Raw genomic sequence first — 143,592 nt, 5'->3', positions numbered from 1 at the left:
ATTTTTTTTAAATTTACATCCAAATCAGTTAACATATAGTGCAACAGTGATTTCAGGAGTAGATTCCTTAGTGCCCCTTACCCATTTAGCCCATCCCCCCTCCCACAACCCCTCCAGCAACCCTCTGTTGTCTATATTTAAGAGTCTCTTATGTTTTGTCCCCCTCCCTGTTTTTATATTATTTTTGCTTCCCTTCCCTTATGTTCATCTGTTTTGTCTCTTAAAGTCCTCATATGAGTGAAGTCATATGATTTCTGTCTTTCTGACTGACTAATTTCACTTAGCATAATACCCTCCAGTTCTATCCACGTAGTTGCAAATGGCAAGATTTCATTCTTTTTGATTGCCGAGTAATACTCCATTGTATACATATACCACTTCTTCTTTATCCATTCATCCATCGATGGACATTTGGGCTCTTTCCATACCTTGCCTATTGTTGATAGTACTGCTATAAACATGGGGGTGCATGTGTCCCTTCGAAACAGCACACCTGTATCCTTTGGATAAATACCTAGTAGTGCAATTGCTGGGTCCTAGGGTAGTTCTATTTTTAGTTTTTTGAGGAACCTCCATACTGTTCTCCAGAGTGGCTGCACCAGCTTGCATTCCCACCAACGATGCAAAAGAGATCCTCTTTCTCCACATCCTCACCAATATCTATTGTTGCCGGAGTTGTGAATGTTAGCCATTCTGACAGGTGTAAGTGGTTTTGATTTGTATTTCCCTGATGATGAGTGTTGTTGAGCATTTTTTCATGTGTCAGTTGGCCATCTGGATGTCTTTCTTGGAGAAGTGTCTACTCATGTCTTTTGCCCGTTTCTTCACTGGATTATTTGTTTTTTGGGTGTTGAGTTTGGTAAGTTCTTTATAGATTTTGGATACTAACCCTTTATCTGATGTGTCATTTGCAAATATCTTCTCCCATTCTGTTGGTTGCCTTTTGGTTTTGCTGATTGTTTCCTTCGCTGTGCAGAAGCTTTTTTTTTTTTTTTTTTAATTTTTTTTTTTTATTTTCAACGATTATTTATTTTTGGGACAGAGAGAGACTGAGCATGAACGGGGGTGGGGCAGAGAGAGAGAGGGAGACACAGAATCGGAAACAGGCTCCAGGCTCTGAGCCATCAGCCCAGAGCCCGACGCGGGGCTCGAACTCCCGGACCGCGAGATCGTGACCTGGCTGAAGTCGGACGCTTAACCGACTGCGCCACCCAGGCGCCCCCAGAAGCTTTTTATTCTGATGAGGTCCCAGTAGTTCATTTTTGCTTCTGTTTCCCTTGCCTCTGGAGACATGTTGAGTAAGAAGTTGCTGCGGCCAAGATCAAAGGGGTTTTTGCCTGCCTTCTCCTCAAGGATTTTGATGGCTTCCTGTCTTACATTGAGATCTTTCATCCATTTCGAGTTTATGTTTGTCTATGGTGTAAGAAAGTGGTCCAGGTTCATTCTTCTGCAGGCCGCTGTCCAGTTTTCCCAGCACCACTTGCTGAAGAGACTGTCTTTATTCCATTGGATATTCTTTCCTGCTTTGTCAAAGATTAGTTGGCCATACATTTGTGGGTCCATTTCTGGGTTCTCTGTTCCATTGATCGGAGTGTCTGTTCTTGTGCCAGTACCATACTGTCTTGATGATTATAGCTTTGTAGTATAGCTTGAAGTCTGGGATTGTGATGCCTCCTGCTTTGGTTTTCTTTTTCAAGATCGCTTTGGCTATTCAGGGTCTTTTCTGGTTCCATACAAATTTAGGATTATTTGTTCTAGCTCTGTGAAGAGTACTGGTGTTACTTTGATAGGGATTGCATTGAATATGTAGATTGGTTTGGGTAGTATTGACATTTTAACAATATTTGGAGAACCACTGACTTTTAACACGCGAACCCTTTTGTGGCATTAAAGGCCCACGCCATCCAGCCCATGTGGCCAATCTCGTCTCCCCACCCTCCCTGCACCCCCTCCTCTGCAATAACTACATCAGCATCCGTATCGTGCTGGTCCGAAGCGCCTATGCTTATGGGAATCCAGGCATGACTGAAACAAAAAGCGCCAAGTGTAAGAAAAATGGAAAATACTGAGCACTATGGCAAGCTGAAGAGCTCTTGTTCTGGGTTCATCCTTCCCATCGTTAGGCATCAGATGTTAGAGTTCTGAAAGTATTTTCATTCATTTGCTCATCAAGCACACTCCATACCTATTTGAAAATGCTTGTACTCCTCTTGCAGTATTTGCTACCATCCCGTACTTTGCAAGGTTGCTATTTGTGCTCATTGTCTATCTATTTTCTGCACCTGTGCCTCTGAGGGGGCCTGTAACCAGAAGGTCACGTCCTTCTTTTCAGAAGCTCTGAAGGCATTGTCACTTCTTTTTTTTTTTTTTTAATTATTAATGCATTTTTTTTTAACATTTATTTATTTTTGAGACAGAGAGAGAGAGCGAGCGAGCATGAACAGGGGAGGGTCAGAGAAAGAGGGAGACACAGAATCTGAAACAGGCTCCAGGCTCCGCGAGCTGTCAGCACAGAGCCCGACGCGGGGCTCGAACCCACAGACCGCAAGATCATGACCTGAGCCGAAGTCAGACGCCCAACCGACTGAGCCACCCAGGCGCCCCTATTAATGCATTTTTTTAAAGTTTACTTATTTATTTTGAGAGAGAGAGAGAGCAAATCCCAATGCACTGTCAGCACAGAGCCTGACACAGGGCCCGAACCCACGAGCCAAAATCAAGAGTCGGCTGCTTAACGGACTGAGCCACCCAGGCGTCCCCTTCCCCTCTCACTGTTTAGCAGGCCCGACGAACAAAGCTATGCCTGGGGCACAAGCATCTCTTTTGCTCATTGCCGCTTTGGAAAAGTCACACGCTGTTCTTCCATTTCTTCTTCAGCCATTGTAAGCCCCATCTAGCCAGCCTCCTTGTGATCCCAATGATCCCAGCTGCGGGACGGGGGAGGGGCTGGCAGGTGGCAGTGGTGAGCGTGGGTGAGATTCTGCAGACCCGTCATATGTTTGCTCCACACCGAACTTTTTCAAAGCCTACCTTCCTACTGTCCTCCTCTTTGGAGTTCCTTTTATTACTGGTAGGTGATCAGGGACATAGAGATCTGCTGTCAGAACAGCCTTGAGAATAAAGATCAGCTGGTCCCTCGCGGCTGCTGTGATGTGTGTCAAAGGAACAGTTGAAAGAGACCCGATGTCCGATGTCTGCTCATTGCTTCTGTCCCTCAGGCTGAGAAAGGCCTCGAGTGCGAGAGGCGAGCCAGGTGAGCCCAGGTCCCGACAGTGACGCATTCTTCTAATTATTCCTAGGATTGCGGCCGTTTCTCAACATGAGACCGTAGGTCCACCTGCTTCAGAACCACCTGGGCTGAGTGTTAAAGCCCGGCATCCCCACACCCCTCTGATCTGACACCCAGGATTTATGGAGGAAGGGCTGAGAATCTGCGGTTTTAACAAGCTCCTCAGACGATGCTCTCGCTGGCCTCAGTGGGGACCCCCTGAGCCATTGAACCCCATCTTTGTGTCTTGGTGAGGCCTTCGCACTCGTCCAAGGTTGTCAGCAGACCACGCGGACGAGGAACGTGGCTCTGCCTCATACTGGCAGGTGACGGTAAGAAAGCAACTTAATTTCTCTGTGCCCCAGGGTCCTCTTCTATTGAACAGAGATGATGGCTCCTGGGTGGCTCAGTAGGTTAAGCAACCGACTCTTGATATTGGCTCAGGTCATGATCTTGAAGTTCATGAGATCAAGGCCCGCGTCAGGCTCTGTCCTGACAGTAGGCAGTCTTCTTGGAATTCTCTCTCTCTCTCTCTCTCTCTCCCTCTCTCTGCCCTCCCTTGCTCATGCCCTCTCTCTCTGTCTCTCTCAAAATAAATAAATAAACACTTAAAATAATTAAAATATAATGACAGCAATTAGCACATAGGATTGTTTAAAAAATTTCTTTAATTACTTGAGGGCGCCTGGTTGGCTCAGTCTGTAGGGCATGCAACTCTTAATCTCAGGGTCAAGAATTCAAGCCCCACGTTGGTCATGGAGCCTACTTTAAAAAAAAAAAAATGCATATTAAGTGCAAGGTTCTTGGCACATAGTAAATGTTCAGCAAATGGCAGCCCTCATTTCCCAGCCCAGCGTTTCCCAAACATCAGTCATTCACAGGCGACAGTCACATTTTTTGCCATGCCTGCATAACCCTCCACTAGAATGTACTTAATATTTGTTACAAAATAACTTGTCCTTTTTATTTAGCATCATCCTAAGAAGTGAGACCTGGGAAACGATTGATTTGATGTACTGTATTTTTTACACATTAAAATTAATACATAACTACTGAAAATCTGAAATATTTGTTTTAGGTACCGCAATGGCATGCCCACCACCAGCAGGAAACACTGTTTTAATCCAACTTCAGCTCAGGAAACTGAGACTCAGAGACGTTAAGTGGATTTTTCAAGGTCACACAGGGAATTGTTGGAAAAGCCAGAAATGGAGGACGCATAACTAGGGAAGTACTCTACTCCACATCAGCCTGCTGGTTTTACAGTGTTCTTAAATTTTTTTACATGTTTACTTATTTTTGAGAGAGAGAGAGACAGAGCGTGAGTGGGGGAAGGGCAGAGAGAGAGGGGAGCACAGAATCTGAAGCAGGCTCCAGGCTCCAAGCTGTCAGCACAGAGCCTGACATGGGGCTCAAACCCACGAACCACAAGATCGTGATGTGGGCTGAAGCAGGATGCTCAGCTGACTGAGCCACCCAGGTGCCCCTACAATGTTTTTAAATGACACATCGAGGAGTGCCTGCCTGGCTCAGTCATTAGAGCATACAACTCTTGATCCCAGGGTTGTGAGTTCAAGACCCATGCTGGGCATAGAGCTTACTTAAATTTAAAAACGGGGGCACCTGGGTGACTCAGTTGGTTAAGTGTCAGGTCATGGGGCGCCTGGGTGGCGCAGTCGGTTAAGCGTCCGACTTCAGCCAGGTCACGATCTCGCGGTCCGTGAGTTCGAGCCCCGCGTCGGGCTCTGGGCTGATGGCTCAGAGCCTGGAGCCTGTTTCCGATTCTGTGTCTCCCTCTCTCTCTGCCCCTCCCCCGTTCATGCTCTGTCTCTCTCTGTCCCAAAAATAAATAAACGTTGAAAAAAAAAAAAAAAAAGTGTCAGGTCATGATCTCATGATCCATGAGTTCGAGCCCTGCCGTCAGGCTCCGTGCTGACAGCTCAGAGCCTGTTTGATATTTTCTCTCTCTCTCTCCTAAAAAAAATAAGCATAAAAAAGAAAAAAAAAGACAGTCCTGAAAAGATCCCTGGGCCTCAAGTGTGGTGGTGACTCTCATTCCATGCCCCCCTCTCCCCCAAGCCTATCACCCTGCTCTCAAGGCTCTCACCTCCACCTAACTTGGGGGAACCTCTAGACCTTCTGAAAAGGATGTCAGCCTGACCTAGGACTAGCCTCTGACTCCCAGAGCAGTGGTCCCCTCCCCCAGGTGCAATAAGAAGCCTCAGAGCTTGTGTCTGGGGGGAGGGGGGTGAGGCTAAGGGTCAAGACCTGGCCTCTGACCCCGCCTGCAGCAGCCCCTGAAGCCCAGTCCATCCGGCCAAGAGAAGGACAAGCAGGGCCCAGAGTGCCTTCTCAGGGACATCTCTCTTGTGGACTCTCGCTAACATTTACATTCCAGCCCAGAATATGAACTGGCCACAGGCTATGTCCACGTGTCTGGAAGGAAATACACCCTTTCGTAGAGATCCAAACACACACACAAAGAACTCATACTGAAATGTACTGAAAGGGAACATTCTTTTGCGAGTCCAATGTTAGCAAATGGAAGCAACATCTATATATTAAATTGGCTACAAACAGACTTCGGCTCAGGTCATGATCTCACGGTCCGTGAGTTCGAGCCTCGCATCAGGCTCTGTGCTGACAGCTCAGAGTCTGGAGCCTGTTTCAGATTCTGTGTCTCCCTATCTCTCTGACCCTCCCCTGTTCATGCTCTGTCTCTCTCTGTCTCAAAAATGAAAAAAACGTTAAAAAGTTAAAAAAAGGGGCGCCTGGGTGGCGCAGTCGGTTAAGCGTCCGACTTCAGCCAGGTCTCGCGATCTCGCGGTCCGTGAGTTCGAGCCCCGCGTCGGGCTCTGGGCTGATGGCTCAGAGCCTGGAGCCTGTTTCCGATTCTGTGTCTCCCTCTCTCTCTGCCCCTCCCCCGTTCATGCTCTGTCTCTCTCTGTCCCAAAAATAAATAAAAAACGTTGAAAAAAAAATTTAAAAAAAAAAAAATAAATAAAATAAAATAAAATAAAAAGTTAAAAAAAAAAAAATTGGCTACAAACATTCCCGCCCTTCAGCATTAGGCAGAAGAGGAAGTTGAAGGCATTGGTTCACCTCGTTTCGTCCCTGTCTGCTCTTGCACTGGGCGCTTTGCACGGGTGGCTCAGCACCTGGGACAGGTGAGGCCAAGCAGCGGAGCCCTGGAGGCACCGCCTCGTGACACCCTGCATGACTGTGACTCCCGAGGACTAGTAATGCCTCAGAGGGCGACCCCTGCTGCGAGACCAGCTACAGGCACAGGCGTCAGTGTCAGATGGGCCTGGATTCTAAGGCCCCTCACCGCTCACAGGTTTCACCTCCAACAAATCACTTAGCCTTTCAGAACCGCAGTCCCCTCGTCTATAACACTCTCATAGGGTGGCCAGAAAAATTAAGTATTTTCTAGAGAAAGTGCTTAGTGCAGCAGGGATGCTTTTTTTTTTTTTTAATTTTTTTTAAAGTTTATTTATTTTGAGAGAGACAGAGCGAGTGAGCAGGAGAGGTGCAAAGAGTAAGAGAGAGAATCCCAAGCAGGCTCCACACTGTCAGCACAGAGCCCGACATGGGGCTTGAACCCACGAACCGTGAAATTACGATCTGAGCTGAAATCAAGAGTCAGATGCTGAACCGACTGAGCCACTCAGGCGCCCTCCCCACCTTTTTTTAAAGTTTATTTATTTATTCAGGGGTGGGGGTGACTTTTATTTTTTTTTTCATTGTGCATTTTCCTAGACTGAATAATCATATGCAGTGAAATACAATTAGTTTTTTTTTAATATTTTATTTATTTTTGAGAGAGACAGAGACAGAGAGCGAGCAGGGGAGGGGAAAGAGAGAGGGAGACACAGAATCCGAAGCAGGCTCCAGGCTCCGAACTGTCAGCACACAGCCCAATACGGGTCTCGAACCCACGAACCATGAGATCATGACCTGAGCTGAAGTAAGATGCTCAACCAACTGAGCCATCCAGGTGCCCCTGCAATTAGCTTTTAATCCATAGCTTAAAAAGAATAGGGGATAGAAAACCTGCTACACTGATTCGATCTTAAATGCCCCTTCTAATCATATGAGTCCATAATTCTATGCATATTTAATATAAAAAGCAATTAATTCCCAAAGAGCCAAATTTCCAGGAAATAAAATTAGACACCCCATCAAACTAATTATTAGTTCCTTGCAGGGGTTAATTCTACAGGTGTAGTACATACCTGATTTTCTTTGAGGAAACACTCCCTGTATGCAATTGATCCATGGATAGACTCATGAATCAACCCTGGTCAGTCAGCATTTTCTAACCTCTAGCCATAGACATATAAGCCCATCCATCCTGGAACTCTTAGGAAAAGGAAGCACTCTGCTAGACGTAGGCCATGACTTACTGATAGTCATCTTGCCACCATGAGAGAAGACCTTCCTAAAGAAGGAGCCATCACAGAGGGAGAAAAGAGAAGAAAGATGGAAATAGATCAAGAGCCAATGAGCTTGTTTGGGCTCCTGGATCCAGCCATACCTGAATGGAGCTTTTCCCTGAACTTATCTGTCTGTGATCAATAAATTCCTTTATTGGCTTAAGTCAGTTTGAGACAGGTTTCTTATTACTTGTAATCAAAATATCCTCACCAATAAAATAGGCAATATCATTTTCTTGCAAAAATACAAGGAAACCTAACCCAACGTATTCGCCCAACTTATTCCCATGGCAAGCAGAGAAGAGATAGATTTCAAGAGACTTAATCTCAGATCTTGTGGCGATCCACCTTGATGAGACATTTCCCCTCAAGTACTGTGCATCTACCCTGCTACCTTGGACCCTATATTCTTTTCTACCAATCTACTCTCATCTCAGAAAACCTTGACCCCATAACCTTGGGAGTCCCCATAGTCAAGATATTGAACATATCCATCACTTCCCAAAACTTCCACAAGCCCCTTTATAATCCTTGCCTTTCACCCTTCCTGCCTCCTCCCCCCACATAACCCCTGATCTGCTTTCTGTTGCTATAGATTATTTTGCATTTCTGGACAATTATATAAATGGAATCACGGAATACATACTCTTTTTCGTCTGGCTTCTTTTATTCAATATAATTATCTTAAGGGGCGCCTGGGTGGCTCAGTCGGTTAAGCGTCCAATTTTGGCTCAGGTCGCGATCTCACAGTTTGTGAATTCGAGCCCCGCACCCTCTGCACTGACAATGCAGAGCCCGCTTCAGATTCTCAGTCTCGCTCTCTCTCTGCCCCTACCCCGCTCATGCTCACCCTCGAGGGTGTGCCCTCTCTCTCAAAAAGAAATAAATAAGCAAACACTTAAAAAATTAATCCACATTGTTGTGTATATCAAAATAGTTCAGGAGCGCCTGGGTGGCTCAGTCGGTTAACCGTCCGACTTTGGCTCAGGTCGTGATCTCACCGTTCGTGGGTTTGAGCCCCACATCAGGTTCTGTGCTGACAGGTTGGAGCCTCGATCCTGCTTTGGATTCTGTCTCCCTCTCTCTCTGCCCCTCTCCCGCTTGTGCTCTGTCTCTCACTGTCTCTCAAAAATGAGTACACATTTAAAAAAACTGTTTTTTTAAATTGCTGAATAGTGTTTCATTATGTTGCAGATGGAATTGTCCATTCCCCTGTTGATAGACATTTGAATTGTTTCTAGTTTGGGGTTATTAAAAATAGAGCTGCTTGGGGCACCCAGCTGGCTCAGTTGGTAGGAACACCTGACTCTTGATCTTGGGGTCACGAGTCCAAGCCCCACACTGAGGGTAGAGATCACTTTAAAAAAAAAATGAACTGCTATAAATATTTGTGTACGAGTCTTTGCATAAACCTATGTTTTCCCTTCTCTTGGATAAAGACACAGGAGTGGAATGGCTGGGTCATATGGCAGATGCGTACTAACCTGTCACAAGAAACTGCAGGGTACCCAGCCACACTGCACAGAGGAGTTCTGTTTGCTCTCCTCCAACACATGCTGCGGTCACTTCCATCTCAGCCATTTTAAGGGCATAGCAGTATCACATTGTGGTTTTAATTTACATTTCTCTAATGACTAATAATGTTGGGCATCTTTTCATGTCCCTATTTGCCATCTGTGTCTCTTTTTTTTTTAATTTTTTTTTTAATGTTTACTTATTGAGAGACAGAGAGACAGAGCATGAGCATGGGAGGGGCAGAGAGAAGGGGAGACATAGAATCCGAAGCAGGCTCCGGGCTCCGAGCTGTCAGCACAGAGCCCGACGCGGGGCTCGAACTCACGAACCACAAGATCGTGACCTGAGCCGAAGTCGGATGCTTAACCGACTGAGCCACCCAGGCGCCCCGTGTGTCTCTTTTTTTTGATGAAGTCTGTTCATATCGTTTACCTATTGTTTTAAGTTTATTTACTTATTTTCGAGAAAGAGAGAGAGAACAAGACACAGGCAAACAGAGGATCTAAAGCAGGCTCTGTGCTGAGAGCACAGAGCCTGATGTGGGGCTTGAACTCACAAACCTTGAGATATGACCTGAGCCAAAGTTGGATGCTTAACCGACTGAGCCACCCAAGAAACCCTCTTTTGCCTATTTTTTAATTGATTGTTTACTTTCTGGTTATAAGTTCTGAGATTCGTTATGTTTTTGTAGCAGTTATGTTATTTGCAAATATTTCAGCCTGTGATTTGTCTTTTCATTCTCTAAGCAGTGTCATTGGAAGGGAAATTCTTAATTTTGACAAAAGCCATCTTACCAACTTTTTCTTTTATCAGTTATACTTTTGGCATCTTTTCTAAGAAATCTTTGCCTAACCCAATGTCACACAGATTTCCTCCTGTTTCTTTCAAGAACTTTCATGGCTTTAGGTTTTGCATTTAGATCTATGATCCATTTTGAATTAATTCTTGTATATGGTGAAGGGTATGAATTGAAATTTATTTTATTTTATTTTATTTTTTTAATTTTTTTTAACGTTTATTTATTTTTGAGACAGAGAGAGACAGAGCATGAACGGGGGAGGGGCAGAGAGAGAGGGAGACACAGAATCGGAAACAGGCTCCAGGCTCTGAGCCATCAGCCCAGAGCCCGATGCGGGGCTCGAACTCACGGACCGCAAGATCGTGACCTGAGCTGAAGTCAGATGCTTAACCGACTGCGCCACCCAGGCGCCCCTGAAATATATTTTAAACAAAACATTAAAAAAAAAAAAACCTTTAGGAGCACCTGGGTGGCTCAGTCAATTAAGCATCTGACTCCTGATAGCAGCTCGGGTCATGATCTCACAGTTCATGGGTTCAAGCCCTGCGTTGGGCTCTGTGCTGGCAGCTCGAAGCCTGCTTGGGATTCTCTCTCTCCCTCTCTCTCTGCCCCTCCCCCACTCTCTCTCTTTCTCAAAAATAAATAAAACATACATACATACATACATACATAGAATATTCAAAAAAGGGGTGCCTGGGTGGCTCTGTTGGTTGAGCATATGATTCTTGATTTCAGCTCAGGTCATGATCCCAGGGGTGTAGGATCAAACCCTGCATTGGGCTCTGCACTAAACATGGAACCTGCTTGGGATTCTCTCTCTCTCTCTCTCTCTCTCTCTCTCCACCCTCCCCCCCGCCCCTCTCTCTTGCTCATGCTGTCTTTCTCTGTCTCTAAAAGTAAAAATACATATATGCAAAAAAGCAGATAAATATCCAATTGTCCCAGTGCCATTTGTTAAAAAGAGCATCCTTCCTCCCTGATTGCCTTTGTATCTTTGTCAAAAATTACTTGATAAGGAAAGTGTGGGTTTATTTCTAGACTCTCTAGTCTACCTGAATATTGTTTTTTTTAATTTGCTTTATTGTGAGGGGCACCCAGGTGGTTCAGTCGGTTAAACGTCTGACTCTTGATTTCACCTCAGGTCATGATCTCACGGTTGGTGAGATCGAGCCCCACATCGGGCTCTGTGCTGGCAGCACGGAGCCTGCTTGGGATTCTCTCTCTCCCTCTCTTTGAGCACGTATGTGCTCTCTCTCAAAATAAATAAATAAACCTAAAATTTGTTTATTTTGTTTTGTTGTGGTAAAAACATATATGTAACTGAAAATTTGCTGCTTTAACCAGATTAAAATACACAATTAAAAAAAATACAATTCAGTGACATTGATTATATTCACAATGTTCTTCAATCATCATGATTTTTTCCAAAATGAATTCTTTTAATCTTTTTTCTTTAAAAAATGCAAAAAAAGGGGCACCTGGGTGGCTCAGTCGGTTAAGCGTCCGACTTCAGCTCAGGTCATGATCTCACGGTTCGTGAGTTCAAGCCCCGCATCGGGCTCTGTGCTGACAGCTCGGAGCTTGGAGCCTGCTTCACATTCTGTGTCTCCCTCTCTCTCTGCCCCTTCCCTGCTCATGCTCTGTCTCTCTCTGTCTCAAAAATAAATAAACATTAAAAAAAATTTTTTTTAAATACAAAAAAAAAAAACCCTGAGAATTTGGAATAGCCTTCCATCACACCCCTAGTGTTGTTTTCATATGAAAACATAATGCCAACGCTCCAGAAAGATGAACATATTTAGCCTGTAGCCTCGTGTGGATTCCACACGGCATCCCTCCATCCCTAGGTTGTTCAAACTCCCACTTGAGAACCTTGGAGGAAAGTAGAAGTTACAGAGATCTTACAGGTGACCTTGAAGCCCCTTCATTTTACAGGCGTGAAAGCTGAGAGCTCTGATCCCGGGCTGGTGAGTGACAAGGCCAGCTGAGAAATAAGAAATGCTATTTTTGTGCCGTGAAGGGTTTGCACCAAATCCTGGTGCCTCCCTCCATGAGACCTGGCTTTGGTGAGGCCATTGCTCTCCCTCTCAGGACACCACAGTAGAGAAGCCATGCGACCCTCCTTAGAGGGTTGACTTGACAGTTCAACCAAGGCACAGGAGTGCCCCAAAGTCAACAGAAGAGGGGATGGTCAGGAATATAAAAGAGCTCCCCGTGGGACTTCTGACCACCAGGATGTGGCCACTGAGGCAGAATGCTTGGAAAGAGTTCTCACAAGAGGCAAGGATGATACCGATCAGCAATTCCTGCCCTCAGGATGGACTGCGGATTGTCACTACAAATAGAAAACAGTCCCGTTTACAGACTTGATTGAAGAATGCTAATGAGCAGCCTTACTTCTCATTTCTGGCTATTATTTTAGTGCTCCCTGCCCCCAAACACCGGGAATTGTGCTCTGATTTATCATATGAAGTGGGGTTTCTTGGCAGTAGCTATAACCAATACTCCAATCAGTCACTAACCCTGCTCGCAAATGCAAATTTTCCTCTTTTTTTTTAACGTGTATTTAATTTTTTAGTAATCTCTCTTTTTTTTTAATTTTTTTTTTAACATTTATTTATTTTTGAGACAGAGAGAGACAGAGCATGAACAGGGGAGGGGCAGAGAGAGAGGGAGACACAGAATCCGAAACAGGCTCCAGGCTCTGAGCGGTCAGCACAGAGCCCGACGCGCGGGGCTCGAATTCACGGACCGTGAGATCGTGACCTGAGCCGAAGTCGGCCGCTTAACCGACTAAGCCACCCAGGTGCCCTCAATTTTTTAGTAATCTCTACACCCAATGTGGGGTTCAAACTCATGACCCCGAGATCAAGAGTCACATGCTCTTCTGACTGAGCCAGCCAGGTGCCCCCAAATGCAAATTTTCTTAACAACAAAAGCACAGGGTTTCAGAACAATCGCAATGTCTATGGCTAACCCTTACAGAGCACCTACTACGATGTCGGCCATTATTCCAAGCACTCTTCATATTTATTAGAACTCTGTGAGATGGGAACCATTATTTTCCTCATTTTCTAGAAGAAATGGGAGGCACAGAGAGATCAAACAACTGGCCAAAGATCACCCAGCTCGCCTCAGCTGTGTCCAGAGGCCTTAACAGCTACATTACAGGCATCTCCAATCAACACTGTGGTCTGGAGATGCTCCCTTGACCTCTCTAATGTGATTTACAGATACGCTTGTGAACATTTGACAGCGTTGATGAGCAGAACGGCTGAGCGTGCTGGTGGCCAGTTGGAAAGCACACGAAGCCAGGGACTGGAGGGACGCCCAGCCTCCTGGTGGGCTCTGAGTCACATAGGTCAGCCAGGGCTGGCCGGCTCAGCCTGTCACCCTCAGCTGTCTCTCTTGTGTTGCACGGAGGAGCCGGGGGCTCAGAGATGGGAACTGCCATTTATAAGCTCTCTGGCAAAATCAGCTTCCAGGTGAAGAAAACCCACATACCCGGTAGGTCGTGTTTGCTTCTGAGTCTGATAGCACCTGGGCTGCTGGGAGGGGTAGGAACCTCCACGTTGGTTTGATTGTCTGTGCCTTTGATGTGATCGAAAGACCCAGCCGGCCTTCAGGGCTGGAGTAAATGCTTCAACAGGGTCTGCTGTTTTGCTTTCTCATTCATCTGAGTTCGTTTATAAGCCGGTTCAGTTCTCAAGGAAGCTTTACTTCTTGTAAGCAAATGCGCTTTCAGAGTTAAACGAAGGATGGAGACCACAGAGCCATGCGGCTTCTTGCTATTACAGGACAGCTCAGTAGGTTTAATTTTCCATAACAGATGGGACATTAACTCCAGCATTATTTTGACCAGTTATAAATATCAAAGACATGTGTTTTGCAGTTCAGATTCTTCCTAAAAGGACTCGAGGCCTTCTAAGCTTTAATCCACAGCTCCGAAAGCCTTCTTGAGAAGCAATGGAAAACGCATTCAGGCTTGTGGCGCTGGAAGGAGCATTGGGGGGTGGGGGTGGGGGGTTCAGGTACAGTGGCACACCTGTGAATGCATGGGAGCTTTTGGGGTTCTGTCAGGCTCAAAGAGCAGGCAGATCCTGTTCTGCGTCCCCACCATGGTGTTACAGCATTCGCCACACTGTATTGTGAGCATCGCTTCTCTTACCCATTCCTCCCACTGAGGGCAGAGACTGAGTCTTCTCTTAACTAACAAGCCCTGGGATGAAGTAGGCACTTGCATTTTTTGCACGGACTTATGAACGTACACACACGCGTGGGGTGCCTGGGTGGCTCAGTCGGTTGAGCGTCTGACTTCGGCTCAGGTCATGATCTCGTGGTTTGTGGGTCCGAGCCCTATATCGGGCTCCGTGCTGACCGTGTGGAGTCTGCCTGGGATTCTATCTCTTTTCCTCTTTCTCTCTGCCCTTCCCCCCACTTGCGCTTTCTTTCTCTCTCTCTCACTCAAAATAAATAAAATTAAAAAAAAATGTATACATGCATGAGGGATAAGCTCTGCAAATTAGTTGAGTCTGACTCTAGAGGCTGTGGCTTCTGGTGTCCTTTGGATGCTGTGCTGTGAGCCAGGTCCCTGTTACCCTCCTGTAGGTTTAATCAGGGCATCGGCACACAAAACATTTTGATGATGCTGATGACGATGTAGACGGCTTCATCCTTGGCTAGAATAAACACTGTGACTAGAGCTCTGCCCTAAATTTTCCTGCAGGGTTCTGCTTACCCGGCTACTACTTTAATGGGTAAAGTTACTTCATAACGAGGTCCCTTAAGGACTTAGTAATGGGGACGCCTGGGTGGCTCAGTCGGTTAAGCGTCCAACTTCAGCTCAGGTCATGATCTCGCGGTCTGTGAGTTCGAGCCCCGTGTCGGGCTCTGTGCTGACAGCTCAGAGCCTGGAGCCTGTTTCAGATTCTGTGTCTCCCTCTCTCTGACCCTCCCCCGTTCATGCTCTGTCTCTCTCTGTCCCAAAAATAAATAAACGTTAAAAAAAAAATTAAAAAAAAAAAAAAGGACTTAGTAACGTAATGGATTCCATTACCAGACAAGTGTTGTGAGAATTCTACTTGCAGGTGAACAGAGTTGTACAACTGCTCTTTTCAAAACATTTACATCAGAAACCAGTTCGGTAGTTTCCTCAAAACAATCAAACAGAGTTACCATGTGACCCAGCAATTCTATTCCTAGGAATGGAAAAACCCAATGTCTAGCAACCAGTGAGTGGATAGACAGCATGTGGCCCTTCCAGGCCATGGAATATTACTCAACGATAAAAAAAAGAATGAAATTCTGATACATGCCACACATGCTGAGGGGGAGAAGCCAGCACACAAAAGGCCACAGGTTGTAAGATTCCGTTTATAAGAAATGTCCAGAAAAGGCACAGCCCCAGAAAGCAGATGAGTGGTCACCAGGAGACAGAGGAAGAAGAAAAGGGAGTGACTGCTACCCGGTAGGGGATTTGTTCCGGGGGCGAATGAAATGTTCTGGAATTAGACAATGGGGATGGTTGCACAGCATTATGAATATACTAAAAAAGACCGAATTTTATTCTCTAACACGTAACTGTACATTATGTAAATTTTACCCCGATTGAAAATTGCAAAAAAAAAAAAAAAAAGTACAGCGGCTTATTCTGTCTTTGCAAAATATATTCACTGACATGTTATGTTTAGATTTCGGCGAAGGCCGAGACAGCCCAGGGTGAAGTGGGAACAAATGGGCCTTAGGCAACACGGGTTCATGACTCCGGGTCAGACGCTGGCTTTTGGTTTTGGGGGCTTCGCTTTCCCTCCGCCACGTGCATGTAACCAGGAGCCGTCTGTGCTCTCTCTTTCAGAAGGGAAATACATATGCCACTCTTACTGCCGAGACCTGGTGCATCTGGATTATCCACAGAATGGGAAATTAGCGAGCCGCACAAATGCTCGCGAAGTAAGACATTCGGGCAAAAAGAACGCTCAGGTAGGCCCTGTTGGGGGACACTCTGCGTGGGTGGCGCCATCTCTTCCACGCGAGAGGAATGGCCTTGTCACCCCTGGGGCTCTGCAGGCCCCAGCCCCTGCTCCTCATCTGCCATTTCCACCCCCCTCGGGGCCTGTCCGTCCAATCAGAAGCTGGAAATTAGGGCATGCAATGCGAATGTGTGTCTTGTGTGTGTGTGTGTGTGTGTGTGTGTGTGTGTGTGTGTGTGTTGTCTCCATCTGATAAAGAACCTCAGCTCCCGCACTCCTGCTGGGGAATCCATCAAAGCAAGGATCTCCGGCTGGCAGGTGGGGATCTACTTCCCAGTAGATCCTTAGCTTGGCCTCGCCCAGGACCTCCTCCTCCTGGTCTCCCTGCCTTTGCTGAGATTCTCCAAAGGAAGGGGGTGTGAGGGCTGGGAGGCCTGTTCCTCTGCAAACCCGACTATTTCTAGCATCCTCTCTCCTGGCACCTCAAGATTTTTCTTACAAAGTCAGCTTTTTCTCCCCCCCCCCCCCCATAAGGTTGAGGACACTTGGATTGAATGCTCTTTGTCTTGGCAGTTTCTGGGAGCGCACGGGTGTATCTGAACAGGGATACTGAAATTAGGCATCAGTATTCATCTTTCTGTCATACATGAACAACGCTATGATTCAATTGGGGACCACGAGACTGGCGATTCCTCACTGTCCCCCGACCAGTACAAAAGACCAGATCCATGGTTTTGTGGCCACTTTTTTCCGCTAACAAAGTCAACTCTTGATCAGAACAGTGATGGTTGTTGTTCAGCGTTTGTTCAGCGTGTGTGGTTCACATCTGCTGAATTCCCGTTCGACTTAATTACACTTGGCGGGGGCTCGGGATGTGAGTGGAGAATCTGTAAAGGGCACGAATAACAACTTTTCTGGCGAACTGATGTCTTCCTTTTAAGTAAAGACTGATGTGAATTTTACAACTGGGGCCTATCGGACTTGCGGCAAAGCCGTGTCAGCCTTAAAACTAACCTCGGAATATGCCTTCATCTCAGGAAAAAAGCTTGGATTAGGGATGCAGTTTGTAACTTAATAGGATGACTGTGGAGCGAACAGAGAGGATCATAGAAGTATTATGAGAAGCCCCAGGGAGAACAAATATATGTTTGTTCGGCTTGAAAAAAAAATCCAGAGTTCAAGTGCAAGGTTTAAACAAAGGCTTTAGGAAGTTTCTCAGAAGGTACCTGAACTGCCAGTGCTTAAATAATTTACATTCTTTGCTTATATAGATTTTTTAAAAAAGTAATACTGAGTTCTCCTGTGTGGCTCTGAGAGTTTTAGAAAATGGTAATTTGGTACTTAATTTATTTTGGTTCAATTATTTTGAAATTGTAGAATATAAAATCTAGAAGTTGACATTTTGGGGAGTCCCAGATTTGGTGTGCAGGACAGAGCCACAAAGAACATGTGAAAACAGTCTTCCGAATAGGCTGAGTAAAAATTCCTCCCTATTAGAGTAAGAATGCCCCTCTAGCAGATCCTTTCCCGGACATACATCTGGAGGATAAAGATACATACCTGTCCTGGGGTGATGAGAATCCTATTAGAGCTTGAATATTTTTTTTTCATGAGGCAAACCCAAACTGTGGTGCTATAATACATGGTTTCAACATTCTACCTAATTGATCTACTCTTGTGAATTGAGATTTGTTACTTAGATTTTCTCTTGTTGGCTTTAAGTGTGCAAAATGATACATGCTGTGGTTCCAAAGTCATTAACAGCTTTCCGAGTGTTGGCAATATCTCTAGCCTCAGGATATTAAGCCTCAGGTTACACACTTTTGGAAGTATCAGCTGATTGTGTTACAAGATCACTCAGTCTCATTTTAATCCCAAATGCCGTTGGCTTTGGCCACCGATGGTTGCATAACTTCAGAATGGTTTCAATTCAGCGAAGACCCTTGAACAATTCAAGTAGAATCTCCTAGAAAGCATAGAATTTGGCCAAAGAACCAAAAAACCAATTCTCTCACTCTTATTTTCCTGCTGCTTTCTGATTTGGTGAAGACTTTGAAAGATTGTTGAAAAGCATTTTTCAACTATAAACCACATCTTAAAATGTATTTCGTTATTTATCAACTTCAGATTTTGATGAAACCTGGTATTCAGTTTCTACATTTGACACCATGAAGATTATGGAACTAAAATTTGACTGACTTTGCAAATCCTTTTTTTTTAAGTTTATTTATGTTGAGAGAGAGAGAGAGAGGATGAGCAAGCATGAGTCGGGGAGGGGCAGAGAGGGAGAGAGAGAATCTCAAGCGGGCCCTGCACTGTCAGACACAGGGCTCAATCCACGAACTATGAATCAGACCTGAGCCAAAACCGAGAGTCAGACACTTAACCAGCTGAGCCCCCCAGATGCCCCCAAATTGCTTTATAGTCCATATATTTTTGTGATTATGAAAGTAATACATGGTAATTACAGAAACTTTGGAGAATGTAAAAATGTTTAAGAAAGTATTAACATTAAAAAAAAAAGTATTAGGGGCACCTGGGTGGCTCAGTGAGTTGAATGTCCGATTTTGGCTCAGGTCATGATCTCATTGTTCGTGAGTTTGAGCCCCACGTCGGACTCTATGCTGTCAATGCAGGGCCCACTTTGGATCCCTCTGTCTCTGCACCTCCCCCCCTTGTGCTCTCTGTCTCAAAAATATATGAACATTTAAAAACTGATAATTTTTTCGGGGTGCCTGGGTGGCGCAGTCGGTTAAGCGTCCGACTTCAGCCAGGTCACGATCTCGCGGTCCGTGAGTTCGAGCCCCGCATCAGGCTCTGGGCTGATGGCTCGGAGCCTGGAGCCTGTTTCCGATTCTGTGTCTCCCTCTCTCTCTGCCCCTCCCCCGTTCATGCTGTGTCTCTCTCTGTCCCAAAAATAAATAAACATTGAAAAAAAAATTTTTTTTTAATAAAAACTGATAATTTTTAAAAAGTATTAAGATTGCCTATAATCCCACTACCCAGAAGTAATTAGTATTTCGATATGTTTATTTCCTCTTTTAAAAGTGTCTATTGTAGGGCGCCTGGATGGTTCAGTCAGTTCAACATCTGACCCTTGATTTTGGCCCTGGTCATGATCCCAGGATTGTGGGATTGAGCCCCACGCTGGGCTCCGCACTGAACTTGGAGCCTGCTTAAGATTCTCTCTTGGGGCGCCTGGGTGGCGCAGTCGGTTAAGCGTCCGACTTCAGCCAGGTCACGATCTCACGGTCTGGGAGTTCGAGCCCCGCGTCAGGCTCTGGGCTGATGGCTCAGAGCCTGGAGCCTGTTTCCGATTCTGTGTCTTCCTCTCTCTCTGCCCCTCCCCCGTTCATGCTCTGTCTCTCTCTGTCCCAAAAATAAATAAACGTTGAAAAAAAAATTTAAAAAAAGATTCTCTCTCTTTCCCTGCACCCCTCTCCCCAGCTTGTGTGTTCTCTCTCTCTTTCTCTCTCTCTTTCTCTCTCTCTCAAATAAAAAAATAAGGTATGTATTTTCTATATGTATTTCTTATAAAACTGTAATCATTAGAGGGCTAGATAATAGATATATCTTCACTCTTCATTACAATGTGACCATTTTGCCTGTCACTCTATATTCTTTGAAAACATGATCTTGAAGATAGAATATTCATCTTGTTAATGTTTTATATTTGATTTAATAATTGTTTGTTTTAGTGTTGTTTCTTACTATTATAAAAAAAACCTGCAATAACATATTTCCTTAAAAATATTTTTTATATATTTTTAACATATTTCATGCAATATTTCCTGCATATTTCCATTTTATATACTTTTAACATAATTTTTAACATATTTCCTACAATAACATATTTCCTTAAAAAAATTTTTTTTAATGTTTATCTTTGAGAGAGAGACAGAGTGTGAGCTGGGGAGGGACAAAGAGAGAGGGAGATACAGACACAGAATCCAAAGCAGGCTCCAGGCTCTGAGCCGTCAGCACAGAGCCCAATGCCGGGCTCGAACTCACGAACCATGAGATCATGACTTGAGCCGAAGTAGGATGCTTAACCAACTGAGCCACCCAGGCACCCCTGCCATGACATAGTTCTATGAAAATCTTTTCTGCATGTTTCCATTTATTTTCTTAATACAGACTCCTGAAGGAGAATTATTTGGTCAAGGGCTTTTATGACTCTTGATACAAAGTTCCAAATTCTTTAACAGAAAGTTTGTACCAGTTTGTACCCTCACCAACAATTCCTAAGCAGGCTTATCTCACTGTAAATTTACCTGTAGTCTCCTTCATGATGTGTTCCATTAAAAAAAATTTTTTTTAAGTCTTAGTCCCTTAAGATTTGGTGGGTGAGGTGGGGAAATGACTGTTTGGGGCTATTCTAATTTTTCAAAACTGTGATTGATGGGGCTCAGTTGGTTTAGTGACCAACTCTTGATTTCGGCTCAGGTCATATCATAATTTGTGAGATCGAGTCCCACTGGCTCTGCCTGTTTGGGATTCTCTCTCTCTCCCTCTCTTTCTCTGCCCCTCCCCGTTCTTGCTCTCTCTCTCTCTCAAAATAAATAAATAAACTTTAAAAAATTGCGACTGGTGATTTTGTGACTCCCCAATCTGTCTTTCTCAGAGGGGGAAAAGACCCTTTATGCAGAGGGTATGGGGTTCACGAACAGTCGTCCTCTTGATCTTCTGAGAGGGGATCTTCTTCCAGAGTAGGGAATGAAATGGCAGGCCTGAGTGCCTTCCAGAAAAGGAGGGTACAAACGCCCACCACCACCTGTGTTTCTGATTGAGGCAAGGGCGGCGATTTAAGGATGAAGGATGTTAGAAGAGATACAGGTGATTAGGCAACCCGCCCCCTTTATTAAAATCCCTGAGGGGTTTGACTAAATGTGAGAAGTTATCTGTTCCTCTTTTACCTCCAGGTCCCTCAGGCCACAAAGTCACTCTTAAGTCACTGTGTGTTTTGTTTCCTTGGTTTTAGCACGTTAAACTATACACTCAGATTTTTAATTACTCCCCAAATAGAAGCAATTATTAGGTTCAATCCTATGACACTGCCATTTTGGTCGGTCAGAAATGGCTGATTACTGACTCATTTCATAAGATGCCAACTCAAATGTAGGGAATTCTTCATCATTATGAGTTAATGGTAACGTTTTGTGGTGGGAGCACCTGATGTATGGCCTCTACCGCACTCTTCTTGGGGTGGGTGTAGATTCGTGGTTAACCGCAGGACAGAGAGCCTTCTTTTCCTGGCCCCATGGAGAGGGAGGTGGGGACCGTGGGATTTGTTTGTGGCAGCAAAGCCACCAGAGGGCGCTCTAGCATTGGTTACTGTAAGTTTGCGTGTTTGCCACAGATTCCAATGAAAAACAGTAAATCTATAATAATTGCTAGTATTTATTGCATGCTTACGGACAGAACTAAAGTGTAACAAAACTTGCCATTATTACTTTTGTTAACATCAGTTCAACTTCTGTGTGCTTGCCGTATATTATTTCATTCCACGCTTACCACAATTCTGTCAGCAAGACACTATTTTTATTTTTACAGATGAGGAGAGTGAAGCGTACAGAGGTTAGATGGTTTTACAAATGAGAAAAATAAAACTGATTTTATCTACAGGCTCAGCCCTCTATTAAAGCTTTCTTTCCTTCCCTCCCTCTTTTTTTGCTTTTCCCACGGGCAATGCAAAGGAGATATATCCTTGCTTGAAAAGAAAAAGAAAAAGAGCGGAAGCTCATTCCGAAGGGCCACGAACTTTCCAGCCCTGCCTGCCCGCTGCTAAAGCAATACCACAGCCAGCCACCCCCATGCCTGGTCCCACACATTTCTCAGGCCTCTGCCTCTATGACTCCTTCACCCCCTCAAGCTTGCCTGAGATGACTGTTTGATATTGCTTTCAGCCTTATTCAAATTCAGAGGGGTGATGGGCAGACAGGAAGAGAATGTTAGGACTCTCCATAACCCCTCAAAGATGGCGGCCATACAGTACGTGCTCAAACTACCTACGCACCATGACTAACAGCAAGAAGATACAAGGCATACTGACTGCCACTGCTAGCTGGGCGGCCTTGGCTTAGTCATTTGACCTCATCCTTAGCGTGTAGGCAACAAACATAGTACTAGCTCGTTCTTAAGATTGTTGTGGAGGTTTGATCAGTGCGTAGAACAGTACTTAGTACCAGTGGCTCGCAGGTAACTATTCAATTGAAGTTCACGGAGACTACTGTTTTCTTTACTTCTCCTTACAGCCTGTAAGGTAGGCATTTAGCAGAGAACCTGGCTTAGAGCGCAGTGTGTTGAGCACTGGTGGTTAATGGAAGAGAAAATCTGAGTTCCCAAGAGGCCAAGCCACCTACCAGAGGTCAACAGCTAGCATTTCGACTGTAACATATTTTCAAAATTGTTTTCAGTGTTTTGGTAGGTGAGGCTGAGAGATGTGATTTTCAAAGAGATTACAGAAGACACACAGCACTGTAAGCCCACATTACACAAGTGCTAGAGACCTTCCAACAGCCTTCAGACAAGGCCTGGTGTTTGTTAGCTGGGGTTCTAACAGCACAGTGCCACCCCCAGATTTAGGGGAGCCATAAAGATGATTTAATTTAAATATTGTAATGTAACTCTCCAAACAATTAGCATTTCCTTTATGCTTTGACTTTTTTTTTTTTTTAATGTTTATTTATTTTACTGGGACCTAGAGAGAGGGGAAGAGAGAATCCCAAGCGGGCTCCACACTGTCAGCACAGAACCTGATGTGGGGCTCCGTCCAACCAACCGTGAGATCATGACCTGAGCTGAAATCAAGAATTGGACACTTCCAACTGAGCCACCCAGGTGCCCCTATACTTTGTTTTTAAAAGGTTATGGGAGGACGGGGTGCCTGGATGGCTCAGTCATTTGAGTGTCCAACTTTGGCTCAGGTCATGGTCTCACGGTTCAAGAGTTTGAGCCCCGTGTCGGGCTCTGGGCTGACAGCTCAGATCCTGGAGCCTGCCTCGGATTCTGTGTCTTCCTTTCTCTCTGCTCCTCCCCCACTCACATTCTGTTTCTCTCTCTCAAAAATAAATAAAACATTAAAAAATTTTAAAAAGGAAAAAAGAATATGGGAGGATATAATTGGGGGGGGGGGTGGGCTGGGGGTCATGGCGGAAGGGGATGGGAGAAAGAGAAATCAAGTGTGGTGTGAAGGCCCAGCAGTGAGGCAGGAGATTGGAACCCTGGACCTCCTTGTCCTTCCAAAATGAGCAACTTGGATTCTACTTCTAAAGTCTTGTGATTTGAATATTTTCTTTCTACCATTTTCCTGCAGATCTTTCCACCTTCTCTTTTAGATATCACACAAGGCTTTACATGCTCAGTACCAGCTTTAGACGTCTGCACGTTTTAGCTTTTTCTGTCCAGCAACTACTAATACATTCTTTTTAAAAAATATATTCTTAAAAGGTTCAATAAATACACAAGGTTCATTCACTAACTGAAGGGAAGAGGTAACGTCATTTTGTAGAGTAAAACTGAGCAATCAATAGGAAGCAAACAGCTAAGTGCTTCTGGGGTGCAGAACTACTATGTGGTGAGGTGGGCCGGGGTGCTTAAATGTCCCTGGCACTGGACAGTATTTATGAAAATTGAGCTGTTGTTAAATTACTGCTAAGAAATTTGACATTTTTACTAAGAATTATAGTAAAGTAAATGTTCAAGGTAATATGTCCTTCACAAGTGGAAATATACCATGTGGAGTCAAGAAACATTTGACTCTTGGGGCACCTTGCTGGCTCAGTCAGTAGAGCACGTGACTCTTGACCTGGGGGTTGTAAGTTCGAGCCCCACGTTGGGTATAGAGATTACTTAAAAAATCCAGTCTTTAGGGGTTCCTGGGTGGCTCAGTCAGCTGAGCATCCAACTCTTGATTTCGGCTCAGGTCATGATTTCACGGTTCATGGGTTCAAGCCCCACGTTGGGCCCTGCATTGGCAATGCAGAGCCTGCTTGGGATTCTCTCGCTGCCTCTCCCCATCTCTCTTTCACTCTCTCGCTTTCTCAAAATAAATAAATAAACATTAAAAAAATAAAATCTGTAAAGTATGTATATATGGGAAACATATTCAGATACAATGCTGCCAGGATGCAGAGGAATCTGGTGGAAAGCCTTTCTTAAATGTAGAATTCCAGGGAATATAAAAACAGAAATGAGCACATTCCAGGAGGTATCATGACCAAGTGAGTGGTAAGAGTAGTCCATAAACTGGCAGTTCCTTTAGGACCATCCTAAGAAGATGCCTGGTCTGCCCTCTGGCTCAGTTCAACTCAATGAGATTCAACAAGTGTTTATTGCATTCTCCACTATGCATAGGACCCTGGTGATTTCAACACAGACCGGTCCTCAAGGAGTTCATGACCTAGAGAGCAATCTGATCTAAACCAGCCGGCTCAGTCACTCTCTCTCACAGCCTCTGCTTTATTGTCTTCAGGTGCTTCATTCTAGAAATATTTACTGAATGGCAACCATGTGATCAGAGTAGACAAACATCCCTGCCTTTGCGGAGCTCACATTCTGGTGGGAGAAAACAGAGCACAAACAATAAACAAAATATGCCATTAAATTATACAGTATAATAGGTCCTAGATAAGTGCTTTGGAAAAAGAAAAGAAGTAGAAAGAGGGCAAGGGAATGTGGAGTGCCAAGGGGTGGTGGTTTTCAAATCCATATGTGGTCAAGATAAAAGGTGACATCCTGAGGGGCACCTGGACCGCTCAGTTGGTTGAGTGTCTGATTTCCGTTTAGGTCATGATCTTGCGTTTCTTGAGTTGGAGCCCCGTGTCGGGCTCGCCACTGTCATCCTGTCAGCACAGAGCCTGCTTCAGATCCTCTGTCCCCACCTCTCTCTGTCCCTTTGCTGCTTGTGCTCTCCCCAAAATAAATATTAAAAAAAAGAGGTGACATATGGGTGGGGGAGAGGGGAAAGTGGGTGATGGGCATTGAGGGGGGCACCTGTTGGGATGAGCACTGGGCGTTGTATGGAAACCAATTTGACAATAAGTTATATTAAAAGAAAAAGTGACATCTGAGAAAGACTTGAAGATGAGGAGTGAACCATGCTGGGAAAGAGCATTCCAGACAGATGATGGAACAGCTGATGCAAAGGCCCCGGGCAGAAGTGTGCCTGGCCTGTTGGAAGCCACTATGGCTGGAGTAGAGTGAGTGGGGAGGAGAAAAATAAGGGAAGAGGAATGGGGGTGGATGGTGGGGTGATCTGTAACCCACTATACAGACTTTGGCTTTTATTCTGAATGAAATGGAGAACCATCCCATGGTTCCACATTTTCTTTTAAAAGGATCACTGGTGGGGCACCTGGTTGGCTCAGTCATTAGAGCACGCAACTCTTGATCTCAGGGTCATGAGTTCAAGCCCCACATTGGACTCCATGCTGTGTGTGAAGTCTGCTTTATAAAAAAAAAATAAAATAAAAGGATGGAGGGGCAACTGATTGGTTCAGTTGATAGAGCATTTGACTCTTGATCGTGAGGTCATGAGTTCAAGCCCCACACTAGGAGTAGAAATTACTTAAAAATAAAATATTTTTGGAGGGCGCCTGGGTGGCTCAGTCAGTTAAGCATCCGACTTTGGCTCAGGTCATGATCTCACCACTTGTGAGTTCAAGCCCCTCGTCAGGCTCTGTGCTGACAGCTCAGAGCCTGGAGCCTGCTTCAGATTCTGTGTCTCCCTCTCTCTCTGCCCCTCCCCTGCTGGTGTTCCATCTCTCTCTCTCTCTCTTTCAAAAATAATAAACATTTAAAAATTAAAAAAATTAAACTATTTTAAAAAATTAAAATAAAAATAAAAGGAAACAAAAAAGTTTTTCATTAAGAAGTCAAGGTCTAGCAAGAATGGGCCTGTAATAGTCCCCTCCTTGCTCAGTGGTTGGCTGGGAGCAGCCTATCGTAAGTGTGGCTCCCAAGCCAAAGTGGGCTGGATGCAGATGGTCAGAGCTCTGGCCCTCAGTCACACATGCCTCCTACAGCAGGAGACCCAACTAGCCGGTGAAACAAAAAATATGGGAACCTTCCTCCACTCTTCTTTCCCTTTCTCCCCGCATCCAATGAGTAAATTCACTTGGCTCTGTCTCCAAAATATAAGCAACATCTGTCCACTTTTCTGCACGTCCACTCTTGCCACTCTTGTCTGAGCCACCAACATCTCTCTCTGGTACCACTAGGACAACCTCCTACCATGTTTCCTGCTTCTCTTACACGCAGCAGCAGTCAGAGAATATTTGTAAGATGTAAATCACATTACATCACGCACTCGGTTAAACCCCTCCTGCCCTTACTGTCAAACTTGCTATCTTTACCTCGCCTTCTGAGGTCCTGTATGACCTAGCCCCTGGCTACCTTGCTGATCTTGGCTCCTACCACTGCACTTTCCAGTCACTATGTAATGGCTCTGTTGACCCTTATTCTGTCCCTTAAGTACGCCAAGCTCAGTCCTGAGCTCCTTTGTTGTTCACCCTGCCTGGAATAGTCTCCCCAGGTCCTCTCTCTACTGGCTCCTTGATTCAAGTTTCAGTTCAAATATCACCTTCTCAATTAAGCCTTCCCTGATCATCCAGACTAAAGTAGCCCCCACCGCACATATTACCCTGTTTTCTCATCTTCATGTCACTTACCATCCTCTGACTTTATTTTATTTGTTTCCCCCATCTAGAATGTTAGTTTCCTTTTTTGTTGGTTTGTTTTTAAGTTTATTTATTTATTTTGAGAGAGACAGAGAGAGCACAAGCAGGGAGAGGGGCAGAAGAGAGAGAGAGAGAGAGAGAGAGAGAGAGAGAGAGAATCCCAAGCAGGGTCCACACTCAGCACAGAGCCCCATGTGGGCCTTGATCCCACAACTCTGGGATTGCGACCTGAGCCAAAATCAAGAGTCAGATGCTCAACCGGCTGAGCCACCCAGGCACCCCTTTAAGATTTCATTTTTAAGCAATCTCTACACCCAATCTGGGGCTTGAACTTACAACCCCAAGATCAAGAGTCATTGCTCTACCAACAGAGCCAGCCAGGCACCCCTAGAATGTCGGTTTCATCAGACAACGGGCTGTGTCTGATTTGTTCATGGCTGCAACCCTAATGCCTATCTTTCCCAGCCTGCCACAGGCTGGGTTCTCAAAAATATGTGAATGAATGAATGGTACCTTTGATGTGCATAGTCCGTGTGTATCTAATGTTGCAGATTTTGATCATTGACTTAGATGATCTTGGCTCTCGATATACAGCATCCCAAATGTTGGGGTTGTTGTCTCGAATACTTTCATTGTCACTATTGACTTCAACTCTCATCTGATAGACAGTATTTGCTATTTGACAACGGAACATGTGTAATTTCAAAAGAGAATCTTCTATAAACAAACAAATGAGGGGCCCCTAGATAATTACTATCCGAATTTTATTGGATTGGGGAAGATAATTCTTTGTTGGCCTTGAAATTCAGTAATTGCCTCCTCACATTTCTACAAGCTGCCATCTCTGACAGAGAAGCGACCATGTTCTTTGAGAAAGCAATTAGTTAAGTCTCAACACTTTAACATAAATCCTCAGTAACCTCAAAACTAAATTTGACATGAGGAATAGAATAAGGTGAACTACAACTATCATGTGAGCAAGAAACAGAAGACTGGTCCATGAGCAGACAAAAATTTCTTGCTTCAGTTTGGGGTGTGGGTTAGGAGGGTGCTGGGGGGACATCTTTCTGTCCTGATCACCAATCCCCGAAGGACTGAAGGGTCTTGCTGATGGAACTCTATCCAGAATAAGAGAGAAGAGAAACTTCTCTAAGAATGCTCACCATCCTAGACATTTCTGCTTTTTTCCTCCAAGGAATGTGAGCTATCTTGTTTTACATTTTTTATTTTATCATTTAATCCATTTGCATGGCACTGTTGCAAAGCATTTGAAAAACACATTCCAAAGCAGACCTCATTGGAAGTAAAGCCATTGGCTTCAAAATCCAGCGTCCAGCAGGGCCCTGTACCTTGTGCGCACTCAGTAAGGATACTAACCAGACCCAGAAGTCCTGAAAGGGTCCCCAAAGGAGACAGAGCCCCAGTTCCCAATGGCTCAGTCATGAGGTTCACTGTCAGTATTACTGACAGAGTAGGTGAAATTTTGGGAGGCCGGGGTGATAGAAAAATAAATGTTAAAATGGCAACGCTGAGAACTCTAAAACAGACACGAATCGAGGGTTCCCAGACAGAGACCAATAGACCACATGCTATTACTGTCAGAAGGCCATAGTGAGGCTTTGGGGCACCTGGGTGGCTCAATCAGTTAAGTGTCTCACTTCAGCTCAGGTCATAAGCTCACACACAGCTTGTGAGTTCGAGCCCCGCATCGGACTCAGTGCTGACAGCTCGGAGCCTGGAGCCTGCTTCGGATTCTGTGTCTCCCTCTCTCTCTCTCTCTGCTCCTCCCCACCCCCCCCCTCAAAAAATAAACAAACATTTAAAAATATTAAAAAAAAAAAAAAAAGAAGCCCATAGTGAGGCTTAGATGTAAAGATGGTGGACAGGGGCACCTGAGTAGCTCAGTTGGTTAAGTGTCTCTTTTTTTTTTTTAATCTTTTTTTCAACGTTTATTTATTTTTGGGACAGAGAGAGACAGAGCACGAACGGGGGAGGGGCAGAGAGAGAGGGAGACACAGAATCAGAAACAGGCTCCAGGTTCTGAGCCATCAGCCCAGAGCCCGATGCGGGGCTCGAAGTCACGGACCGCGAGATCGTGACCTGGCTGAAGTCGGACGCTTAACCGACTGCACCACCCAGGCGCCCCAAGTGTCTAACTCTTGATTTCAGCTCAGGTCATGATCTCACAGTTCGTGAGTTCAAGCCCCGAGTCAGGCTTGTGCTGAATGTGAAGCCTGCTTGGGATTCTCTCTCTCTCTCTCTCTCTCTCTCTCTCTCTCTCTCTCTCTCTCTCCCCCCCCCTCCGTTTTTCTGCCCCCACCTCCACTCATTCCCTCTCTCTCAAAATATATAAACGTAAAAAAAAATCTTTAGGGGCGCCTGGATGGTTTCATGGGTTGAGCATCCAACTCTTGATTTCAGCTCAGGTTTGGTCCCAGGGTCGTGGGATCGAGCCCTGCGTCAGGCTCTGTGCTGAGTGTGGGGCCTGCTTCAGACTCTCTCTCCCTCCGCCCCTCTCCCCGGCTCATGCGCTCTTGTCTCTCTCCAAAAATCTTTAAAAAATAAAAAAATAAAGATGGTGGGCAGGTCTGTTGCAGATAAACAGAACATTTACTTTTCTGACCATTCCGTACGCATCGCGTCTGTAAAACGGAGGCTGTTGTGCATGTCTGTCCCTACCTCCCCTGAGCGGCAGGGCCTCCAGACTCTTGAGAGTCTGAGGTGGTGTTTTTGTTTCTGCCAGGTGGGGACCAAAGGCAAAGAGCAGTTGTTCCAGCGATTAGGTCCAGATTAAGTACAGCTTTATGGGCCAGGGCTGACATCTTGGATCCTCTCCTTTGGCAGATCAACAGATGCTGCAATTCATTGAGGGCAGGGATAATTGATTCCCTTCTACTGGCCAAGGAGCGAAGGAGCAGCTGGGGTTTGCACCTGTTGTGGCAGATCGATTTCAAAGGAGGCCTGGCTAGAAGAAGCCGGTTGTGGGAGCTGGGCCAGGAGACAGAGGTGTGGGTGACCACAGTGATTCCCACGGGAGGAACCTGGGTGACACTTTACCTGAACCCAAGGAGTGATAGTCACACCCTCGTTCTTGATCCTGCCTTTATCAGTCCCGGCTACAGCAGCAACTCTCTTGCTTGAGCAAGGCCAAGTACAAAGAAATGCAAGGAATCCCCTCCCTGCTGGCCCCGAACTGCAATTTCCTCTCTGCGGAGAGACCTTGACTTGCAACATTCATGTACCTGTATTCTCTTCTTTTTTATTTTATTTTTAATTTAAAAAAAATTTTTTTTAATGTTTATTTATTTTTGAGAGAGAGGGGGTAGGGAGGGGCAGAGAGAGAGGGAGACACAGAACTCGAAGCAGGTTCCAGGCTCTGAACTGTCAGCACAAAGCCCGACGCGGGGCTCGAACTCATGAACTGCAAGATCATGACCTGAGCCAAAGTCAGATACCCAACCCACTGAGCCACCCAGGCGCCACTGTATTCTCCTCTCTCCTCCTGGGCATACAGCGGTGTTTCATTTCCCAGCCTCCCTTGTGTTAAAGGTGGCTTTGTGACCGAGCTCCTGCCAAAGAAACGTGAGTGGAAGTAGGCCCCTCTTAGCCTGGCCCCCAAACCTGTCACCCAGCCATTGATTGCGCTCTCTCCTCAGCCACCGGCTGAGTGGAGACAACTTTGGGAGGCTGAGGGATGAATGGAGCCACGCGCAGGAGACAGACCCTGAATGACTGCTTACCCACGTGGACTACAGTCCCTGGAGTAGGATTTGGGGATGCTCTGCAACAGTTAACATACCCTGAATAACACACTTCTGGAACTGCGACTCTAGAAACGCTGTTCCCTGAACGAGCCTCACAAAGTCTCACTGATGGAGCTGCGGGCCTGAAAGACGGGGCTCCGGACACCAGAGCTGCCTCTCAGGACGCTTGCACCGCAGGGCTCCCTGGCCTCCACTTCCACACCTGCTTCCCAAGCTCGCAGCTGTGCAGGAAGCCGCCTCTCCACCGGGCAGGGCGAAGGTGGATGCTGGAAGAGGCCTTGGCTAGACTCCCATGCCTTTCCCTTTATACTTTAGGGTGTGTGTCTCTTTGTGTGCGTTTGCTTGTTTGTTGTCTTTTATTATTTTTTTTAATTAAAAAAATTTTTTTTCCATTTATTTTTGAGAGAGAGAGGCAGAGTATGAGCAGGGTAAGGGCAGAGAGAAGGAGACACAGAATCTGAGGCGGGCTCCAGGCTCTGAGCTGTCAGCAACAGAGCCAGACGAGCATTTGGCCTTTTAACCTTTGCTTGTTTTTCTTCCCTGTATTACAATGGAGGACCCTAAGCCTCGGTAAGGGTCACTCATCCCCGTTCAAGTTGGGTTGGAGGCGATTTCTTTTCTTTTCTTTTTTAATGTAAGCTCTGTGCCCAACCTAGGGCTTGAACCCAAGACTGTGAGACCAAGAGTTGCATGCTCTACCAACTGAGCCAGCCAGGCACCCCCGGAGACATTTTCCACAGCTGCTTTTCCTCACACCCCCCAGCACAGCACATGGTAGCCATCTTTCTTCCCCCTTCTCTGTTGCCAAAACAGCCTCTGGGCTCCACCAGTGCAGGCGCCGTAGATGGGCACTTCCTCCTCTGTTTGGGGATCCCACTCGACAGAAAATTCCAAAACGTAGTTCGTTTTCATTCAGCCCCTGGCACGAGCCTTAAGGCGTAATGCGCCTTTTCTGAGTTGGCAGCCAGGAAGTAGCAGGTCAATTAGGGAGCCTCAAAGAGGAACATGAGGACAGTTGGTGAGGATTAAGTTTTGCTGCCAGAGGAGGTTCTGATCTAAGACATGTTTATGCCCACTCCAAAGTTCAGCGACCCAGAAATAGCAATGTGTATGTGGATGACAGCTTCTCTCTTGCTTCTCCCCCACTGATGACCTCTTCTAGCAAAACTGCTCCCCACTCCTTTTTTTTTAAAGATTTTTATTTTTATTTATTTTTAATTTTTTTTAATGTTTATGTTTGAGAGAGAGGGAGACACAGTGTGAGTGCGGGAGGGGCAGAGAGAGAGGGAGACACAGAATCTGAAGCAGGCTCCAGGCTCCGAGCTGTCAGCACAGAGCCCGACATGGTGCTCGAACTCACGAACCGTGAGCTCATGACCTGAGCTGAAGTTGGACACTTAGCTGACTGAGCCGGGCACCCCAAGATTTTAATTTTTTTATGTAATCTCTACACCCAATGTGGGGCTCGAACTCACAATCCAGAGATCAAGAGTCGCATGTTCTACCGACTAAGCCCACCAGGCACCCCCACTGCCCACTCTTAATACCCCTTTGTGGAAAAGCCATCTTTCACTGTTGCTTTTGAAGCCTCCAGAGTTCCACTGGGGCATAGCTTTTTAGCACAAATTAGGAAAATGCTCCTTCTCTGACAGCCTCAGCCTTGCCCCAGAGCCCAGCTTCCCTGGTGGAGGGCAGGCTGGATTTCAGCCTCCACCTGGACCCCAGTCAGGTGCTTTGTGCAGTGCACGACCTGTACATCTGCAGTGCTTGCCCCTTCCATCTGACTGCTGAAGTCCCCCCCTCCACCCCCACGTTGCTGTGAGTTATAACCAGTACCTCCCTCCTCTAGGTCATCAGTGCCACCCTAGGGGCTCAGAGGCATAGGTGACTGGAAGTGGAGGTGACTTGAGTTACACTATGCCAAGTAGAATTCTGTGCCCTGACCTGAGAACACAACTATCACAACATCATCGTTCCTATGGGGAAATATGTTCTTAGGTCTTTTCAAACAATCAACTCAAAAAAGTCTGTCCACTAAAAACACAGGACCTGAGGGTGCCTGGGTGGCTGAGTCATTAAGCATCTGACTTTGGCTCAGGTCATGGTCTCACAGTTGGTGAGTTTGAGTCCCACATCTGATGAGCTTGAGCCCCGCTTTGGGTGAACTCGTACCCTGCTTTGGGTAAAAACATGAGCCCCAGGTGAGCCCCGCTTCTCCCTCTCTCTGACCTTCATAGAATTCTCTCTCTCTCTCTGCCCCTTGGTCACTTGCACCCTCTTTCCCTCTCTGTAAAAAAACCCCAAAAAAGAAAAAAAACACGGGGCCGGACTATAATGTATTTGACTTGCTTCTCCTCAGGCTTGTGAATGTGTGTGGCTCACTGTAACTTGGGCCATGGCTGGCTCGGATTTGATCTTGGCTCTCTCAGACTTTGCCCTACAAGTTCTACAAACTTTGGAGACTAGATTTCTGGATATAATGTTTTCTTTGAAACTTGAACTCCACACAGAGGATGTGTCTTTGTAAATGACTGATTTAATTAAAAAGTGGACAGGCACTGATTATATGCCTTTCTCCTCTTGGAATGCTTATTTTGGTGTCTTCCTAAAACTGATGTTTTGTGGAATGATGGGTAAGGAGAACAGATGTTTCAGCTTGGACTCTTCTCTTTGGTATTTCTCATCTGGGCATCATCACAATATCAAGGGACAAACAAAACTGAACTCAACACCATCACTTGACCTCATTTCTGATTTATGAATTCCCCTGTGACCGTGCAATTTGAGAAGAGGCCGGCTCTGAAGTGTGTTTTGAATTTTAATATCTTTTCATAGTGGCCTCTTTCTTTGTCAACCACCATGTGTGTGTCTGGCCTAACTTGCTGACTAGAAAACTGAAACATACTTCTAGCTGGCAGCTGGGAACAAAGGGAAAAATTGTTTGTCTAGAGAGCCATTTAGCTGCCTGCATTGCCCGCCCCCCAACACCCCCTCGCCTATATGAACAACCCCCACAAGGATCTAAGCTGCTTTTGTATTGCTGTTAGTCATGGCATTTCTCACAGGGTTCTGTCAGCCCTGAAATGGTAAGGGTTCTGCCATTTCAGCGAGGTGCACGGGTGCCCTGCGAAGTGTACCATTTCTGCCAGAGGAGAAGCTTGAGGGGTGGGGGTGGGGGGCGGGGGGGTTCCTCACATCATCTGGCAAGCCACATTCTGGGTTAAGAAGTGTCTAGAAACCTTGCTCAAGGTTATGTCCTTTTAGCACTGTCTGCTTCCTGGCTCCTTGGGAGCCAGTCAGGATGGACTCAAGGAACTGGCAGTGACTTCCTCGGAAAGCATTTTCCTGAAACATGTAAATATCTGTGCCTCGGGGAACGCTCGGACTCCAGAAAGGCTTGTAGCGGCATGTGCTGTGTAGAGGCAAAGCCGAACGCTCTCAGAGGAGACCCAGTCTTACCTACCTGTCAAGAGCATTTTGAATTCCAGTGACAGGAATGACCCATGATAGGAAAGTTCTATCGGAACAGAGAGACAGGGTGGGCGGGAAACAGGCAGTGCCTGAAAGTCGGGCTTCCAGATGTTAACTTGCTGGTGGAGAAGGCGCCCTGGAAATGTCCTTGCAAATGGCAGTTCAGTTCGTCTCTGAGTTTGTCCTGCCCTGTGCTCTATAATGACATGTTGCAGATGCTGGGCCCTGAAATCCCTGGACAGAGAAGGGAGGTGGTCAGGTTTTCGACACAAGGGGTTCGGAGGACTTCGGGGCCACCGGGCAACAGGAGATGAGAACACCCCTCTCAAACCTGGACGCAAGCGGGAAGCCTCACGGTCACTAGGTGTCGGAGCCGAAGCACGGGCAAGGGGTTCTGTCTGCAGATCCGCTGGCCGGGCCGAGGCTTCCGCATTAATAAGCTTCCTGATCGTTCGGCACTTTCTTAAGACACCTGTGCTTTTTGGCTGCCACAAGGGGGAAAAATGCCAAGCTGTTGGCAGCCTCGTCTGATCTGGTGTTAACAGCATCACACCAGTGACTTCCAGAGATTCCTCGCCCTTTGTGTGGTTCCCATGCAGACATTAACCCTGGGAGATGGATTTTGTTCAGAAGCTTCTCTTCTCCCCAGGTTCCCAAGTGCTTGGCCCTGCCTAGCCATAAATGGCTGCAAACACAAACCAAGGAGTGCTGGTGAGAACAGAGGGGCCACGCAGGGTAGTTTTTGAGATTCTGTTGGTGCTAGAATCACTCACTTATTCTTTCTGAGACCTAGAGGGCAAAAGTCCTTTGACCACGCTCAGAATTCATAGATTATGATGTTGCTTTTTTGTGTGTCATTTTTTTAAATTAATTAATTAATTAATTTATTTATTTATATCAAGTTAGTTAGCATATAGTGCAATAATGATTTCAGTAGAATCTAGTGATTTTTCCCCTACATATAACACCCAGTGCTTATCCCAACAAGTGTCCTCCTTAATGCCCCTTGCCTGTTTAGCCCATCCTCCCCACCCCCAACCCCTCCAGCAACCCTCAGTTTGCTCTCTATATTTAAGATTCTCTTATGTTTTGCCCCCTCTCCCTGTTTTCATATTATTTTTGCTTCCCTTCCCTTATGTTCATCTGTTTTGTCTCCTAGAGTCCTCATATGAGTGAAGTCATATGATATTTGTCTTTCTCTGACTAATTTTGCTTAGCACAACACACTCTAGTTCCATCCATGTAGTTGCAAATGGCAAGACTTCATTCTTTTTGATTGCTGAGTAATACTCCACACACACACACACACACACACACACACACACACACACATATTTACACCACATTTTCTTTATCCATTCATCTGTTGATGGACATTTGGGCTATTTCCATACTTTGGCTATTGTTGATAGTGCTGCTATAAACATTGGGGTGCATGTGCCCCTTGGAATCAACACACCTGCATCCTTTGGATAATTACGTAGTATGCAATTGCTGGGTTATAGGGTAGTTCTATTTTTAATTTTTTGAGGAACCTCCATACTGTTTTCCAGAGGGGCCACAGTAGTTTGCATTCCCACCAGCAGTGCAAAAGAGATCCTCTTTCTCTGCATCCCTGCCAACATCTGTTGTTGCCTGAGTTGTTAATGTTAGCCATTCTGACAGGCGTGAGGTGGTATCTCATTGTGGTTTTGATTTGTATTTCCCTGATGATGAGTGATGTGGAGCATTTTTTCATGTGTCAGTTGGCCATCTGGATGTCTTCTTTGGAGAAGTGTCTATTCATGTCTTTTGCCCATCTCTTCACTGGATTCTTTGTTTTTTGGGTGTTGTGTCTGATAAGTTCTTTATAAAGTTTGGATACTAACCCTTCATCCGATTTGTCATTTGCAAATATCTTCTCCCATTCCGTCGGTTGCCTTTTAGTTTTGCTGATTGTTTCCTTCGCTGTGCAGAAGCCTTTTATTTTGATGAGATCCCAGTAGTTCATTTTTGCTTTTGTTTCCCTTGCCTTCAGAGACGTGTTGAGTAAGAAGTTGCTGCAGCTGAGGTCAAAGAGGTTGTTGCCTGTTTTCTCCTGGAGGATTTTGATGAAGGTTTTTTTTTTTTTTTTGGCTTTATGTATATGAAGACGGATTGAACTTGTCAATTACTTCCAAAGTATTAATTAAACATCTATTCTGTTATATTAGGGAATTCAAGATGAATAAAATTCAATTTCTATTTTTAAAAGCAGTAGTTATGGGTGCTTGACTGGCTTAGTCAGTGGAGCATGCGACTCTTGATCTCAGGGTTGTGGGTTCAAGCCCTATGTTGGTTGTGGAGGTGACTTAAAATCTTAAAAAACAAACAAACAGCAGTTAAACTGTTAAAATAACAATAATGACTATCCCCTAAGTGCTTACTAATGCATAATTTTATTTATTGCTTACAACAGTCCTCTGAAATAGATCTTATTGTCCTCATTTAACAGATTTATAAAGGTGAGCTCAGAAATAATATTGGTAAATTGTATTAAGCTTTTACTAGGTGCCAAGACTATTCGACCTGTTTTACCTCCATTTATGAACACACTTAATTCTCAAGGCTTGACTAGGGAAAGATCCACTTCCAAGCTCACTCATATGACTGTTGTCAGGACTCAGGTCCTCACTCACAGTTCACCAGAGACAGTTCCTTACTAAATGGGCTTCTCTATAGTTGTAATCACAACATGGCAGCTTGCTTTCCCCAGAGCAAGGGCTCAGAGAGATAAAGACTGAAGTGAAAATCTTCGTAACTTAATCTCAAAAATGACTTTCCATCCCTTAATTATTGCCAATTTCTATTCATTTTCTATTCTAGTCATTAGGTCCAGCCATATCCAATGGGAGGGTATCAGACAAGGGCATGAATACCAGGAGGCAGAGATGACAGACCATCTTACAGACTGCCTACCAGGCAGGGTTAATTTAATAGCCTAAGTCAGTCAGTGTATTTTGTCACATAAATAGTACAAAGAAGAAAAATATGATCACTTCAATAGATGAATAAAGTCTTTGATAAAATGTGATATTCATTGATGATAAAAATCCTTAAAAAGCTAGAAATGGAATTGCTCTTATTCTGAGAAAGACATGTGATAGATTGCAGTGATAGCCTCATTTTCTCACTCTTCCTATGTACCACACCCTTTGCCACATAACTTTACAGTGTCCTCCCATTATGGGCAAAGCTACTGTTGACTCTGGACTCAGTCATATTTGGCCATAATATTTAGCATATTGGCAGGTGTGCTGCCAGCAAAGTTCTGAAGTGGGATTGCCTACTAGTGGGATTTGCTTTTTTGTTTTCTACCATTTACCATGAGAAGGATCAACTCAAGCTAGCCCACTGGTTCCAAAAGGAGGATTAGAAATAGGGAGGACACACACATGCACACAAACTGGGAGGGAGGGAGGGAGGGAGGGGGAGAGAGAGAGAGAGAGAGAGAGAGAGAGAGAGAGAAAGAAAGAAAGGGGAAGAGAAGAGAAGGAAAAGAAAAGAAAAGAAAAGAAAAAAGAAAAAAAGAAAAAAGAAAAGAAAAAAGAAAGGGAAAAGAAAAGGCAAGAAAAAAGAAACGCAAGGCAAAGAAAGGAAAGGAAAAGAAAGAAAGGAAAGGAAAATAGGTAGGACATAACTGTCCAAGTTAAGGTACCCAGTCAAGACCAGGTGAGAACATTTTAACCCCTGACCTATAGATACATGCATGAGCCCAGCCAAGACCAGCAGAATAATCCAGCTAAGCCCAGCCCAGATCAGCTGATTGCCACAGATGTGTAAGAAGTAAATATCTATTGTTATGTGTCACTGGGGGTTTGTGGTACTTTTGTTATACAACAAAGGCTAGCATACAGGTTGTCTACAAAAAGACCTTTGGCAGATAGCAACTTAATGGTGAGATGCTGAAAGTTTTACTCTGAGACTGGAAATTTGCTAAATTGACTGCAGTCACTACTTCTCTTTAACTCTTTTCTCGGTACCTTAGCCAGTGCAATAAGACAAGAAAAAGAAATAAAAGACATAAAGATGGAAAGAAAGAAATAAAATTGTTATACTTTGGGGGCACTGGCTGGTTCAGTCTGTAGGGCATGCGACTCTTGATCTCAGGGTTGTGAGTTCAAGCCCTACAGTAGGGGTAGAGTTTACTTTAAAAAATAAAAACAGCCTTATCACAAAAAAAAATTATCATAATTTGCAGATGGTATGTATATGGAAATCCTAAAGAATCTTTGGATCAGTTATTGGAATTCACAAGTGAATTTATTTAGGTCACTAGATTCAAAGTCAATATACAAAACTAACTATATTTCTATACACCAGCAGCAAAATAATTTTAAAATAAAGTTGTAGGGGCACCTGCCTGGTTCGTTTGGTGGAGCATGCAATGCTAGATCTCAGGGTGGTGAGTTCAAACCTCAGGTTGGGTATAGAGCTTATTAAAAAATAAGAAGAAGAACATCTGTAATGGTATGAAAAAGAACCAAATACCTAGGAATAAAACAAACAAAATATTTTTAATATCTTTGTACAGAAGATTATTGAAAGAAACTAAAGAAGGTATATTTAAAAACAGAAAACAACAACAAGAACAAAAAGGAGGGTTATAACATGTTAGTGGATTGGAAGTTATATGTCAGTTATCCCCAAACTGATCTCCCCAGTGCAATCCCAATAAAATCCCCAAAAGGTCTTTTGTGAAAATTTACATATTGATCCCAAAATATATTTGGAAGTGCAAAGAGTCAAGAATAGCTAAAATCAATCTTGAAAATATGGAAAGATTTAATTTTCTCCAAAAAGTTAAACCAATATAATTATTATATAATAATATTAAACCAAAATAAATATTTATAAACTGGGGTGCCTGCCTGGCTCAGTCAGTGGAACATGCAACTCTTAATCTTGGGGTTGTAAGTTCAAGCCCCATGTTGGGTGTAGAGATTATTTAAAAATAAAACACTTTGTGGTGCCTGGGTGGCTCAGCTGGTTAAGCATCCAACTCTTGGTTTCTACTCAGGTCATGATCTCACAGTTTGTGAGTTCAAGCCTCATGGTGAACTCCATGCTCACAGTGCAGAACCTGCTTGGGATTCTTTCTCTTCCTCTCTCTTTGTCCCTCCTTTGCTCTCTCTCTCTCTCTGTCTCTCTCTCAAAAATAAATAAATAAACTTTAAAAATTTTGTAATAAATAAATAAAATATTTTTTAAAAAGAAAATAAAGGTCCACCTGGATGGCTCAGTCAGTTATGTGGCCAACTCTTTGTTTTGGCTTAGGTCATGATCTCACGGTTTGTGAGTTTAAGCCCTGCGTTGGGCTCTGCAATGACAGTGCAGAGCCTGTTTGGCACTCCCTCTCCCTCTCTCTCTCTCTCTCTCCTGCGTGCACTCTCTCTCTCTCTCTCTCAAAATAAATAAATAAACTTAAAAAAAAAAGTGAAAATGTAGGGTGCCCGGCTGGCTCAGCCAGCAGGCTGAGTTTATTTTTATTAAAAATAACATCTTAAAAAAGAAAAGAAAAGGCAAGTCGATGAGTGGGGAAAAAGATACGTAACTAATAAAGATCTCCTATCCAGAATATATAATGAAGCCATATATATTAATAAGAAAAAAACTGTAGGGGCGCCTGGGTGGCTCAGTTGGTTGGGCGCCGACTTCGGCCCAGGTCATGATCTCACGGTTCGTGGGTTCGAGCCCCGCATCGGGCTCTGTGCTGACAGCTCAGAGCCTGGAGCCTGCTTTGAATTCTGTGTCTCCCTTTCTCTCTGCCCCTTCCCTACTCACGCTCTGTCTCTCTCTGTCTCTGAAAAATAAATAAACATTGAAAAAAATTTTTTAAAAACTGTAGAAATATGGGGGAAAGAGATCAATAGGTACTTACCTCACAAAAGAGGAGTGGGCGATAAATACATTAAAATGTGCTTAACAGCATAAGTCAGGAAATGCAGATCAAGAAATTGCTAATTAAAACCATATGGAGGGGCACACCTGGCTGGCTCAGTTGATATAGCACCTGACTATATCACATGACTCTCAGGGTCATGAGTTTGAGCTCCATGTTGGGCAAAAAGTTTTCCTTAAAAAAATAAAGTAGGGGTGCCTGGGTGGCTCAGGGGGTTGAGAATCTGACTTTGGCTCAGGTCGTGATCTCACGGCTCATGGGTTCGAGCCCTGCCTCAGGCTCTATGCTGACTGCTCAGAGCCTGAAGCCTCCTTCCGATTCTGTGTCTCCCTCTCTCTCTGCCCTCCCCCTCTCACATTCTGTCGCTCTCAAAAATAAATGTTAAAAATAAATAAATAAATAAATAAATAAATAAATAAATAAATAAATAAAATAAAATAAAATAAAATAAAATAAAATAAAGATAGCACTACACACTCCCAAGAATGACTAAAATTGCAAAGCCTGAAAATATCAAGTGATGACAAGAATATAGAGCAACTGGAATTTCCATAAGCTGCTGGTGGAAGTGTAAATGACTACAACCACTTTGAAAAATGATTTGATAGTGTCTACTAAAGGTGAACATATGTATGTTCTATAACCCATTATCTCCATTCCTATGTAGATCCTGGATGAGTAAGCGTTTGTCCACCGTAAATCATATACAAGATGTTGATAACATTATTTATAATAGCCAAACTTTGTAACAATCCAAAGGTCCATCAGTAGTCAAATACATTGCGGTAGTCATACAGTAAAATACTACACAACTATCTGTATTGTATGATTCCATTTAAACTAGATTGAAATTTAGGTAAAAATGAATCTGTGATGTCAAAAGTCCATCAAGTCATTCCCTTTAGGGAAGGAGAGAGGAATCGCAATTGGGAGGGAACTTGAGAAGCTTGAGGCTGCCAGTGTTGTATTGTATTTTTTAATCTAAGTGGTGGTTGCATGGGTGTATTTATTTTGTGATGATTCATTGAGCTGTATTCCTAAGAGTTACGCACTTGGACGCATGTAAATTATACGTCAATCATCAGCCTTCAATTGTGAGTTGCTGGGTTGAGCGCAGGGAGCGCCAAGGTCTGATTGGCTGAAGACTGCACACCTCGGGGGGGGGGGGGGGGGGGGGGGGGCGCCTGGGTGGCTCGGTGGGTTAAGCGTCCGACTCCAGCTCAGATCATGATCTGGTGGTTTGTGAGATCCAGCCCGCGTCGGGCCCTGTGCTGCCAGCTCGGAGCCTGGAGCCTGCTTCAGATTCTGCGTCTCCCTCTCTCTCTGCCCCTCCCATGCTCATGCTCTCTCTCTGTCTCTCAATAATAAATAAAAGTTAAAAAAAAAAAAAAAAAAAAGACTGGACACCTCAACCAGTCACTGTGGCAAAGGTGATGGGACATCCTTACAGATCGTACACAAGTATTTTTCAACAGGAGTCTTGTTGGCATTTTGAGAAGATAGTCCTTCGTGGTGCAGGACGGTCCCACAGCAACCCTGGCTCCCCAAACATTAAATGCCACCAGACACCCCACTGCACCCGCCCCTCACCGCTTCCCACTTTGGGGTGGCGGGGGGCACATTCTGCTTTGTTTCAAAACAATCCCTTTACACTAATCAGGACCAACTTTTGGAACTGGAGTAAATCCCACCAAAGCCCCAAGGCTAATACATAATAAAGGAGGGTGCAGTGGTTTGGGGGAGAAAAGTACAAAGGGCACTTACATACTGATGAAAAATAGGGACTGAAAAAACATTAATCATCCCCCTTCTGTTTGCTCCATTGTGTTTCATTTCTTTAAGGGCGAAATTCAATCTTCCAGGGGAAGTAGTGTGTTCACTTAGTGAAAATACTGATTTAATTGCTTTGATTGTGGGAAATGGGTAAAGAAAAATAATTGGTGAGTTGGAAGGCATTTCTTTACTTGCAAATTAGTTTAGTATCTTAAATGTTCATAATTGTGTTTCTGCTCACACACAAAAAAGGAGTTAATTTGACACATATGTTTTTGTGAAAGTACACTCAGCCTCTGAAAATTAATTTGAATGGCAAAAATAGGGGCACCTGGCTGGCTGTCAGTAGAGCATGTGACTCTTGATCTTGGTGGTCGTGGGTTCGTGCCCCCAAATTGGGTCTAGAGCTAACTTAAAAAATAAATTTAAGGGGTGCCTCAGTGGCTCAGTCGGTTAATCATCCAACTCTTGGTTTCTGCTCAGGTCGTGATCTCTCAGCTGGTGGATTCAAGCCCTATATTGAGCTCTGCACTGACAGTGTGGAGTCTGCTTGGGATTCTGTCTCCCTCTCTCTGCCCCTCAACGGCTTGTGCTCTCTCTCTCTCAAAACAAATAAATAAACTTAAAAAAAATAAATTAAAAACTAAATAAATAAAGCCTAAATAAGTAAATAAATAAGTATATAGGTAAATAAATGACAAAAAATAGGGGAACGGGGGCACCTGGCTGGCTCAGTCGGTGTTGCATGCTACTCTTGATCTGGGAGTTGTGAGCTTGAACCCCACATTGGATGTAGAGACTACTTAAAAATAAAATCTTTTTTTATAAAAAGTAGGGGAGGGGCGCCTGGGTGGCTCAGTCGGTTGAGCGTCTGACTTCAGCTCAGGTCATGATCTCACAGTCTGTGAGTTCAAGCCCCGCATCGGGCTCTGTGCCGAGGCTCAGAGCCTGTGCTCAGAGCCTGGAGCCTGCTTCAGATTCTGTGTCTCCCACTATCTCTGACCCTCCCCCGTTCATGCTCTGTCTCTCTCTGTCTCAAAAATAAATAAACATTAAAAAAAAATTTTTTTTTAAATGAAAAAGTAGGGGAATGGTTAAGTAGATGGTAGCATATTCACACAGTGGTCTAATATGTGGCCATTAATGGTGTTTTTCGGGGCACCTGGGTGGCTCATTTGGCTGAGCATCTGACTTCGGCTCAGGTCATGATCTCGCAGTTCGTGAGTTTGAGCTCCACAACGGGTTGGGTTCGTTGCTGTCAGGGGTCAGCGCAAAGCACACTTGGGATCCTCGGCACCCCTCTCCCTCCCCCTCCCCCGCTTGCACTCTCTCCAAAATAAATAAAAATGTTTTAAAAATTATCTTTTTTGGTGGTGCTTGACTGGCTCCGTCAGTAGAGCATGTGACTCTTGATCTCAGAGTCATGAGTTCAAGCCCCACATTGGACTTGGAGCCTACTTAAAATTTTTTAAAATTTTTTTCAAAAATGACCTTTCTGACGACATGTAGGAACGTGGAAGAAGATGTGTGCTATTATGCAAAGGAGAGGACACAAGAGGCCCACAGACATGCACCCTATGATGGCGCATATGTAAAACATGAGTGCCTCTGACCAAGGACGGAAAGATGTTTTGCAAAAACAAAAAGAGTTGGTAGTGATCATTTTTTCTTTTCTCAAAATTGTTCCATGGCCTTCTATGAATGACAAACTAAAAGAGAAAGGAAAGCCTTTCTCCCCTTGGAAAAATCCCATTTTCCCCATAGTTCAAGCTCTACTTTGATGAGGTTCTTTAAAAAGGACTAGCCCACCTCCCAGGGGCTGTGCTGTTGGGAATTTTGGCTTCTGGTTCCAGCCCTGCTGGACTGAGGATAGACCTCACGCATGCCCCTTAAGTTTTCCCCATGTCTGAGGCTGAGACGGTTCCACCTGCTGTCGCCATTTAACCCAGTGAGGTCCATTTAATGCCCGTGAAGCTCATTGTGGTATTTCAGATTATAGTCATCGAGAAATTGGTGCTTCTGGAGAAAGAAATAGTAGGAGTGCTGGTGTGTTTTAGAAGTGAATTCCTTTAACTAACTTTATTATACAGCTTCATATGGAAGGCACCCGATTTGGACATAAGAAGTATACAAAAAGATGTCTAAATTGTGTTTTCTGCCTTTCAGGGAGCTTACAATCTTGTAATGATGAGAATATGTAATATTTACCAGGGGTTTACAATGTGACGGGCACTGTGCTTTATGTACATTCATTCTGTACAAATTAACTATGTATTTTTATCATTAATATATATTAATTAATATGTAATGAATTTATTTAATCCCAACAACATCCTAAAATTATTAGCATCATTTTATTTTATTTTTAAGTAAACTCCATACTCAACATGGGCTGAATTTATAACCCTGAGGTCAGGGGTCTCATGCTTTACCCACCGAGTCTGCCAGGTGCCCCTATTAGCATCTTTTTTTTTAATGTTTATGTTTATTTATTTATTTTTGAGAAGGAGAGGGAAAGGGAGAGAGAGAGAGAGAGAGAGAGAGAGAGAGATTGAGATCATGGGCAAGGCAGGGGCAGGGGCAGAATGAAAGGGAGACAGAGAATCCCAAGCAGGCTCCACACTGTCAGCTCAGAGCCCGACTTAGGGCTTGATCTCACAAACTGTGAGATCATGACCTGAGCTGAAATCAGAAGTCAGTCACTTAACTGACTGAACCCTTAGGTACACCCCCATTAGCATCATTTTAAGAAATAAGTAAATTATGGGGCACCTGGCTGGCTCAGTCAGCAGAGCGTGTGACTCATAATCTTGGGGTTGTAAGTTTGAGGCCTATGTTGGGTGTAGAGATTCTTAAAAAAAAAATCTTAAGGGGCGCCTGGGTGGCTCAGTCGGTAAACGTCCAACTTCAGCTCAGATCATGATCTCACAGTTTGTGAGTTTGAGCCCTGCATCGGGTTCTGTGCTGACAGCTCAGAGCCTGGAGCCTGCTTCGGATTCTGTGTCTCCCTCTCTCTCTGCTCCTCCCCCACTCACCTCTGTCACTCTCTCTCAAAAATAAATAAACATTAAAAAAAATTTTTTTTTTTAAATCTTAAAAGAGGAAAAGAAGGAGGGAAGGCAGGAAGGGAAGGAGAGAGAAAAAGGAGACAGAGAGAAAGAAAGAAGGAAAGAAAGAAAAAGAAAGAAAGAAAGAAAGAAAGAAAGAAAGAAAGAAAGACCTTAAAACTGAGAGAAGCTAAGTCAAGTGCCTAAGGTCATGAACTAAATCTGCATGACACTGACAGGGCTACTTGACAACAAAGTGCATGCTCTTGACTCTTGACCTCAGGGTCATGAGTTCAAGCCTCATGTTGGCTGTAGAGATTACTTAAATACATAATACATACACACACACACACATATATACATAAACTTTAAAGAAAGAAAAGTTCATGTTCTTCATCAGTCTCCTATACTGCCTCTCACACATTAGCATTACTGCCTCCCTCAGCTAGCTTGCAACCAGTTAATCCTGACGTAGGTTCTGATCTACAAAATGATGCCTGTTTTTAGTTTATTATTTTTTTAGTAACCTCTACACCCAACATGGGGCTCAAACTTATGACTTGGAGATCAAGAGCCATATGCTCGGGCACCTGGGTGGCTCCGTCAGCTAAGCGTCTGACTCTTGGTCTCAGCTCAGGTCATGATCTCAAGGTCGTAAGATCAAGCCCTGCATCAGGCTCTGTGCTGACAGCTCAGAGCCTGGAGCCTGCTTTGGATTCTGTGTCTCCCTCTCTCTCTGTCCCTCCCCCACTCAGGCTCTGTCTCTCTCAAAAATAAGTAAACATCAAAAAAAAAAAAAAAAGAAAGAAAGAAAGAGACCGCACGCATGAACTGGGGAGAGGCAGGGAGGGGGAGAGAGAGAATCCCAAACAGGCCTGGCACTATCAGCGCTGAGCCCAACTCATGGGCTCAAACCCATGAACCGTGAAATCATGACCTGGGCTGAAATCCATAGTTGGGCACTCAACTGACTGAGCCACCCAGTCGCCCCAATAATAAGTAGTTTTAAAGGCACATTTTATTTTATTTTTAAACGTTTATTTATTTTTGAGACAGAGAGAGACACAGCATAAATGCGGGAGGGTCAGAGAGAGAGGGAGACACAGAATCTGAGGCAGGCTCCAGGCTCTGAACTGTCAGCACAGAGCCCGACGTGGGGCTCGAACTCACAGACCGTGAGATCATGACCTGAGCCGAAGTCGGAAGCTCAACCGACTGAGCCACCCAGGTGCCCCTTAAAGGCACATTTTAAACATTACATACAAGATAGAAGGAAGATCTATTGCCAAAGCCTGAAGAAGAATGCATCGTCTTTTTTTTTTTTTTAATCTGAAAAGCCTTTCAAACGAGTTCAAGAAGACATTTGTTCTAATTATAAAAGATCCCAACTAACAGGGCAGGGTCCAAGGAAAACCGTGAAGCCTCCCTTTCCAGGTCTCTCGGGATGCTGCTACCCCTCTGCCCGATCTCTGAAATTCGTCTCGTTTCCCTCCTCTGCCCAGCCCCAGCCTGCTCACGGGAGTGAAAAAAAAGGTTACCTAGCCTGATCTTTCCTTAGGCAATACCTAAACAAATCCTTAGGCCTGTTTTCACTTTGAAAGGCTTTCCTATTTTATGGGTAATTTTTAGAACTTAAAGGATACTCTAACTGAATCTTTTTGTGTCTCCGAGACATTCAAGTTGGAAACAGTCCATATCCCTTACCCTGCCTGCCGAGATTCTCAGAGGGGCTACTTTGGGAGGGGCCCGAGGGGTACATCCTAGGGTGAGAAGAAAGAAGGTATGAGGTTTGAAAAGATCTCTCTGAAACAACCTCCCTTCTACTTCCCACCTTCGCTCTTGTGAAGGAATCCCTACCGCCTAACCTGTTTCTCCGAGAGCGGGGTCAGTCTCCCATGACAAAACACTGCCTGTGTTCTGGGCTGTGCAGTCCATGAAAGGTACTAAGGGTTGAGGCGGAGTTCCGATTTCACTCTGCTGGTCGTTTTCCTAAGATCGTGACCAGCTTGTATGTCCAGGTATTTTTTTTTATCCCTCACAGCAGTAGGGTGAAGAGTGTAGGAGGAGCTTTGCAGACACACCAGTCATTCTCCAGGGGCAGAAACTCTGGGCCTCTACGCGCACGTTTCGAAATGAGCCTTGTACCTTTTGCTTGCTTGCGCAACCCGCAGTTCTGCCCCTGTGGAACTCTAAGTCCTGTCCCCCACCTCCACCCTCCTCTCTACCCCAGGCAACGGGAGGCACTTGGGGCACCACTCAAGGCAATGGGTATTGAGTCTTTGTCCTGGGGTGGGAACAAACGATCTCCGCCCTCTGGCACAGTTAATGCAGCTGATTTGTCTGGGCTTTTTGTGAAATTGAAAATAATCCCTTTGTTTACTCCCTGTGAATGGGGTGAAGAGCTCAAGGGTTCTGTGTCAGGTTGGGGAAATCAGACTTGTGTTTCAGGCGTCCAAACGATTTTTGCTGGCCCCAGGCATGCGTTGCACCTGTCTGCCCTCAGTGTACTAGCCTAGGAGAAACCAGGGCTCCTGGTGGTGTTTTCTTGACTGCTCGTCCCCAATCCTGTCCACTTCCGGTTTTCTTTCGAAGCTCCCCGGCAAGTTGTTATTGTGCGTGAAAAATGTGGTGGGTTTATCAGTGCTCCCAATTTCTGATGGGTTTACATTTCAATCTCTGTCAGCCCATGTCCCAGGCTCTAACTTGGCTTAAACGGAGCCGCACAGCTCTTGCGCGGGGATGGTGCCGTCCAACTGAAATCACATACGGAGGCACTGATTACAGCGAGACACTGACCTTGAGCTTGAGCTCCGTTGCTGTGTGGTGATCCAAGCCATCTGCACTCGGCAACAATTGAAACCTTCAGATCTCTCAGGCGTTTCCTTCCTCTGATTATAACTTAGGGGTTGCAGCAAAACTCAGAAGGAAACACAGCAGACTTTGGTGCCAGTTTGATTTCTGCAGGGCCGTTCTAAACAGAGAAATCTCCCCTTCACATCACCTCTTTTCTCAGCTGAAATACAGGTACTTAATTAACATCTGACACACGTGGAACATTTAACTATTCTGATTGCCCCTTTTGCCCAGAGGTGAAAAGGGGCCTTTTGTTCGTGGAGCCAGAATCAGGCAAAATTATGAGGTCAAGTTTGTCCTGGAGAGCGCCTAGCTCCCCGGTTTTCCACATCTCCCTTTTGGCCTCTCTGATCTGCTCTCCATACCCTCAGAGGTCTCATTGCCTTCTACTAGAAATGCCCAAATAAATAACACAAAACAAACAAACAACAAAAAAAAAAAGGAAAATAAAGTTAATGTTCCATTCTTCATCTTTCTCTTCCCTTAAAATTCCCTCATCTTTATGACTGTGACTTTTCTTGTGAATTCCGGAGGAAATGCATACAAATAAACGCGTTCAGCCAGAGTGCAGAAGAAGGACACATTGGCTCGTGGGAGGTGGGGGTGAGGAGTGGCAAGGAAAAGTCCTTACGAAGAACAGGCTGAAGAATCGACTTGTGATGGGAAGCATCCAGCTCTTAGCAAATGCCTGGGAGGGAGGGGTGGGTTTGCTGGCAGGAGCACAGCAAGTCATACTATACCCACTGCAGTATTATTCTGCAGGAGCGCTCTGGAAAGGCACAAAAGGATTCTTTGAACTCAGCCTCTCCTGAAGGATGGAGGCTGCCAGCTTCAGCCCAGGGATACCAATGGGGATTTCTTGGGTGACCTCTAAAAAATCCAAGACCATAAGGAGTTCTGTGCCTGGGCACCAGGCTGGGGAGAGAACTTTGGGGATACAGTACTTTTTCTTAAGCATGAAGCTTTGACAGAATAGCAGCTAACTCAGGCGCCAGGAAGTGAGGAGGGGAAAAAAATGAGATATTTCTTTCCCCAGTCCTTGATCGACACTCTTACTGAGTTTTGCTAGATCTGTCTTTGACAACAGTCCTCGCAAAGTGTTAGTGTCTACAAAAACTTTTACATTCATTGTCTTACTTGTTCCTATTTAGAACCTTCTGGAACAGGCATTTTCATTCTCTTAAAAAAATTAGAGGGGCACCTGGCTGGCTCAGTCGGTGGGACATGTGGCTCTTGATCTCAGGGGTTGTGGGTTCGAGCCCCATGTTGGGCATAGAGATTACTTAAAAATAAACTCTTTTTTTACAAATTTTTTTTAACGTTTATTTATTTTTGAGACAGGGAGAGACAGAGCATGAACGGGGGAGGGTCAGAGAGAGAGGGAGACACAGAATCTGAAACAGGCTCCAGGCTCTGAGCTGTCAGCACAGAGCCCGATGCGGGGCTTGAACTCACAGACGGCGAGATCATGACCTGAGCCGAAGCCAGATGCCTAACTGACTGAGCCACCCAGGCGCCCCCAAAATAAACTCTTTTAAAAAAATTTAGGAAGTGAGAATTCCCCATTAACTCATTCTCTAGAGATAATTACTGATATATATATATATATATATATATATATATATATATATATATAATTAATACTATTATCTTCATTTTGCAGATGAGAAAACCAAGATTCAGGAAAAGTAAAATAATTCACTGAAAGCCAAATGATCTATTTCCAAAGTTGCATGCTCTTCTAAGTCTATTTCCATGTTCTCTCCCCCTCTTTTATTATGGAGTGGTAGTAGCTGTGTGTGTGTGTGTGCACGCGCATGTGTGTGTGTGTGCGTGCGTGTGTATGCATTTTTTAATTTTTACTTTTTCCCCAGGGGGGAAAAATAGCTAATAGTTGGAAAACAACTTCACGTTGCTGTTTTATCTGTAAGACGGCTATGCTGCCTGGCCAGGGTATTGACAAGTGCGATGTAAAGTACATATGTTTTTTAAGTAGGCCCTACACCCAGCGTGGTGCTTGAACTTGGGACCAGATACTAAGAGTCAATGCTCTACAGACTGAGCCAGCCAGACGCCCCTAAGATGCATAGTTTAATTTAAAAAGCCTGTCTTATGTTAGTGGGTCACCATCCATAGGATTAGTGTGTCTGAAGCCTCGTGGTGTGAACGTGCCCCCTTCCCCCTGCGGGGTAGGGGACAGATGCTTTTAGTGCTGAGGGTGGTATTGTTGGTATTTGCCTGGCTGGGGCTGGTGGCTGATCTTCCACAGTTGTGTCTTCTATACTAAGATAAAAAAGAACTGGTTTTTATCTTCCAACCACTTACAACATGTAACTGTTTGAAGAATATGGAAACTGTAACAGTTCTATTTTCGTTCCAGTTAAAAATATTTCAACATAGACAATGGTATCTCAACTGAGTAGAGACCATAGTATTTGGTTGTTTCATGGTATTAACTGAGTGAACACCACCCCCTGGCTTTGTATCTTTAGATTTCTATATTTATCAGAATCCATTTGCGAAATGAGTACATCAGGAAAGAGCGAGTTATTCCAAGTTTTGTGAATGCAGAGAGGGAATAGAAGGAAAATGTCTCAGGGGAATATTTCTTTGCATTTGGGTGTTTGTTTGTTGTAAAGGATGGAAGATTGGAAAAGCGAATTGTTGGACTGTCCAGTCAACTGTACATTTTGTTGCCCGTTTTTGCATGCCCCAGACTTGCCGGGAGCTGTGTATAATCATTATTAAAAATATTCATGGGCACCTAGGTGGCTCAGTCAGTTAAGCATCAGACTTTAGCTCAGGCTGTGATCTCATGACTCGTGGGTTCCACTCCCACATCGGGCTTCTCACTGATAATGCGGAGCCTGCTTGGGATTCTCTTTGTCTCTCTTTGTCTCTCTCTCTCTCCCCACCTCTCTCCCTCTCTCTGTCCTGCCAACACTCTCTCTTGATCTCTACCAAAATAAATAAATAAATTAAAAAAAATATTCATGGGGTGCCTGGGTGGCTCAGTTGGTTAAGCCTCTGACTTCGGCTCAGGTCATGATCCCAGGGTTGTGAGATTGAGCCCCATGTCCGGCTCTGTGCAGAGCGTGGAGCCTGCTTAAGATTCTCTCTCTCTCTCTCTCTCTCTCTCTCTCTCTCTCTCTCCTCCCCTGCCCCTCTCTAAAGATAAAAAAACACTAATAAAAAAAGATGCTTTTAATGTCTACATAATACATACAAAAACCTTTTTTTAATGTAAATTTCAATGTGATTGAATATTTTTAATGGGGTCAAAATGCGTATCTTTTATGTCCTGTAATTTTTTACATGACTTCTTTTTAGTTTTTAATTTGCGAAAAGCTGCTTTGACCCAGATTACAATAAAACCTGAAGGAAAAACAAAAAACCATTACAGTGCCTTTTTGAAATACAATAAAACAAAGGTATTCAAATAATACCAAATGTGTTACATAAATCAAAGAACAAGGGCGACATGGGAATTTAGTTGAAAGTTAATTCTCTTTTTCACATAAAACTGTCAGCACACTCAAATAGTTAAAGCTGACACTCCATAATTAAAGACTAAAGATAGTAGGTCCTATACTTAGGGCCTTCCCACATGCTGATATTGCTTCAACAAACATGAGCATATTTTAAAACATTTAGGGATGCTGTTTTAAATTAACTTTTTTTCCCCCACAAAGAAAAAGGGTTCAAGGCTTGCCCTGTAACAGTGCATTCTGTGACTATTTGATGAACTGAACTTCTTGGCTTAACTCTTCTCTAGAGGAAGTAATGGATCCAAAACAGCACAAACATACTCAATAAGCACTGTGTTCTATCATAATTATTTTGTAGACATAAGCCCATAATCCTGAGTCTCAAATAAAGTAGAAGGGACACCCTTGATTACCTAGTAATTCTTGAAAATGGGGTTAGGTGGACACACACACACACACACACATACCAGAGAGAGAGTGAGAGCGAGAGCGAGAGAGAGAGAGAGAGAGAGAGAGAGGGTGCCTAAATGCATAGTAAGGTTTTTAACTCATTCTAGATGATCCATTACATAGGAAATTGAGAGATTTTTAAAGAGTTTATTTATTTTGAGAGAGAGAGAGAGTACAAGTGGGAAAGGGGCAGAGAGAGAATCCTAAGCAGGCTCCATGCTGTCAGTGCAGAGCCCAACTCGGGGCTCGATCCCACAAACTGTGGGATCATGACCTGAGCAGAAATCAAGAGTTGTTTACCTAACCAACTGAACCACCCAGGCACCCTGGAAGTTGAGAGTTTTAATTTGATCTAATATGGGGGCACCTGGCTGTCTCAGTCAGAAGAGTGGTGTGACTCTTGATCTCAGGGTTGTAAGTCTGAGCCCCCACATTAGGTGTAGGGATTACTTAAAAATAAAATCTCTAGAGCACCTGGGTGGCTCAGTTGGTTAAGTGTTGGACTCTTGATTTCAGCTCAGGTCATGATCTCACGGTTTGTGAGTTCGAGCCCCGTGTTGGGCTCTGTGCTGATGGTGCGGAGCCTGCTTGGGATTCTCTCTCTCTCCCTCTCTCTCTGCCCCTTCAGTGCTCTCTCTTTCTCTCTCAAAATAAATAAATAAACGTAAAAAAAAAAACAAACACTGGGCACCTGGGTGGCTCAATCGGTTAAGTATTCAACTTTGGCTCTGGTCATGATCTCAGGGTTGGTGAGTTTAGAGTCCTGCATGGGGCTGTCTGCTGTCAGCTCAGAGCCTACTTCAGGTCCTGTGTCTCCCTCTCTCTCTGCCCCTCCCCCCTACCTCTCTCTGTCTCTGTCTCTGTCTGTCTGTCTGTCTCTCTCTCACACACACACAAATAAACATTAAAAGATAAAAAAATAATTTTAAAAAGTTGATCTAATATGTATACCATATAACCACAATGTTCTATAGTAAAAGCAAAAATATTATGATTTCTAATCTCATCTCTCGATGTTTCCTCTGTAATCTGTATAAAATAGTTGAATTGGCTGATAGGAAACCTGAGACTCAGTATCAGCTCAACTGTGATCATAGACACATTGCTTAACTTGTTCCAGACTCAGTTTCCCAACTGTGAAGTGTCACTAATTACAGAGCCTTTAGGTGAAGCCGAGACAACTATGTGTGTGAGAAAGTGCCCTAAGCATTTTAAAAAGCACAGCCCAAGATACATCAAGCTATTATTATTACACTCCTGTTATTTAGAAATGCAGCAATTAACTGAAATACCACTCAACAACACAGTGAAGCTTTATCTTTGAGATTTTTAAATAGCTTTGAAGATGAAAGGATGCTCAGAAGTTTCTTCATAGGGGTTCAGATCCCAGCTGAATTTGTTTTTTAAATAGGATAAGAGGTTGATGATTGTACTTCAGCAGAATTGCTAAAAATTGAGATCTTATGCTTCTTTAAAAATTTTCTGGGGCTCCTGGGTGGCTCAGTCAGTTGAGTGTCCGACTCCTGATTTTAGCTCAGGTCATGATCCTGGATTGTGGGATTGAGCCCCATGTTGGGCTCTGAGCTGAGCGTGGTCTGCTTAAAGAGTCTCTCCCTTGCCCTCTGCCCCTCCTGTGCCTGTGTGCACACTCTTTCTCTCTCAAATTAAAAAAATAAAATTATTCTGAAACCTAACATGAGAACAAATTGTATAATGAATCCCCATGTACCCAGCATTAACATTCAACAGTCGTCAAGATTTTGCTATCCTTGTTTTATCTATTCCCTTTTTCTCTCTTTTGCTCAAGCAATTCCTGGCCATCAGGTCATTTTATCCACACATACTTGGAAATATATTTCTAGAAAAATATGAACATAAAAAACAATACTTAATTACTTTACCCTAAAAATACACCTATAATCATTTAAAAATAACAATACCAGGGGCGCCTGGGTGGCTCAGTTGGTTAAGCGCCCAGCTTGGGCTCAGGTCATGATCTGGTAGTTCATGAGTTCAAGCCCCACATTGGGTCTGTGCTGACAGCTCGGAGCCTGGAGCCTGTTTCGGATTCCGTGTCTCCCTTTCTGTCTGCTTCTCCCTACTCATACTCTGTGTGTGTCTCTCTCTCTCTCAAAAATAAACATTAAAAATTTTTTTTAATAAAAAAATTTTTTTTAAATAACAATACAAATGTAACACTATTGCAATTTAAGATTACACGATAATTATTTTATACTTAGAATTGATCACACTATTTGTTACTATAAGGAACATATAGTAATATACTATTTAAAAATGTTTTTTAAATTATTTTCTTGTTTTTTTTTGAGAGAGAGAGAGAGAGAGAGAGAGAGAGACAGAGTGCGAGCGGGAGAGGGGCAAAGAGAGAAGGAAAAACAGAATCTGAAGCAGGCTTGAGGCTCTGAGCTGTCAGCATAGAGCCTGACACAAGGCTTGAGCCCTGAACCCTCATGAGATCATGACCTGAGCTGAAGTCAGATGCTTAATCCACCGAGCCACCCAGGTCCCCAAGGTTTTCTTATTTGTTAAAAAAAAAATTTGTTTTTAATGTGTATTTATTTTTGAGAGAGACAGAGAGAGACTGTGTGTGAGCGGGGGAGGGGCAGAGAGAAAAGGAGACACACAATCTCAAGCAGACTCCAGGCTCTGAGCTGTCAGCACAGAGCCCAACATGGGCCTCAGGCCCATGATGGTGTGATCACGACCTGAGCCCAAGTCAGATGCTCAACCAACTGAGCCACCCAGGTGCCCCAAGGTTTTTTAAATTTTTATTCAAGTAATCTCTACACCAGGGACTTACACTGGAAATCAGGCTCAGAGATCAAGAGTTGCTGGCTCTTCCAACTGAGCCATCCAGGCTCCCCGCTGAGACCCCTTTTATCACCTGGGAGGACCTCCCCCCCCCCTCCTCTTTGATATAAAGATACTTAAGCTCCTGTCTAATGCTTCTTTGGGCTCTCCTTTTCTGTGAAGCTTCCATATGCATATGCAATAGACCCTTTTCTCCTGTGAACCTGTCTTTTGTTAATTTAATCTGCAGGGCCCCAGATACCAGACCTAAGAGAGTGGAGGAAAAAGTTTCTCACTTTCTTCCACCGCCCATATCCCTTGAATATTTTGAGTTTAGCAGGAAGATTGAATTTTGGTGGACTGTGTTCAACAACAGTCATCCATCAGTGACAGCAAAGTTCAAGGATTTGGTGTTGTTTTCCAATGCCTAACCAGCGCTCCACCTCTGTGCTGTGGGAGTCCCTCACAAAACCACAGGAAGTTTCACAAGAGATGCGCAAGCTTGTTTGTCTGCTCCTCTCTGGTTGGGTTTACAACACAGCACCCCCCCCCCCCCCCACAACACCTCCAACTCTCTCTTCTCCAGGTCACCTCCCTGGAAGTTCCCCACTTCTTCCCAGATAAGCCCAACTTGCCTTATCTTTCAGCTCCTTGGCCCTCACCTCTCTGGTCAACTTTTCCCCTCAACTTCAAGTGTTTGATTCAGCCCGAGAATAGGCTGTGCCTAAGTTGTTGCTGACGACCTTTCCTCTGGTCTCTGCCCTTCGTGTTCTCTTCCTCTCTGTCTGTCTCCTTTAGGACTCACCAAATCTCACACATTCTGATCATTGTTTTTGGATTTTGATGTGTTCTTCATAAATTCATCGATTGCCTGATTACAGTATGTCATTGTTATGTAATTGTTCCACGGGATATGTTTTTCTCACCAACGAAATTATAAGCGTTTGGAGGACAGCAAACCTACCTAACACCTATTTTTTACCTTACCAGCTTCGGTGGTGCTAAAGACATAGTGAGGTCTGAATAAATACTTAATGTAAAGAAGAAAATGGAGGTTGCTGAGCCCCAAAGTAGAGTGGGGGAACCTTAATGCTCCTCTAGGAATCTCTCTCCATCAGCGACTGTCCTCCTCTTTGACAATTCATGCAACCCAGTTTAAGCGGCCTTTAAGCCCTCCTCCATAGAAACCCTGAGGCCACCACTAGGTTTCTGTTTGTATTTATTAAGGAAGATCCCTATTTCCCTGGAATGTCTTTCCTGAACAACAACATCAGAGCATTTTTTTTTTTTTTAACATTTATTTATTGTTGAGAGACAGACACAGAGCATGAGCAGGGGAGGGGCAGAGAGAGACAGGGAGACACAGAATCTGAAACAGGCTCCAGGCTCCGAGCTGTCAGCACAGAGCCTGAGGCGGGGCTCGAACCCATGAACCGTGAAATCATGACCCGAGCTGAAGTCGGACGCTCAACCGACTGAGCCACCCAGGCACCCCCAGAAACATTTTTTGTTTACCTAAAGCTGTAGTCTTTAGACACAGATTTCAAAGTCAGATGCCTTGGGCTCTGGGTCTAGGTACTACAACTGAAAGAGATTTCTGCCATGTATTTGTAATAAATGGTCCATATTCAGCCACAGAACATTCTCTATTTCTTCATTCCTTCTTCTACCTCCCAGCCTCCTGAGATTAATGACATCTAAAGCAAAAGAGCAGAAAAATGTCTCTTCATTCTTCATAGGTTACAAAATGAACATGTCTACAGGGAGGACACCACTTGACAAGGAGACCCAGCAGTGGATAGTGACTCTTCGCCTTGGGGACAGTATTAATCTCCTAGGCACAGGCTCTGGTTTTAGATGACCCTGCAAGAGATAATGCCAATGTGAACGCACCATAATAATGGCGACTACTTGGGGCACCTGGCTGGCTCAGTCCGTGGATCATACGACTCTTGATCTCGGGGTCATGTGTTCAAGCTCCATGATGGGGGTAGGAATTACTTAAAAAAAAAAAAAAAAAAAAAAGGCGACTACTCCATGACAAAATGAATGAAGTCCTTCCTCCTTCTATTCAAAATACAAAATAAGGGGTAGAGAGCTACTAAGCCTTTAGCAGAAGCTGAGGGTAGGGTGGGGACTTAAATTAGTAGGAAGGATTGATCAAAATAACTTTTGGAAAATTCAGTGTCCTGGTCAGCTGAATAAAAACAATCTCTCCGGGTGCCTGGGTGGCTCAGTTGGTTAAGCGACTGAGTTCCGCTCAGGTCATTATGTCATGAATTGTGAGTTCGAGCCCCACGTGGGGCTCTGTGCTGAGCGCTCAGAGCCTGGAGCTGCTTCTGATGATTCCGTTTCCCTCTCTCTCTGACCCTCCCCCACTCACACTCTCTGTCTCAAAAATAAAATAAACTTTACAAAATTAAAAAAAAATCTCATTTCAAAACTTTAAATAGGAAATATCTCCTCTCACACAAATATTCTATTAAAATGAACTCACTGGAAATCACTTCTGACTGGCAGAAACCTGGTTTTCCTCTGAGACAGTCTGACTCTCCTCCCATTCTAGGCTGGTTGAGTCCTAAAGGCAGTGTAGTCCAAAGGTCAGGAGGGCAAATTTAGGAGCTAAAGCAGCTTTATCGTGTGGAAGCTGTACCCCCTGCTCCATGCTTCTCTTTCATTGGGGAAAATGACAGTTGTTGTAAGCACTCAGTGAATTAATACAGGCCAAGCACTCAGAGTACTGCCTAGCACATAATATGAGCTCAGTAAATGTTCAATGAATTATTATTATTATTATTATTATTATTATCAGTCCTTGCTCCTGAGCTGGGATTGAACCTCTTTCCCTGAGAAGGGAGGATTCCTGAACTTGAGTCCTTAGTTGGTTAACAAGAAAGAGGGTGATATATGTTGAGTATGCAACATATAATATTTGGGACCAGAAAGAGTAATACTTGCTTGGCCCTCTTCTATGCCCAGGGGTTTTACATGGATTCTCTTGCTTAATCCTCATCGTAAACTAAAGAGAATAAAATGCAGCTTAGTTCTTGCTATTTTACTCATGATGAACCTGAGGTACAGTAAACGAATTAAATTGTCAAAGGTCACACACGAGTTAAGGAACAATGTTATCATTCACATTCAGGTTGCCCTGACTTCCAAGGCCATGCTTTTCCATATGACATAGGTATCAAAGGAACAGTTCTCTGTCAGTGAGAACTTTATTATTAATTTCCCTGACAGGGCCACCAGGGTGGCTCAGCCGGTTAAGCACGAGACACTTGATCTCACCTCAGGTCTTGATCTCAGGGTTGTGAGTTCAAGCCCCATGTTGGGCGCTGTGCTGGGCCTGAAGCCTACATTATATATATATATAGTCTCCCTGATAAATCGTCTTAGTTCCTAGCACATCTTAAGAATATTACTTGGGCGGGGGGTGCGCCTGGGTGGCTCAGTGGGTTGAGTGTATGACTCTTGGTTTCAGCTCAGGTCGTGATCTCACAAGTTTGTGATTTTGAGCCTCAAGTCTGGCACTGTGCTGGCAGTGCAGAGCCTGCTTGGGAATCTCTCTCTCCCCCACTGTCTGCTCCTCCCCTGCTTGTGCTGTCTCCATCTCTCTCAAATAAATAAACGTAAAAAAACAAAACAAAACCAATATTACCTACAATTACAATTATATAAATATAATCATATATATTTTTTAAAGTTTATTTATTTATTTTGAGAGAGAGAGAGAGAGAGAGCAGGGCAGAGAGACAGGGAGAGAGAGAGAATCCCAAGCAGGCTCTGCACCATTAGTGTGATTAGTGTGGAGCCCGACATGGGGCTTGAACCCAGGAACCATGAGATCATGATCTCGGCCCAAATCAAGAGCTGGACACTTAACTGACTGAGGCACCCAGGTGCCCCACAGATGTAATCATATTATACATGTTGTTTCATGACCTGCTTGCTTTATTTATTTATTTTTAATGTTCATTTATTTTTGAGAGAGACAGAGTGCAAGTGGGGGAGGGAGAGGGAGAGAAGGAGACCCAGAATCTGAAGCAAGCTCCAGGCTCTGAGCTAGCAGCAAAGAGCCTGATGCAGGGCTTGAACTCATGAACTGGTGAGATCATGACCTGAGCTGAAGTCGGCCCCTTAACTGACTGAGCCAGCCAGGTACCGCTTATTTGAAAAATATTTTTTTTTTAAAAAAAAATTTTTTTTTTTAACGTTTTTTATTTATTTTTGGGACAGAGAGAGACAGAGCATGAACGGGGGAGGGGCAGAGAGAGAGGGAGACACAGAATCGGAAACAGGCTCCAGGCTCTGAGCCATCAGCCCAGAGCCCGACGCGGGGCTCGAACTCACGGACCGCGAGATCGTGACCTGGCTGAAGTCGGACGCTTAACCGACTGCGCCACCCAGGCGCCCCGAAAAATATTTTTTTAAGTTTATCTATTTTGAGAGAGACAGAAAGAGCATGAGTGGAGGAGGGGCGGAGAGAGAAAGGGAAAGGGAGAATCCCAAGCAGGCTCTGTGATGCCAGTGCAGAGCCTGATGTGGGGCTTGAACCCCCAAAACTACAAGATCATGACCTGAGCCAAAACCAGGAGTTGGACACTTAAATGGCTGAGCCACTCAGGCACCCCTCATTACTTGCTTTAAAAAATACTTGCTGGGGCGCCTGGGTGGCGCAGTCGGTTAAGCGTCCGACTTCAGCCAGGTCACCATCTCGCGGTCCGTGAGTTCGAGCCCCGCGTCAGGCTCTGGGCTGATGGCTCAGAGCCTGGAGCCTGTTTCCGATTCTGTGTCTCCCTCTCTCTCTGCCCCTCCCCCGTTCATGCTCTGTCTCTCTCTGTCCCAAAAATAAATAAACGTTGAAAAAAAAAAAAATACTTGCCATGGGGCACCCGGGTGGCTTAGTCCATTGAGTGCCCAACTTCAGCTCAGGTCATGATCTCATGGTTTGTGAATTTGAGCCCCACATTTGGCTTGTAGCTGTCAGCACAGAGCCTGCTTCAGATCCTCTGTCACCCTCTTTCTGCTCTCTCTCTCAAAAAAAATAAAAAATAAAATAAAATAAAATTAAATTAAATTAAAAATAATATTGCCAGGGGTGCATGGTGGCTCAGTTGGTTAAGCATCTGACTTTTGGGGCGCCCGGGTGGCTTAGTCGGTTGAGCATCCGACTTTGGCTCAGGTCATGATCTCACAGCCTGTGAGTTCAAGCCCCGCATCAGGCTCTGTGCTGAGAGCTCGGAGCCTGGAGCCTGCTTCAGATTCTGTGTCTCCCTCTCTTTCTGCCCCTCCCCTGCTCATGCTCTGTCTCTCTCTCTCTGTCAAAAATAAATAAACATTAAAAAAAAAAAGCATCTGACTCTTGATTTCTGCTCAGGTCATGATCTCACAGTTGTGAGATCAAGCTCAGAATCAGGCTCTGTGCTGAGCATGGAGAACTGCTTGGGATTCTCTCTCTCCCTCTTCTCTCCCTCTCCCTCTGCCCCACCTCCACTCAAGCACAAGTGCATGTGCACTCTGGCTCTCTCTCAAAAAAAACCCCCAAAACTTGTCAATTTCAGGGGTGTGTAGTTGGCTCAGTCAGTAGAGTAAGCAACTCGATCTTGGGGGTCCTGAGTCATGAGTTCAAGCACCATGTGGGGTGTAGAACTTACTTAAAAAAATTTCTTTTGAGGAAGAGAGCATGGCGGGGGGTGGGGGGGGTGGGAACAGAGAGAGAGGGGGCCAGAGGATGTGAAGTGGGCTCTTGGCTGACAGCAGTGAGCCTGATGTGGGGCTTAAACTCACTTCATGACCTGAACTGAAGTACAGCTCTCAACAGACTGAGCCACCCCAATACCCCCTGGGGCATAGAGCTTACTTAAAATAAAAAGAAAAATACCAAAAAAGCCCACAAAAAATAAAAACAAAACCCTTGCCAATTTCATTGGTGGAAAATGTCCCTTGTTTTCATTTGCTTGAGTTTTCATAAGGCTTAGCATTTTATTCTCTACCCAGAAGCCAAAGGAGTCCTTTTAAAAAGTAAGCCAAATCATGCCATGCCTTTGCTCAAAATCTCCAGTAGTTATGTCAGAGTAAAGATCAAACTCAAAGCTCCCATAAGTGCTTTCATGGCATTATAGGAACAGTAAGCTTTCCGACCCTGTTACTTTTTGTACCAAAATTTCTCCTACTTTCTCTTCCACTCACCCACCTCAGACACACTGGCTTCTTTGCTCATATTCAAATATGGCAGCACGCTTCCTCCTCAGGGCCTTTGTACTTGCTGTTCTCTCTGCCTGGAATGCTTTCCTGGGGATATCTGCCTGGATAGCTCCCTTACCTCCTACACGTCTTTGCTGAAAAGTGACTTTCTCAGGGAGAGCTTAAACAGCAAGTCTGTATTAAACATTCTTTATCTTTCTTCCATGATTTATGTGAGAGTAATTATTACCTTCGAACATACTATATAATTGTCTTCTTTGTTTTCCGTCTCCCTCTAGCCCACACTGAAACATATGCTCTATGAGGACAAAGATTTTTGTCTGTTTTGTCCCACGGTCTGTTTTGTCCCCTTTCTGTTGAGGTCAGCGTTTGACAGATAGTACGTGCTCAATACATATTTGTTGACTGAGTGAGTGTTTTAATGTATACGTGACTGATAAGTTACTTCTATTTTTCTTTTTATAAACTTATTGTCATGTTTTTGCTTATGTCATGTCATTGTCATGTCAATTTCATTGATTTGTTTGAGCTCTTTGTATTGTAAGGGTATCAGTTATATGGCAAATATTTCCCTCCGTTTTTTCTTTGTCTTTACCATTGTGTGTGTGTTGAAAATATTTCCAAATTTGCACAGTCAAATCTATAATTTTTTTCCTCGTTTTATTAGGAGAAGTTGACAAAAGAAAAAATGTACGTTTGTGCTTTTTTTTTGAGAGAGAGAGGAAGTGTGAGCAGGGGAGAGAGCTGGGGGTGCAGAGAGAGAGAAAATTTTTTTAAGTTTATTCATTTATTTTGAGAGAGAGAAAGAATGAGTGAGGGAGAGGGGCAGAGAAAGAGGGAGAATCCCAAGTAGGCTCTGCACTGTCAGCACAGAGCCTGACGTAGGGCCTGAACTCATAAACTGTGAGATGATGACCTGAGCCAAAGTCAGAAGCTTAACTGACTGAGCCACCCAGGCACCCCTTGAAAGAAAGATTTTACTTTTAAATGTATTTGGTTAAAAGGTGAGATGTGCTTAAAACGTTTTTTTTTTTTTTTTCCCCTACACTGATTATATCTGAGTTTCTACTCTTTGTGGATATATAGTGCTTAAAGTATCTGAATAATGATTTACACTTTTGATTTATAATCATACTTATAGGATTATTTTTCTCCTTTTGTTTTTGTTTTTGTTTTTTTTTTTTTGTTTTTTTAAAGTAAGTTCTAACCCAAGTGTGGGGCTTAAACTCACAACACTGAAATCAAGAGTCACATGCTCTCCTGGCTGAGCTAGCCAGGCATCCTTCTTCTGGAGGGGTTTATTGGGCGAACAAGAAGGGTTAAACTGTTACTATAGCTGCTCCTTTTACATTGATTCAAGGAAAATGATTTGATGCACAGGATGATTACAATTATAAAACATTTTGTGTGTATTTATAGTTTTTGCATTTAGTTATTCAGTTTTAAATATATTCCTCATTTAAAATGGAAATAAAAGGTTACTAGGCTATAAATTTAAATCATTAGGCTCTGTATCACTGGAACATTTATGGTAATGGAGTCCACTTACAAATCCTATTGTGTTTGACAGTAAGTTCTTTCAAAACTGAACTTAGTTGCATACATTTATTCCACCTCCTTCCTTGAATTTTATTTTATTTTATTTTTTTTTCAACGTTTATTTATTTTTGGGACAGAGAGAGACAGAGCATGAACGGGGGAGGGGCAAAGAGAGAGGGAGACACAGAATCAGAAACAGGCTCCAGGCTCTGAGCCATCAGCCCAGAGCCTGACGCGGGGCTCGAACTCACGGACCGCGAGATGGTGACCTGGCTGAAGTCGGACGCTCAACCGACTGCGCCACCCAGGCGCCCCTCCTTCCTTGAATTTTAAATGCTAGTTGCTTAATGTGACATTTTGAATTTTTACAAATACTAATTTCATGAGCCAAATTTTAATATTATTTTATCAAGAATACTATCAGAAAAATTTAGAAATATGATTATTATGGTGCTTTTAGGAAGTAGAATGCCAATTCTTCCTTCCTTCATGTTTTTTACTTTTTGTTGTTTTTATTTTATTTTCTTAAAATTTTTAAATTGTTTTTTAATGTGTATTTACCTTTGAGAGAGAAAGAGAGACAGGGTGAGTGGGGGAGGGGCAGAGAGCTAGGGAGACACAGAATCCGAAGCAGGCTCCAGGCTCTGAGCTGTCTGCATAGAACCTGATGCGGGTCTTGAACTCAGGAACTGTGAGATCATGACCCGAGCCGAAGTCAGAGGCTTAACTGAGCCACCCAGGCGCTCCTGTTGTTTTTATTTAAAATTTAAAAATTTTATTTTATTTTGAGGGAGAGAGAGCACATGGGTGGGGGGGGGATTGAGAGAGAGAGGGAGAGAGGGAGAGAGAGAGGTTCTCAAGCCAACTGCATGCTCAGCAAGCACGGAGCATGATACAGGGCTCTATCCCATGACCCTGGCTTGGATCATGACCTGAGCCAAATCAAGAGTTGGACGTTCAATCAACTGAGCCACCCAGACGCCCCTACTTTATGTTGTTTAAAAGCAGTGCTTCTACTTCATTATTCAATTATGCCTTTTTGTTATAACTGATTCTGATGGTGTGCTGACGGATATAAAAATTTAGTCCTTTGGAACTTTAATACCATGAAAAAAATCCCTTTTATGGTATGGTGGGTCATAAAACACTTAAGTGTATTTTTCCTTTTAATATTTTTCTTCCAAGTATTCTGAAACTTTAATTAGTTCAGGTTGGGGTTATTTCCCTCTTCCCACCCACAATAAAACAAGTTATTTCAATTCTTTAACCTACACATTACTCTTCAATTGGAAGTATTTAATAATAAAGATTACGTTCATGTAATAACAGAAACCAGGTAACACAAATCTACCATAAAGTAAGTAAATTGTCTCATTCTCTGACATTAGGTTACGTGCATGGCACCAGCAGATCAGTTTAGTCTGGGTAAAACAGCAGGGAGTTAGAATTCCTGGTTTCTAATTATTCAGTAGCTGTGTGGCCAGGAAGAAGGCTTTAATGTTGCAGGATCTTTAAGATGGGCTGTAACTCTGAGGCCTGCCTCTTGCAGTTGTGAATCACTTGGGGTAACGCACAACTTTGCAAGCTGGATGTGTAAGCCTGAAAGTGGAGAGGGTTTGCAAGCCTTCCTTTTGCCTGCGGGTAGGCTGACTCAAGAGCCAGCTCTCCCCCTCCACTAGTGCACAAAGAAGCACAGCTGACTGGGGACCAAGCCAATCTAGAAGGGTCTCTGCAGACTTTGAGATAAACAGAAAGCAGATCGGAATGGCCCCCGCCCTACCATCCACAGCTACTTTCCTCTTTAAACCTCAGCTGCTCTGGGTATGAAATGAACATAAGTAAGTGCTAACTATCTTATACAGTTGTTTTCAGGATTGAAAGGAGATAATGCAAGAGAGTTTAGCGATGATGGGTGAAGATTCTCTTTTCTAACCCTTCTCTTTCTCTCCTAATGAAACCTCTCTTAAAGCCTGGTTACCATTGCTTTGAGGCAGTGGTGAATCCTCACAACCTCCTTTCAGTCAAGATGTCAGCAAGGAAGCTAGTATGACTTAAATCAGTTAAATAACACCAAGGTGTAAATGGTACCCACAGGTGGCTTGAAGGAAAATTTTGCATTCTAAAAGAGGATTAATTGACTGGAAGGGTTTCAGAAAATAGGGATTTTTTTTTTTTTTTTTTTTTGTAGGAGGTGAATAGAATTCCCTGAACCCCATCACTGAAACCACGCCTTTGTAGGATTGTCGGAGGGGAGGTCTAAAACACACGTTTAATGAATAAGCACTCGAACTAATTCACCCCCACCCCCTTCACCAAGTGGCCTCTAAGATCATAACGACCTTGGCCGTTCTTTGGTCATCCTAGGCGAATGAACCTTCGCTAGAGAGAAGGCGGGAAGGAAAGACCGAAGCTCAACTGAATTACCAGAAAGGATGTTTTCATTTGAATAAACTACCCAGTTGTTACCTCCCCACTCATCTCCGCTAACTTTTAACCCTCCTGCTGGGGCGAGATGCGGGGTTGAGGACGCGGCGAAAGGGGTGCCGGAGGCCCGACCGTCTGGGGGCTCCTCCTCTGGACAATCTCTACTGCCGCCCCCTGGACCCCGGGAGGGGCGAGCAGGGCGGAGACAGTTCCCTGCTCTGCCCGGGTCCTCCCCAAAGCCCGAGCTAGCGGAGTGGGGGGGCGGGTAGCCGGATCACGGAGGACTTGGCAGTTTCCGGGAGCTTGGGGAAGAGACCCCAAGCACAGCCCGGCCAGACGCAGTCGCCGAAGCGGACGTTCTAGGTGTCACAGACACCTCCGGGATAGAGCAGGAGCCCGGGAGGGCGGGCTGCACCGCCCCCACCTGCGGCCACGCGCCGAGTGCCCCGACCGCGTGGGCACAGTCCCCAGCCTCCCGGGGAGGGGCACCCGGGAGAGGGCGGGGCCCCGGGAGGCGGGGTCTTAAGGCTCTCGGAGGCTAAAGCCGCGCCCGGAGCCTGGCGGGGAGGCGGCGGGAGGGGCCGGGACGGCCGGAGTGAGCGGCGGCCGCAGCTGCAGCTGGACGGCCCGCGGGCGGCTCGGGCCGCGCGCCTGGAACCTCGCGGGGCGGGCGGGCGCGGTACCCCCTGCCTGGCCGCCTGCACCCGGGGGAGGCGGCCCACGCGCGACGGGACCAGCAGCATGAGCAGCGGCTACAGCAGCCTGGAGGAGGACTCCGAGGACTTCTTCTTCACCGCCAGGACCTCCTTTTTCAGGAGAGCGCCCCAGGGCAAGCCCCGCGCCGGCCAGCAAGTGAGTGGCACGCGCCGTGGGCGCCGCAGCCCGCGCCCATCGCTCCCGGGGTCCCTGAATCCACGTGTGCCTGCGAGGCTTGCTGGGGATGCCGGCTGGGAAGGAGGAGGGGGCGGCCGAGAAGGGGCTCCTGCCTTTTGGGATCCAGGGTAGTGCCTGGAGCTCGTGCACATGGGCGTGCGGACGTGCGCGCGCGGAGAGCGGCCAGGACTAGGGAAAGAGGAGGAAGGGCAGGAGACCGGGGGCCGTCTCCTACCTTCCGCGCCAGATGGCCTCTGCGGCCCAGCTTCGGGCTGCGGGCAAGCAGTTCTGAGCGTGGAGGCGTCCCTCGCCCATCCCGGCGTTTCCTCTGCGCCCCAGCAGTCCGTGGTCGGGTCCTGGCCCCGGCCCTCACTGTGAGTCGGCTCAGTGGGCACTGAGTGGCTTGGGCACCGTGTAATAGCCAGGGGTGGCGGTGGTGACCTGGCTTCCCCTACCTTCCGGGTCCGGGACTTTGGTGGTGGGGGTGGGGACGATAGAAGGCGCTCACTAGATCTTGGTTGCGGGAGTCAAGGTTGTGCGTTTCCTGCAAAGTCAAGTTTGTGAGTGCCTCCAGTGTTGTGCAAACAAGTTCCGGTGCTAGGTAAATACCAGCCGGCGAGAGCTGAGCCTTAGGCCGGTTTCTTCCTTTTTTGGAGGAAGCATGCCGTGGGAAGTAGGACTCTGGAAAAGATGGGAAGGGAACTTGGGCCGGTTTCGCCGACCGTGACCGTGTTATTCAGGGAGGCTTTCTCGAAACGGGCCACTTGGGGTGGACTTCTCAGTCTGGAGCATGAACTTGCGGCCTCCTGGCCCTGGGAACCACACCAGGGAGCCCCGCCAACCAAGCCGTGCCCACATCAGATTAGTGAAGGCTGTAATGGAACAAATTTGTTGCCCTTAAATAACATCAGGCGCTCCCCAAACTTTGCTATTAGACAGTCCTGGAGACTAGAGGCAAGGAAAATCGTTCAGGGCCGGAAGAGGAGTTATGGGAGGGGTGAGGACGGAGTAATGTGTCAGGGTTTCCTTGCCAGACCTTTTAAGTTTACTTAACCACTTTCTGAGGTCAGATTTCCAGATTCGGAAGTTCTAGTCTTCTCAGCCTCTTAACCCCCAAACCAGAAGGAGGGGGAGAGGGGATGGTGAAGGGCAAGAGTGAAGTCAAGTGCCCTTATTCAGTAAGCAGGTAATCCTAAGTGAAGTCCTGGGGCGGCAGTCCGCCTTCTTTATTGTTTCTAAGGCTTAGGGTTGCACTATTTACTAGTCACTTTGAGCGATGGCTTAGCTCAGGCTGCTGTAACAAATACCGTAAACTGGGTGACTTAAACACGAATATTTCTCACAGTTCTGGAGGCTGGAGGTGGATCTGGGTGCATGGTGGGGTTCTGGTGAAGACCCTTTCTTGGCTTGGGCTTCCTGGCTGGGAGACAGCCGACCTCTTGCTGGGACCTCAGGTGGAGAAAGGGCTAGCTTTCTTCCTCTTATAAGGGGGCCTCTCATCTTGGGGGCCACCCTCCTGGCCTCACTGCCTCCCACAGATCCCCACCTCCAAATCCTGTCACGTTTAGGGCTTCATCATTTGAATTTTGGAGTGGGGGGGGGTCCACATGGAGTTAATAGCAATTGATCCTTCTTTTTCAATAGAGTGTATTTTTTTTTTATTATTAAAAAAAATTTTTTTTAATGTTTATTTATTTTTGAGACAGAGAGAGACAGAGCATGAACAGGGGAGGGTCAGAGAGAGAGGGAGACACAGAATCTGAAGCAGGCTCCAGGCTCTGAGCTGTCAGCACAGAGCCTGACGCGGGGCTCGAACTCACAGACCGTGAGATCATGACCTGAGCCACCCAGGCGCCCCTCAGTAGAGTGTATTTTAATGGCATGTGTTTGCTGTGAAGTTTAGAAGGCAGAAACACTGTTCTTCTGTCTTTGAGGGAAGAATTAATTGCTTTTCCTTATGCTTCTTTCTTTCGCTTGGCTCTTCTTTCTTTCTTGATCTCTCCTTTGTTTCTCTTCTCTTTGTATTTTCTCCTGCCACTTACATTGCTGTCACTGCTTGACAACTTTCACTAGAATTTGACAGTGGTGGTTGCGCTGGGTTGATGTCCATTCCAGAGGCGGCTCTTGATCTCCAGAAAACTTGCTGGTTCTCAGGTTCTCCAGGTATGCAATGCTCCTTCCCAAGGGCCAGATTATCCAGGTTAGAATAGTGTGAGAATGTTTCAGTGCTTTCGAAAGTAAAAGCCTCTCTTTTTCTCTGGGTTTACAGTGTTTCTGCTTGTTGATCTAGCGTTCATATTGTTTAATACTTATTTAGCATTTAGAATTAGTCTGACATTCATTAGTATTGTGCTGAAAACCGGGACAGTAAGACCTAGTTCTTTGCTTGAAGATACTGTTCTGTATATTCTGAAGCCTTATTGCCTGTGTATTTCCCCTTCTAACATAACACATGGAAGGCGCTGACTTCTGGAACTTACTTGCCAGGTGGAAAAAGTGTTTCCAACTGAATTTTTGTGGGCATTTTGGTTAAAGTGCCTGAAGGAGTGTGTTAAATTCCTGATAGGATTTGCGAGTTAAAGAAGTAAATCTTTTTTTTAATTTTTATTTATTTATTTATTAAAAAAATTCTTTTAATGTTTACTTCTTTTTGAGAGAGAGAGAGGGACAGAGCATGAGCAGGAAAGGGGCAGAGAGAGACGGAGACACAGAATCCGAAGCAGGCCATGTGGGGCTCGAACTCACAAACTGTGAGATCATGACCTGAGCCGAACGACTGTCGGATGCTCAACCGACTGAGTCACCCAGGCGCCCCCTTTTTAAAAATTTTTAATGTTTATTTGTTTTTGAGAGAGTGCAAGGAGAGGAGGGACAGAGTGAGAGGGACAGAATCTGAAGCAGGCTCCAGGCTCTGAGCTGCCAGCACAGAGTCCGACACGGGACTTGAACCCACGAACTGTGAGATCATGACTTGAGCCAAAGTTGGTGTTAAACCGACTGAGCCAGCCAGGCGCCGCAAAGAAGTAAAACTTCTAAAGCAAGGCACTCTAAATATAGAACATTTGTTTTACCTATGGTTAGAGGATAGATAAGCCTTTGTCATTTTATTATCTTATTATTAATTTTAAGGAATCTCTGTGCCCAATGTGGGGCTTGAACTCACGACCCTGAGATCAAGAGTCGCTTGCTATATTAACTGAGTCAGCTAGGCACCCCACCTTTTTCATTTTATTATGTTGGTGATTAGAAGAATAAGATAAGCATATCTGACAAAGTGTGAAAGTGAAATTGAAATTTATCCTTTCTTTTTTTTTTAATTTTTTAAATTTTTTTTTTATTTTTTTTTTTTCAACGTTTATTTATTTTTGGGACAGAGAGAGACCGAGCATGTACGGGGGAGGGGCAGAGAGAGAAGGAGACACAGAATCGGAAACAGGCTCCAGGCTCTGAGCCATCAGCCCAGAGCCTGACGCGGGGCTCGAACTCCCGGACCGCGAGATCCGCGAGATGGTGACCTGGCTGAAGTCGGACGCTTAACCGACTGCGCCACCCAGGCGCCCCGAAATTTATCCTTTCTTTAGAGAGGTGCAAAGAGCGATGTTGCCATAGGCTTTGTTATTCATAATGGTGATTGTGGGTTTTTGTTTGTTTTTTTTTTTTGGTGCTGAACCACCTGGTGAAAAAGCCAGGAAGATATGGTTTCTAGGACTCTTGAAAATATCCAGAGAAAGCAAGATGTTTGTGGTAAATTCAGGATGGAGAAAAAGGGGGAGGGGAGTGAGGAATTTCTTTTCTTCTCTTGCCAGGCAAAGGAATATAGCCCAACTTCTGTCTCCAACAAAAACAAAAATCTTACGGATATAAAGAAAATGTTACTGTTTTCTTTCTTATATTATGTTGGTACCCTCTTTAAAAAAGCAAAAGACTGAAAAACCTGTCTGGAGGATATAAACAGGAATGAACACATGGCCTTTTTGTGGCAGTTTGGATGTCCTGTTTATTGTTGTATCTCTGGGGTCTCCATTGGTACCTGATACACAGTGGTTGCTCAGTGAATATTAGTTATGTGACTCCTTTCCTGGTTTGATAATAATTGGCTCTTTTTAAGTTTATTTATTAGAGAGAGACAGACAGACACGGGGGAGAGGGGTGGAAGGGAGGGAGGGAGAATCCTAAAAGGCTCTACAGGGCTTGATCCCATGGATCATGAGATCATGACCTGAGCTGAAATCAAGAGTCAGAAGCATAACTGGCTGAGCCAGCCAGGGGCCCTGATAGTACTCGGCTCTTTACAGGTTTTCAAATGCATCCTATTTTATGATTCTCCCCAGAACCCCCCTGGAGAATTAATGAAAGGTAAGGCCTTGTTAAGGGATTCACCGAAGGGCCCACAAACTTTCCTTTTTTGTTAATTCTCAGCCCAAAAAAAAAAAAAAAAAAAAAAAAAAAATTAAAGTTCAGTTTTCTTGTCGCACATATGGACATCTATAATTTAGGAGTTTCTTAAAATGTTGGGGACCTGCCCCCCATTCTGCATATATCTTCATTACAGTGTTCATAATTCTTTTGTTTTTTTTTTTAAACTTTTTTTTTTAAATTTTTTTTTTCCAACGTTTATTTATTTTTGGGACAGAGAGAGACAGAGCATGAACGGGGGAGGGGCAGAGAGAGAGGGAGACACAGAATCGGAAACAGGCTCCAGGCTCTGAGCCATCAGCCCAGAGCCTGACGCGGGGCTCGAACTCCCGTACCGCGAGATCGTGACCTGGCTGAAGTTGGACGCTTAACCGACTGCGCCACCCAGGCGCCCCTATAATTCTTAATGTAATCTATTGGAGCATATCTTACCCCCAGCTAAGGTAACTACTTTTCTTTCTGGGCCTTTGGTAGTTCAATAGGAATAAGGAAAGGAGACCCTGTTTTTGCTTTAGCAGAATAGTCAAGAAGCCTTAAACTTAAAAAATTGTCTCTGAACCACTCACACTTCTAAAAGAAGTTACCCTGAAAAATTGTTTAATAAGGCAAGCCTGTGAGACCCCATATAACAGGCCTCAAGTTTGCCCTATGGGTTCTCTCCTTAGTATAATTTAAAGTTTTTTCTGGCTCGTTTGGTTCTGTGTCACATCGTTAGTATCAGCAGTAATGAGGCACACTGTTTTTCTTCAGTGTTTCCATTAGAAGCTTTGGCGGTAGGTCACTGGGGATAAAAGAATAGTGGTTTACAACCTCAAAAGTATTTTGACTGTATTGCCTTTCTACACGGATTTTTAATCCCTATATTGTCAAACATAAGTATTCCTACTGGTCCTTTTGCCTGGTGTGGGGTGATTTGCACGTTTTGTCTTCGTGTTTGCTATGTCCTGTCCTTACACAGTACGTATTAATCCATTGGAATTTTGTGTTTGTGTGAACAGGACTCACAAAGACACATTCCTTTAACTCAATTTCAAGAGAACATTAGTCACCTCTTCTATGAAAATACATTCTCTTCCCCGTTTCTTCTTCGGGCTAACTTGCAAAGATTTGGGATTATTTGGAAAGCAGTGACAGAAAACATTTATGAAAAGAAAAGCTAAAAATATCCAATAATGTGCTTATTCTTTTTAGACTTCCTTTGGCAGTCCACGCATGTCATACTGTAAACATTCATTTTCTGGGAGGGAAAAAACACGAGGCACACCAAGTACTTTTTCATGTGGTGTGGGCCCCAATTCTTAGCCGTGAGCATCAGCTCTTGCTCACCCCCAGCTGCCCACAGAAGTAGCTGTCCTTTGATAAAGGCCCCTGTTTGAGGCTTGCTTTTCGCTTCTGATTTGGCTTGAGGCCATTATCTAGTTGGGGCCTTTGTTCAGAAGTGCTGGTGAAAAGACAGTACAGGATAGGAGATAGATGCTTGGGAAGGAGCTGCTCTTATATACTGTATCTTGGCTAAATTCACCTGTTTGTATCTTTGTCTCATTGAAGAGCTATGCACAGTGCCTAGTAAGAGGTTTAATTCTGAATAAGCATTAGCTATGTGACGAGGCCCTGCTTCTTGTTCACTTTTGGATGCAACAACTTTTGTTTGTTTATTTATTTAAACGCTTATTTATTTTTGGGAGTGAGAGTGTGAGTGGAGGAGGGACAGACTGAGAGGGAGACAGAGGATCCCAAGCGGGCTCTGTGCTGACAGCAGAGAGCCTGATGAGGGGCTTGAACTCACCAACTGTGAGATCATGACCTGAGCTGAAGATCATGACTGGATGCTTAATGGACTGAGCCACCCAGGCGCCCCTGATGCAGCAACTTTTAATGTTTGTTTATTTTATTTTTATTTTTATTTATTTATTTTATTTAGAAAGCGAGAGCCAGGGAGGGGCAGAGGAGAGGAAGAGAGAGAGAATCCCAAGCAGGCTCCACACTGTCAGCACAGAGCCTGATGCGGGGTTTGAACTCTTGAACTATGAGATCATGACCTGAGCTGAAATCAAGAGTCGGACGCTTAACTGACTGAGCCACCCCAGGCTCCTCTGCAACAACTTTTAAATAACTGCATGTAACTAGGACTCTGGTCATACTAGTCTTCACTTCCTTTCTGGAGTCGTGTGATTTGCATCACAGAACCTTGGCCTGGGATTGCTTCCCTCCCTTCTCCGTCCCCTCAGAAAAGTCTTCCTGAATCACCACTCCGAAGTAGGCAGCCTCTCCTCTTACAGCCCTCTGCTCTTTCCTTTCGTAGCAAAAATTATAATTTTGTTGTTCTATTTAGTTTAATGGGGACAGAGACTACCATGTTGACCCAGCACATAAATAAATGCCCCGTACTTAGTTTTTGAAGGAATGAAAACCTACTGATTTTTTTTAAATATGAAATTTATTGTCAAATTGGTTTCCATACGACACCCAGTGCTCATCCCAACGGGTGCCCTCCTCAATACCCATCCCCCCCCCCCCATCAACCCTCAGATTGTTCTCAGTTTTTAAGAGTCTTTTATGGAAAACCTACTGATTTTGGATGGAAGTTCCAGTCCTTGGTACTGTGACTTTTCCTTTATACACAAGTATACAGAATTTTTCCTCCTCTCCCAGCTGGACCAAAAGTTTCTAAAAGCATCTTACACGTTAATAGTCATTTAAAAATAAATGATATTGGTAATCAGTGTTATTACTGGTTTAGGTATAACTCACTATATATTTCCCCCTTATTTTAAGAAAGCCCATTATTCATTCATTCAACATTTATTGAATTTATTTCGCCAACAATTTATTTTTGCTATGAAGGGAAGGAGCAGAGGGCTTAAGAGGGGAGGGATGTCTACTTTGTTTTGCCTTTATTTAAGGTTTTATTTATTTTTAAGTGTTTATTTTATGTATGTGTGTATGTATGTATGTATGTATTTTTGGAGAGAGAGCACACGCAAGCAGGGGAGCGGGCAAAGGGAGAGAGAATCTCAAGCAGGCTCCATGCTCAGTGCAGAGCCTGATGTGGGGCTCAATCCTATGACCCTGGGATCATGACCTAAGCCAAAGTCAAGTTGGATGCTCAACCGACTGAGCCACTCAGGTGCCTCCATTGAGTAATATTTTTTAAAAGCTTACCAAATAGAACAGCTCTCTAATTTTTCTTTAAAGAGCTTATCCCTTTAGTGTAAAGGAAACTTGTACCTGTTGACAGTTTTTTAAGAACACTTGTATTGTGTAAAGTGTGGTAAAGCTGTACATCAGTTTAGATGGGAAGGCTTACGGAGAAGTGTATCTCTGTAAGACAAGCCACATTTTCCTGTTGACATCTGTCCAGAAGCTGTAGATGATTGTGTTCCAACAGAAACATCATCATCCTCAAGGATATGAAGTGCATTAAACAGAGTTCATATTAATAACACTAACCAGAGTTGATCAAACTCTCCCAAATAGTGTTAGTTTTTCAGGTTTTTCTTAATAGTTCTGGTTTGGTTGTCAGTGGCTAGTGAAATGGTTTTGTTTACTTGTTATTATCATTATTTTTTAAAGTTTATTTTTGAGAGGGGGGTGGGGCAGAAAGAAAGAGAGAGAGAGAGAGAATCCCTCTGCTAATAGCACAGAGCCTGATGTGGGGCTTGATCCCATGAACCCTGAGATCATGACCTGAGCTGAAATCAAGAGTCGGATGCTTAACTGACTTGAGCCACCCAGATGCCCCAAAAGTTAGAATGTCTATCTTTTTTTTTTTTTTTTAATTTTTTTTTTTTTTTCAACGTTTATTTATTTTTGGGACAGAGAGAGACAGAGCATGAACGGGGGAGGGGCAGAGAGAGAGGGAGACACAGAATGGGAAACAGGCTCCAGGCTCCGAGCCATCAGCCCAGAGCCTGACGCGGGGCTCGAACTCACGGACCGCGAGATCGTGACCTGGCTGAAGTCGGACGCCTAACCGACTGCGCCACCCAGGCGCCCCCTTTTTTTTTTTTTTTTTTTAAATTTTTTTTTTTTTTTTCAACGTTTATTTATTTTTGGGACAGAGAGAGACAGAGCATGAACGGGGGAGGGGCAGAGAGAGAGGGAGTTTTTTTTTTTTTTTTTAACGAAAGAGAGAGAATGAGTCAGGGAGAGGCAAAGGGAGAGAAAGGCAGAGAATCTTAAGTGGGCTTCATGCTCGGGGCTCAGTCTCACAAACCACGAGATCATGACCTGAGCTGAAATCAAGAGTTGGACACTTAACTGACTGAGCCACCCAGGCGCCCCTAACTTGTTATTTTTTTAATGGACAGGGCCAGATATGCAGTGGGAAGGCTGTCAGAGCCCATAAAAAAATGATTAAGATGTGATATGCACATAAAAATGTTGTGAATAGAAGTGGTCATCATTCTAAAACTGTACTGTAATACAGTAGTTACCACATGTGACTCTTGAGCACTTGAAATGTTTCTGACCTGAACTTAGAGGTGCTGGGGGTATGAAATACACACTGATTTCTAAGACCAAGGGAAGAGAATATAAAATGTAAACAATGATTGTTTAATATTGGTTATATGCTGAATATTTGGGATATGCTGAGTTAAATGAAATTATTACCTGTTTGTTTTTTAACTTGGCTACTAGAAAATTTAGAATTCTGTATGTGGCTCACATTCTGTTTCTGCTGGGCAATGCTATCTGCTAAAGCAAAGCTGCTAACTCTTGCCGGGGGTTTCGATCTCCATCCTCTGCACATGGAAGGATGGGTTGCCAGCCAGGTGCCCCGAGAAGATTTTTCTTTGTGAAGGGGAACTTGCCCTTTACTGTTGGGAATAGTTTCTTCTCAGCCTATCGAGGGTCATGCATACCAGTATTTTGAGGTTGTGAAACTTTTGTGTGGGGAACTTCCCTTTTTTCTGACCTATGAGCTGATAGGATAAAAACTGTCCTAATGGCATTCAAACTGCAACCCTGCCTTGAATTTAAAGAGAATGGAGCCCATTATTTCATAGGGTATTAAAACAGCAAGAGTAATACACATTTTATGGACTGTAATTGCTAACTGCTGCTACATGATTCAGTCAGCTAAGAATAATTTACTAATTATATTGTAGCACTCAGTTCTTTTTTCCAGATGCTAAGGAAAGTGAGATAATTAGAGCAGGAAGAAGGATGAATTTGGGAATTGGAGACCAGAAGAATAGATTTAGAAGATCTGGATTTAAGAGGTTTAGAATGCAATCAGCAAACTTTTTCATGAAATTAATGCAGGTCAGGCAATGTTTGTGTGTGTTAAGATTGTGAAGGTAGTTTTCTACATTCATTCCCAAGTGTTCACGGAATGTTCGCAATGTGATAGACTGGTGCTAGGGTTTTGATGAACAAAACAGATAGAAACCTGCTCTTACTTAAGAAGTTGAGTTCAGAGTCTTAGGGCACTTGGCTAGCTCGGTGGATAGAGCATGTGGTTCTTGATCTCAGGGTCGTATGACTCTAAGTTTGAACCCCTCTTTGGGTGTAGAGATGACTTAAAATCTTTTAAAAAGTTGAGTTTGTAGTCTGTATACGTCATTTCTCGTCCATGGTAAAGAGCAAGGTCTTAGTTCAAGATCTGGCTCCATGTTTGTTTCGTATATGCGAAGAAAGTACTTTATCATAGGCATGGCATTTTTACTCAAAGGATATTAAGGTTTTATTGGTAGCTGGAGCAGTATGTTTAAAAATCTTTTTTTCCAGAATTTTTAATATTTGTTTATTTTTGAGAGAGAGAGAAAGAACGAGTGGGGGAGGGGTGGAGAGAGAGGGAGACACAGATAGAATGTGAAGCAAGCTCTGGGCTCTGAGCTGTCAGCACAGAGCCCGACATGGGGCTCATACGTACAGCCATGAGATCATGACCTGGGTCGAAGTCAGATGCTTAACCACCTGAGCCACCCAGTTGCCCCCCCCCCCCAATTTTTTTGATAATAAGAGTGCTGTAAAAATCGCATCATATACTCTGAGGGGAAAATGGTCCATTATCTAAGTTCAGGTCAATATCCTAATTCGAATATTATTTTGCAGAATTGTTTTCTAGTTTTTTTCATTTGTCTTATTTTTTTAAGTAATCCCTACACCCAACGTAGGGCTCGAACTTATGACCCCAAGATCAAGAGTCCCATGCTTAGCTGACTGAGCCAGCCAGGCACCCCTCATTTGTCCTTTTACATACATATAATTGTTTTGTCCTGACTTTTAAAAAAATTGTGGTAAAATACACCTAAAATTTGCCATCTAGTGTTAAGTGTATTTACATTGTTATGTCTCCAATTGCCAGAACTTTTTCATCTTGGAAACTGAAACTGTGTCCCCATTAAAGTGCAACCCTCTCCCCACCACACTCCTGGCAGTCAGCATTCTATTTCTGTTTCTGTGGGTTTGACTGTTGTGGATATCTCCTGTAAGTGAAATCCTACAATATTTGTCTTTTTGTGACTGGCTTATTTCACTCAGCGTAATGTCCTTAAGGTTCATCCGTCTGTAGCATGTGTTAGCATTTCCTTCAAGTCTGAATAATACTGCATTCCATGTATGTACCACATTTTGTTTATCCATTAATCAGTCAGTGACTAGTTGGGTGCGTCTAACTCTTGGCTATGGTGAGTAACGCTGCAAGGAACATGGGTACACAGATCTGTCTTAGGTGAATCTCAATTCTTTCAGGTATATACCCAGAAGTGGCATTGCTGAATCATATGGTAAATTTTTAAAAAATTTTAAGATATGTTTTTTGAAATGTTTGTTTTTGAGAGAGACAGAGACACAGAGCATGAACAGGGGAGGGGCAGAGAGCGAGGGAGACACAGAATCCAAAGGAGGCTCCAGGTTCTGAGCTGTCAGCACAGAGCCAGATGGGGACTTGAACCCATGAACTGTGAGATAATGACCTGAGCCGGAGTCGGATGCTTAACTGACTGAGCCACCTAGGTGCCCCTGAAGGCTGTATTTTTAACTAGTTTCATTGTGCCCTTAGCTCCACTGGGCATCCTCGTTAAAATAGAGGGAAAAGTGGGGTGCCTGGCCGGCACAGTCAGTAGAGCATGTGACCCTGAGGACAAAGAATAACTCATTGTTATTTAACTTGCATTCCTTTAACAGTAAATTTAATATGTTTCTGTACTTCTAAGTAGATCTTCCTCTTGGTGTGAGCATTGTTCATGGCCTTTGACCATTTGTTAGGCAGGCCGGAAATCTCCCAAGAGTTCTGTTCTTGAGTCGTGTGCATGTTTAGCGGGGGAGATGGTTCCCCTTTTTTGTGGTCAGCTAAACTCCAGGTTATTTTTTGACTTACTCTGTTTGTACCAAAAGGACATTACATATTCTGGCATTTTGAAATCCTTTAGAGTCTGTCTCAGGCTGACATCACTCTGAAACTCCAAGCAAAAAAAAAAAAAAAAAAAACCCACTTTACTCCTATAATTATGACACAGGAAAGGCATTACTAAGAAAGCATCAGTGTCCTGTGAATACACTGTGGAATACAGAGGGTGGGAGCTGGACGATGTGCCTTTTACTAAGCATGTTAAAAAAAAAAAAAAGAAAGTGACTGAAGGTGGCCGTTTATCTTTGAGTTTCAGTACATTTAGTGTGAGTCTTCCAAGCCCCCGGGAGAATTCAGAGGAACCTAAGTTTTATAAACAGACCAGATTTTGCAAAAAAGGATTGTAGGACAAACTGCTAAAAAAAAAAAAACAAAACAAAAAAAACCACCTACCAAAAAGGATTTTTATACTGTTTACTTATTGGCCTACTGTCTTTTGTTGAAACATTGCAGTTAGATAGAATCGGGCATCCTTCTATCTTAAGGCTTGCCTGTGATGAAAATTTTGGCTTAATCTCTTATAATCTGATGAACCCGTAGTTTGTCCTCATTTAATTTTTTCTTCATTCATAATATTTTAATTAAGTGAATCTTTTAAAGAGACGGAAATAATTATTTTTGACTTTAGATGGATTATGAAGCCACCTTAATCCTCATATTCTTAGGCAACTCAAACAAGTTTACTCTGAAAATTTCCTACAAATGCTTGTTTCGAGGAAAATTTTTTTGATACTTCGCCAGTGAAGTCCTAGAAATTTATGTGTACCTGATACAGTTCTTGAGCAGCAAAACAAAAACCAAAAACTTTTATGAAAATATAAAAAAGCTGTATGCATTACATAGGGAAAAAATAGCAGTACTAAAAATGAAGTTTAACATTCCATCGTGTTTTATAGTTAATGGAGCTTTCCAAGAGAATTAACATTCAGTTGATTTATTTGGACTTTAATTTCAGTGGAACTTGGAAATGAGAAATTAAACCAACAGAAGTTTTATTGGTTTAGACCTTCACCAGATCCAGGTTTTAATGGCACTGCGGAGGTGAATTCAGAGGTATTTGACTGTAGTCTGTGATTTCCCAGCTATGGGAAAATGTAAATATTATGTAGGTGGTTTAAAGAAACAATAATATCACTTTTGTCCATTTAAGGTCTGTTTCTGTTTGTTTAAACAGGCTCGTGGATAGCTTTTTCTTGCCAGTTTTCCTTTGGGGGAGAGTCACTGCCCTTTCAGATCTTTCTGAAGTTTGAAAATTGCTTTCTTGCTTTCTCTAATGACCAGGCCCACGTGGTGCCCTGGGAGGGGGGGGGGGGGGTGGGGGAAGGAGTGTGGTGGTGATGGACTGTGCTGAGGTGTGGGGTTTGATTCTTGGCTGTCCTGCTGGTCTGTGCTAGAGAAATTTGCTCTATGAACTGTACCCAGAGTGCAATTATTCCTGCCATTTGGTGCAGGGGACTGGAGGTAGGTTATGTAGGGGAAAGTAATACCTTTCAAAAAGGCAAATACAGCACCCAAATCAGCAAATCAGCGTAAAATTCATTCACACTGGAGGTACTTCTGAACAGTTTTTTTAAATTTTATTTTTAATGTTTATTTTTGAGAGAGAGAGTGAGAGCAGGGGAGGGGCAGAGAGAGAGGGAGACACAGAATCCGAAGCAGGCTCCAGGCTCCGAGCTGTCAACACAGAGCTGGACGTGGGGCTTGAACTCAGGCTTGAACTCATAGTGATATCATGACCTGAGCCCAAGTGGGATGCTTAACTGACTGAGTCAGTCACCCAGGCGCCCCTGAACAGTTTTAATTAACAGTGGATCTTGATCTTTTCTGGTGAGGGCTATTAAAAGAAAAAAAAAGAGGGGGGGAACTGGATTTTGTTATGGGCTAAAAGGATGTGTGTCCTTGATTAATAATAAGCAGCTGTGTAAGGCAGCCTGGGTTTAAATCTGCCCACCGTTATCTTGGGCAAGTCCTTGCACCTCTTTGAGCCTCGATTTCCTCATCTGTAAAGTAGCAGCATGCCTGGCACATATAAATAGTAATAAGTATTAGCAATTAAAAAAAATTACCTTTTATTTTTAAAAGGTTCTTCCACATATGGTCATGTATTTCATTTGAGTTTTGGGCTGAATGGAGAACTGACCGTGCCTGGGAGAGTTGAAGCCAAAGAGTGAAAGGTAATTAGGTGCGTCACTTTGGATTTATTGACCAAAAGGAATTGGGAATCTCAATGTCCTTGATCAGGAGGAAGCTTTAGTCATTGCTGGAGGCTTAAAAAAAAAAAATTTTTTTTTTTTCTTTTTGAAACCACTTTCAGTCTCACTGTAGTGCTTTTGTTTTCTGGTAAAGGAGTTGTTATCTCCTGACCAAGCCTGAGGCCACCTATCAAAGTCTTTACTAACGTCTTTTTCCCCCTTAAAGTTAGCCACCCCAGTGGAAAGAGAGATCAGACATAGGAAAATGTGGTTCTTTTGCTCAAGAGTTGGTGTATACCAACTCTTCTCCTCCTTTTTTCTTTTCCTCTTTTCCTCTTTTCTCCTCCTTTTTTCTTTCAACTTCCTTTTGTTCTCCCTCTCTTATCTGCCTCTGGCTGCAGTTTTCTGCTGGAGGCTACTGGCTTGACCTGGTGACAGATTTTTGCTTCTTCCTGGGGGGCTTCCCTTTTTCCTCCAGAAGGTGTAAATTGCCTTGTGCTCATTGTTTAGGGACTTAGTCACTGTCTTGTTTCTGGTTTTCATGAGATCAAATTGAATGGGGTAATTTATGTGAACTGAGTAACTCACGGCAAAGGGGATGTGTTGCTGTCCTTTGAATCCATTTCCACGCGCTGTGGCTGGGCTCCCAGCCCTCTGGTCTCCCACTCAGTGTTTGAGCATTGCTGGACACATCCACAGTTCGGAAGTAAGCTTCGCTTGTGCACAGTTTGAACACAGGCATCAAAGAAGCTCAGTGAGTCACGTGATCTGTTTGGCTAACTCTTCAGAGTTCATTTATGCTCTATAAAACTGGCATGGGTTTTGGAATCTGGTGGGAAACCTCTTCCTTCAGACCATGTGAGCCTCTTGGGGTTTGCCATTCCCTCTCTGTCCCCAGCCTCCCCTTCCTTTGGTTGTGTTTCTTACAATAAATTGGTTGTCTAAAGCTGGCTTTATATCCTGAATGCCATTGTGAATATTTTTAATCACTTCAATTGTAAATTTAGCTGAACCGTAAATTTTACTGATACTCCTACGTAAATATTCTCTTGTTAATATAAAAGACTTGGGACATTATCCAGCATGTGAGTACATAGTCAATAAATGTTGACTATTATTTTTAGTAGTATTAGCATTATTCATTAAAAACAATTTCGTAGGAGCTCTAAGATGGTGTGATATGATGGGAAAGTCTAGGGATCTAGAATTGGGAAATCATCTTGATTTTGAATCTGTCATTCACTAGCTCTGGGAGCTTTGAAGAGGTTCCTTAACTTTTTGAGTATCAGCTTGTTAATCTTTAAAACAGATATTCTAGAGGGGTTATATAAGATAATGTGTGTGAAAGTACTCCCAAGTTATGAATTGTTACATAATTGCAAATATTAGTGTTTAGTATAAAATTGTTTTCTTAACATATATTGTGTCTTATAAATTGATTTTAAATTCTCAACCTATGGTAGTATTGGAGGTGATACTTGATAAATGGTTATTGAAAAATGAATTTATTCCCCCATCTCATTCATGTATATTTTTTTAATTTTGATTTTCATTAAAAATTTTTTAATGTTTGTTTATTTTTGAGAGAGCAACAGAGAGACAGTGTGTGAGCAGGGGAGGGACAGAGAGAGAGGGAGACACAGAATCTGAGCAGGCTACAGGCTCTGAGCCTGATGCGGGGCTTGAACTCAACTGCGAGATCATGACCTGAGTTGAAGTTGGTTGCTTAACTGAGCCACCCAGGTGCCCCCAAGTATGTCTCTTTTTATCTGCAAAATGGTGATTTGTATTTGGGGACCTGAACTTTTTTTTTTTTTTTTTTTGGTAATATTTTTGGACAGAAAGCACGAGCTGGGGAGAGGGGCGAGGGGCAGAGGGAGAAAGAGAATCCCAAGTAGGCTCCATGTTCAGCATGAAACCTGATGTGAGGTTCGATCCCACGACCCTGGGGTCATGACCTGAGCCGAAATCAAGCGTCCCACTCTCAACCAACTGAGCCATCCAGGCACCCTGGATGACCTGAGCATTTTATATCTAAGCCGCAAATTTAAATTACCTTATGAATGAATTGTGTTTATGAAGCACTCTGATGCTTTGGAGAAAGACGATATTCCATTCGTATTGATTGAATGCATCAGGGGCTTTGAGTAAATTTAGTTTTAGGCCTTCCAGATTATCCTGTCTGTGAGCTTCACGAGGGCAGGCCATTTCTGTCTTGTTCACCACTAGATGTTCATTGCTAGTGTGGTACTTGGCACAGGGCACCAAGTGGGGTCTATTGTTATTTGTTTTTATTTATTTTTTAAAGATTTTATTTTTAAGTAATGTCTACACCCAATGTGGGGCTCCAACTCCCCGAGTGCCGAAATCGAGTCACATGCTCCTTTGAGTGAGCCAGCCAGGTGCCCTGTCATTATTCGTTAATTGACCACGTGGTTTTCATTTGGTCAGATTTGTGTCAGAATCCTAATCAAGAAAAATAAGTTGGTTGAAAGCAGTGAAACATGTTTCTTTTTTTTTTCAAGGGGAGTACTCCTAAAATAAATAATGGTAATAGATTCTGTATCATGTGAAAGTGAGCCATTTAGGCGAAACGGAACATATATTGGGCTGGGGATGTGGAGACCTGGGTCCTAGGCCTCTACTTTGTTCCAAAGAAGTAGCTTTGGAATTTAATGGCTGATTTATTCTAGAGCTGAATTCTTGATTGGAGGGAAAGTAATGGTGATAAAGGGCTTGAAAGGGATTCCATGAAATGTGTTGCGATGCCAAATGAATTAGTTAGGAAATAGCTGTATTAGGTCATATCTGGTTGGGTGGGGTTGAACTTAAGTGAATTGGTTAGTCATGGGTGTTTGAGAAATGAGTAGAGTATGTGGAATATGAGCAGAATATGAATTATTCCTTTTCCTAAAGAGGGAATGTCTTGGGTAAGAAATCAAGGGGGTCCCGATGGTTTATTGAATTCATCCCTATATAGTTCCAACAAGAATGGGTTTCATGCAAGCCAAAGGAAAGCCTTAATTATTGCAGGAGTTGTAAACATGATGTCAAGAACTATTTAAGAAGGAGCCCACCAGCAAGAAACTGGGCAGGATGAATGTAGGAGAGTCTTGTGCTTACAGAGAATGCTAGGGTAGTGTGGGTAATTTAGCCCCCGTGCTTACTGAAGGACGAGTGCTTGCAGGCAGGTGTGCATTCACATTTGGGAGTGAGGGAAGTGTATTCATTTCCTTTGGAAGATTAAATGTTGTCTTTTGTTTCCAGTGTCTCTTGTATTCCAGTTGGTCTGCATTGACCCTTGCCAGGTAAATGTTCCAAATCAGTTTCTTTTAAATTCTATTATAAAACATCAGAGTCTTTTGCCTAATACAATATATCCAAATGTGAGGCTTCCAGAGGCTTCTATCCCCTTGCCCACACCCTGTGTAGAGTGCTTTACTCAGCTTCTCCATTCACAGATCCATGGATACCCAGTTCAAGGCTCATTTCTTACAACAATGTCTTGTCCTCTGATTGCTACAGGCATATTTAAGTATCGCCTTCCTGACAAGAATGAAAACTCTTGAGGGCTAGGGATCTTTGCTTTATAGAGGCCATATTGAATGATTCGTGAATGTGATGATTAACCTGATTCATAATTGAGACATTGTCATTCCCAAGAAGAATTATTTTCAATCTGAGCAATTTATTTAGAACTTTCATCTGTTTCTAATTTCATACAGACTTCAGGAGATACTTCAGCAAGACCCCATAGGGAAAGATAATTCTTTAAAATTTGACTTTTAAACATTTGAGGGATTATTGATAATTTAGAAAGACATAACTAACTCTAAAGGAATGGCCTGGGTGGAATGGTTCCTTTTAATGTGAAGAGTCTGGTTTTCTGCAATTAGCTAGAAGGAACATACTTAAACACATAATTATAGGAAGCTTTGTTTTTAGGAATGGAAATTACAAAAAAATTATTTTTGTAGCGACTCCCATTTTTTTCATTAAGCACATTGTAGTGTCCCTGAAGTTCTGTGGTGCATTTTATTTATTTATTTATTAAAAATTTTTTTTTCAATGTTTTGTTTATTTTTGAGAAACAGAGAAACTGAGCGTGAGCAGGGGAGGGGCAGGGGGAGAGGGACACAGAATCTGAAGCAAGTTCCAGGCTCTGAGCTGTCAGCACAGAGCCCGATGCGGGGCTCGAACTCTCGAACTATGAGATCATGACCTGAGCCGAAGTCTGAGGCTTAACTAACTGAGCCACCCTGCTGCCCCTGTGGTGCATTTTAGACTTGGAAAATGTGTGATACGATAATACAAAGAGATGGCACATTTAGTAGCTGCTCACATTTGTGTTCATTTTAATTTGAAATGTAGGCTCTATGAAAATGAGTGTTGTCAAAATGGTTTAGGTGAACTAAAATGTTGCATTACCATTTTGTGGCAAGCAGAGTATCAAGACTCCAGACCCTTAATGTTACAGTTCTTAAACATTATTTGAAGTATCTCTGAATTTGCATATAGGCATTACATTCATTTAGGCAGTGATTGATTTTAACAATTCTAGTGATCAGAAAAGAAAATGTGGGCTGAAGTGTGAAGCAGTGGATTTCCCCAGCTGCATAATTTATGTCGCCCCCCAAAAGGTAGACGCATGAAGCTAAAAAGCCGTGCAAAGTACTGACCTGTTCTTTGTGGCTATCGGGACTTGCAGGAGTGACTTCTAGCTAGGCCTCCGTGGCTGCCTGGTTATTGAGGTGGAAGGAAGGCAGTGAGAGTGGGGATGAAGAAGAAGAGGGGCCAGGTTGCAGATATTGGTGAATTGGGATGGGGTAGGTCTGGATGTGGGTACTGGGGGGTGGTGAGAACGAGGACAGGGATGAGTTGTGGGTTTTTTGGCTTGGGTGACTGGGAAGGTGATGTCATCACTTGCCAATTAAGGGAATATGGAAGAAAGATGAGATTGGGGAGGGAGGATAAGTTCAGACCGTGTATTGACTCCAGGCAGTCAATAAATAATGAATGAATGAATCTGGGTGTATTTTTTTTGAGCTGTCGGTAGGGTGTCAGTGTTCCCTGAGCTTCTTGGTGGTATAGCCGATCTGAGGAGAGAGCTCTGGGATTTGTTGAAGCCATGGGAGGAGGGGGACCCAAGCAAGGAGGATACACCAGCATTTATTCGTTCATTCATAAGTTTGCTTATACGTTTCTTTATTTTGAGAGAGCATGCAAGTGGGGGAGGGGTGGAGAGAGAGAGGGCGGGTGGGGGTGGGGGAATCCCAAGCAGGCTGCCACTACCAGTGGTGAGCCGCAGACAGGGCTCAAACCCACCAACGGTGAGATCACGACCTGAGCCAAAGTCCTATGTTCAACCGAGTGTTCCAGGTGCCCCTTGCATTTAAAGGGTAGGCAGAGAAGAAGGGTGTGTCTCCAGAGATAACCAAAGTGAGTGACTCGAGAGGTGAAGAAAGCCGGAGAATGGTGTTCTGGGAGCCCAGGGAAGGGCCGCCTCAAGAACAGGCATGTGGTCAGTAGGGCAAGTGCGGCACTCAGAAAGGCCAGGGACTGAAGTTGAGCCAGTAGGAGCCTCTGGAGGCCTTGAGGAGAGCCTCTTCGGAAAACTGGAGAGGCAGTCGGACTGCAGAGGGAGGAGGACTGAACAGCTGTGGAAGAGACAGGAAAAGTGGGTGCAAACTGCTCGCTCTTACAAAGGATAGTGCCCTAAAATGAGTCCATGGGGAGAGGGAGTCATTGGTGTGTTGGCATCATTTTTAGATGAGAGACCTCAGTAGAAAGAAGGCGGATGGGGATACAGGTGAGGCACTAGGGTTCCCTCAAGAAAATGGCTGCCTTTGCAGCGGAAGGGGTGGTGTTTGGACCGGAAGTGGTGGAGGACTGCTTAGAAAGCGGGTGGGTCCTCTTGGAGAAGGTGGGCAGGGTTAAGTCTGGTAAACTTGTACCTGATACGGAGTTGGGGGGTGGGGGGTGACTAGAAGTTTGAGTCTGTGGCGGTCGGGCACTGACCAAGCAGGTGGGTATGCGTGTGCAAGTGCTGTTGTGTGGAGAGAAAGCCGGAGGCACAGAAGCAGAAGGGGACCTCTGTGGTGTGTCTGGAGGACCAGGTGGCCTTCTGGGTGGAGCTGTCGGGGAAGGACACACCTGCGGGTGTGGTGGGTGTGGTGAACGACTGGGAAAGGAAGCAGGCTCTAAAGGGGCCTTGTTCGTCAGGCTGAGGACTTTGGACTGCATCTCCTGGGTGGGGAGGAGCCACTTAGGGAGAAGTAACGGGGTCAGATCTAGGATTTGGGAGCTGAGAGCAGTTTATGGAAGAGTTTAGAGAGAAGCAGGGGTATTGTTCGGGAGGCCATTGCGGTAACCTGGGTGACGGTCATTAGGGCTTGAAATGGGGCAGTTGCAGTGGGAGAGGTGCGGATTTCTGAGGTTGACTGATTCCTGAGATTGACTGATTGACCAAGCGGGGGGGGGGGGGGGGGGGGGGAGAGGAGGAAAAAGGTGTGTGTGTGGTGGAGAAGGGGACAGCTGAGAGGATGGCCCTGCCGTTGGGGAACTGGAGAACACAGGAGGAAGAGAGGCAGGTCTAGGCAGGTGGTGGGATAGTTCAATTTCAGGCACATTTACAGAGCGTTTGTGTAGCACCCAGCTGGCTAGGAGAATCAGGATTCTGAAGCTCAAGACAGAGGTCCCTGCAAGAGAGATCGGAAGCATGAGGTCATCATCCTTGAATTGGAAGTGGTTAAGATTTATTTGAAGGAACAAGAGAAAAATAAATCCTGATGTGGATATGGACTGTGAAAGCAAACTTCTTAGACCATTTCAGTGTATTATTAACTTTCTTAGAATAAAGCCTTTGATGACCAGAATGTGGATGTGACCCAACCCTCTGCCCCCACCGCCGCCGCCCCCCAAATAGCTCAAAATTAATGACAAAAAGATGTTAGGAAATAAATTCAAGAAGTTTCGATAGAAGTGTTTTTATCTTGATAGTTTTCTTTTTTTCTATCAGGTCAAAATCCCTTTCTTAATCTGTGTTTATTATTTTTGATAAGAAACTTGAGAAAACTGGGGACTAGCTGGTTGTATTTTTGAAACCTCTTTGAATATGAAATATACTGTCTTGAGTGTGGTATCACTGCATTGTATTCCTCAGGCTTGACATTAATGGATACCTAATAATTAATATTCTAATGCAGTGTCCTTAGATGGATTAAAAAAAAAAAACCAAACTACAGTGGTTTTCGGGAAATATGCTGATTACAATTTATATTTAGCTCAATACTGGTTTGTAGAGCCTTACTTTGGATCTTCCATAAAATCCACGTTTTTCTGTTTTCCTTCCCAAAATGTAGAAGCACACAATCCTGTTGATCTGTGGAAATGTTTACTAAGGAGAAGTTAAGTCTTTGTTTTTTCTTTTAATTTTATTTTTATTTAAGTAATCTCTACACCCAACATGGGGCTCAAGCTCTTTTGACTGAGCCAGGCGCGCCCCCCCCCTTTTTTGGGGGGAGGGGGAAATAAAGTCTTTAAAGAGCTCATGAGCCTGCGAAAAGGGGCAGAGGGAGAGAAAGAGGCTGCATGCTTAGCACAGAGCCCAACGCGGGCTCCATCCCACGTCCCTGGGATCTTGACCTGAGCCAAAATCAAGAATCTGACAGTCAACCGGCTTGAGGCACCAGGCGCCTGGAAGCAAACGTTTTAGATCCTTTGGAAGTTCCAACAGTGTGGTGGGTGCTCTAGAATTTGTATGGGGATGTGGGTGGATCCGCTTATTTTCCCTAGCCCCCTCCTACTTTTTTCTGAACTATCTGCAACTACTGTATGGTTTATGCTGTAGCAGAGAGATTACTTTCCTGCTTCCATGGTCTCAACAAACATTTATTGGGTGCCTGCTTTATAGCTGGTGTTGTGCTTCGCCCTGGGATTTAAAGAGAAGGAAGGCCAATATCCCACCTCCAGAGCATGCAGTCTAGTAGAAAGTCATAAAGAGCCATTGTGATATTGTGACGTGTAGTATATATAATGGAAGGAATTTGAAAGAGCTTCTGGGTTGGTGAACACGGGAGGTGAAGGGGGAGTGGCACTGGTGGGGAGGTCGTGAAAGCTCTGGGCCCCTTCCCACCTACCTCCTCTTATGTATCTCTTGCCGGTTCGTGAATTGTATCCTTTATTAAAAAACAGGTAATAGTGATTAGAGTACTTACCTGAGTTCTGTGGGCCTTCCTAGCAAATGGTTGAACCTGAGAAGGGCGTCATGGGAATCCCTGATTTATACCTGGTCAGTTATAAGCATAGGTAACTATCTGGATTTGCGATTGCACGTGAAGTGTGTGTGTAGAAGGTGTCTTGTGGGACTAAGCTCTTAAATACACTTGTGGCATCTATGCTAACCCCAGGTGGATGGTGTCAGAATGGAGTTGAATTGTAGGACGGACACCGGGTGGGTGTCTGCAGAGAACCGAAGAATTGCTTGCTTGGTGTGAGGGAAAGCCCCGCATCTCTGGTGTCAGAAGCGAAGTGTTGTGAGTAGTGGAGCAGACAGTCCAGTTTTTCTTTTCAGCTATAAAGAGACCATTGTTGGAAGAGACCATGCACGTGGAAGGGATACTCTTACTGTTGATAACAACGATGGCTCAATGCATTGTACATTTATTGGTTCATTTCCTCCTCACACTAACCCAGTGAGGTAGGCTGGATATTCTCTTTGTAGAGAAGAGGCACAGAGAGGGTCACAGTAGCTGGTAAACAGAGGAACTAGGGTTAGAAAATGGGCAGTCTGGTGTGAGAACCCATGCTTTAAGAAAGCGATGAAGAATAGGGAAAGCAGCAGTCTCGTTGGGGTGACTGTGCCACATTAGCAAAAGTCAGTGCTTAGTGCTTGGAGCTTGGGCCGGGGGTTAGGGGGGACAATGGGAAGGGAAGTCATAGGCTTATGGTTAAATTAAGCCTGGGTAGACTTGTTTCAAGTAGTGGAATAGGAGAGGGGGATGGGAACCAGATAAGGCAGTGTCTCCTTGCATATCAAGATTTACTGTGAAATCCCTACAAATGTATGTATAGATTTGCATATATTGTACATTTATGTTACCTTTTGAATTTCTAGCATTCTTGTTTTCATACCGGTTGCGTTCATTATCATCTAACAAAGTACATATATATGCACTACATGGGTGTAAATGATAGTGGTTGTAATGAATGTCACAACTTGTAAGAAATTGGGGATTTCTCCGTGGTTTGTTGTGATTTAAAGAGCAGTCTGCAATTAATAAGCTTTGGAGATTTGTTTCAAGGAGTGGAAAATGAAGTTCTAGAGGCTGGCTCTATATTGCTGTATATTCTCAGAAAGAAAATGTAAAGGATCTGGGTGAGTTCCAAAAATTGAGTCATTCACATCCTTATTGGCACACTGAGATTGCTCAGATGTTTGCAGTACGTATTGTTGAGCACGGACCATGCGCAGGGTTTAGTACTACATACAATTGGGTTATTATAAAAGACTCTCCCTTCCTTATAAGGAACTCTCTGGGATTATATGAGGAGACCAACATATAATATGCAGTTTGTGAATGGTAACAGCTGTAATAAATGAGCACAGAACAACTCAGAAGAGATTAAATACATTTAAGAGACGTTTAAAATAAATACAATAGTACCCTTGATTTATTTGTTTTGTACAACTCTTGTTGAGTGAGTGGCACCAAGAGGCTGAATAGAAAAGGGCAGACCTAATTAGGAGTACTTCTTGGAGGTTGTAGACACTTGGATTTGGGTTTTGGAAGGGTAGAAGCTCAGACAGTGACTGGGTGTGCAACTTATTTTTCTGTAGAAGAAGCACTGATGTGTGTTTGGAAAAGGTTTAGATTGCCTCAAAAACATGAATTTTCAGAAATGGCATGTGTCTCTAATAGGGATGGTCTCCAGGGATAGGTGCATAGAATGAGTGGTGACTTTCTAACTTTCTAGAAACACTACAAAGTGTATCTGTGAGATTGGGATAGATCTTAAAATCATGATCTCATGGTTCATGGATTTTAGTCCTATGCCAGGGCTCAGCAATGCTGATAGTAAGTAGGAGCTTGCTTGGGATTCTCTCTCTCCCTCTCTCTCTGCCCCTCCCCAACTCTCTTTATCTCTCTCAAAGTAAATAAATAAACTTAAAAAAAAATAAAGTCATGCAGAATATAGTAATTTATAGTACAGTAATTCACAATACAGTTATTCAGAATACAGTGATTATGTAAAAGTATATGAATGCCTTTATAGCTGATCGTCCAACCTAAAATTTTTTTTTAATGTTTATTTTTGAGACAGAAAGAGACAGAGCATGAGTGGGGGAGGGGCGCGCGCGCACACACACACACACACACACACACACACACACACACACACACACAGAATCCGAAGAAGGCTCCAGGCTCTGAGCTGTCAGCACAGAGCCCGATGCGGGGCTCAAACTGTGAGATCATGACCTGAGCCACCCAGGCGCCCCCGCTGATCATCCAACTTTAAAGATAACACATTGCAGATGTAGTTGAAGCCCCTGGGTATTCCTCGCTCCGTGTTTTCTCCCCCTCCCTTTCTCTCCAGTTGTTTATCATTGATGTCCATGTATTTAATACTTTAATTACTGGTGTCTATGTAAATATTAATCATCAATAGTTGAGTGTTACTTTACGTGTTTTTTTTTTTTTTAAACTTCTGGCTGTAGTGTCCTATTGCATATTTTCTTCTGTAGCTCAACGTCTATTGTTAGCTTTGTTTTTGAGATTCTTGCTACTCTAGTTCATTCTTTTTAATTGCTATACACTACCGTGTGTCCATTTTCCTGTTGATGTACATTTAATTACTATTTCCTCCCATTTTTCTCTATTACAAATGACATTGCAATACACTTCTTTACGTGCCTCCTTTCACGTGTATGCGAAACTTTTCTGTAGGTTGTAATCCCCAGGAGTGGAATCGCTTAGTCACAGGGAAGGGAATGTGTATCTTCATGTTCATTGGGTTAGTACTTCAGTTCCATCTTTGAGTTGGGAAGCTTGAGGATTTAATTATTTCTTTTTAACTTGTATGCTAATATTTTCTTGAAACTGTAATGGGCCTGTGGAAACTTGTGGTTTGGGGACAAGTTGGAATACAGAAGATCATATTTATTATGTGTTAATGGTTGGTAACTTCAGTGATTTGTGTAAAATTCCACTTAACTGGATATATGGTTGCATATCTTCACCTAAAATCGCAAAGAAAGACTATAAAAAAGAAATTCCTAAACTGTATTTCTTTGGTTATCTGTGCTCACCTGAAGGTACAGGAAGAATGGCTTGGTGGGGCAGGGGAGACTTTTGAGTAGATAATAACATTTTTTTGTGGTGTTTAAATTTTCTATAATTTATTTGAAACTGTCTTTTTAAACTAAAAAACATTTGAGGTGTAACTGATGTGTGTAAGTTTCAGTTGTAGACTGGTAATTTACGATTCATTATTTGTATATGTTGCAAAATGATCATCAAATGGCAGTACCTTGTTTTTTTTCTTGTCAGGAGAAGTTAACTACCTTAACTGCTCCTCTCTGAGCCACTTTCAAATATATGCTGCAGTATTATTAACTTTAGTGTCCATGCTGTACTGAAAACTTCTTCAGTCCTCTTTCTGTCTCAAAGTGATCAAGTAGAAGGGAATGAAGAATGGCATAAATCCTGATGGCATCTTTTTGGAATAACCTGGGGAGTGCTCCCTTTGGGCAAAGGGGGGGTGGGGGGTTCGGTTAGGTTTTCTTATAGTCTTCCTCAAGCTGCCTAGGTTTAGTTTGTGGTTTCCAAGAGACCTGTTGGACTGGCTTTAGGCTGATAATATCAGTTTCTTCATGTTTTCCCCACGTCTCTTAAAGGAACTTTTATGTAACTCTTCTTTTCAGTAAGATCCTAAAACCATTTGCTATTATGGTTTAGTTGTTTCTCCAAACATTTATTTCCTTCTGGCAGGAATCCGTAAGAGAGCTACTTCTCATGGATCTTGGTTACAAGTTCTATGATGAGTCATTATTGACAGAAACTTTATGCCGGAATACAACATGAAAGGTCTCCTTGCCATTGTAGGAGAGGGGGTGAGGGGTGAGCTTTGCATTTATGCGGATTTAATGTCGATCAGATCACCGACTGATTAATCTTAGGGCCTCTTACATATTCTTCACTGTCCTGCTAGTTTGAACTAAGAACTTTAAAGCAGGTGGTGGTCAAAGTAGAGAACAAATGGGAACCCCTGTGGAGGTGGGGTCCCACGAGTCTGAACAGCTGTCAGGGTGGGGACTCCAAGGGACATTTCACGGGCAGTTAATGTGTTCTTCAATAGCAGCATTTCTTTAGTCATGGACAGCCTCCTTTGTGACTCTCTGAATTTCTAGTGATTCTCCTTTTTTTAAAATATTTTTTTAATGTTTATTGATTTTTTTTTTATAATGTTTATTTATTTTTGAGAGAGAGAGAGCACGTGCGTGAGCAAGCTCACGCGCATGAGCAGAGAGGGGCAGAGAGAGAGGGAGACACAGAATCTGAAGCAGGCTCCAGGCTCTGAGCTGTCAGCACAGAGCCCGACACGGGACTCAAACTCATGAACCACGAGATCATGACCTGGCCGAAGTGGGACACCTAACCAACTGAGCCACATGGGCGTGTTGTTGTCTGCCTCCCCCCCCCCCCCCCCATTCTTACCCTGAGACTTAGAGCCATCGAATTACAGTTACTTGTTGCAAATCATCTACTTACTGTATTAGGCTTCCTTGTAAGCCGATCAGAATGAGCTCTGGTTGATGGCTCATCCACCTGGTTATTTAAATTGTTTGCTTTCTGCTCTGACCTCCTAGTTCTACCTCTAAAAGCGTACCCTTAAATTAACAAACAAAACAAAAACCACAAAATCAAACCCCCAAAACCCAAGGATGTATGAAAAATCTGTTCTAAGGTGGCTCATCAAAGCATTGTTTTTAATAGTGGGAAATTTGGAAACAGAATAAAGGTCCAACATCAAACCTGTCCAATATATAGACATTCAACAATTTGAAAATATTTATATTGGAAAAAAAATATTTGTAGGCTACAGTGTCTAGAACTTCAGGTTCTAGAGCCAGACTGTGAATTCTGACTCTGGTGCTGCCCCTTAGAGCTGTGTGACCTTGGGCGAGTCTCTTTCTCTCTTTTAAAAATTACGGTAAAATATACATAACATAACTTTTACCATTTTAACACTTTTTAAGTGTATAATTAAGTGACATTAAGTGTATTCACATTGTTGTGCGGGCAAGTTTCTTAACTGATCATTGTCATCGCGGCTTTCTTGAGGTTGTTTTGAATGTCAAAGAAGGTCATGCATGTAAAAAGCATAGTCATGGCCTAGTCCCTAGTAATACTCAAATGTCAAAATATTATATATAGTTTCATTTAAATAAAAATTGTTACGTATTTAAGACCTACAACATCATGACTTGATACACACAGTGAATTATCGCTGTCAAGCTAATTAATGTGTCATTTCTTCATAGTTAACCATCATTTTTGTGATGCCAGCAACCTGAAATCTGTTGTAGCATATTTCCTGGGATCAGTATGATATTAACTATAGTCATCCTATCCTGCCTGTGCGTTAACTCTTTAATCTCATCTCGCAGAACCGAAACTTTGTACCTTTTGACCAACAAACATTAACAGTTGTTAAAGTATTCAATACACAGATCTTCACGACATTTTTTAATTGGAAAAGATTCTAAAAATGGTATGTATACAGGTGCCTGGGTGGCTCAGTTGGTTGAACATCTGACTTCGGCTCAGGTCACGGTTCGTGAGTTCGAGCCCCGTGACGGGCTCTGTGCTGACAGCTTAGAGCCTGGAGCCTGCTTTGGATTCTGTGTACCCCTCTCACTCTTCACCTCCCCAGCTTGTGCTCTGTCACTCTCTGTCTCTCAAGAATAAAATAAACATTAAAAAAAAAAAAGGCATGTATAGGTTAAATGCAAGAATAGAGAGGGGAAAAAGAAAACCCCAAAGGGTTTACTTCTCTGGGTGATAGGATAAATCTCATTTGGCTTCTGTGTTGTTTTTTTTTTTTCCTCCTATAATTGTCTTGTTTTTCTTTTGTAAATGAAAAAAATTTGCATATGAATTTTATTCTGGGTAGAAACAGCCGGAGGTTCCTGCAGGTTAATCCTAAAAAGGACAGTTTGATTTTTCAGTTTCTCTTAGAGTTTCATTTGTTCCCCTTGATTGACTAATTATTTAAATAAAGTTACCATTCGTTGTGGCATGCATATGGTTGTGTCCAAAATACACTTTCATACAATGGCGACTTCTTAAGAGCATCCTTAAAAGTGCATATCGTTTGTTAATCTTACTGTGGTATTTTGTTTCTCTTAACTGTAGTTTCCTGTTCTTTCGATTTTTGCGTGTCGACTTGCTGAAAATAAATATTTTGTTTTACTGGGTTAGTAAGCCAGACAGAGTGGTGTTGACAATTCAAGGAAACAGCCCAAGCCATCGTCAGTTAAAATTGCTTTAAGAAGCCAGGAGTACCTTGATTAGAGTTTTATAAGGTAGAGAGCAGGAATATTCTAAATTCCTGGTGCTCGAGCTGTGAAAACTGTTCCTGAAATGAAGGTGGGGAGAGCAGGAGAGGACGTGGGGTGGGTCAGGGAGAATGAGGGCCAGCGAACCACACTTCAGTGCTCGCGGCTGGGCGCCGAAGACTTCTCAGCAGTGCCTTGGCGAACGTCGCAGCCTTCTTAACGTCTGCTTAAAAACACCTACGTTTTCTTCGAGGTTTTAAGTGAGACCACCTCCGGTACATATACCATATTTACCTGACCTCCAGTACACCTTGGTAAGCCCCGAGGTTTGTACAGACACTGGTGTCAGAAGCACAGCCTCAAAAGCTTTGTATTTTCTTGCGGAATCAGGTGGGAGTTGTTGATGGTTTGCCTGCTGGGAGAGAGCCTCTGAGTTTATTTTGCCGATACTGAATGCCTGCTGGGCTGAGAATTTTTGAGGGATGGGCTGAAAGGGATTGAAGGAGATGGACAGATAATTATGGCAAATCAAGAGTGATGAGTATGGACCCTATTGATGAATAGGTACTGTATTAAGTACTTTATTATGTGATCTCCTCAGTCAACTATCACAGCAACCCTGTGAGATAGGTATTGTTACCCACCATGTACAGGACGGTGTATTACAGATGAATTTATCCTTTATAAAAAATGTTTATTGAGGCACCTGGGTGGCTCAGTGAGTTAAGCGTCTGACTTAGGCTCAGGTCATGATCTCACGGTTTGTAGATTCGAGCCCCATGTCGGGCTCTGTGCTGACAGCTCAGAGCCTGCGGCCTGCTTCGGATCCTCTCTCTCTCTCCCTCTCTCTGCCCTTCCCCTCTTTGTGCTCTCTCTCTCAAAAATAAACGTTAAAAAAATTTTGTTTTTAAATTTTACCATTTTGAAAGTTTGTGTTCTTTAGCTGTGTTGTTTTATTAAGTAAAACTTTTTGTTGCTAGCCTTCTGTCATCTTTTACCAAAAACAACAACAACAACAACAACAACAACAACAAAAACCCAAAACAAAAGATATTTTGTTCCGGAGGTTAAGAATGGAGTGTGGTTTATCTTCAGACACAGAATCCTCATCTTTATTTGTGTAGGTGTTTGAATTTTGAAAATCGAGGTATGACTAGTATAAAGTAAAATGTATAAATCTTAATTGTACAGCTTAATGTGTGTCTCTTCCCCTCAGTTTCCCTCCCCTCTTGCCCCTCCCAACTACCAGCTATTTCCAGCTCAAAATAGAGTATGTTTCTGGTACCCCAGAAGGTTCTTTTGTGTCCATTCCTCCCCCCCACCACCCAGTGTATGTGCTGCTGAAGCCAGCACTTTTGTATCCATTCCTAATCAGTAGTATTTTCACCTCTCCGCTAGAACCACTGTACTTTTAAAGTTTATTTCTTTATTTTTTAAGAGCGTGAACGCAAGTGGGGGAGGGGCAGAAGGAGAGGGGAACAGAGGATCTGAAGCAGGCTGTGTACTTCATATAAATGAAATCTGGAGTATAGTTTCTTTCTGTAGCTGACAGCTTTTGCCCAATGCAATGTCATGTGATTCATCCACATGTGATTTATCATTAATCAACAGTAAATGAAATCCGGGGTGCCTGGGTGGCTCAGCGGGTTAAGGGGCTGACTCTTAATTCTGGCTCAGGTCGGGATCTCAGGATTGTAGCATCGAGCCCCTTTCTCTGCCACACCCCCGTTCATTCTCTCTCTCTCTCTCTCTCTCTCCCTCTCTCTCAATAAATAACTTAAAAAATAAATGAAGCCCATATTTGTTTTATTCGTGGGGTTGTTTTTAGGTCCTTTTAGGAGTATTAAACAGTACATGAGAAATCAGTCCAATTTTAAGAGTCCTGTGCGAGGTACCCAAGGTAGGAAATGCATATGGCTGACCATGACATAGAAAGTGCAGAGGAAAACTCCTGATGATGTGCTGTGGCTGCCCTGGTACCAGGCTTTGTGTAGAAGGAATGAGACCTGTACCTTGGAAAGTGGCTGGACCTCAGGCAGATGGGCACTAGAGTTTGGGCTAAGGGATGGAGCAGGTCAAGGAGGCACTTCGTGAATGTCTGGCCCTGCAACCTTTGAGATATTTCCCACTTTGGAAAGGTTCTTTGGGCAGCGGGTATGGCATTGCAGTAGGATGTTGGCCATGTCGAACTGAGGGTCAGGAGGGAGATCTGGGCTGGAGAAAATGAACACAAAACTGGTTGTAGCTGTGGAAGTGGACTGGGGCTCCTGGCTGGAACTCTAGAGTGGTGGGGTTCACCCGGGATGGTTGTCAGAATTGCTCATAAAACTCGTGGAAATACGGTGGGCCTACCTGGAAGCTTTGATGGGTGTTCTGGGGTCACAGCAGTCACTTGGATTTTTGTTTATTTATTTTGAGAGAGAGAGCATGTGAGCTGGGGAGGGGCAGAGAGAGGAGAGAATCTGCCTGATGTGGGGCTCAAACTCACAAACCAGGGGACAGTGACCTGAGCTGAAATCAAGAGTTGGACTATTAATTGACTAAGCCACCCAAGCGCCCTGCTATTTGGATTTTTAAAAATGCCTCTATTTATTCTAATGTACTTTCCCTCCCCATGCTGCAGGTTAGAATCAGTAAGGAAAATGGGTCTTGAGTTCCCCTCTAGGACACAGTCAAATCCCAGGAGAGTCAGAAGATGGAAATGTTGACACCTGGCTAGGCAAGAGAGCGGTATTGAATGTGTCTGGTTTCCAAAGTGGTCATGATGTCCCTGCTTAAACACTTCCAGAACAGAGAGCTTGCCAGTTTCCCAGGAAGCCGTTTTTGGAAGATCGGAAAAGCTTTTTGGTAAAACAAGCCAAACTGTCTCCTTGTGTAGCTTTCACAGAGTGGGCTTTGCTTTTGCAGAGTGGGCTTCATATCTCCCTGGTTTCCTTTTCCCATGCTGAACCTCCCCAGTGCTTACTCCTCCTGTGGAGTTTTCAGAGCCTCTGTTACCATCGTCTTTCAATTGGTCCTCTTTCCACTATTGCTCTTCAAATAAGACATCCCCCAAATTAGGCATTTTTTGACGAGCACGAAGTAGAGTGGGACCATTTACTCCTCTCTTGTTACAAAGATAATAATATACTTCTGTCTTTTTTGAGGGGGAGTGGAGGGATCACAAGTGTAGATCTTACATGTGCCTTTAGTTCATCTTGGATTCATCCTATTCTTTGAGCCCCTGGATGTTAACTTTGATCTGGCCCACCCTCCCAGCTGTCGTTTCGCCAGCGTGATGAGCAAATTTGATCCTCCCCAAGGAGAAGAGGAAGCAGAGCCTCCGAGCCAGGCTGAAGCAGTGCCTCAATGTCCCAATCTCATGACTCCCATAATGTGCTGAGTTCTGAGCTGACAGAGAAGATCAGATTCAAATATTTAATCAATAGTTGGCTAATGAGTTGTCTTCTGTGGCTAAAATAAAATTTCCTTTGCACCCCAGGAGATGTTTACTAGGGAGTTTTAGGGGTCCTGCCTCTTCCTGTACCTTACAGAAGTAGTTACACTAAACTTGCACCAAAGTGATTTGCCATTTTGGGTGCTTCCTATGGATTCTTACACGTATTTGCTTACAGCAAATCGCACTTCTTGGAAAGTCCCTGCTCTGAGTATTTACTTTTAGTCCTGTAAACTATATGCTTGGAGTTGCACATAGCACTGACTGAGCCAGCCAGGCACCCCCAAACATTCTTATTTTGAAATATTGGAAGATCTAAGGCAGCAGCTTGAGATTTACAACAGACTAGTTGGTGGTTAGACATTAGATTATCATGCTTTTCAGTGTATCAGCAATATCCTTTTTGAATAGGGATGAAGAGGAGTGGCATCGTGACTCCAAATTAGCTGAGGTTCTAATGGCAGAATAAACAGTGTAATCTTAAGGTTTCTTGAATAGTATAATTTTCTGAATGATGACATATTTTTGTTTTGCTTTGTACAACCAGATCTGTGACTTCTTTAAAGGCATTGTTTTTAAACTTTCTCCACCTTTCTGTGTATGCTGTAGCACAGTGCTTGCTTCATGGTAGGTGCTCAGACTTTTTTTTTTTTTTTTTTTTTGAGAGAGAATGCACACACGGGGGAGGAGCAGAGAGGGGGGGGGGAGAGAGAAAATCCCAAGCAGACTCCATGCTGTCAGTGCAGAGCCAGATGCAGGCTCCAACCCATGACCGTGAGATCATGACCTGAGCCAAAATCAAAGAGTTGGATACTTAACCGACTGAGCCACCCAGGGGCCCCAAATTCTCTTTAAAGTCTTGGTGTCTTCAGTACTCAACCAGAAGCATGTCTGTGGAGTGATGTCTGAGGATGACCTAACCGGGTCCTAACTCCGGTTCACCCTCCAGGATCACCAGGTTGGTAGAGGGCGGTTGTCAGTGGAGCTCCTCTGGATCCAAGAGCAAATTCACGTTGGAGAAGGATATTATCGCTCCAGTGTCAGATTGCCCATTTTCCCTCCGTTCTCTCAATTCTGACTCCCGCTAAAATCACTTTAGTAGCACTAGGAGGAGTATTTTCTACCTTGGCATAATCGTCTAGCCACTAGTCTAATTTTTTTTTTTTTAAACATTTTATTTTGAGAGAGAGCACGTGCATGTGCGAGAATCAGGGAGGGACAAAAAGCGAGAGGGAGAGAGAGAATCCTAGGCAGGCTCTGTACTGTGAGTACAGAGCCTGATGCGGGGCTCAAACCCATGAACCGTGAGATCATGACCTGAGCCAAAATTAAGAGTTGGACACTTAACCAACTGAGCCACCCAGGTGCCCCACCACTAGTCCAATTTTTAATTAAAACTATCTTCCATCTGAAACTAATTCACCAAGGTTCCCTTCTCTCATTTCCAAGTAAATGATTTCAGTCATGTGCATCTTTGTTGTTGCATTAACTTCCATGGATGCTATTCAAAAGACAAAACAAAACTACTTATGTGCCATGACCTACTAGTCTTAAGAGCTAATGACACCGATACCCGTCCCAGGAGAAATCCGCTCCAGAGTGAAGTGAGAGCAAGGGGAGATGCTTAATTCACAGATGGTTTGTGGACACATTCAGTTCGGCACATACACTAAAATTGGAATGATGCAGAGAAGATTAGCATGGCCCCTGCTCAAGGATGACCTACAGGTTCATGACGGTTCACTGTTTAACAAAGTGGTTTGTGCACAAAGCACATGCTTCCCTCTGAGTAACACTGGTATAAATCTGTAGAGGTGTTCAAATCTACATGAGGCCCACAGGTATTTTATTTCGTATTTAGTATTTCTGTGACCAAATAGTTTATCTTAAGAAAAAATCTTGTGATGTCCCATTTCTTTTTTTCCCTTTTTTGAGAGAGAGAGAGAGAGAGAGAGAGAGAGAAAGCAGGGCTCGTGTTTTTGTTTTTGTTTTTTTTTAACCCGAAGTGGGGCACGAGCTCACTCAAAGTGGGGCTCATGCTCACCCCATGTGGGGCTCAAACTCACGAACTGTGAGATCATGACCTGAGCTGAAGTCAGGTGTTTAACAACAGAGCCACCCAGGTGCCCTGCGATATCCCATTTCTTTGAAACGGCTTCATTTAAGAGGATACGGTATCAAAATTAAAAAAAAAAAAAATGCACGTTATCAAATGAAGTATCATTCAGTGGCCTGTATGTGTTGTTTTTGGAGGGAATGAGGCCGGAATCTTCATGGAACAGCTTGCCAGATCTAGTTTCCTGGGGTGGTGGCGAGGCAGGGGACTGAGAAGAGAGTCCTGGATGCTATGGAGAGGAGTCCACTCCTGAAATGCTTGTTTTAGCCATTGTTATGTCTTCTAAAATTATCTAATTGTAGAAAACAAAAAACAGAACATGGTGCTGTTTTAGGAACATACATCTAGCTTAAAAACTTTTTCCATTTTTAAAAAAATTAAAAAAATTAAAAAAAATTTTTTACTTTCAAGAGAGAGAGAGACACACACACAGAGCATGAGTGGGGAAGGGGCAGAGAGAGAGAGAGAGAGGGAGACAACAGGATCGGAAGCAGACTCCAGGCTCTGAGCTGTCAGCACAGAGCCCGACACGGGGCTCAAACTCATGAACCTTGAGATCATGACCTGAGCCAAAGTCAGAAGCTTAACCAACTGAGCCACCCAGGTGCACCCCCCCCCCCCCAATTTTTCTCTTTTTAACTGGAATCTCATTGTCGGAGGAGGAGATGTTGGGATATGCCTACTTACAAAATTTCTGAATGTAATGTTTACTAGACAATTATTTTTGAGGTTATTTGTGGCATAGGTGTGTATGCATCTGATGGTGATGAACAGGTACGTACCGGACTTTTAAGTACTTGCTAAGTACTTTGGAAGATGTAGAAGGAATGTAAGACTTTTTTTAAGATTTATTTTAAAGTAGTCTCTACATCCAACGTGGGGCTAGAACCCACAACCCTGAGATTGAGAGTCCCACACTCCACTGACTGAGCCAGCCAGGTGCCCCTGGAATGGAAGACTGTTAACGAGATACTAACTTTGAGATGGCATAATGGGAAGGAGTGGGGTCCAAGTACTAATGGGGATAGGATTTCTGGGTCTGTGAATATTGTAAATTTAGATCTTGGGAATGGTTGTATACATTGTGAGTATACTAAAACCACCGACTTGTGTGCTTCACGTGGGTGAATTTTATGGTTACGTGAGTTATATCTAAATAACTTTAAAAAAGAGATGTTACTAATTTTTAGCACAGAGAAGATTCCCGAATTGCTTGTGATTTCCTGCTTTCCTTTTTCCATTTGCCAGATCTCCCAAAGTAGTTGAAATGAAAGATAAAGAACCTTTAACGCTCTTATCTTCTGGTGGTAAGGAAATGCTGAGTGGCCCTGAATTTGTGCAGTGAATGTTGTTTACACAAGCCTGTGTCTTTTAGCCCAGAGACCAGAAAAAACAGGCTGAAGGCTCGCTTGAGCAAAAAGCGATCAGAGAAATGGGCCTGTCTGCCCGTTGGAAAATCTGGGACTTCATGATATTGGTCCCTTAATTTACGGACCATTCCAGGCTGTCAACAAAGTAGTTGTCTAAAGTAAAATCCTGACACATGCTCTAATGTGGATGAACCGTGGAGACCTTAAGCTAAGGCACAAAAAGACAAATGTTACAGGATTCCACTTACATGAGCTACCTAATGTAGGGAAATTTATAGAGATAAAGTAGAATGGTGGTTGCCAGAGGCTGGGGGAGAGGAAAATAGGGAGATACAACAGATACAGAGTTTCAGTTCGGGAAGGTGAAAGCAGCCTGGAGATGGGTGTTGGTATGTTGCAGAGCTGTGTGAAACTGTACTTAATGCCCCTGAACTGTACACTTAAAAATCAGTAAAATGAGGGGCGTCTGGCTGGCGTAGTAGAGCGTGTGACTCTTGATCTCATGGTCAGTTTGAGCCCCAGGTCGGGTGTGGAGTTTACTTTAAAAAATGGGTAAAATGTGGGGTGCCTGGCTGGCTCAGTCAGTAGAGCTAGCAACTCTTGATCTTGGGGTCATGAGTTCAAGCTCCACATGGGGTGTAGAGCTTACCTAAAATTAAAAGAAAATAGGTAAAATGTTAAATTCTTTTTTAATAAAGTATTTTTTTTATCTTTTTAAAATGTTGATCTTTTTTTTTCCTAAATATTGTTTTTAAACATTTATTTTTGAGACAGAGAGAGACAGAGTATGAACGGGGGAGGGTCAGAGAGAGGGAGACACAGAATCTGAAACAGGCTCCAGGCTCTGAGCTGTCAGCACAGAGCCCGACGCGGGGCTTGAACTCACGGACCGTGAGATCATGACCTGAGCCGAAGTCGGCCGCTTAACCGACTGAGCCACCCAGGCGCCCCTAAAATGTTTATCTTGAGAGAGAGAGAGAGAGAGAGAGAGAGCGTGAGAGCGCATGTTCATGCAGGGGAGGGGCAGAGAAGAGAGGTAGAGAGAGAATCCCTAGTAGGCTTCATGCTCTCAGCACAGAGCCTGACTTGGGGCTTAAACTCAAAGAACCGTGAGATCATGACCAGAGCCAAAACCAAGAGTCCAAGGCTTAACCGCCTGAGCCACCCAGGCACCCCTAAGACTTACTTTTAAGTAATCTCTACACCCAGCCTGGGACTCAAATTTATAATCTCGAGATCAAGAGTCACATGCACTACTCACTGAGCCAGCCAGGTGCTCCTAAATAAAATTTTAAATTCTATGTTATGTATATTTAAACACACACACACACACACACACGCACACAGAAATTAATTAAGAGTAAAATCACTTTGGAAGAAAAGAGAGTGGGACACGGCACCTGAATTCTCCACCAGACTGAGCACTGGTTCCAGTAGCTTTAGCTTCTGCCACTATCCCGAGTATGTGTGAGGGACGAACCAGATGCTCAGCGAGGTCTCCACCTACTGTACCTTCCTTCTGATCCTCCCACCTGTCATTCCTGGAGCATCTCCTGTGTCCCAGAAATTGAGCTCTGCCCTGGAGAAAGGTAAACGTGTGCCCCGAGGCATTGATAATCCCGAGGGAGGTTGGGAGAGATGCTTTTGCTTTTTGCCAAGTGTCCCATCGCATAGTGGTAGTAAGTGTGGGTGGCACTATTTAGGTAGTATTTGGGGGGTGGCAGTGAAATGTCTGGAACCCGGTTTAAAGTAGTCAAATCAGTACATAGCTGACATTTGATGCCCACAGATGCACTCTTAAAAAAGACAGTGTCAGTAGAAGAGTAAGACTTGTTTATAGCCTGAAAATTCATCATGGAAGAAAGAAGTCCTCATGGTGCCAGAGGAGCTGTGCACTTTTGTGAGGAGCCACCAGGATGAGGAAGAGGCAGACTTACCTGACGGCTCTCCTGTTTCCTGGGGGCAATACAAGGCCAGACACCCTGCTAGTTCCTTCAGGAACTGACGGGGCAGTCAGTGGAGGACACAAGAATACAAACCCGAAGCGAAACAGGTTTACAGTGTCCTGTAACCACATAGCGTAGACTGGGTGGCATATAAACCCCAGGATTTTATGTCTCACAGTTCTAGCGGCTTAGAAGGCCAAGACGAGGGCCGTGCACATTGGGTGTCTGGTGAGGGCCTGCTTCCTGCTTCACAGCAGTATTTTGCTGTGTCCTCCCTGGTGCTCACAGGGGCGAGGAGCTCTCTGGAGTCTTTTCTGAGGGCACTAATCCCTCAGGAACCTGATCAAGTCCCACAACCCCACCTCCTAATACCATCTCACTGGGGATTAGCACTTCAACATACAAGTATCAGGAGGATGCAAACATTCAGTCTGTAGCACAGAAGCAATATATAATTAGTTGAAAATTGACTTGCTAAGAACAAATGACAGAAGGGAAACGTGAAAGTCTGATGGGTCATTGATCATGAGCTTGGACAGTCTAGTTTCAAAACACACTTTATATGCTGTCAGTGTTTTTAGGGGAGAGCTCATTCTCAGAGGCGGTCTTCATCTGTTAAATAAATTCTTTACCAGGGAGGAGGAGGAGGTGAGGGAGGAGGTAGGGAGGTGAAGGGAGGCAAGGATGTGATATTTTTGGAACAGCTTGAAATACAAAGTAATTTCCTGATAAGATTAGTTCTTCTTTTTTTTTTTTTTTTTTTTAATTTTTTTTTTCAACGTTTATTTATTTTTGGGACAGAGAGAGACAGAGCATGAACGGGGGAGGGGCAGAGAGAGAGGGAGACACAGAATCGGAAACAGGCTCCAGGCTCTGAGCCATCAGCCCAGAGCCTGACGCGGGGCTCGAACTCACGGACCGCGAGATCGTGACCTGGCTGAAGTCGGACGCTTAACCAACTGCGCCACCCAGGCGCCCCATAAGATTAGTTCTTTTTAAAAAAATTTTTTTTTCAACGTTTATTTATTTTTGGGACAGAGAGAGACAGAGCATGAGCCGGGGAGGGGCAGAGAGAGAGGGAGACACAGAATCGGAAACAGGCTCCAGGCTCCGAGCCATCAGCCCAGAGCCTGACGCGGGGCTCGAACTCACGGACCGCGAGATCGTGACCTGGCTGAAGTCGGACGCTTAACCGACTGCGCCACCCAGGCGCCCCTAAGATTAGTTCTTCTTAAGCGAAACCCCAACTGTGGTCACTCGCTTAGTAATGAAGAAGTCCACGCAAACTGGACAGGCTTAGAAAAACTGGGTCCCTAGCTCTTGTGCTGAATTCCCAGGTCATGTCCTATGCCCACTTGAAGTTCACTTCTGGATCAGGGAGGCATCAGTTTTTGTGGAGTACTTTATTTTGATTTGATTTGTTTGTGAATTTCATAAGTAAATTTCCCTGTCACTTTTCCATATGGAAAAGCACTTATTCAGAATAGAGCAAATTTTGAAATGAAGTATAGAAAAATCAATGCTAGGGCACCTGGGTGGCTCAGTTGGTTAAGCGCCTGACTTTGGCTCAGGTCATGATCTCACGGTTCATGAGACTGAGCCCTTTGTGGGGCTCTGTGGAGCCTGCTTGGGATTCTCTCTCTCCCACTCTCTGTGCCCCTCTGTCATCGCGCTTGCTTTCTCTCTCAAATAAACTTTAAAAAAAGGAATGAAAAACGCTAAGAATTAGGTATTATTAACAATGCTCCTGTAAACAAATTCTGTTTTTTTTTTTCCCTAGAAAAGGGACACTAGAAAATAATTACACTAAAAGCAATACTTCTTTCCACTTGCTAATTCCATTATCATTCACAGTTACATTTAGAAGCTGTTGTAACAGGCATTTAAAAGGAAATTATTAAAGAGCTATCTTATTGTGTTTAAGGGTATGAATACTGAGTCTGTGTTGGCTTGTATTATAAGGAAACTGTTGCCTAAACCTGGCTAGGTACTGTTAGGGACAGATACAATTTCATATTTCTTAAGTAAGTTTCTACTTGGTCATTAATCTGATTTCTTGACCTTTAAGGAGTAGGTCACAAATCATTTGTTTTGTTTTTTTTTTAAATAGGCTATGATACTGTCATTTATTTTATATTTTAAATGCAGGGAAACGTCTTTAAAATATGTTTTCCCTGGTGACTAAGATAATACATGCTCAATGCACAATACTTGGAAGTTAGGAAAAAAATGGAGAAGTTTCTGGAAAATCTCTTCCTTTCAGGCAGTCTGTTTCAGGATAACTGCTGGGTGTGTTTTGAGCAAGCTGATTCCCTGTTGGTTTGCTTTCATCCAGCCTAGCCACCCCTTCTGCTTTGGAGGATGTATTTGGAGAGGGGCATGTCAGGGTATACCACTGTCCTTTTCCTGCCTCCTGTCTGGTCTCTTGAATGTGGAGGATTTGGGAGGCAGTCACCTGGCCTTACCCCGTCAACTTCCTGTCTTCTCCATGGGTGCACAAGGAGCTTTATTTTGCATTTGTTAAATGTTAAAGTCAACAGGGGGCACCTGTCGTTGGAACCTGGGACTGTCGATCTCGGGGTTGTGAGTTTGAGCTCCTTTTGGGGGTAGAGCTTAAAAATAAAATCTTAGGGGCGCCTGGGTGGCGCAGTCGGTTAAGCGTCCGACTTCAGCCAGGTCACGATCTCGCGGTCTGTGAGTTCGAGCCCCGCGTCAGGCTCTGGGCTGATGGCTCAGAGCCTGGAGCCTGTTTCTGATTCTGTGTCTCCCTCTCTCTCTGCCCCTCCCCCATTCATGCTCTGTCTCTCTCTGTCCCAAAAATAAATAAACGTTGAAAAAAAAAAAAAATTAAAAAAAAAAATAAAATCTTAAACAACAACAACAACAACAACAAACCAACCCATTGAAGTCAACAGAATATACTGCAGCAACCCTGTACTTGCGAATGTGTGTTCTCGGGGTTTGTTTCTAAATCTGGGGCAATCAGAAGGCTTTCTGTACAAGGGAAGAGCCCTCCAGTGGTAGGCATTGGGTTCAGATTCTGGCTCCACGAGGCACTGGAATTGTAGCCGTGACAAACAAGCTCAACTTGGTTTTCTCATTAATAATAGCGTTCTTTAGATAAAATTATGTGATTGACTTGATGCATAACAGGCTACCTCCATTGATGGTGTACCCACCAAAACCTGTCTGTTTCTTTCATTCAGCAGTGTTTGTGGAGCATCGCCTGCATGCCAGGCCTTGCCCTTGGTACTGGACACCAAAACAGAGAAAAGAATACCCTGTCCACAGGGAGCTCAGAAGGCAGTAATAAACAAGATAATTGCCTGAAATATATGATACATTAAGTAGTGATAGGTACCAAGGAGAAAAGAGTACAAGCGTGAAAGAGGTCTGTGTATGTGTGCAGGTGTTAGGGGAAAGGAGGAAATAATTCAGTTATTTGACCTGTAATGTAGCTGCATGTTGTTTCCATGTGTAATGGATCTTGATACTCCAGTTGGAGGCCAGAACTTGTCCCTTTGTTGAGGTGGAACTTCCTTGATGCCCCTGGCATGGTGTTTTCAGGAGGAAGTGGTGGGTTCTGATCCTGCCTGGCTGGGAGTGCAGGTTCTAGTAACGAAGGGTTTGAGAGGTACGTGTATGTGTGGTCTTTGGATCTATCCTGGAAAGTGCTTAGAATAGTGTCAAGCATTCAATAAATTTTAGTTATTATATGCTAACACTGTTTAGCTATTGTCTCCTGTTATAAAACTCAAAAGTTTTAAATAGAAACCAGAGGGGCCACTTTCTTGGAAAAAGTGCCTGGTGCTAGAAGCAGTGATTACGCAAGTGTTAGATTTGGAGCACAGATATGATGTGGACCCTCCTCCTCCCGATTTCCCACTCTCTCATCTTTTTTCCCCTTTCAGCCCTTGCGGCCATTTGGAGGAATAGATTTTTAAGGCAGGAGCCATGGTTAATGTATGTAACAGAGGCTGTGTGTTACTTAACGTCTGTTGAATCAATAGGCGAAAGGAACAAGCACATTCTCAAAGCATAGTCAAGTTTCTAAAAATGTACTTCGATAAAGGGATGAGGATAAGAGACTGTAGTAAAGGTGTGGTGCATGCTGATTGATGGAAAGACAAGAACAGTGCTTTTCCTAAACTTGAGCCATATCTTATTGAGCGACTAAATACGGGTTTTGGAGAGTAACGGAATTCCATTCAGGGATGTGAGCTTATTCTGTGTGATGGTATACCGTCAATTTCTCGTTCTCAGTGATGCTTTTTTAGTTTAAGAAATAAGGGTTGGGGCGCCTGGGTGGTTCTGTCAGTTGAGCGTCCGACGTCAGCTCAGGTGGTGATCTCACGGTTTGTGGGTTCGAGCCCCGTGTCGGGCTCTGTGCTGACAGCTCGGAGCCTGGAGCCTACTTCGGATTCTGTGTCTCCCTCTCTCTCTGCCCCTCCCCTGCTCATGCTGGGTCTCTCTCTGTCTCAAAAATAAATAAAAAAAAAAAAATTAAAAAAATAGAAAAAAAAAAGAAATAAGGATTTCTACTACTGGTATTAAAAAATTAAATTTTACCGAAGGTTACTGCTAATTATTTCAGTTCTCTATACATCATGTCTGCCCCAGTTTAGTAGTGGTCACCAAGTCAGTTTTAATAGTAAATAAATGTCCACTGAAGATATTACAGGGACACCTGGGTGGCTCAGTTGGTTAAAGCATCCGACTCTTGACGGTTCAGGTCACGATCCCACGGTTTGTGAGTTCCAGCCTTGTGTTGGGCTCTGTGATGACAGCACAGAGCCTTCTTGGGATTCTCTCTCTCCCTCTCACTCTCTGTCCCTCTCCCACTCATGATCTTTGTCTCACTCTAACAAAATAAATAAACTTAAAAAAAAAAAAAAAAGAAAATATTAGAACTATCCCCTCTCCCTAAAAAAATCAGGGGCCCAGAATTAAAAGACACAGTGCTCTCTGTTGGTTATGGTATTTTGCGAGCTAAAATATCCTCTACAATTAGAAAAGCAATGAAGTACAGTGGAAAGTTTAGCATGGATCTAGATGTCAGCCTCTTTCTCAACCATTGCATAAAATTTGAGGCTAATCTTAGTGCGTCTCTGTTTTCTCACACGTGAAGTAAATGTAATGATCTCAAAAGGTGGTGGCGATGATTTGATGGGTTAATGTAGGTGTAAGTGTCAGACACAAGGTAGATGTTAAAATTAAATCTGGTTGATTTGGCTTTTGTGAGGAAGGAAATTTGTTCATTCCTGATGTTGACTTTGAAAGCCCTCAGTCAGGTTGCCCCATTGATAAACATTAATTTTTATGTTAGATTAAAAAAAAATTTTTTTTAATGTTTATTTTTGAGACAGAGACAGAGCATGAACGGGGGAGGGGCAGAGAGAGAGAGGGAGACACAGAATCTGCAACAGGCTCCAGGTTCTGAGCTGTCAGCACTGAGCCCGACGCGGGGCTCGAACTCACAGACCGTGAGATCATGACCTGAGCCGAAGTCGGACGCTTAACCGACTGAGCCACCCAGGCGCCCCTCTGTTAGATTTTTATTTTTATTTTTTATCTGGGGGTGGGGAGGGGCAGTGGGAGAGAGAGCATGAATCTTAAGCAGGCTCCTTACTCCTCACAGAGCCCGACACGGGGCTCAATCCCATGACCCTGGGATCATGACCTGAGCCAAAATCAAGAGTTGGATGCTCAACTGACTGAGCCACCCCGGTGCCCCTTTAATGTTCAGTTTTAATCTAATGTTACCGTTAAACACTGGCTTTAATAATACTGCTAAGCGGGGGCACCTGGCTGGCTCAGTTGGTAGAGCGTGCAACTCTTGATCTCGGGGTTGTGAGTCCCAGCCTGCGTTGGGTGTAGAGATTACTTAGAAAAATAAAATCTTTTTTTTTTTTTTAATTAAAAAAAAATTTTTTTTTAACGTTTATTTATTTGTGAGACAGAGAGAGAGAGAGACAGAGCATGAACGGGGGAGGGGCAGAGAGAGAGGGAGACACAGAATCGGAAGCAGGCTCCAGGCTCTGAGCCATCAGCCCAGAGCCCGACGTGGGGCTCGAACTCACAGACCGCGAGATGGTGACCTGAGCTGAAAGTCGGATGCTTAACTGACTGAGCCACCCAGGCGCCCCAGAAAAATAAAATCTTAAAACAGAATGCTGCCAATCGCTGTCATGGGAATGATGATGACCGTAGGCAGCCTGACACTGTGAAGGGCTTCATGTGTGTTAGTTACCCCGGTGGCTCGAAACGGGGACACTCTGAGGGCATGTATTTCTGTGATGATCTTTTTGCTGACAAGAAGTAGATTAAGAGATTTAGAAAGTAAGAAAAGTAGGGAAAGAAAAATGTTAAGAGATCACTTTTTGTTGGTCCAGACAACATGAGTTAAAAAGTCATGGGAGGTTGCTGATAACAGTTGGCAGTTAAGAACTTTCTTTTGGAAGCAGTTCAGTGTTTTGCGGGACAGAAGCCAGGTCTTTGCTCCGCCTGCCCCTACAACAGCTAACCGTGCTTCATGCACACAGTATTGGGTTTTTCGAATGCCAGTTGAACGGAATCCCACAGGTTGGGTGTAGTTGCATGGTCTCCCTGAAAATTCCCAGAGAGTTTCTGTGTTTTCCTCTAAATTGATCTGTCCACCCGGGAAACAACTGGCTTATGGCTATTAGTTCCCACAGGAACGAGAGAGCCGGGCCTGTAATCTCTGTTCTGCAGGGAAGGAAGTAGGCTGGAAAGTGACAGCAGACGGCTTGGTCACCAGACGCTCCGGGCAGGCCTGACACGGTCACGATGTGTGTCACCTTCTCCGTCTTCGGGATTCCTGATGTTGGGGTTCTCCAGGCAGCTGGGAACTTGGGGTGAATCAGCAATTGGCTGTCCTTACACCTAGCAATTTAGAACTTTTGATACACCGGATACTCTAGTTACCTGGAAAGGAAGATTCTAAGTTCTAGAATGCAACATTATTTTTTGTCTCCTTTTGTGCTTCCTCTTTGAATGTTGACATTCAATGTTGAATATGGAGAGAAGTTGATTTAACAGTTTTTCTTAAAATAAGACCAAAGAGACATAACATACCAATATGAGCCCCTTGAGGAGATAAAAAATGGCTGTAAAAGATTATTTCTGGAACAGATGGGGAACTCTTACTATGAAAGGGATATTAAGAAGTTCTTACCGATTTTTCTTAGGTATGATGGAGGTGGTTTTGATTATGTAGGAGAATGTCCTTCCTCAGAGATTCATGCTTAGGGATAGAGGGGTAGAGGGTCATCATGTCTGCAATGGAGAAATGGTTCTGCAAAATAAATAACGTTCACTCCCTACAGAGGGCTGGAATTGAGTGCACTGAGGGCAGGGACCACATCTGCCCTAGCGCCTGACACATACTAGCACGCATAGTATTTGCTGAGCGGGAAGCCATTCCCCAGAAACCAGCCAGCGCCGTTTCGCCTGCTTCTTCCCCTTCCCTGGGCTCTTCAAGGGCAGGGTCTATCTTTGAACCTTCCCAAAGCACCTTGCCCAGTCCTGGGCACTCATTTAATCTCTGTCGAATGAATGGGAAAAATGTGAATAGCAGCACCATTTGAAAGTAATAGCAGTGACCATTTCAAAGTGAGCTGTTTTGTTTTCCTTGCAGACTTACTGACTGGCAGGAACCCAAGAATGGGGGGCATTCTGTCTGTTGGGTTCCTCATGGGTGTTTTCAGAAAATAAGGCCGAGTTTGTTACAGATCTGACAAGGGAGCGGCAGGGCATTGGGTGGTCCAGTTCAGATCTCCAAGACTGATGTATTTTTGCAGAAAATAAGCAGGTGCCACTGTGTGTAGTGAAAGCTGAGCTTTCTGGAACTTCCCATCCCAAACTTTGGAATTTGGTTTGCTCTTGGGCTGGGCCAGAGGCTTTAAGAGGCTAGTGGGTAGGCTTGGGATTGCTGTCAGGTTATGAAGTGTTGTTTAAGCTGTTGGGTGATTTGGGAAAGGGAAGGAAAATTTACCATTTTGTGCTAATTTGTTGCCTGTTGCTCATACTCTTTTACATTGTTCAGTGCTTTTCTTTCCCCCCTCAAGAAATGCAACGTGAAATGATAGCTGTAGTGAACTTTCTTCCCTAAGTGCTAAGCAAATACCTTCAGTGTTTAGGCATAGAATGGAATTCGTTACAGAGTGCTGTTTATTTTCTGTTTAGGAGGAAAGAGCTGGAGCACAAAGGAAGGAAAACCATTTGCTTGCTATGTGAATTTGAAATTTCTTCCTTTCTTTTTTCTGTCTTCTGAGACGTTCAGAGTGGTTAACTGAAACAGACTTCTAAAAATACCCGTTAGCACAGCAAGTATTTTCTCTGTCTAAAATTAGCTGATTTGAGCTATGTAGTCTGGTTTTCTAAATCCTTCCATCAGGTGCTCTAGCCGCTTCTCTCTGTCGTTTTACGAGCTGTGGGTAACATGTTTGGGGGATGCAAACTAGGAATGACTTTATCTTTTATACAGAAATTTACAAGTACCTGAGGTGAGTTCCAGCTTCGGGCTCACTCTTCCAGGAGGCCTTCCCAAGGTGTTTCCTGTGCTTTCTTTTCTTATGAAAGAGAGAAAGAGTGAGGGGGCGGGGGTGGGGGAGATGGAGTGGGGAGGAGGGGCAGAGAGAGAGAGAGAATCCCAAGGTGGCTGCATTCACCACGGACCCCCACAAGGGGCTCAGTCACGACTTGAGCCGAAATCAAGAGTTGGATGCTTAAGCAACAGACTGAGCCCCCCGCCTCCCCCCCCCCCCCGCACCCCTCCTGTGCTCTCTTTCACCTCACCTGTCGTTCTCAATAGCTCAGCTTTCCGTGTCCCACCCCTGTCCTACCCCGAAGGGCAGAACCTGTGCTCTGCTCGCTGTTCTATCCCAGTGCCTCATACAACTATTTGCTTAATATTTAGGCGCCTAACAAATATTTGTCCACCGTTAAAAAGTTGGTCCATTTACTGAGCAGAAAGAAAGGGAAATATTATTTGTTGGTGGTGTTGACAAAGAGACCTGTCTCTTCACATGAAAATTAAGGAAGTGGGAACGGAAGAGAAAGGGGGAGAGAAGCTAGTTGGGCTGGGAGTGGCTCAGAATCGTGGCCAGGGTCAGGGTGTAGTGACAGAAGCCCGTTGCCTGACTGAGAGGCTCCTGAGAACACCTCCCTGCCTACCTTTCCTCTGCCTGGGCCGTAGATAGCACTGGGCCTTTCTGAGGTGTGTTTATGTTTGTAAAATACTGTCTGTGCTTTCCAAAAATGTGGTTTCCCTGCCTCATATGGGAAACATTGACTTGGTGAAAGTTAGGTACACTTGGTCAACAGTTTGCATTTGTCCGTTGTTTCTGAAACTGTTTTCCAGTTGTGCGAAAGTGTGCCCTTTGTGTTACAAATTCCTTGAAGGGAGGGGTCCTGGCTTCTCTTTTAAGGAGTAGAATTTCTGTCTTAGAAATGTTCTCATTTTACAGCTCTTGGTATATTCTCGGAGGACCATGTGCCACCCCATTTCCCGGCCTGAGTTCTGGATCAGTTAGTCGAGAAGGAAGACTGGGGTAAGGAAGGTGGAGGCCAAAGTTTGCCTTCATGGCTGACGGCAGAGGAAGCTGGTGTGCAGAATGTGGCTTATTCTTATGGGCAGAGGGCCTTCCCAAGGCTGGCCTCCGGTGCTCTGCTGGGGGTAGTAGCCCCCTCTGCAGGGTGAGCGCAGAACGTTAGCCCCCAGGTGAGGACAGAGGGACAGGGGGACTCCGCGTGCACTCCTGCTTTCTCCTTCCGGACCCACCGATGCTGTTCTCCTCCCTTGTTGAGGAGGCAGACTCATGGGTGGAGAGAGGAGGCCTTCCTTTTCTATTAAGAGGTAAGAAAATGGCACCCACAGAGGTGATATCCTTTCTTAAAGTCACACGGCTAGTTGGCAACAGATTTTTCTCCTGGGCTTTAGAAGCCATTTGGAAGGCATGGAAAGGGCATGAATTTGGAGCTGGCCAGGCCTCATGTTCACGTGCTACTACCTCTGTGACCTTTGCATTGGTTTATGTATCTGAACAATGGGATTTAACTTCCTACCTCAAGGCCTCTTGGGAGGGTTACAGTAGATCTAACCCATGTTTAATAGCCTGGGCCAGTACTCAATTTCCCCCTAATCAGCAATGCAAATCTCCCTAGGCCTGTCCACAAGTTCTTTCTCTTAAATCCTGGCTTAGAGTCTCGGGGAAACTTGGTGATGGGGAGGTGGTTCTCAGAGTGGGACTTGGAAATTGAGGGTTTTTTTTTTTTTTTTTTTTTTTAAGCTTATTCATTTTGAGATGGGGGGGCGGGGAGAGGCAGAGAAAGGGGGAGAATCTCAAGCAGGCTCCACAGAGCCTCTGCGGGGCTCGAACTCCCGAAACCATGAGATCATGACCTGAGCCGAAATCAAGAGTCGGACGCCCAACTGATTGAGCCACCCAGGCGTCCTAGAAATTGAGTATTGTAAATTTGATATTTTGGGAGGAAAACAGTTGTTCCTAAGGAAGTACAGTGTTAAATTGGAAAGAATTTCATGTGTCCTATCCACCGTAGAAGAACTTGTGTCACACCTGGAATTGATTTGTAGTCAGGAACTGAACAGTGTGGCCTGTTTAACTTTGGGGAACAAATGCCTTTCAAGTCTTAAATGTTCGTACTTCTTTTCCAGGACGTTCTTTAAGTCTTTTGTTGTTGTGTTAAAGTTGTTTTGTTAAACGGACGAGTGGACTGTTAAAAGGTTCCAGGTTGGGGGGCATTGGTGGGCTAGGTGAAAGGGTGAGAGGGGAAACATTCAGATCTGTGGGCAGGGGAGCTGGTCTAGAACATGTGGAATGTGATGGAGTCGTGTCTCCATGTTTCCTGAGGTGTCCTGGATGAAACAGTCTGTGCCGGGCCCTCAGGGACACGGTTGCTGCAGGCGATGCCCCACACAGGGAGAAGAATGCAGCTCTAAGCAAGCGCACATCCGGGCTTGAACACTGTGCGGTGACCTCCTCTTTCCGTGTCCGCTACTTGCTTCCTGTCCAGGTCTTCAGGTTAGTGAATGCTGCTCTGAAGCAGTGTCCACGCCACCGTGATCCACACACATCTGTCTCGACCCCTGATGCTAACGATACGTTCCTTCAACTACGTTCGGTGTCTCTTCTTCCCCCTCAAGTCTGCTTTCTGCTTTTTGTGTGTTTCCAGCCCACACTTGGCAGGCAGAGCTCCCTGCCCGCCCCCCTGCAGGCCATGCCGACCTGGTCTTGGCTGGTGGCTGGTGGAGCCGGCTGGGTCCCTGACCCCCTCCTCCCCCTACCCCCCCAGCACTGAGGAAAGGTGGGGCGGGAGGGCACTTCCTCCGGGCCTTGGGCTTCCTGTGCAAGCCTGGAGGAAAACAGAGCTGGAGGGTGTGTGAACCCTCAGGTTATACCAACAACACGAACACTCCTCCACAACAAAGACGACTGAAATGCTGAACCCCCCCCCCCCCCCCCCCCACTTTTTGGAGAGTCGCTTTTAATTTATAAATTGTTGACTTGGTCGAGTGATGTTAAAAACCTATGCTTTCTTTTTGACAGTCTTTGGCAGTAGCAGGTTTTCGTTTTTTGTGAGTGGCTGGAGGGGCTTTTTTTTTTTTTTAATTCCCCAGACCGCAAGCCTGTTTTTACCTAGGAGATCTCTGGTTTGCTCTCTAGCAACTTCCTACGTTGGTGTCTGTGCAGCTGGCTGCCAACATTAGGGAAAATGGATAACAGCCTTGCCACACTGGTGCCTCTGTTCTTAATGTGGGGTTGTTTATCTAGAGGTGGCCTGCCCCCCAGGCGCAGTCAGCACATCAAAGTGTGTCCATTTATGCTGATGGGGGCTGAATTGCATTGTGTTTACTTTTGTTTTTAATGTTATTTTGAATTTTTTTTTTATACGTGGAAGTCTTTTATTTCCTTGCTAGATTCCTGCCCCGCCCTCCCCCACCCCGATTAACGATTAACAGTTATGCAGACCTCAGAGAAGTTTTTGAAAATTTTGTGAAAGTGTTGTGTAGAAAGAAGAAACCGTCTCCGATCTCACCAGACTGGCATAAGCGCCGTGAACATTTTGGAATCTTTCTTTCTAGTCTTTGAGGCATGTTAAAAAACAAAGTTCAACGGAGTAAATTTTATAAGATCTTATTGACTTTAGTCAATGATTCATGAATTGGGCAACATCCCATCTGGCAGATAGAACGGAGCTCCAAAGAGCTGTACAAAATGAGAGGTTTTCAGGGGTTGGGGGGGGCACGCAGGGTGTAGGGGACACTAACGGGGAAGTTACAAAAGCAAAAAGCAGATTGTGGCAAGGTCACCTTCCTTTAGGGGACAGCAGGGATCTATCATGCTGCTGACTTCACTAGTGCTGACCAGGTGATTCCAAGTTGACTAGTTTGAGGTTCCACTGGGGGGGAGCGGCAGGGGGAGCTGAAACTGTAAGTTAGGTATGAAATCTTAGTTTGGTGACTTGGGCTTAGCAAAAGTGACTCCATTTTTCCAACAGGCACATAGTTTGTCATAGTGGATGTACAGTTCCTCTGATTTTTTTCTTTTCTCCTCCCATTAAAAACTCTTCTGTAGGCTTCATGTTAACAGCTCCTATATGGTCCATCTTGACATTTGGAAGTATTGCTTAGCTATTTTCTTTAAAAAAAAAATTTTTTTTTAACGTTTATTTATTTTTGAGACAGAGAGAGACAGAGCATGAACAGGGGAGGGGCAGAGAGAGAGGGAGACACAGAATCTGAAACAGGCTCCAGGCTCTGAGCTGTCAGCACAGAGCCCAACGTGGGGCTCGAACTCACAGACCGTGAGATCATGACCTGAGCCTAAGTCGGACGCTTAACTGACCAAGCCACCCAGGTGCCCCTACTTAGCTATTTTCTTAATGCTGGGAATACAGTTTCTGATTTTTAAAAGAATTCTCTGTGGTCCTGGCCAGATTACTAATTCCCTGATAAATTGCTGGGTTGTATTGATAGCCGCCCCCCACCCCAATTCAAGTTGAACACAGTGTATTAAAACAACTAAGCAGGCGTGCCTGGGTGGCTCAGTTGGTTAAGTGTCTGACTCTTGACCTCAGCTCAGGTCATGATCTCACAGTTCGTGAGTTCGAGCCCTGCGTGGGGGTCCACGCTAGCAGTGTGGAGCCTGCTTAGGATTCTCTCCTCCCTCCCTCCCTCCCTCTCTCTCTTTCTCTCTTTGTCTCTCTCATAAATAAAACAACAACTAAGCCTCCAGGAGCCAGCGGTGCTAGACCTGAGGGCCTCTCAACTCACTTTCTCTGTCCCAGCACATGGTTGGTTGTTTCTTCCTCCTCCTGGCTTAATGGGCTTTGAATCAGATGGACCCGGCACAACCCTTACTTAGCTTCTACACGAACCAACCTCATGTCCTTGTAAGCTTCTGTTTTCCAATTGCAAAATAGGGAGAATAGTGGTACCCAATTTTGGGTTTATTCTAAGAATCCCGAGTCAGGTTGTGATGAGAGTGGCACGGTGTCTGGGGTTTGGTGACAAGATTCACTAAGGGCTTTTGCTGACTACCTTCCTCCCCACCTCAGCCCCTCCTAGGGATTTGGGTGGGCTAATTCTGTCCTGTTTTGGAAGAGTGGGCAGAAGAGAAGGAGAAGCGGAATGGGGGGGGCGGTGTATCGAGAAGGCCTCCCCCCCACCCAAGTGTAGGGAAAGGTCAACTGTTTCAGAGATTGCCAGAACCCTCAAAGGCAGTGGTGCTGCTTTACCCCACTACTGCTGGGGTTGGGTTCAGTGAGGTGGGTGAGGTTGGCCAGTAGCGCCAGGCCCCTGGGCGTTTTTGCACGGGGTTCTGCCTTCCTGGGCTCTCTTCTGGTCATTCTTTGGGTGTCCTAACTCACCCCACACCTCTGACTGTGACCAGCCTTGTATCCCTGACACACTTCCTGTGACTTTTGTGGTTCTCACCCCATCTACAACTAAGCAGGAGGGCAGGAGCGGATTTCTGTAGAAAAAGAGTGTCTTTACAAATTCCTGGGTGAAACCCTTCAAGGTAATAATCCACCAGATTTTTATTTGAATTGCTCTATCATCTTTTAATTACTCCAGAGTGCTTTCGCCTCCCTGGTAGGAAGGAGGAAGGTGATTCCTCAGATGAAACCAAAACCTGGGGCCGCTGAGGTGGAGCTGGAGGTACAGGTGTCTTTCTGAGAACGGAGGGCAGCAGTGGGGTATCTTTCTCTGTCCTCCGTGTATTGCCTGTGGTGTAGAAGAGTGAGTCCTCATACACACGGTAGTACTTCAGCTAAGCCTTTTAAGGGCTAGGAACAGACTTAAAAGAGCCACCTCGAGTGGAGCATAGAGAAGGAGACCTCAGGAGAGGGGATGGGGGGACGGGAACAAGAGTGATAGAAAATAGCTGAAGCTTGCATCCGCCTTCAGACTTTTAAGTTTGTCTAATTAAAATCTTTCGTGGTCTGGACATCTGGCCTGAAAGGACCGACGAGTCTCTCCCTATTACTCAGACGATATGAGAGGGAGCTTTACAAGTGTGTTTGGACTAGTGCATTAGTAAGGCTACACTGGGTAAGAATAGAGGATTTGCAAATCCAGACCCTAAGGAGTCAAATGTGACTTCCTGGACATTCTCTTCCTCAACAAATTGTCATCCACACTTTTTAATTGTGTTACATGAAAACATAGAACTTTAAGTTGCTTTCAAATCTTTTATGTGGTGGCAACTTAGACTCCTATTAGAGATGGCAAGGAAGAACACCAGGTATCTTTTAGATAAGCTTGCTTCTGATCACTTCTCTTGGAGTGCTGGCCTATAGGCACTTCTGATTTTCTTGAGACACTCTGTCCCTGTTCAGATTAGGTGACGACTCCTATTTGCTTGTAAGCCTCTGCCCTTGACTTTCACATTCCGCCGTAGGTGGAGGTGGAGCTGGAGCCCGCTCAGCTTCCCAGATGGGCTCCACCTGCCCCGTCCTGGTGGCTTCAGCATTCCTTCGCGCTTCCCGTCTGGCTCACTTCCAAATGAGCCTGCTCGTTTCCTTTCTCCGGAACCTACCTCCCCTTACAGCCAAGCTACAAGGGGTCCATGACCACTCAAATGATGTGGAAGTCACAAGATCTGACCTTTGGAAGAGCCTCTAGTGCCCCTGGGCTAACCTGAACTAGTGACGATGGGCTCCAAGGCCACAATTGTAATTGCTCTTAGCCAAAGGAAGTGGCTGGCTGCTGAATGACCCTTAGAGCCTTGAGCAGTGAGATGATTTAATCTAGAATTTAGGGTGGACGTTGTGTCACCGTTTGCCATTGTAGTGTCTTTCTTCTCTCCTGGCTTCTCAGCGATCGCTCATATTATTGTTCCAGTTAATTTTCCTAATACTCAGTGGACTGACTTTGTAGGTACTTGATTAGGACAGTGGTATAGATAATACAGAATATTAGAAAACTGGGGCACCTGGCTGGCTCAGTTACAAAAGTGTGCAGCTCTTGATCTCGGGGTCGTGAGTTCAGGCCCCACGTTGGGTGTAGAGGTTACTTAAATGAAGACAAAAATGTTAGAAAACTCACTGCTGAAAAGGACAGGGACCATAGTCCAATGTTCTCTTAATAATCAGGGAAACTCCTTGAGGACCCACCTTCCTTTGGAAACCTGAGAATCCACTGCGGCTTCCTTTCTGAGACCTCAGAGAGCTGGGCCTGAGGCAGGCCTGCTGACTCACCTGCAGCCATGTTGTTTTTCTAATTATCAGAGCTGATTAGCTGGATTTGGATGTGCTTGGCTCTGAGGGCTGTAATAATCTTCTTTCTTTCTTACCTAGCTCGCCTAGAATTTGAGAAAGTTAAACCAGTTGTGAAAATGTATCACCTTTCAGAAATGAACAGCATCTTAATTGACTCCCTTTGAAAGCACGTCAAACTGGGATTGCTGAGGTTGAGTGTAATCTGGTACCCCTTGATGCTGGGCGCTCAGGCTGGGGCACTCTGAGGAGACTCGTCCACCTCCAACTTTGTTTTCTGGCTCCAAACAAACGAGTGGCTGTTTGACGATTGGCACGCGACCCGGGTTTTGAAAGCACAGCCATATAGGGTATTGCGGACTGGGAACCAGGGGGTTTAAAAAGTGAGGTCATGGAAGGCCCAGATGAAACTCTCTTCGCGTGGATCACAACTGCAATTAATCTTATTAACATCCTGGGCCCGTGCCTGCTCTCACTGCCTCGGGTGTGTGAGGGTATTTAAGGGGCAGGCTTTGAAGGACTGTCTCCTTTGATGGTGCAGATGCATAACAGAAGCGTGTAAAACTTTGTATCTGCTGTTATAAAGGCCTTTTGTGTGCCCTTGCAGATTCATTTAGTTTGGAGAAGCAAACAGAAAACCTCGTGCAGATAAGATGTTGGAGGCTGGGTTGCAAATGCAATCTTGTAGATGCGGGCTCTGTGACCAGATAGAATCAGTTGAAAAGGAACCCCCCCCCCTGTCCCCCCAACATAGAGCTAGTTCCAGCACCGTATTCCAGAGTGAGTGGAAGACTTAAAAATGCTGTCAGGTCACGGGGAGGCAGGAGCAGACATAGGAAACAGCAAACCGTGGAGGTGTGTGTGGTGAGTGCTAAATCGGCAGGGATGGGGTACCCCAGGGGTTCCTAACATACAGGGGTGAGTGAGGGCTCTTGTGGCTAGGATGGCTTCCTGGGTGGGGTGGGCCTCAAGGAGGCGGCCCACAAGGTGCTCTCAGGGCACAGTGGCTTGTGGCGGAGTGGTAGGGGTGAGGCTGGGAGAATTTAAAGGCAGTGGGTGGCACAGTGACCTCTCAAGTGCATGGAAGACGAGCCTAGTATGGTGTTCCATCCTTATAAGGGTGCTGCCTGCTTCTATTTTTGAAGCCCATTTTTTAAAAACTCTAAAATGCCCACATCGACACTCTCGTGCTGTTCTCTTGTTTTAACAAGTAGCCTTGGGACAAAGAAGTTGTTTAAAATTGTCAAGTTCAACAGATGTGGTTCATGTGTGCTAATAATATCCCAGAATTGAGTACAGAATCTACTCACTAAGTGAATAATTAAGAAAAGAAGTATCTGTTCTTGTGTAATGTACCCATTTGCTCATAATTAACGAATGTCCCAGTTACAACATTATGACAGGCCTGTTTTCTTCAAAGTTTTCTTGCTGTGTACTGATACAGGGTTTTTTTTTTGTGTGTGTGTTGTGTTGTTTCGTTTTAAACCTTCAGGTCTTCTCAGATCTCGGTCCCTCTGGGATTCGCCAGGGGGGTGGGTGAGGGAGGAGAGGAGCCGTGGCGCCCTTTCTGCCCACAGAACATGCTGGGGGATCAGCGTTCTGGGGGGGGCACTCTTGGGGAGGCTGGCACCCGGCCGCTGGGCAGCACTGTGCGCATTGACCTTGTCCTCTTAGCTGCCCTCCCGTCCCTCCACCTGCTTTTCCTCCCCTGAGATAACAGAGATGCGTTTCTCCATAACAGGAGGATGGAGGGGGCTGGGACATCTTTCCCTTGCCTTTTCTTTGCCGTCGGAAACCTGAACAGCAGACCTCTTTTGTGGGTGCAGAGAAGCCTACAATGGGCAAGGTGAATCCCTGAACCTCACCTAATGGGACGTAATATATCCCAGCTCTATATCCCGCAGTTAAAAAAAAAAAAAAAAAAAAAAATCTTCTCATCCGGCAGGGGAAAAAACTCTGGACTGGCCAGGGTGAATCAGCAGGCCGTTCACCAAGATAAGCGCGAGTCTCTAGACGTGGCACCCAGCCGATTGTCAACACTGGTGCCGTGAGAACGTGGCAGCAAGCAGCACCCTGTACTTTTAAGGTCAAGAACGGCAGCACCAGGCCCCCTGGACACAGTCGCTTTTTCCTTCAGGAAGAGAATTTCATTTGTCCCAGAAAGGTTGTCTTTCTACTTAAAACACAGAGTTCGCGTTGCTTTCTTGTGGGCTTCCCCACCTTGTTGTTCGTTCGCACGGCGCCCACTACAGTCCAGATTCACGTGGCCGGGTGGAGTCCCACGAGCCACACATAACTACTTACACTTAAATTATTGAAAATTCAAATGGAAATTCATTGTCTCCCTTTACTTGCTCAGATACCACATGTGGCTAGTGACTCTTCTTTTGGACAGCAGTTATAGGACGTTTCCCTCGTTGTGGAAGGTGCTGTTGTCTCTCAGCGGTGCCGCTCCTTATTTGAGAGAACTTTCTGGGCTCACTCAGCTCCCCCGTCTGCTCTGCCTACTTTTATATCTTAGAGGTTGTGGTACCAAAAGTGAAGAATGTCCCAACAGGCATCTAATGTAAGTACACAACTGTCCCCTGTGACCCTTCTCACCGGGCACGATCCTAGCCTAAAAGACCCTCTAAGGACTTGGCGGGTTTGGCTCTGTGTGACAGCCTTTCTTACATTCCTCACAGGGTTTCCGTTCTGCACACCTAAAACACATTTCAGAACGGTTTTTCCCTGCTAATTCTACTTTATTAGTTTTTTAAAGTTTATTTATTTTGAGAGAGAGAAGGAGCGACAGAGGGGCAGAGAGAGAGAGGGAGAGAGACAGCAGGAGCGAGAAGGGCAGAGAGAGAGAGCAGGAGTGAGAGGAGTAGAGAGAGACAGCAGGAGCGAGAGGGGCAGAGAGAGAGAGAGAGGAGTGAGAAGAGTTGAGAGAGACAGCAGGAGTGAGAGAGGGGCAGAGAGAGAGAGCAGGAGCGAGAGGAGTAGAGAGAGACAGCAGGAACAAGAGGGGCAAAGAGAGAGACAGCAGGAGCGAGAGGGGCAGAGAGAGACACAGCAGGAGTGGGAGGGGCAGAGAGAGAGAGAGAGAGAGAGAGAGACACACACACACAGAATATCCCAAGCAGGCTCCACACTGCCAGTGCAGAGTCCGATGTGGGGCTCGCTCCCACGAACTGTGGGATCATAACCTGAGCTGAAATCAAGAGTTGGACCCTTAACCGACAGAGCCACCCAGGTGCCCCTTTATTTTTTAATTTTTTAATTTTTATTTTTTTTCAACGTTTTTTATTTATTTTTGGGACAGAGAGAGACAGAGCATGAATGGGGGAGGGGCAGAGAGAGAGGGAGACACAGAATCGGAAACAGGCTCCAGGCTCTGAGCCATCAGCCCAGAGCCCGACGCGGGGCTCGAACTCCCGGACCGCGAGATCGTGACCTGGCTGAAGTCGGACGCCCAACCGACTGCGCCACCCAGGCGCCCCTATTTTTTAATTTTTTAAAATCTTTAAGTGGGCTCTGTGCCCAGCGTGGAGCCTAACCTGAGGCCTGAACTCACGAGCTTGATGAGATCAAGACGTCAGCTGACAACAAGAGTTGGATGCTTCACCGACTGAGCCACTCAGGTGCCCCCTGCTAGTTATACTTTAAAACCTAGTTCAGGAGCATCTAACTGGACTTTCTGGAAGTTGCCTTGGAGTCCCCTAACTGCTTGCTCACCAGCTGCTGGAAATCACTTGCTTGATACTGGTGCTTAAGTGCGAGCCTGCTTTGGTTTGCTTTTAGGTCTGTCTGTGACCGCAGTGGAAAGATCTCTCCCAGAGAAGATTTTTCTGTTTTGGTTAGGTCCTCAACACTTTATTTGCTGTCTTTGTGGGAATGGAGTCTGGGAGGAGGATATTTAAAGAGGTCACTACCAACACTCCATTCCCCTCCAGCTGTCCCTGCATTCCATTTGCAGCGGGGGCCCGTTGCCCCTGGACAGTGCGGTTACAGCCTGCGGGGTCCCTGTGGTTTATTCCGTACCCAGGTCTGCACTGGTTCCGTGTGTAGTGCGCCGGGTATCCCAGTCTGTTCGGGACATCATTAGGTGACTGCCAGTTGCCACCACCGGAAGATGAGCTTGAAAGTAGGAATTTGTGAGTTTGGAATCTAGCGTCGCTTAGAGTAAGCGCCTGCTGGCCCGGTAAGTTCACCCTTTCCCACTGACACGCGCTAGCCCTCAAACCTGGCCAGGAGTCAGAGCAGCTCCACACGAGAGCCATGGGACTGGGAGGTGTTGACACCATCTACTGCGTCTGTCATCAGGCACCGTGCGTCTACCGGGGCGTCCCCTACCCAATCAGAGAAGCTGTGCTAGTTGCTTTTTTAAAGGGTCAGTAGTTTTATTTTTTTCAAGAAGACACGTGAGGGAGTGGGGCGGGAGTGGGTCAAACTTGACTAGGCTGTCAGCCACGGAAAGGTAGAAAGGCAGCGGCCACGGCCGTCTGTCCTAGCCGTAAGTGCGTGCGTGGCCCCGACCGGGACGCCCGCAGGCACTCAGTAGAATTGTCGGATAATGAGTTGTATCGTATTTTCGTCGCAGCTCTGTCAAGTACGTATTGGCTTGCACGTTTTACGGAGATGAGAAAATGGTCTCCGAGAGGTTAAAGAGCTTGCCTTGGGTTACACAGCGAGGACGTGGCGAAGCTGTGAATCAGACCCGTGTATGCCCACGCCGGAGGCCACACGCCTTCCCCAGTGCAAGGGGTCCAGCCCTCGTTCCCGCTCACGGTCACAGTCCTCCTGGATGCTTTCTGTTTTGCTGTTGTTATATTTTGGACTTAAAATTTTAAGGTGAGATAAAATGTCGAATTACAGAAGAGTTAGCAAGAAAGGGTATAAACAGGTTTGTAAAGCGGTGCGTTCGTTCTCAGACAGTCTTGATTTAAAATGGGATGGGGCCACGCCGCACGAGGACCACGCCGCGTCTGGGAGGCAGGGTGTGGCCCTGTGAGAAAGTTCACCGGTGGAGAAACGTCTCGGTGACCCCACCCAGGAACCAAAGCGAACCCCAGAGCAGCCCTTGGGCTTGCAGGATGAACACACTAGGGAAGAGTCTAGGGTTGATAATTTTTCATGGAAGAACTGAGAAACTGGAGGGTTAGGAGACTATAAAAGAAAGGTGGCTTATAAAAAAGAGGACCTGTAACTGCCCAGACAGACGTACTTGGGTGTGGCGTCACCACCTCGGCTGCCAAGAACAATAAGGATACTTCAGACTGCTGCGCCCCATGCCATTTCCTGTCCTTGCCATCGCAGTTCAAGGTTAACGTCTATACTATTTGATCTGTTCTGCACTTGCCACACAGGTTTTTAAAAGCTCCTCCTTATTTTTACCTTTTGCACCCTTGTACCTACTTTGTCCCTTCGGTGTTGCATGTTTTTTTCCTTCTTTCTGCTCGTAAGGTCGGCTTCCCAAAGACATTGTATTTGGAGGAAGGGCAGGGGGATCCTTCCCTATGTGAGAGGAAGGGGGGGGGTGTCTTAAAGGGATAACAATTTGGAAGTTTTCCAGCTCTAGAGACTTCCTCCCATTCTGATACTAACAGGAACCAGTGTCCTTCACAGCCTGAGCTCGTGACTTCTGTGCCTTTCCCCCTGCTTCTACACTCCACTCAGAGCGTTGCTTTTATCATTTCAGAAGCTTTTTTTCCTTGACATTCTTCACTGAGACTTGGGCTTCGCTGGACAATAAGTGCCATGAGGGTGGAGGTGTGGTGCCTGACGTCCCCACCCCCAGGCGAGCGCTTGGCACACAGCAGGAGCTCAGTAAATATTTGCTCAGTGAGCAGGCCTTGGTCTGTGGCCTTTGTGGGCAATTGCTATGTCAGTTGACTTAAAAATATGGCGTAGATCTTAACCGTTCTTACAGGAAACAAAAATCCTAATGATGTGAAGTGATGATGCATGTTAACTAAACTGGGGCTAATTGGTTTGAAGTATATACATATGTCAAATCCTTATGATGTACACCTAAAACAAATAGTGTTATATGTCCATTATATCTCAGTAAAAAACTCAGGGTCCCAGCCTTCTAGGGTTTAGCTGCTTCTCTGGGATTTACTTTCCAGTTAATCTTTTAATAACAAGGTGTTTTGCCTTGAAAGGATCGTGGAGGTCCTTGGGCCCAACTCTTTTCTGTTATTGTTCCTTTCAGTTTCCTTGGTTTTTAATCTCTGAGAAGGAAGGATAGCTGTTGCACAAGTATGTCTCAGCTAGGCTTTTGTGGGCAAGCTGGGGTGAGTTTCTGTTTGCAGGCCAGCTAGTGCCTTCGGTTTTCTTCAAGCTGCTGGGAATGCTGACATGAGGTGGCCTAGGGACAGTTAAGACTCACTAGGGGCGCTTGGCTGGCTCAGTCAGTAGAGCATACTACTTTTGATCTTGGGGTTGTGAATTTGAGCCCCGTGTTGGGTGTGGAAAGCCTGGGTGGCTCAGTCAGTTGAGCAACTCTTGGTTTTGGCTCAGGTCATGATCTCACAGTTAGTGGGTTTGATCCCTGCGTTGGGCTGTGTGCTGACAACGTGGAGCCTGCTTGGGATTCTCTCTCTCTCTCTCTCTCTCTCTCTCTCTCTCTTTTGCAGCCCTTCCCCGCCCCCCAAATAAATAAACTTAAAAAAAATCTTAAAAAAAAAATCACACAGATTCTTAAAAAAAAACCTCACTAAATTCTAAATGGACTTGACCTTGCTCTTTGCTCTTAATCACTCCATTTCCCCCTTCTCTTATTTAGGTGGTAAGCCCCTAGGGTGGACGTATGCTACGGTATTTGTGTAGTTAGCTACTTTGTACATTTTTAATGGTGGGTCTTTGGTTGCCTTGATTCCTCAAATGGAACCATTTTGCCCCATAGGTCCCACCAGTGAGATCAGTGTCAGATTTTTGCAAAATTGTCCTGTTAGCGTCAAGAAGCACCATTGAGATGATTCACTCTGGTCCCTTTATTTCCTAGGAAATGAGGGAGTGGCCTCAGGTCAATGAGCGGAGGGCACGGGATTAGTTGGTGAGAGACTCTGGACCAGAGCCCCCGTCTCTCTGGAACTGGGCACGGTTTTCACAGCACCCTCTAGCTCTGCCAGTGCCACATCTCACCCGTTAGGAAGTGGAAATCTCTTAGGTTCACTGTTTAGTATTTGCTCTGGAGAGTCTTTGGACAGTCTGTACTGAAAAATCAAAGTCGACACAAAGACTCATGATCTTTTTTCAGCTATGGCCCATGGCCAGCTAATTGTGGATTGGAAAGAGCAGGGCCAAGCCGAGAGGTACAATATATGTTTTGAATTTCCTTAGAAATAGTCATTGAAGCTTCTGTAAAGTTATTTTTTTATTTTTTTACTCCTTTTTTTTTTTAATGTTTACTTATTTTTGAAAGAGAGTGAGCATGTGTAAGTGCATGGGGGGGGGGGTGGGGTGGGGGGGTGCAGAGGGAGACAGAGGATCCGAAGTGGGTTCTGTGCTGACAGCAGAGAGCGTGATGCAGGGCTCAAAGTCATGCACCGTGAAATCATGACCTGAGCTGAAGTCTGACGCTTAACGGACTGAACCACCCAGGCGCCCCCTATTCTTGTTAGTGGAAGCAACATAGAGGACCCGGGTTAAAATTAAATTTGATCTCTTAACTAGTTGAGGTGTCCCCAGACAAGCCACACACTTCCCGAGGGATCTCAGGATTTGGAGTTACTGAGGGTTGGTAGGCTTTGGAACCAGGCTTCAGGGAAGTTCTGTCACTGCCACAGAACCGCTAAGTTTCTATTGGCAGGTGAATTTACTTAGAACTTGACTTCCTTTGGAAGCCGGAATAATAATGTCTACTCGGTTAGGTTGTTGGGAGAATTAAATGCAACACAAGCCAGGTGTCTTGTATGCTTGGCTTCTTGAGGGTCACAGCACACTGAAGTCTGGCCGTCTGTGATTGCATCTAGCCATTACATCATATCACGCGCTGCTTGAGCTCTTTAGACGAGAAACTGTTATTGAATTCTTCAGTGGAAAGAGGGTTTACTATCATCCCGTCCACAGTGTGGACAGTCTAAGCCGGGGTTGAGACTGGATGGGTTGCGAGTGGGTGAGTAGGGGAAATCTGGCTACTTGTATCTTGACATGACGATTTGTTTGGAAGATCAATTACCCTGTGGTAGTTGTGTGTAATTAGGTCATTGATTAGTGCCAGTTAACATGATTAATTGCCATACTTTTTGCTTATAAATATGGTATAAAGCTGTAAAGACCGTAAAGTTCGTAGAATTCGCTAATGAGGAGCTTTTGGTTTGTGTCTTTAAATATTGTTTAAAATGGAAATAGCCTGGGGCACCTGGGTGTCTCAGTTGGTTGAGGCTGAGCCGGCTGACTCTTGATTTCGCTTCACGTCATGATCCCAGAGTTGTGGGTTCGAGCCCCATGTCAGGCTCCACGCTGAGCATGGAGCCTGCTTGAGAGTCTCTGCATCCTGCTGCCCGTTTCCCCTGCTTGTGCGTGTGCACTCTCTCTCTGTGTCTCTCAAAAAAATAAAATAAATGGAAATAGCCAATCCTACAGGCACTCTGAGAGAATGGTGTTTGTGCAGAAGGGAAATTTAGCAAAGGCAGTTTCACAAAATAATAATGAATGAAGCGTTGCCATTAGCTGCTGACAAATTAGTTGTAGCCCTCAGGAAGATGGTAGTCCGAAGGAATGAGAACCATCCTTGGTGGATGACCCTGAGAGTTTGACAGTGAGAGGGTGTGTGTGTGTTTGTGTCTGCGTGTGTGTTTTGAGGTGAAGTGCCCCAGAGTTCTTGTGGGGACTGTATAAAGAATCCTGCCTTACCTGCATTTTTTCTATGATTGTTCATGTGTGGCATGCCTTGTTTTCCTTCCAGGATGTGGAGAAAGAGAAGGAAACCCACAATTACCTCAGCAAAGAGGAAATCAAAGAGAAAGTTCACAAATACAACTTAGCAGTCACAGACAAGTTGAAGATGACCTTGGTAAGCACCCACAGTACTGTCTACGTTGACACAGGTCGAAAGACAAATAAATGTAAATTGTTGGTACTACAGTCTACGTGTTTTAAAATCTCCGAGTAGCGTTTGCAGAGGTTGAATGGCCAAGGTGTGCAGGACGGTAAAGTGGAGGGTTTCCGCAGCTTTCAATGTAAAGTTCTATGTTGAAGTAGCTGAACATCGGTGGACACTTTACAGTTTTATTGTAAACGTTTTTGTGACCCCCCCCCAAGGATGTTTAGCGTTGAGTATAACCGCTGTCTGTTTCACATACAGGTGGTGACTCAGATTCTAATAAGGCTTTAGATAAGTTTTATCTTGTGCAGATAAGTTTGGAAGTGTCAGCAAAAGGATTTCATGCCCGTGGCTCAGAATATACTTGAGCTAAGATTTCTCTCAGCTGGTTGTTGTGGAAGATGAGGGAGGTCGTGCTCAGCGTCCTACACGTTGCCGTTTCGGGCTTCAACAGTGTGGTACCGAACGCTGACTCTCAGCGGGGGTGAGGGTTTAGGAGGAAGGAGGCCCAGGGCTTAGTGACTACAAGGAGAGCCAGCAACAAAGCCACAGTATTCATGTGCCTACAGACTGGACTGGCATCTGTGCCTCGTCCTCGCATTTGGTGACTTTCCTCGAGGCACCTGCCATCCCTTTGCCGGTTTCCAGGGCCCTTGGACTTCGGCCTGTCAGTCTGTTGACCGTGAACTGACAGCTGAGCAAAGACTAGGCTGACCCGTTTAGGACAGGCCCTACTGAGCTCTCTGACCTTTGGGGAGGAGCCTTTAAATCCAAGCCCTTGCAATAAAGAACCCCTGCCCAGCGGACTCCCCCGGAAGCGGGGGGGGGGGTGGGGGGGGTGGGGGGGTGGGACAGAGGATCCCAGCTGCGTCATTCCAACGCTCACATTTCTGTTTTCAAACGCGTTTTTCATCAGAGGAGAAATAGTCCACTTGCCATGGTTTCTTTTTCCCTTCCCGCCATGGAGATGAAAACATGCAGGTTTCCATTCGTTTCATAGATAGAAATTTTAAGTGTCGTATAATACTTTCCACAGGAATGAACACACGAATTGGCATTGTAAGTTGACCTTGTGGAAAGGAAGAAATATATGGACCAAAAAGGAGATTTTTTAATGTTTGACTTTAACTGTCTCATTTATCGATATAACACCTGAAGATTTGTTTTAATAAAACGTTAGAATAAACTTTTTCTAAATATACCCGCTGTAAAAAGAAAAAGCGAAGACCAGACCGTTATTACTATTTTTGGCAACTAAGAAATAGTAATTCTGCTCTCGGTTAAACGCTAAACTCAACAAGTTGTCTGTATAAATATGTGTGATTTTTTTTGGGGGGGGGGTTATAAAAATTATACCTCAGTAAAACTGTTAGGAAATAGTATATAGACGGAGGTATAAGACCAGAAAGACAAGTCCTTACAATCTCTGTAGTTCACATCGTAGCTTCAGGTTGTTTTGCACATCTTGCCGCTCGAGGTGCCGGGATCACATCATCGTGTACCCCACGCTGTATATGGCATGTGTGCTGTGTACAAAAGTTTGAGTGAGATCGGTAATCGAGGACATACTATAAAGCCACTGGGAATGAAATAGGTTGTTCATTGACCACTCCAGGTTACTTGGGTGTCTCCCAGCCCCCCAGTGACCTTCCTTTTCTGTGTAATAGCTGGCCATCAGCTGCGGACGGACTGCGCCCCCATGTGTGAAGGCATCTTGGGATTTGTCTGGCCACTGCCCCAGGGGATTGTAACCTCTCCAACGGGCCCTGACCTTTCACATGTAGCTCCGGGCGCGTCGGGTCCCCAAAGCAGGGGGAGGCTTCTGTCCCACATCTGCCCTACAGACCTTGCTCTGGAAGCACTTTGTTGGGGGTGTTCCCTCCCTCTGAGATCATTCCCTCAGGGGTGATCTTTACTTAAGTTCTGCCACAGAGCAGGAAAAACAAAGACCAAGAGAAGGAAGGCGAGACATTCTTTCCCTTGTTTTGCCGGGGTGCTTCCCTCAAATGCCGAATGCTGCAGTCAGCGGAACTAAGTGTGTGCTTTTCTTCCGGCTTCAGAACTCAAATGGGATTTACACTGGCTTCATTAAAGTCCAGATGGAACTCTGCAGACCCCCACAGACTTCTCCGAGCCTTGGAAAGCTTGCTCCCAGTAGCAATGGCTGTACGAACACGCTTCACATCAGCAGCACGAACACCGTGGGGGAAGTGATCGAGGCCCTGCTCAAGAAGTTTCTCGTGACCGAGAGCCCTGCCAAGTTTGCACTTTATAAGCGTTGTCACAGGGAAGACCAAGGTATGCTGCCGCGCGTGAGATGAAAAGGTCTCTGCTCTTAGGTCTCTGTCCTCATTCGCAGAAAGGACACTGCTGGGTGTCTGTACCTCGGTGGTGTCAGAGCCCTGGGATGGGTTCTGGAAGCTGTGGTGCTCGTGGCTCACACCTGATGTTTGCTGGCTTTCCGTATTTTTGAGTTGGCTAGTTGGGGGTCTAAGGAGCCCCGAGGCAGCCACATGTGATGGGCCTTTGTGGAAGAGTTTGTGATGTGTGCACAGGGGGGTAGCTTTGACGGTTTTTTGGTTTTTTGTTTGTTTTTTTTTTTTTGTTCCCCGCCTTGATTTTGATGCTCTTCAGGACGAAAAGGAATGCCTCTGTGCTTGAAGGCTTCATTAGCACATCCCACATTTGATGTGCATCCGAACATGGAGTGGCGTGGGGGGGGGGGGGGGGCTGCGTCCTCAGAGACTTTGAGGGTGGGAGGCACACGTGTGCCTGAACATCTCAGCCTGGAGTGGCACAGCCCTGAGTTCTTCAGTTTCTTTAGCTTGCCACACTGGCCTTGACGCTGGGGCATTTTGGTACGTAGCTCTCCAGAGGCCAATCCGCTGGATGAATGACATTCCGATCTGGGGTCTGCCTGTCTGAACTTAATACCCACGTTCAGTGGATAGAAAGAGAATATTAAAGAACTGCATGAACCTGAACACACAGTAGTCGAGGGCAGGCACTCGAAGCAGAAATCGACAACCACTGTGATCCAGTGATTCACCAAGAGCTCGTTTGCACATGGTAACCATGTGTGGGCGATCGGGTACTTACACTGTGCTTTTGGGCGGTAAAGCCTCCAGCAGAGCCATGGAGGAAAATGCACTAACCTGACACGAGAGAACTGCCCTTCAGTTGCATGGGGATGGGATCCAGCTAGTCGCTAGGTATGCACGCACTGTTTTGAGCACAGGCCACCTGCAGAATACGAAGAGGGGCAGGCCAAGATTCCTACCTACCCTCAAGAGGCCCCAGGCTCAGAGTTGTGGGGGTTTCCGTCCGCAGGGAAATCAGGACCTGCGACGCAGTTGTTTCCAGAAGTGCCAAAATAACGTAAAAGAGCTCAGATGGCATTTTATCCTGCTAGCTGCTGTGCCTGCCCACCTGGACTGGAGTGGCACACACGGACAGTAATAGTGTGATAGCGGCCTGTTGAGATAGTACCCTGACGGCTGGCGAAATCTTCCAGCGTTGCAGGCAGTGCTGGTACCGGGGGGGGGGGGGGGGGGGGGGTGTGAGTGTGTGGGAGGAGACACAGCTGTGCTCCTGAAGTCACCAGAGCTTGCATCCTGACCGCCCGGTTTATTTGCAGCTGCTAAAATTCTAGATCTGTAGACTGATTTGCTCCTAGTGCTCCAATTTTGTGTTCTTTGGATGGTGTATTATTTTTACGGTTTCTGAAAGGGGTTGCAGATGCTTTTTGAAAGGAGGAGCAGAATGAATTGTAAGCCCGTTTGGGGACTAACTAAGACCCATCTAAATTCATTCTGGAGAGTTATTTCCTTTTTTTTTTTTTTTCTTCAATGTTTATTTTTGAGACAGAGAGGGACCGAGCATGAACGGGGGAGGGGCAGAGAGAGAGGGAGACACAGAATCCGAAGCAGGCTCCAGGCTCCGAGCCATCAGCCCAGAGCCCGACGCGGGGCTCGAACTCACGGACCGTCGCAGTCAGACGCTTAACCGACTGAGCCACCCAGGTGCCCCGAGAGTTATTTCCTTTTTGATCAAGGCGCAGCGTATATTGTGCAGCTGTCTATACGGTGGAAATAGTGTAGATTTCATTCCACTATAGGCTGTTTCTGGTCACAAGAGGAGGAGGACGGTGACTTGGTGGCTGGGTGACATGGGCTGTTGTGTTGATCTGGAGGAGGGGCTGGTAAGCGGGGCGTATGGTCCAGGGGACGGTTCAGTACTCTGTCACATGCCGCTTGTCTCCTCACCCAGTCTATGCCTGTAAGCTCTCAGACCGGGAACATCCGCTCTACCTGCGTTTGGTGGCTGGGCCCAGGACAGACACCCTTAGTTTTGTTCTTCGTGAGCACGAAATCGGAGAGGTGAGTAGTTGTTCATTCTTGCTTTAAACCGTACGGAGCAGCCGGTCCTGTTTTACTGCTGTAGTGGAGTGACTTTTTATCCACTTGGGAGGGGGACAAAGGGAGAGAATGTGTGTGTCTGTGCGTGAGTGTCTGGCTGGCTGTACCTCTTGGGAGGCAGCGAGCTGGTCTGTGGATGATACCTTTCTGTGTGGTGTGTGTGTGTGTGTTTTAACGTGCTTTCTTTCTCTCTCTTTCCTTCCTTCCTTCCTTCCTTCCTTCCTTCCTTCCTTCCTTCCTTCCTTCCTTCCTTCTTTCTTTCTCTTTCTCTCTCTCTCTCTCTCTCTTTCTGAATGAGAGAGGGTGGGGATGGGGAGAGAGAGAGAATCCCAAGCAGGCTCCACGCTATCACTGTGGAGCCTGACGTGTGCCTTGATCCCACAAACCGAGAGAGAGCATGACCTGAGCTGAAAGCAAGAGTCAGACACTTAACCGACTGAGCCACCCAGGCGTCCCTGTGTTTTTCAGTTTTCAGAAACAGACCCGAAGTTAGCTTACGATATAATTTTTTTTTTTTTTACAACATCCATTCTCTTGGTGTTGTAGTTTTCAGAGGTGGGAGGAGAGTAAGAAAGAAAGCTGCCTCCCACCTAAAGAGCACTTATCACCCCTTCTACCTCCAAATTGCCCCAATCCAGTTAAACTATGAAAGTCGACACTCTCCATATGTTTGCTACTAACAAACGTCTGCAGGCTTATTCATTTAAAGAGAAATAAAAGGAAATGGAATCTCTTTACCATGAAAGACCTTTAACTTTCTAGAATCTTTTTTTCCTCTTGCCAAAATGATTTAGAAATTATGTTGGTATATGCATCATTTGCCACTTTCTCTCCAGGGAGGATTGAATTTAGGCCAGTTCCGTTGAAGGAAAAAGCACTTTATACCATTTTTCTAGATCAAGTGTCAGGTTTAAAATGATGCTTGAGTAAATCTTGCAAGGCCTGGGTCTCCATCTTCTGTCTGGAACAGGAAATGTTATCCATGTAGAACATCATGTGATACAATGAGAATAGTTTCCAGGTTAAAATTAGGAAACCAGTGGGGTGTCTGGGTGGCTCAGTCAGTTAAGTGTCTGACTTCAGCTCAGGTCATGATCTCACGGTTCTTGAGTTCAAGTCCCACATCAGGCTCTGTGCTGACTGCTCGGAGCTTTGAGTTCTGTGTCTCCCTCATTTGCTGCCCTTCCCTGCTCGTGAGCTCGCTCGCTCTCTCTCTCTCTCTCTCTCCAAAATAAATACACATAAAAAAAAAATTTAAAAAAGGAAAGGAAACCAACTCTCAGCTTCCTACTGTTCCTCTTGTTAGATTGGGAGCATGACCTTGGGTAAATCTTCCAGTCATTTCAGTCCTCAGTTTTAAAATCTGTAGAGTGGGACTAAAGATTTTAAAAGGTGGTTTTGAGTCACAAATTAAAAATGTATGTAAACGTGCCTTGTAAGTTATGTTCATATGTCTAAATTGGAAGTTTATTTGGGGGGTTTTAGGAAGACATTGCTTTTTTTAAAATTTTTTATTTTTAAAGATGTATTTATTTAAAAAAAATTTTTTTTAACGTTTATTTATTTTTGAGACAGAGAGAGACAGAGCATGAACAGGGGAGGGGCAGAGAGAGAGGGAGACACAGAATCCAAAACAGGCTCCAGGCTCTGAGCCGTCAGCACAGAGCCCGATGCGGGGCTCGAACTCATGGACCGTGAGATCATGACCTGAGCCGAAGTCGGACGCTTAACCGACTGAGCCACCCAGGCGCCCAGATGTATTTATTTTTTATTGTTTAAATTTATTTTGAGAGAGAAAGTGTGAGCGGGGGAGGAACAGAGAGGGAGAAAGAGAATCCCAAGCAAGCTCTATGCTCAGCGCAGAGCCCGATGCTGGGCTTGATCTCATGACTGTGAGACCATGACCTGAGCTGAGATGAAAAATGGACGCCCAGCCCACTCAGCCACCCAGGAGCTCTTTTAAAGATTTTATTTTATTTATTTTTATTTATTAATGTAAAAAAATATTTATTTTTGGGAGAGAGAGAGAGAGACTGAGAGAGCGTATACACGAGTGGGAGAGGGGTAGAGATCGAGGGAGACAGAGGATCCAAAGTGGACTCTGATCTGTTAGCAGAGAGCCTGATGCAGGACTTCAGCTCAGACACGATCTCGCAGTTTGCGAGTTCAAGTCGGATGTTTAACCAGCTGAGCCACCCAGGTGCCCCAGTTTTATTTTATTAAGGAATTTTTTTTTCCATTTTATCTATTTTAGAGAGAGAAAGTGCAAGTGAGGGAGAGGGTCAGAGAGAGGGAGAGAGAGAATCCCAAGCAGGCTCTACCTCTCAGCACCGAGTCGGATGCTGGGCTTCATCTCCCAACGGTGAGATCATGACCTGAGCCGAAATCGAGAGTCAGACGTTTAACTCACTGAGCCACCCAGGCGCCCTCCCCCACCCTTTTTCCTGACAGTGCTGTTTTAATTAATGGCGTATTCTAATGTAGAAAGTTTTGTTCTCCTACTCCATGTTTCTTATTCTCTTTAATAACCAGGTCAGAATTCCTCTCCAAAAAGCCTTCTACCACGTGCCCACTTGGCGGTTTTATTCCTTCTGTTCCATCTGTTCCACTTGTATTAGGTTATCTCCAGTCTTTTTCCTCCCCACACTCCTGGGAGGTCCCCGTCGGAAATTGTTCCTGACGGAGGCAGTGACTCTCAGCAGAAGACCCAGGGTCCCCTTTTGGGAGGGGAGGATGTGTCGAAAAGCAGACAAACAAAAACTCCCCCGTGATGCCAAGTACCTTTCTTGACTGCTTTAATTAAAACAAAATTTAAACCCCACCGGTGTTTATTTTGTGCCTGCTAGGTACCAGGTGCTGTTGGGGAAACAACTCAGAGACTCGAGGGCAAGAGACAAACCTCAAATAGTGAGAGGTGCAGCAGCTGCTGTGTAGGTAAAGTGTAGGTGAGGGAGGTACTAAGCAAATAATGGTCATAACTTTTAAATCTTTTGTGATCGTGGCTGTCATTGCTCAGTGAGAGCTTCTAAGGGATGTAGTTCTGGGTGGGAAGGGAGGGAGGAAATTATGGAAGACTTCTTAGAGGAAGTGGCATTTGAGCTGAGGCTTGAAGGTTGAGTTGAGTTCGCCAGGCAGAGTGGAGAACATGTGCCCAGCCACGGAGGGTAGTGTTATGGGTGAGGGCCACAGCATGGCGGGGTGGGGTGGGGAGGGGGTGCGGAGGGTGCTAGAGGGGTTAGAGTCTTTCAGACTTAGCAAGAGCAACTAAGGGAAGCCACCGAATGATTCTAGCAGGGCAGGGTGAGGCCTAGATTTGCGTCTTACAGAGTATTGAGGCTCACTGTTGGGGGAACAGAGTGGGGAACCTAAGATCGGAGTAAGAAGGACATGGGCGAGGCTCTCCCAGGAATGGAGAAAAGGATGGCGGATAAATCGGGGGGCAGTAAAGGTAGAGAAAAGCAGGCCAATTGGACAGCTGCTTTAGGCGCCGGTAAGATTGTGGGAGGTGAGGAAGAAGGCAGTGACAGTGGTGACTCCAGGGAGAGGGGGCGGGTAGGGGAGCCTCTGGGGTCAGAGGAAGAGGGGCCAAATCAGCAGTGAAAGTGTCTAGAGCACTTTGGCTCTTGTGGGAGCCCTTGTGGAGGCCAGTGGGAAGAGGGAAGGACGCGGGGTGAGAGTGTGGGGGTTGGCCTGGCTGCCGTCTGGAGGGCAGGGGCCGCATTCCGTGGGAGGGCTGCGCAAGACAGCCTTAAAACCTTGTAACCTTGTAAAACAGGCCTTTCGAAACGCTGGCTGGAGTAGGAGGGGCAGCCACACCCCCGCCTGCTCTGGGCCAGCATTCCCGAGTTCTGACTTCAACACCTGGCATTTTTCTTTTGTGTCCTTTCACAGTGGGAAGCCTTCAGCCTTCCAGAACTACAGAATTTCTTGCGGATCCTGGACAAGGAGGAAGATGAGCAGCTGCAGAGCCTGAAGAGGCGCTACGCAGCCTACAGACACAAGCTGGAAGAAGCCCTCAGTGAGGTGTGGAAACCCGATTAAGGCACCGGGTTCCCTGCCGCTCGGGAAGGAAAGGCGCAGGACCTGTGTACAAACCGGCGCAAGGGTCTCTCTCGTCGGAGGGCTGTCTTCTTGCCCCGTGACGCTAGGGTCTTCCCTCTTCGATCGCTAGATCTAGTTCCCAAAACCTGGTCACGCAGCGTCCCGCACCTTAGGCATCTTCTGTAAGGGATTCTGCAAGCTTGTTCTGTTACGGCACTGCGGTGTTACCTCTCGGCAAGCTGTGAATCTGTAGTCTCATCTGGAGCCATCCAGACTGCTTTGAAGCATGGACTCTGGGGTTTTTGTTTTTGTTTTTAAGTCCTTACTTTCCTTTAGTTACTTTAATTATGTGATGATGCTGTTAAGCTGAAGGATGTGCAAATGATTTTTTAAAGGCTTAACAAGGAATCTATCTGAACACTTGTCCTGTGTTGAAACTACCTGTTTTTTGTTTGTTTTTTTTGTTTATGTTTTGTTTTTAGATGTCAGAGGAAGCAATCCATGTGAACTGTAAGGCACAGGAAGCTAGGAACTCTGAGGACTTTGTGAAGGGTTTTGTAGGAGTTTGACAAAGGAAGTGAAGAGCAAGTTTGCAAGAAGGCGACAGTGGAAGTTGGGGAGCTCTGCAGGAATGTGGTTTGGGTGAGGCGTTGATGGTAGGAGAGAAAGGTGTATTTGCTGTTGAGGTGGACGCATTCGGTTTTGAGATGTTGAACCCATTGTAGTATTGCTCGATTACCTGGTGAGTAAAATATGGGAACAGAGCCAAAGAAAGTAGCAGCTAGACCAAAAGGAGGGACCTGGGAAGTCTGCAGCTGAGCAGAACATTCCGGCAGGTGGACCTCGCAGACCCATACATACAGGAGTCACGCCGCTGGGGCTGCCCTCCCTGTGGACGGTCCCAGTGCTCTCTTCTCAGGGTGGCGGGACAATGACCGTTTGCTAACTCTGTTATGTTGTGGTCCTCCCCCCACCCCCGCCCCCGCCCCCCAGCTGTTTTCTGGATTGAAAAGGAGTCTGGGTGGGGAGCGGCTTGTCAGGTAGAGAGCTCGCGGAAGCATACTTTTGTGACCATCACTCCCCTCTTTTCCCCCGTTTTTCCCTTTTCCTCCCCTCCCCCTCCCTCCCTTCCTCCTCCTCCGTCTCCCCTCTTTTCCTTCCCCCTTCCTCTTACAGTCTGTTCTGACATAAGGTAGAATCGGGATATGGATTGTATAGACCCTAGGACTACTTGGCTGTAGGGAGGAGGGTGGCGAGAAAGGGAGGGACCCCCCACCCCCACCCCCACCCCCACCCCCCACCGCCCCGCAGCTGATCACACAAGAGGGGTTCTTTCTGGAAATGCTTTCACAAACGTGCATGTTCCTCCCAACCAAAGAAAGGCATGTGCAATAGGAGCCTTCCTGAAAGCAGGTAAAATAACCCCATTCTTTTTTCAGCAATCTGAAAACAATGGGAAAGGTGTGCTTTGGTTCTAGAGGGGCCTTGTGGTCTATTTTAGTCTAGATATGTTTTGTTTATAAATTCCCAAGGAATTGTCAACACTTTGGTGACACCTAATGGATTCTTTTTGAAATTCCAAGGTGCTTCATTTCTTTGCCTCTTACGTGAACTGTGCCTTTTATCGCATTTCTGTTCCCCTCTTGGTGTGGCACTTCTGACTTTTCAGAGCACACCCATCTTGTTGGAGGCAGGTGTAAGTGGCGGTCATGCCGTGCCACACACGTTACTGCGACAATCGTATCTTCCTAAGCTTTTTAAGGAGAGTTGGGGGGTGGGGTGGGGAAGTAGAACTAGCTATAAAATATGTATGGCACAACTTGTTTAATTTTGCATGTAACTTCTTTTTAGTGCCTCGATGAGGTTTTAGTGACATTGTCATCTAATACTTTACCTTTTTTGTTCAGGGAATGCCTTCGTGATTTTTATACTGGTTTTACTATTCAAGACTGTGGCTTGGGTTTGAGCGTACTGTTATCAACCACCTGGTCTTCTATTCGCCCATCCAGTAAGCTTATATTTTGTGAAGCTTTTGTTTCTCCGATTAAGACACTGTTAGAACCTGAAGTAGTAGCTGATGGCTATCTGTGAAGGAAAAAAAAAAAAACAAACTTTTTTTTTTTTTTTTTTTTGTACTTGAACTAGATTGTCTAAAATAGGCATCCTCATCCGCAGTACCCAGAACCTCGCTCACTGTTGTGTGCACTACAATTTGCAATTTGGAAAAGTTGCTGTATTGAAATTCTGTCAGTACGCAGTTCTTTGAATACTGATGTTCTCTCCCAAACACTGGTTACCGCAGCAGCGTTTTTCATGGGCGAAAGAAGAAAGGCCACTAAGGCCAAAGATTTTTAAAAATCATTGTACAAATTCTTACGTTAAATTAAACTAAGCTTTGCTGTAATACTGTTTTCTCTTCAGTATGTGATGGTACAGGAATGTTGTTAAATGAAGGGCGTAGTGTTGCAGGGGAGCATTTTAAATCGCAGAAGTAAAAAGTTATAATATTTATAATTTTGATGAGTTTATTTTTATAGGGAAGGTTTTTCTTCCCTACAGTTGTTTCTGGAATGGCAAATTGTTTCCATTATTAAAAGTCGAAGTTGTTGATGTTTGTTCATGTGTTTTTATTTATGGCTCGTAATATGCCAGGTGAAAGAAGGTCACGGGGGTGGGGCGAACTTCTGCAGATATGTGAGGACCATACGGGAATGCAGTGATTTACTGGGTTTGAGTGGGGCACATTTGTTCCCCCAGGGGTTGTTTCCTTGGTCTTATCCTCTGGGGAAAATAACCCTGGCCGAGTGTCTGCCCATACAGCACATTTTAATTGTGAAACGTACATCCACTCAAAAGTGTATAAGGGGCACTTGGGTGACTGAGTTGGTTAAGCGTCTGACTCTTGATTTCGGCTCCCGTCAGGATCTCATGATTTGTGAGTTCGAGCCTGGCATCAGAGCCTGCTTGGGATTCTCTCTGTCCGTCTCTCTCTGCCTCTTGTTGGCTCACGTGCATGCGTTCTCGCTCTCTCACAAAAAAGACAACAAAACACAAACGCATATAAAGCATGTGAACAAAGAATTGACACGAGGTGGGCAGCCCGTGGCCACGACCAAACGGGAGGGCTATCATCAGTTCCTTAGCAATCCTCTCCCTCTACCCTCCATTCCTGCCTTTAGGTCTCCTGTCCTTGAAACATACCACTGTTAACATTAAAGGTATTTGTGTTTTTTGGCCAACATGACTGTCTTACACGGTATGGTGGGATGGTGAGTGGTTGGTGGTCAGCAATGGTGACTGGGTAATATGCTCTGTGTGCAGACCTCCATGCCCGCCGAGGCAAGTGTTTTTTTTTTTCTGCTACACTGCCCCCTAGAGGCGTTGATGAAATAGCGAGGCTGCACCCATTGGTGAGGGGGAAACATTCCAAGTACCATAGCTTTTTTATAAGTGAAAATATTATGGTAGAAAATGATGGTGTGGGGCGCCTGTGGGTGGCTCAGTCAGTTGAGGGTCAGACTTGATTTCGGCTCAGGTCATGAACCCAGGGTTGTGGGCTTGAGGCCCGCGTGGGGCTCTGTGCTGAGCCTGCTTAAGATTCTCTTTCTCCCTCTGCCCCTCTCCCCTGCTCACGTTCTCTCTAAAATAAAAACAAAATGATGGCTTCAGATAAAGGTGTGTTTTGATGAACCATCCAAAGGAATTTAGGAGTTCAGCCTGGGTTACTACCCAAGGTGCAGGGGGAATTTTTTGGAACTTTTATCACTTAAAGGGAGTTAGCTGCCTGCCGTAGGCGCTTTTTTTTTTTTTTTTTTCCTTTTCAGAATTAGTTACCAATTGATAACTTGTTTAAATTTTCTTATTTTGAAAAATCCTCAAGAACGGTGAATACTGCATTTTGTGTTTGAAAGAAGGGGGAGGGGTGCCTGGGTGGCTCAGTCGGTTAAGCATCTAACTCTTGGTTTCAGCTCAGGTCATGATCTCATGGTTCGTGAGTTTGAGCCCCTGCATCAGGCTCTGTGCTGACGGTGCAGAGCCTGCTTGGGAGTCTCCATCTCGCTTCTGCCCCTCCCCTGTTGCACTCGCGCGTGCGCTCTCTTATCTCTCTCAAAAATAAACGTTAAAAAAACTAAAAAAAAAAAAAAAAGAAGAGGGAAAGTCTCTATACTATAATAGCAAATTCAAACAAAGTGTTGACGATGTGCCAGGCATTATCCCAAAACCTTAATACGTATTAACTCATTTTCTCCTCCGTGAGGTAGGTGCCGTCAACATCCCCATTTTACAGATGAGGAAATGCGCTGAGGTCCTGCAACTTCCCCATAGCCTCTCCGAGGGTGGCAGAGCTGGCTCCCTGCAGCCCAGCTGCCCGGCCTCTCTGGTCTTCCTGTAAGTTCCATGCGGTCTTCCAGTTCAACTGCCAATGAAAACCCTCTTATGTTGCTTGTAACGGGCAGTTCGTCTGCTACCAGGCATCCGGGTGCAGCTGGGATTTGTGGGAAATGAAAGGACGGCCTTGATGTCAGAGTGCTTTATCCTCCTTTGTTGTTGTTGGGCATTTAGCATTCCATTGAAGTGATTACAAGTTACCTAGAGTGAACCATCTGCCTGTGTTTTCATTTGCAGGTTCTGTTGTGCTGGAGACTGACAGGGCAGGTAGCCAGGCCTGCGTTCTCACTGCAATTAGCACGGCAATCCCTGGAACCACCGGAAGAATAGCTTCAGGGAGAATTCACTGTTCCCCTTGGAGAAGGCTGGAGCTTTACTCCCCCATCAAGGATGGATGAGCCTCTCCACAGGAACCCAGGGCACTAAGTGTTATTCAAAGTCCTTAGAGCACACACTTGTGTGGTGTGAATCACCACATGTTCAAGTGTGCAGAGAACAGCTCTGTACAGGGGTGAGGGGAGGAAATGGGGGAGGGGGAGGGGAGCGGGCAGCATTAAATAACAGCCTTCAGGTGAAATGTCATCTGCAGGGTTGTTTTTTGTTTTGTTTGGGGTTTTTGGTTGGCGCTTTTTAGTTTCATTTTGCTTTTTGGCAGACCTTTCCCTATAATTCTACAAGGTGAGAGAATGGCAGGGTAGAGGACGGGCCCTTTTGATCTTAAATAACGGTTTGCAAAGACACTTAGGACTCCTGTTCGGCTGAGGTCGCACTTGGCAGCGGCCGAACCCCACAAGCTCCTCTCCAAACAGAACCGTGAAGGTTTGAATTTTTAAACGTTTGCACACAAACAGCAGAACACCAGGGCTCTTTGTAACTTCAAAAGAAGTTGGGGTTTCGGCTTTGTTTTTGGAAAGGAGTTATTTTAACCAGAGTAGTTCTTTTCAATCTTTCTAAATGAGTCTTACCTTGAATGCGGCTTTAGTGGCACAGATTGGGAGTGTTTGCAGCCTCCCCTTGTTTTCGCCACCTTTACTGGCAAGAGAGATTAATGAAATCCTGTTGTGTGCTTCCTCTTCTCTGAAGTGGAGTTCAAGGGGCTTTGCTCTCCAGAGCTTTCTGATTTTGAAGTGCAGTTAAGATTTGCTTAAATTCTAGGAATTCTGGAGCATCAAACCATACATATAGTACAATCCTTGAATTATTACTGTGGCAGCTGGAAGGCAACAGCGTAAACTCAGATGTTTGATTCTGAGCTACACATAAATGGGGTCTTCGGATTCTTTTCAAAATGGCAAACCTTTCAAATATTTTTTTCTTGCATGTGTAATCTCTCAAGAAAAATGTTCAGAGTCCACGATTTTTAGGTAAAATCAGGCATATCATCTAATGCCGTATCAATAAAGGATGCAAGGGCAGCCACAGTGATTGGGGAACTCAGGTGTTGGCCTTCAGAAGAGTCCAAGTTCCACGGCCTTTCTTCCAGATAAATGTTCTGTGGGTTTTTTTTTTTTTAAGTTTATTTATTTAAATGATTATTTAGAGAGAGGGAGAGAGAGAGAAAATCCCAAGCTGGGTTTGAACTCAAGATCATGACCTGAGCCAAAATCAAGAGTTGGACGCTTAACCCACTGAACCACCCAGGCGCCCCCCCCCCCCCCCAAAACACAACACTTAGTGTAGTTGACACAGTGTTACGTTAGTTTCAGGTGTACAACATAGTGACTCAACGAGTCTATAGTTGTGCTATGCTCACCACAAATGTAGCACCATACAGTACTATTGTAATACCAAGAACTCTATTCCTTATGTTGTCTCTTCTCCCCAGACATACTCATTTCATACCTAGGAGCCTGTATCTCCTGCCTCCCTTCACTCACTTTGCTCAATCCTCTGTCCACCTCCACTCTTGGCAGCCTTCAGTTCGTTGTATTTGTGAGTCTGTTTCTGCTTTTTCGTTCATTTGTTTTGTGTTTTAGATTCCACACAGACATGAAATCACATGGCATGTGTTTAAACAAACTGATTTTAAATTGAGAGTAATGGCTAGCCTGCGAGGAGGCTCCCTGACCTGCCTTCCCTAGCCCTGGAAAGGACAGTTTTACATACAGTATGACCCTGGGCCCCTGACTGTGGCTAGTTGGATCTTAGACCTCTGATACGGGCTGTTGATCAATTAAACTTTCTCAAAATCTTAAAATAAACACAGGGATTCTAGTTAGTCAGCAGTGGGTACTCAGACCTCATGGACCTTGTGTCAGCAGGGGAGAGAGACTGCAGAGAAAGCAGGAGAACAGAACAGAGGGAAGCAGAGGAGAGGCTCTGTGGTCTCTGTGAGATGGAGAGTAAATCCAGAAGCTACCCGGGATTTTTCAGCTATCCCTCTGCCTCCAGTAAAGAACCATGTTTGTTTATGTGAGCTCTGTACTAATGTGCCCATTTCTACAATGGGATCAAGAGTGGAAACAGCGAAATTTTTAGCACTAAATTCCTCCTAGAAAAGATGAAAGGGCTCAAATAGACCTCAGCTTCCACCCTAAGAACTAGAAGAAGGAAAGTAAACCCAAAGTAAGTAGGAAAAAGGAAGTACTAAAGAGTCGTAATTAGTGGAATAGAAAACAGAAAACCAATGAAACCAAAAGCCAGTTCTTTGAGAACATCAGCAGAGTTAATATCCTCTAACCAGACTGGTCAGGAAAAGAAAGATGCAAGTTACCAATATCAGGAATAAGAGGCGAATGTAACATCACTACAGATTGTACAGATCTACTCGAGATGTTCATGTTTTAGGTTCTTGTGTTGAAGTGTTTCCTTAAAAATTGCTGTTTTTGTGGGGCACCTGGCTGGCTTGGTTGGTTGTGTCCACCTCTTGACTTCAGCTCAGGTCATGATCTCAGTTTGTGAGTTTAAGCCCTGAACTGGGTTCTGCCCTGATGGTGTGTATCTTGCTTGGGATTCTCTTTATCTCCCCCTCTCTCTGTCCCTCTCCAACTCACGCTGTTTGTCTCTCAAAATAAATAAACATAAAAAAAATTGTGTGCAAAAAAAAGAGCTCTACATATTTTGCCTACAATTTTGCCTAGTTTCTGAAATGCTTGCCAAATGACAAGTGCAGATGATACTACTGCTACCAACATATTGGTTCCTTGGGAATTATCTGCAGTATGTAACTTTTATGCATGTGACCAATAATTTTTTTTCCTTTATTTATTTTGAGAATGAGAGTAGAGGGGGGGAGGAGCAGAGACAGAGGGAGAGAGAGAATTCCAAGC

General features: G+C 44.8%; 1 protein-coding gene and 1 non-coding gene across 2 annotated transcripts; both read left to right on the top strand.

Annotated features, from left to right (window-relative positions):
- Positions 1–64,754: 64,754 nt before the first annotated feature.
- On the top strand, positions 64,755–138,542 carry RASSF3 (Ras association domain family member 3). Its single transcript, XM_025926677.2, has 5 exons — positions 64,755–65,265; positions 127,338–127,445; positions 129,536–129,773; positions 131,745–131,854; positions 135,785–138,542. The coding sequence occupies exons 1-5, from the start codon at positions 65,155–65,157 to the stop codon at positions 135,932–135,934; spliced, it is 717 nt and encodes a 238-aa protein (XP_025782462.2). The 5' UTR covers positions 64,755–65,154; the 3' UTR covers positions 135,935–138,542.
- Positions 98,893–99,002, top strand: LOC112864005 (U6 spliceosomal RNA). The gene has a single exon (XR_003223936.1). It is a non-coding gene; the product is annotated as a U6 spliceosomal RNA (small nuclear RNA).
- Positions 138,543–143,592: the final 5,050 nt, after the last annotated feature.

The sequence above is a fragment of the Puma concolor genome, chromosome B4 (genome assembly GCF_028749965.1).
Source record: "Puma concolor isolate L17-30 chromosome B4, mPumCon1.1.hap2, whole genome shotgun sequence".
Classification (NCBI taxonomy): Eukaryota; Metazoa; Chordata; class Mammalia; order Carnivora; family Felidae; genus Puma; species Puma concolor.
This window is presented reverse-complemented; position numbering and strand designations above follow the sequence as displayed.

Excerpts from the sequence above, each read along its gene's own strand:
- RASSF3 (XM_025926677.2), top strand. The coding sequence starts at position 65,155 with ATGAGCAGCGGCTACAGCAGCCTGGAGGAGGACTCCGAGGACTTCTTC. Across the intron at positions 65,266-127,337 it reads AGCCCCGCGCCGGCCAGCAA|GATGTGGAGAAAGAGAAGGA; the intron begins GTGAGTGGCACG and ends TTTTCCTTCCAG. Across the intron at positions 131,855-135,784 it reads GTGAGCACGAAATCGGAGAG|TGGGAAGCCTTCAGCCTTCC; the intron begins GTGAGTAGTTGT and ends GTCCTTTCACAG.